This window comes from Panthera tigris, chromosome X (genome assembly GCF_018350195.1).
Source record: "Panthera tigris isolate Pti1 chromosome X, P.tigris_Pti1_mat1.1, whole genome shotgun sequence".
NCBI classification, from domain to species: Eukaryota; Metazoa; Chordata; class Mammalia; order Carnivora; family Felidae; genus Panthera; species Panthera tigris.
This window is the reverse complement of record NC_056677.1, coordinates 98,477,333-98,589,830: the sequence shown is the minus strand read 5'-3', so window position 1 is coordinate 98,589,830 and position 112,498 is coordinate 98,477,333. Positions and strand designations below refer to the sequence as shown.

Below are 112,498 nucleotides of genomic sequence, written 5' to 3'. Positions count from 1 at the left end.
GTGTGTAAAGCACTTTTTAACAATTGATCTGATATTCCTTATTGGGGTTTTTGGTTAAAATGAAGAATTGTTAATTTTTAAAAATAATAAAAATCTCTTTATCGAGCACCCTAATATGTGGTCTCAGATGCAATTAATACAGATCAAGTCATGTTTGGTGTAAGTACAATGATAAACAGTATCACCCTGAGTGTGACACCCAGTTTAGAAGTGTCAACCGTGGGGCGCCTGGGTGGCTCAGTCGGTTAAGCGGCCGACTTCGGCTCAGGTCATGATCTCGCAGTCCGTGAGTTCAAGCCCCGGGTCGGGCTCTGTGCTGACAGCTCAGAGCCTGGAGCCTGCTTCAGATTCTGTGTCTCCCTCTCGCTGACCCTCCCCTGTTCATGCTCTGTCTCTCTCTGTCTCAAAAATAAATAAAAACGGTAAAAAAAAAATTTAGAAGTGTCAACCGTGCCCCAACAATATATTTTTTTAATTATGCATTTATCAGCTTCAATTATATTAGTATATTAAGGTGTAATTGTAATAAATATATCAAAGAATGCATCCCATTGTTTGATTTCCTAGTGGGTGCTAAGATAATAATTGCTTTTATTTTTTTTAATGTTTATTTTATTTTTGAGAGAGAGTGACAGTGTGAGCAGGGGAGGGAGAGGGAGACCTAGATTCTGAAGCAGACTCCAGGCTCTGAGCCGTCAGCACAGAGCCTTACACGGGGCTCAAACTGCAAGATCATGACCTGAACTGAAGTGAGACACTTAACCAACTGAGCCACCCAGGCGCCTCAGGTAACAATTGCTTTTTAAACCAAATGGATGCTCTTCAGGGGTGCCTGGCTTGCTCAGTTGGTACAGCATGCCAACTTGATCTTGGAATTGTGAGTTTGAGCCCCACATGGGGTGTTGAGATTACTTAAAAAAATTTTTAGGGGCACCTGGTTGGCTCAGTCGGTTAAGTATCTGACTTCGGTTCAGGTCATGATCTCGGTTCATGAGTTTGAACCCCACGTCGGGCTCTGTGCTGAGAGCTCAGAGCCTGGGGCCTACTTCGGATTCTCTGTCTCCCTGTCTCTCTGCCGTCCCCAGCTCGTGCTCTCTCTCTGTCTCTCTCAAAATTAAACATTAAAAAAACTTTAATAAAAAATTTAAAAAATTTTTGAAATAAACCAAATTGATGCTTTTGGTTGTATTTTTATACACAAGTATTCCTTTATAAAATATTATTTGTCTTAAATAATATGCTGCCTCAGGGCACCTGGGTGGCACAATTAAACATCTGACTCTGCATCAGGCCATGATCTCACGGTTTGTGGGTTCAAGCCCCACGTCAGGCTCTGTGCTGACAGCTCAGAGCCTGGAGCATGCTTCAGATTCTGTGTCTCCATCTCTCTGCCTCTTTCTCTCTCTCTCTCTCTCTCTCTCTCTCTCTCTCTCTCTCAAAAATAAACATTTTTTTTAAAAAGAGGAAAAATAGGGGCACCTGGGTGGCTCAGTTGGTTAAGCGTCCGACTTCAGCTCAGGTCATGATCTCACGGTCCATGAGTTCGAGCCCCGCGTCGGGCTCTGGGCTGATGGCTCAGAGCCTGGAGCCTGCTTCCGATTCTGTGTCTCCCTCTCTCTCTGACCCTCCCCCATTCATGCTCTGTCTCTCTCTGTCTCAAAAATAAATAAAAAAACGTTAAAAAAAAATAAAAAGAGGAAAAATAAATAATATGCTGTGTCTTTGAACTTATTTGTACCCAGTCTTGTAGATAAAATCTGAATCAGTAACATAGAAAATAGTATTACTGAGGTCACGGTTACAGTTTTGATCACTGTGCACTCAATAGGCAAAAACTGTAACCCTAACCTCGCTCTGTTATTGGGGACAGAATTGGGAAGAGTGAAAGTTTAATGAAAATTGATCATGGTTGTGAATATATTTTACATATGGCTAGTGGCTACTATAATGAACAACACAGGTCTAACCAATTCCAGAAATGTTAGACCCACTGGGTGAGATGTGAATGAGAGAAAATTTGAAGTTTCTTCTAAAAGTTATTTATCTTGCTGGGTATCTTGAATGCAGTGGAAACTGCAACCTGACTTTTAGCAGGCCCTAGGCCATCTCCTTGTGTGAATTTAATCACTAGATCTTCCTCCTCAAAATGAAAACAATCAGTTTGGAGGAAAATACAGATTAGACCCCTTGCCCTTTTTCTTTTCATGTAGCTAAAAGGTTGCGTATGTATCCAATCTGATTTATAGTGCCCAGATTTTGCTGTAATGCATTTAAACTCATCTTTTGGGCTTTTTTAAAAATGTTTATTTATTTTGAGAGAGAGACAGCAGAGGAGGGACAGAGAGAGGGGAGGAGAGAGAGAACCCCAAGCAGGCTCTACACTGTCAGTGCAGAGCCCAACATGGGGTTCAAACTCACAAACTGTGAGATCATGACTCGAGCCGAAATCAAGAGTTGGACACTTAACCAACTGAACCACACAGGCACCCTTCTTTTGGGCTTTTTTTTTCAAGTTTATTTATTTTGAGGGAAGTTTATTTATTTTGAGAGAGAGGAGGTAGAGAGAATCCCAAGAGGAGGTAGGTAGAATCCCAAGAAGACTCCATGCTGTCAGCATTGAGCCCAACACAGGGCTCAATCCCATGAACCATGAGATCATGACCTGAACCTAAATCAAGAGTTAGACACTTAACCAACTGAGCCACGCAGGCACCCTAATTGGGCCTTCTTTTTTTTTTTTTTTTTAATTTTAACGTTTATTTATTTTTGAGACAGAGAGAGACAGAGCATGAATGGGGGAGGGTCAGAGAGAGGGAGACACAGAATCTGAAACAGGCTCCAGGCTCTGAGCGGTCAGCACAGAGCCCGACGCGGGGCTCAAACTCACAGGCCGTGAGATCATGACCTGAGCCGAAGTCGGACACTTAACCGACTGAGCCACCCAGGCGCATTTGGGCCTTCTTAAAACAGGGCACACCTGGGGCGCCTGGGTGGCTCAGTCGGCTAAGCATCCGACTTCGGCTCAGGTCACGATCTCACAGTTCGTGGGTTCGAGCCCCGTGTCGGGCTCTGTGCTGACGGCTCGGAGCCTGGAGCCTGTTTCGGATTCTGTGTCTCCCTCTCTCTCTGACCCTCCCCCGTTCATGCTCTATCTCTCTCTGTCTCAAAAATAAATAAACGGTAAAAAAAAAAAAAAAAATTAAAAAAACAGGGCACACCTGTATTAGGAAGGTTACCAAAATCACAGAGTCTAGTGATGAGGTACCACTAATTTCCCCTTAATTTTTTAAGAATATTGTGTTCCTGGGGCACCTGGGTGGCTCAGTCGGTTAAGCTTCTGACTTAGGCTCAGGTCATGATCTCACGGTTTGAGTTTGAGCCCCGCATCAGGCTGTGTCTGCGCTGTCAGCAAAGAGCCTGGAGCCTGCTTCACATTGTGTCTCCCTCTCTCTCTGGCCCTACCCCCCCCAAATAAACATTAAAAAAAAAAGAATACTGTGTTCCTTTTAGTGCTGGCTGACTTGTATTGATGAATTCGATGCAGGATCTGAGTGGTGTCATGAAGAGCTTTATGTTTGTAAGTTTAGCTTTTTTTTTTTTTTGGCATACAAAGAAATTCAGAAATGTTTGCCAACCTCTCCACAAGAGTCCCCCAAAGTTTAATTAAAAATCACTGAAGGGGATGGGGCGCCTGGGTAGCTCAGTCGGTTAAGTGTCCAACTTTGGCTCAGGTCATGATCTCGCGGTCTGTGGGTTCAAGCCCCGCATCGGGCTCTGTGCTGACAGCTCAGAGCCTGGAGCCTGCTTCAGATTCTGTGTCTCCCTCTCTCTCTCTGCCCCTCCCCTGCTCATGCTCTGTCTCTCTCTGTTTCTCAATAATAAATATTTAAAAAAATTTTTTTAAATCACTCAAGGGGCTCCTGGGTGATTCAACCGGTTAAGTGTCCAACTCTTGATTTCAGCTCAGGTGATGATCTCATGGTGGTGAGATTGAGCCCTACATTGGGCTCCATGCTGGGTTCTGCACTGGGCGTGGAGCCTTTTTTTTTTTTTTTTTAATTTACATTCAAGTTAGTTAGCATATAGTGCAACAATGATTTCAGGAGTGGATTCCTTAATGCCCCTTACCCATTTAGCCCATCCCCCCTCCCACACCCCCTCCAGTAACCCTCTGTTTGTTCTCCATATTTATGAGTCTCTTATGTTTTGTCTTCCTCCTTGTTTTTATATTATTTTTGCTTCCCTTCCCTTATGTTCCTCTGTTTTGTATCTTAAAGTCCTCATATGAGTGAAGTCATATGATACTTGTCTTTCTCTAATTTTACTCCAGTTCCATCCATGTAGTTGCAAATGGCAAGCTTTCATTCTTTTTCATTGCTGAGTAATACTCCAGTGTGTGTGTGTGTGTGTGTGTGTGTGTGTGTGTGTGTATACACCACATCTTCTTTATCCATTCATCCATTGATGGAAATTTGGGCTCTTTCCATACTTTGGCTATTGTTGATAGTGTTGCTATAAACATTGGGGTGCATGTGCCCCTTCAAAACAGCATACCTGTATCCCTTTGATAAATACCTAGTAGTGCAATTGCTGGGTTATAGGGTAGTTCTATGTTTAATTTTTTGAGGAACCTCCGTACTGTTTTCCAGAGTGGCTGTACCAGTTTGCATTCCCCCCAACAATGCAAAAGAGATCTTCTTTCTCCGCATCTTTGCCAACATCTGTCGTTGCCTGAGTTGTTAATGTTAGCCATTGTGACAGGTGTGCAGTGGTATCTCATTGTGGTTTTGATTTGTATTTCCCTGATGATGAGTGATGTGGAGCATTTTTTCATGTGTCAGTTGGCCATCTGGATGTCTTCTTTGGAGAAGTGTCTATTCATGTCTTTTGCCCCTTTCTTCACTGGATTATTTGTTTTTTGGGTGTTGAGTTGGATAAGTTCTCTATTGATTTTGGATACTAACCCTTTATCTGATATGTCATTTGCAAATATCTTCTCCCATTCCATCGGTTGCCTTTTAGTTTTGCTGATTGTTTCCTTCCTGTGCAGAAGATTTTATTTTGATGAGGTCCCAGTAGTTCACTTTTGCTTTTGTTTCCCTTGCCTCTGGAAACTTGTTGAGTAAGAAGTTGCTGTGGCCAAGGTCAAAGAGGTTTTTGCTTGCTTTCTCCTGGAGGATTTTGATGGCTTCCTGTCTTACATTTAGGTCTTTCATCCATTTTGAAGTCTGGAGCCTGCTTTAGATTCTCTCTCTCCCTCTCCCTGTGCCCCTCCCCCCCCTCAAAAAATAAAAAATTATCACTCAATAATTCCAATATCATCAAGGATAAAATTAAGTATTTAAAGGATAATGGGGGAAATGACTTGTTTAGTAAGTACGAAATGATGGTATAAATCTGAAGTTTCTACCATAATTTTAATATTTAATGGGTTTTGAGAGACAGACTCAGGGGGAGAGGTAGAGAGAAAGGGGGACAGAAGATCCAAAGCGGACTCTGTCCTGATGGCAGAGAGCCTGAAGCGGGGCTCAAACTCACCGCTCAAACTCACGAACCGCGAGATCATGACCTGAAGTTGATCGCTTAACCAACTGAGCCACCTAGACGCCCCTACTATAATTTTATTTTTTTGAGGGGGAAAGGGGTAAGAAAGAGGGAGAGAGAGAATCCCAAGCAGGCTCCAGGCTCCACATTATCAGGGTGGAGCCGACACGGGGCTCAAACCCATGAATGGTGAGATCATAACCTGAGCCTAAGTTGGAAGCTTACAGACTTTAAAACTACCATAATTTTTTTTTAAAAAAAGATAAATCTACCTTTGGGGCGCCTGGCTGGCTCAGTCAGAGAAACGTGCGACTCTTGATTTTGGGGTCATGAGTTTGAGCCTCAGGTTGGGTGTGAAGGTTACTTAAATAAACTTTAAAAAAAGATAAATCCACCTTTATTAGTGAGACATCTGTACAACATAATGTTCCTTGCATAAACAGAGTGTCTATCACCTCATCACTAGGCCTGGTATTTTGTGGAAAGCAAAAGAGGCCCAAAGTCATATAATTCATACAAAGAGTCAATCACTTCATGTAAGCTCTGCATGAGCAATAAAACAAGCTATAGTTCATTATTAGAATATGGTGGTCCTTTTGCCATCAAAGTCCTCAATTTGATAAATACTCATAATTCTCATTTCTTTCATAGTTTTCACTAATTCCATGCAAGAATGGCCATATTTGATTATGCTGTTGCTTTGGCAATTTGGCAAAAGCTTTGACAGGAAGAACAGACCTAAAAAGAAGACTCAGATTTTCAACAGATGCATGGATGGATGGGAGTGATGGAGGAAGGATGCCCTTAATGGGATGGGCTTGCCTTTTTCTTTAAAAACAACATGAATGCTTTGATCTAGTGAGTGACTGATAAGAGACATCCAGGGGCGCCTGGATGGCTCAGTCAGTTAAGCATCTGACTTTGGCTCAGGTCATGATCTCACAGTTTGTGGGTTTGAGCCCTGTGTCAGTACTGTGCTGACAGCTCAGAGCCTGGAGCCTGCTTCGGATTCTATGTCTCCCTCTCTGCCCCTCCCCCACTCTCTCTCTCTCTCTCAAAAATAAAAATATATATTAAAAAAAGACATCCACATAGGTACTAAGTGTTGGATAAACGGGGATGTTCTAATAGTCAAAACAGAACCCCCATACCATCTGAGAGGAAAGGGGAAAAACTGGTCGTAGCTTGATGGAGGAGTGAATACTGGCACCGGGAATCTTCCTTTCTGTACTTACCACTCTAAGGCACTCGAATCTAGAGGGAACTTCCAGGGAATACTGCCTATTCTCCAGTCCAGTGCCATCCAATAGAAATATGTGAGCCACGTGAGTTGTTTTAAATTTTCTAGTAGCCACATTAAAAAAGTAAAGACATGGGTGAAATTACTTTTAGTATTTTATTTTACCCAGTGTATCCAAAATGTTGTCATTTCAACATGTAACCAGAAAATAAATTAATGTGCTAGTTTACATTTTTTATTAAGTCTGAAATCCAGTATGTATTTTATAGTTATAGCACATTTCTAACCAATTCCAGAAGTATAAGCCCCCCACCCCCCACCCCAAGGCAAGTACATGAATGGGAGAAAACTTGAAGGTTCTTCCCAAAGTCCTATTTGTTTCTCTGGTTGTCTTGAATGCTATGTCAATTGCAACCTGACTTTTAGCAGGCCCCAGGCCATTTCCTTGCATGGACCTTCCTTCTGAAAATTAAATCACTGGATCTAGAGCAATATATAGATTAGACCCCTCAGCTTTTTTTCCTTAGATTACAACTGAACCAAACTGCTCCTGTCATTAATTTTCATATTCACTAATCCTTTCCCCTATTTACCTTCTGAATATATGGATAGTCATAAAGCAGCTGCTAGCCCTGCCTTTGCACATAATCTCCCCCACGTGACTAACCCTCCCCATTATATCCTTTTCTAAAAAGATCCGCAAAGGCTCCTAAATGGCCTAACCTTTAAATGGTCACAAATCACATGGCTTGAAGGTGACTAATAGAAAAAGTTCAGTCCTCAGGACTGAGTCCACAATTTCAGAGGGTTCTCCCCCACATACCCCGCTGATGAGGGGGAAAGAGAAATTCCCTCAGAAGCACAGATAAGACACTGTGTAAGCAACCCATTCTTCTCACCTTCAAATCCTACCCATATTTTCCCCACTGTGGAACAGAGGCCAGGCCAATTTACACTCCTCTCCAATAACCCATAAACAAAGATGGGGTTACGACTGTGGGCTGAGGTTAACATTTTATGAAACGTGAGGGGAGACTTTCTGCAAGACAGGGTTTGCAGTGAGGCAGTCGTAGGTTCAAATCCCAATTCTGTCATTTATTAGTTATGTATCTTCAGGTGCCTTAGTTTCCTCATTTGTAAAATGAGAATTCAAATCTACCTCACAGAATCATCATAAAGATTAAGCAAGATACTGCAAGTAGAGCTTGTGCATATAGTAGGCACCAGGGAATGTTATTTACCTTTCCCTCTTAGCCATTTGAACAAATTAACTAGCACTTCACACAGCTAAATATGGATCAATCCTTTTTATTAAATACCTAGATGGTAAAATATTAAAATGTTGATGTGAATAATAGCTGGTATTGAATATGCAAATTCTAAGGGAACTCCTTAATTAAGTTTTAAGATAACATCTGTACATCTAATCTGTGCCATGCAATAAAACAGCTCTTCCTCAAACAGCTTTTTTTATAAAGTCAATATGTTTTCAGGAGAAATTCAGAAGTTGCTTTTAAGAACATTAACTGAGAGTGAGTTCCCCTTTCACAGCAAATTAGACATTAGAGCCAAAACTGCCCAAATCAGTATGGTTCCTATCTCTTCAGACTTTAATCAAGATGTTTCTCTTTATATTGGCAAAAACCACTGCTTAAGTGGGACTCCTGCATCCCCAGTAAATGTAACTGGGCATTTGGTAGTTGGGAGAAAATTGGGTTTGACAACACCCAGAAGCTCATGAGGCCATGTGCCTTCTTCTCTCAGACTTCCGCATTTGGGGGCAAGAAAGGGGAGTTACTTTGTCGACTTCTTTCAAAACATTTTACAAAATATTAAATTTGTACCTTGTAAATCACAACATAAAATAAGTACAGGGCTAAGTATCCACATTTTACTAGATTTTAGACCTACTATTTTTAAAACAGAATAAAGCACTGCCATTGACAAATATTTTCTAATCCTGGGCTTTTTGAAAGCTATTTAGGAGAAATTAATTTGATGAGTTAGAGACAGCCATTATCCCACTAAATGAAACTGTTTCTACTCTATATTCACATACATTTCAGGCTGAACTTTCTGAAATCTAAAATGCTTACACAAGCAAACTTCAGAAAGATCTTAGTCATGCAAAAGCATACTTTTTCCTAATCCTAGATAAACCAACTCTCTAAGAAACCTTCCAGAGCCTACAGGGCAAAAAGGACTCTCCTCCCATCCTCCTCATCCTGTCCAACCTAGTCCAGATGTTTAAATGAACAGTGAAGTTTGGCTTTACAAAGTGAATTCTGAATGGGGCAGCTTTTGACCTGATGAAAACAGTACCCAGACCAAGAAGTGCATACAAAATCAGATCATGAGAAACTAAAAATTATTAAGACATCAGTGTGTAGAAACAGACATTTCAAGCCCTGATAGAAAGTGCACAGCTCCTTTTAAAAGTTGTCTCAAATTTAAGCTCAATCACAGGTAGTATCAATCCAACATGCAGTTTCATCACAAAATCATCTCACTGGTTTGCAAATTTCCAAGCCTGGGGGGGCTTTATCATGCATCAGCCTAGGACAACCCCAGCATTTGGCGACAAAGACAGAAAGTCTCCTTTTGAAATAGAAAAGTGGAAAGAATAAAAACAGATTGCCCGACCTCAAAAGTCTCCCCAGTATGGCTTTCCCTGAGGCAAAAAGGGAACTGAATTTGATTTGTTTTCAAGGAGTATGTTTGGAGAAATGGAACTTCCTCCAAGCAAGCGCTTACATGATTTATTGCTTAAAACGGTCTTTTGCTCATATGCTTGTGACAGTCAGAAGAAATTACTTATTTCATCATAGGAGATTAAATGAAAGTTCATAGTTATCACTCACAATCAAGTCCTGTGATAAAACATTAAAATTAGAAGGAAAGAAAATTAATCTTTGTAACTTTTCAATTTAGAGTTATTTCTTCCTATGACAGAGTTCTGGGAACACTTACAATGAACCTGAAGGGAGTGAATGATTATACCCCAAAAGTCCCCTCTATTACATATTGGCTGAAATTAAAGTACTTTAAAATTGAAGAATGGAACAAGAAGAGCAATAAAAAATATGATGTAGAAATCGTGATTTGTTTTACTTTTAAAATGAAATTTTAAAATGTATAGGATAACCCATTTAATTAGAGTGAGGCATGTCATTCTTTAACAACTGGGTTTTTTTGTTTGTTTGTTTTTACATTTATTTATTTTTGATAGAGACAGGGCACAAGTCGGGGAGGGGCAGAGAGAATGAGACAGAATCTGAAGCAGGCTCCAGGCTCTGAGCTGTCAGCACAGCGCCTGATGTGGGGCTTGAACTCACAAACCATGAGATCATGACCTGAGCTGAAGTCAGACGCTTAACCGACTGAGCCACCCAGGCGCCCCAACAACTGGGGTTTTAATTAGAAAAAAAATTTTTTAATTTTAGAGAGTGCACACACGTGAGTGGGGAAGGGGAAGAGAGAGAGAGGGGGGGGGGAGGCGGGGGGTGGGGGGGGAGAGAGAGAGACAAAAAATCTTAAGCAGGCTCCATGCTCAGCACAGAGCCCAACGTAGGGCTCAATCACATGACCCTGGGACCATGACCTGAGCCAAAATCAAGAGTCAGACGCCCAACTGACTAAGCCACCCAGGCACCCCTTAATTAGAAATTATTTCACTAATTAATCTTTTATTTCTCAAAGTATTCAAGGATAAAATTTGGTGTCCTTTCATTTTTCACTCCAAGAGGCAAATATTAATAGTACTAATTAGTTTGGATGTTTTCATCTATTTTTCCTCCCCATGACCTGTTCTAATGAACATGATATTACCAGGAGAATTCCAGCAAATCATCTCCTGTATATTTATCCATACATAAATTATATTCTCCAAGAGGCCAACCTTTTAAACCAATCAACCAATCAACCCAACCAACCTACCTGTCTAATAGTGTCAATATAGATTTAAAAACTGGTTCTCAATCACAGTCATTCATTCCTGTTCTGATGGAGTTCCAGTCCTTTACAAGTACTTAATTAGTTTTAATATAATATGAAACAAAGTAGTGTTATAGTTCATTATAGGTAGTCATTCTTTTACCTGCTACAAAAAGCATAATAAAGTATACATACAAAAGTATAAAAACATAATGCAAAATATACATTTACACGCATCAGTCTCCATGTTGAAAGACAGGATTTCTTTAGGAACTGTTGCTGAGAGACTGAGATATTAAGAATACAATTATATTTAATCTAAATACAATTAACAACATACTAAACACAAGTGTTCTGAAGGGCTTTCCAAATATATTTCAGTGGCCTAATTCTTACAGGTTATAGCTTGAGTAAGCTTCTGATTGCTTGAGACCTCAGAAGTGATGGTTATAGTGACACAGGATGCATGCATTTTCATTTTTTTCCTTTCATTATAAATCAGGTTTAGTGGATACTCCTTTAGAAATTGGAACATTTTGAGTCTCCTGAAGAGCCTTGAGAGACATATTCTCAAAATTAAGGAACCTAGATAAACAAAGTTAAAAATATTTACTATATTTTGTTTGCGTATACATTCATTTCATATTCCCATTAATATATAATTGCTACATGATTAATATTCTCACAACAAAAAAGTGAAATATTTTACTGTAATGAAACACATCTGCAAATTGAGTCATTTGCCATTCTTTTATCTTCTGAAGCACTATGCTTAGAAATACTGTATCCTCAGTAGCTGATTTGTATGCAGAGGAGGAACTTGGCTAGATATAATCATTATTTGACAAATGCCATATGACCTTCTGTTTGGGGACTATCAAATCTCAAATTGGAAATGTTCATGACTACCCCTGGGATAAATCCAGCTGCCTGTTTTGGGTCCAGAACATTCACACAAAAAAAAAAAAGAACAAGAAAAGGAAAAATCCAGCTGCCAACAAAACACCACCAAACAACTATAATAGTCTGCTAGAAGAGGGCTGAACAGGCCTTTATATTATTGCACAATGGGACAACCTTTGAGTTGGAATGCTCAATCCTTGCAACTCCAAGACATCTGGATTTTTTTAACCTTCTCACATTGGATACAATCTAAGCAATATTTTTATATTTAGCTCATGTGTAATTTGCAAATTTTAGTGACTGAAATTGGAAAAGTATTAGTAACTTCCCAGTGGCTTTATAAATTGGTATTGGGCTGTAACCATTACCCAGGTTTTCTTAAATGTCAATTTACCCACTAGACTGGAAGCTCCTTAAGGGCAAGGGCCACCTGTGTATTATTCATCTTTGTGTCACGTCACCTAGAAGCTAGGAAATATTCAATAAATGTCCATTGAGCTGAACTGACCTTGGCTGACTAAGGATGTCATATACACAGAAATGGCAAGATTGTAGGCTGGCTTGACACAAAATTAATTTGGAAACTAAAAATGAACCGAAGACACATTGCCTGAGAGAAAACAGGCTCTCCCTGTATTTGTAATCTCAGGAATGTGGGTAAACTAAGTTTCCTTTAAACGCAGCACAAAGAGGCTGATATGCTAGTTTAACCTCTTTGAATTAGCTTTCCTGCGCGACCTTATGCTTACAAACTGATCAGGCTCCCAGTGTAGAGTGACACCCCTGATTAACACCATGACCTGAGGCCTCAGACCCAGGGGAAGGAGAAAACATACATATTTAGTCCACATCACCAAGGCAACACAGTCACTGTACCTCAGCATAGTAGGAAAAACAAGCACAGATGATGATGTTAAATATTTTTAAAGTGTTCCGTACACCCACTGTTAACAGTGGTTAGAAACAAGGATAAATTATTTCAGAAACCAGGCAATTAAAGGTTTTAACTTCTCTAATATGCGAGTGCTTTGTTTTCATTGCCAACACTCCATAGGCAATCTTGGTCAATTAACACTAACTTAGTACCAACAATAAAGGTTCAAAGTTCGGTTTTGACATCAGTGACTCAGATATTTTCTTCTTAAGAACACCAGGTGCTACAGGCCTCAAATAGGGCGTCTCATCCCTCAAATGGAAAGACATCTGACTTTGAAACCAGTAAGTCAGCATAACATGAGACCTGCTGAAGAAACATACCCGGAAAGAGGATTTATAAATGGGCTACTGAGGAGACTATTTACACTTTTATACACCAGGAATAAATAGGAAAATGTAACAATACGGAAACTTGTAGGATATAACTGTCATAACAAAAGCAAATATTCTACAAAGAACTTCAAAAGGCTATAGAAAGTAAAATATCAGGGCACCTCTATGGGCTAGGAAAGATTTTGGCAGACATAAGCATTGTAATTAATGATGAAGCAAGAAAAATTCTCTAAGCCTTACCCCAGCCCAGATGAAATACTCCCCCAAATTTTCAACCTTCCTTTACTCTTATCCAAGTTCATCAAGAAACTTCCAGTTTCCTAATTGTTTACCCTAAGCAGACTTAGCACTATAGATGAACACATTTACATTCTAATGTGGGAATCTCCAAGTCTTACAAGTTTCATTTAGTGGGAGATGGTTTCTCAGTCTGAGGGTCAGACCGTGGATCTACAACCTTCACCTATGTTGTATCTTGGGAGGCCCAGCTACAACAGCCAGCCAAATGGTCTCCCTCTTTTTACTATCCACCCTCACCTTTCTCACCAACTTCTAACTGTAACACAGGTCACCACAATCTTGTAAATGTCTGTATCCATCTGAAAAATAAAACCACATGTCACATATTTGTAAACAACCAAATGAAAATGGCTGAGACACTACAACAGCGAGGTTATTAGGAAGAAATGCCTATTGTCACTATGTAAATTCATAACTGCTCCTTTAACTCCCAAAAGAGCTTACTGTTCTTACTGAAATAAGTCCATGGCCTTCATATGCCACTTAGGATAGGACATACACGCTCTTTGGGGGAATACAGTAAGGACCCAAATCTGGAAGTTCTGGGCATCTGTGTAGTATGAGTTTACCCAGCTTCAGGCCAGGGCGCTAAATAAATTGAACCTGAATCTCTTCAAGCCTATCTGTGTACAGGTCATACAGGGGACATAAAAACAAGTTAAATTACTTTACAGCGATACAATCAACAAAATCCAGAATGTGGGAGAAAACTCTGTAAGACAAAACAACCAGATTCCTTCAATAATTAATTTAAAGGGAAAATACAAAGGGAGACCTTCTAGATTAAGAGACTTAAATAAATAACAACTAAATGCAATATATGGACCTTGTCTGGTACCAATTTCAAGCAAACCAATGGTTAAAAAAATGAAAAAGAGAGGCAATCAAGTTCATTTGTCACATATTTAAACAAGATATTTGATCATATTAAGAAATAGTTCTTTTTTGGGGTGTGATAACGATATTTTAGGTGTAATGATGTTTTTAAAAAAATTTAGCTTTTAAAGATACATATTTAAGTTACTGTGGATAAAATGAGATATCTGGGATTTGCTTCAAAATAATCAGGGAGTGGGGTGGGGAAGGAGTAAATGAGATATAGATGAAGTAAGATTTGCCACGAATTGCAGCTGGGTGGTGGATACAGAAAAGGTCCATTATACTACTATTCCCCACGTACTTTTATATATGCTTGGAATTTTCCATAATGAAAAGTTTAAAAATGACAACCAAACAAACAAAAAACACAAACAAAAGAGAAGAGGCATTTCTAGGGTAATAGGAGAAAATTCCCAGTCCAGCTTCCAGCCCCATTAAGTAGCCAGATTCTCTGGGAGGTCGGCAAGTTCATGTACCAAGTCCTGCCCTTCAATTTTACATTATTGGCATAAGAAAGGACATTAAGTTGTCTGAGTTTGATTACTTACCAGATACCTCTTAATGTCCAAGTTTGCTACCCAATTTTAACTGGACTTTAAGAAAAATTAAAATAATTTTTGAAGCTAACAGAATTTTAGCATCTGTTGAATTTATTCAGCATAACCACAGAGGTACTGTCTTCGTGCTGTCACACACAGACACAAACACAGATACAGCACAATATCCATATTTAGCCATGTGCATTCTTTCTGAGGCTCATTTATATGTCTTCATATGCCACAGCCCATCATTTAAATAATGGATATTTTCAATGCCAATTCCTTTGTTGACTTTCTCACTGTGGAAGGAGAAAAGCACATAAACATATTGTTATGAATTTTTATAGGCTTACTTATGGTAAATATAATTCTGAGTGCATTGCTATTTTGCAATTATTGAGCCCCATGCAGGGAATTTATTTATTACATTAACGTTATTGACTACATTAAATGACATTACTCTGCTGCAGTTCCTGTCTTAAAATGATTCTAGTGATCTAACTAGTGGGCCTTATAGAAACAAAGTAATTATGTCACCATACCAGGAGAACATCAGAGTGTTGTAATTGACTGTGCAACAAAATTAACAGGATTAATTTGGTCGTCAAATGAGTTCCAAGTTTTTCAATATATTGACTACATTTTGGTAAATATCTTTAATACTTCCTTAATAATCTATACTACTAGGTCAAAATAGAAGATAAATACCATGTGGTGCTGAACTGTGTCACGGTTTTAAAAATTAGTAGCACAACATTCTTCCCCCCAATTAAAAATTTAAGTCATACTGAATAAAAAGTTCCTGGGGCACCTGTGGGGCTCACTCAGTTAAGCATCTGACTCTTGATTTCGACTCAGGTCATGACCTCATGGTGTGAGATGAGGCAGCATCAGGCTCCGCGCTGGGCATGGAGCCTGCTTGGGATTCTCTCTCTCCCTCTCCTTCTGTCCCTACTCCTGCATCCACACGCAAGCGCGTGCGTGTATACCTTCTCTCGCAAACAAAAAAAAATTTTGTAAGTTCCTAAAATACCACACACATACATATAAAACAGCTGTGTTGGCACCCAGTTCTTTTCAGAGTGCTTAAGAAAGAATGCAATCCTGGAGACAAAATAGGTTTCGATGGCTTCCGAAGTGTCAGGAAAAATCAGAAACGAGGCTTCTGTGCTTAAGTATTTGTAAGATGTGAGATGAATGACAGCAAATTTCACCTGTAATTCTGATGCTTCCCGCATAGGTTACCCTTTCTCAAAAGCCAAGGGGGCCTAATGTGAGACTTACATATCTTCTGCAGACATCTTCATGACTCCAACACACAGAGCATGCTGTTTTCCTTCTGCCATGATTGCCTGAAAACACACAGCTAAGAAAACTATCAAAATGCCTTGGAGAGGGGGTATCAAACAATGATCACGTTACTAGTTAAGCCACTTTGAACCCATCTTATATCCTCACCCAGACCATCAACTCAATTGAGGGCAGGGACCTAGCAGAGTCTGTGGGCACATTGTAAATATTCAATAAATGCTAAATGAGTGAATCTAATAATCATTCTTGGTTTTTAAGTTAAATGTTAATACCATAACCCAATGCCAACAAAACCAAAATAAGACCTGCAAAAAAGATAAAATTTCTTTCATGTAAATATTAAAAACTGTGAAATAAATAAACACGGTTTGTTCTAATGTTGTAATCAATGAATGGAGGTTTTATGTAATGGACACTTTTTTTTAATTTTTTTTTAATGTTTATTTATTTTTGAGACAGAGAGAGACAGAGCATGAACGGGGGAGGGGCACAGAGAGAGGGAGACACAGAATCGGAAGCAGGCTCCAGGCTCTGAGCAGTCAGCACAGAGCCCGACGCGGGGCTCGAACTCACGGACCGCGAGATTGTGACCTGAGCTGAAGTCGGATGCTTAACCGACTGAGCCACCCAGGTGCCCCATGGACACATTAAAATAATATTTATACCCCCAGTCTATCTGTAAGAACCCAGTGTATGTTTCAACCTTTCTAGAACAACCAAAATGTTCCTTGTTATCATTTGAAGCATTTAGAATGTTACACATTGCAGTACATATTTTACAAAGCAAAATTCCTAGGGTACACAGTATCTCCCTGCACTAGTTTTGCAACTGTCTAAAAGTCTGTAATTATTTCAAAATAAAAATTACTTTAAAAGCAAAGGTTAGGCACTTGAAAATTCTTCCATTTAAGAGAATCTCCAGAACTATAAACCTACAACACTTAGAAAAGTCAGAAACATTAAAAAGAAAACCTGTCCTCACAGAATACTTTTCTCCATCTCATTTTCAATTCATAGACTCAGCGTTCCAAAAATATTTGAGCACCTATTATGTGACCAGTATCTCTGTCGACACAAGCTGTTCCTAAGGTACCAACATACACCTTATACAATCTACTCCTTAAACATAACTGCCACAACAGAGGACACTGGGCAGTGTCAGGAGACTAGACAGTCTCCTTCAAGTACAGGACACACTCTTAAACCCACTCCAATGGCCTTCCCACTCTACAGTGATTTCCCTATACCTACCAAGTATTTTCTCAACCTGAGGCAAATGGCCCCTTTATCTATGACAAAAGAGAAGATCTCCTCCTCTCCAGACTAGTTAACAAAAACCTATTTGATCTAGAATATAGCTAAACACCACTGTAGAAATGAAAATTATGCAAAATTACTCAGTTACATCATGAGTTTTAAGGACTATCTGAAACTTTAACATTTCTCTTTGAGAAAATATGTTCTGAGGCCCAAACATCCAACTTAAAAATGATCTGTAATATAAAAGTTGGGGATTGTCAGTATTTCCCACTACCCACTTCTAACACTCTACCTGGTGCCTAAGCTATTTTCCCTTTTGAGTGCTTTTACTCCAGTGTATATGGATAAGCCAACTATAAAAGTAGCAAGCTGATGGGGGCGCCTGGGTGGCTCAATCAGTTAAACATCCCACTTTGGCTCAGGTCATGATCTTGCGGTTTGTGAGTTTGAGCCCCACGTCGGACTCTGTGCTGACAGCTCAGAGCCCGGACCCTGCTTCAGATTCTGTGTCTCCCTCTCTCCCTGCCCCTCCCCTGCTAACGCTCTCTCTCTCTCTCTCAAAAATAAATAAACATTTAAAAAAATTTTTAAAGTAGCAAGCTGATGTCTAAAGAAGTGATCCAATCATATCATATATAGCCTCTCCATTAATAATCTAGAGTTTCAGGGGTGCCTGGTGGCTCAGTCAGTTAAGTATCCAACCCTTGATTTCAGCTCAGGTCATGATCTCACAGTTCGTGGGTTTGAGCCCCGCATCGGGCTCTGTGCTAACAGCATGGGACCGGCTTGGAATTCTCTCTCTCCCTCTCTCCCTGCCCCTCCCCTACTTGTACACACACACACTCTCTCTCAAAACAAATAAATAAACATTTTAAAAAATAATCAAGTTTTATACTGTGTCCTGAGTCTGATAACATTGGGCAGTAACTGGGCCAGAATGCAGCTGGGACTTCTTATTACTTGTTCCCATTTAACTTCTAAGATGGGACATAGAAATGATGTTATTTCCCACACATTGAAACGCAACAAGAAAGGCTGAAATGATGTTTTTTCCCACATCTTGAAATGTAACAAGAAAGTCATGAGACAACAGTAGCGGTAACCTCCAGAAAAGTACACCTAATCTTCTCTTGGGTGATAGATCTTCCAGTAATGACAAAAATACTGTGAATACATTTTTCAGCAGTTATAGCCTGGGAAGGATACAACAACTGTATCTACTGCAGCAGGGTAAAGTTGAGCTCCAGGAGAAGTTAAGCCTGGACACATGATATTTGCTCCACTGAGAACAAATTTGATGGCTCCTTTATCAACCTGCTGGTGTGGCAGGATAAAAGGATCTAGAAGAAAAGAAATACATCACATAAATTAATGAGACTAGTGACTCAACAGAAAAAGGCAAAGGACATGAGCAAATATTTCCCAAACTTACAGTATTCTGAAAAATGCAAAATAAAACTGAAACACCATCCTTCATTTATCAAGTTGATAAATATTTTTAACAAAAGTAATTCCCAGTGCTTGCAAGAGTTTAGGAAAACTGGCATTTTCATACACTGCTAGAAGGCTTATAATGGAGCACAACTTTTCTTTAGGACTACGTGGCAACATGTATCAACAGCCTTGAAAAGGTTCATACTCTTTGACTTGGTAATTCTCTTTCTAGGACTTTATCCTAAGAAAACATTAGAGATATACAATATATTTAGGCAGAAATATAATCATTGCAGCACTATTATTTACAATAAAAATAAACTGGAATCAACCTCAATGTCCAACAATGAAGAGATAAATGACTTAAGGTATGTCTATAGTACGTATATAATAGAACAATACTTTTGGAAAATCTGTATTACTCTGGGAAATGTTCATAATATAATGTTAAGAGGAAAAAGTAAAATAAAAAAAATACCAAAGAGATCAGTGGTTGCTAGGGAGTGAGAGGAGAAAAAGCAGGAAGGGACAAATAAGTGGAGCAGAGGACTCTTAGGACAATAAATTATACTATGATACTATCATATGACAGTATCATAGTGATACCGTAACAATGGATACATAACATTATGCATTTGGTAAAACCCACCGAATGTACAATGCAAAGAATGAACCCTAATGTAAACTATGGACTTTGGTTAATAATAATGAATCGATATTGGTTCATCAGTCTTAACAAATGCATGACACCAAAGAATAATAAGGGAAGGGTGGTAGGAAGTATATGGGAACTCTTTTTTCTGCTCCATTTTACAACTGTCCTAAAAAATAAAGTCAATTAATTAAAAGCTATTTAACGGAGAGCCCAATTTAAAAGGAAAAAATATTTTTAAAAAAGGAAAAAATATATAAACACACATACACAATATAGGAAATAATTGGATGGAAGTACACCAACATACTAACCATGGTTATCTCTAGGTCATAGGAATACAGGTGATCTTATTTCTGCACTTTCCAATTCTCTAGAATGAACACAAATTCCTTTTATAATCCCAAAAAATTTATTTGTGTGTGTGTGTGTGTGTGTGTGTGTGTGTGTGTCATAATCTAAGGATTAAAGGATCCCTGAAAGACTCAAAACAATGGCTGGGCGGGGGCGGGGGGGGGGGGGCGGCGGGGATTTTTTAGACCTCTCAGGGCTTTCTAGGAATATTAATAATTGGTAAAATTTATTCACTTTAATGTCTTACCACTAGCCCTCCCACTATTCAGAGAATAAGTATTTTTTCTACCAAGACTACATATTAATTTAAACATCTTATTGAAAAAAAGAAACCTGAAACAAACATAATTTGTTTTCTAGTTCTCCGTCCTCGTTAATACCTGCCTTTTAATAATAATGATGATGATGATGATCTTGAGCATGATGATGATAATATACAGTAGCAGTGGACAGTTACTTAACAATTACTACATCATTACAATGGCTATCATATATTGAGCCATTACTGTGTTCCAGGCATTGCATGCACAAATCTCATTTAATCCTCACAATCCTGGGAGATATGATATACAATGTATCCATTTTTTAAAAAGATGAGGAAATATAGCTTAAGGAGTGCCTGGCTGGCTCAGTGGGTAGACCATGCAATTCTTGAACTTGGGGTTGTGAGTTCAAGCCCTGTGTCGGGTGTAAAGATTACTTAAAAATAAAAAAAAAAATCTTTAAAAAAAAAAAGAAAGAAAAGGAAATAAGGTTTAAACAAGTGATGACCTGTTTAAGTGGCCTGGCAAAAGTGACACACACTGGAAATTGAACCCAGGTCTGCCTAACTCCAAGTATGCTTTTAACCACCATATTATCCTGCTTCTTGCACATCAATAACTTTAGGATGTTCTAAAAGGTCGGTTCCCAGCAAAATATTATTAAATAGGAACATCTTTCTCTTCCAAATTATTATGCAAATGCTTAACATACAGAAAAACCATTAAGAATAGTTTGATGAAGGGGTGCCTGGGTGGCTCAGTCAGTTGAGTGTCCAATTTCAGCTCAGGTCATGATCTTGCCCTTCAGAGTTTCAGCCCTGCGTTGGGCTCTGTGCTGACAGCTCAGAGCCTGGAGCCTGTTTCAGATTCTGTGTCTCCCTCTCTCTCTCTCTCTCTGCCCCTCCCCTGCCTGTGGTGTATGTGTGTGTGTCTCTCTCTCAAAAATAAACAAACATCAAACAATGAAAAACAAAGAATAGTTCAATGAATACTTGGACACCACCCACTGAGATTGAATAATTGTTCATTAACGCTTTGCTCTGTTTGCTTTATCTCTATTTATGCACACACATTTTGTCCTCTACCATTTGAAATTTCAAACATAATGCTTCACCATAAATAAGCACATATCACCTAAAAATAGTCATTCTCCTACATAACCACAATACTATTATCATACCTAAAACTGTAACAATAGTCCCACAATATTGTCTTATAGCCAAACCATATTCAGAGTTCCCCCCAAGAGCCCTAAGAAAGTGTTTTTTATCTTTTTTGTGGGGGAAGGGGGAGGGCTTGAATTTTGCTTTTCAAACCAGGATCTAATCTAGATTCATGCAATACATTTGAGTACTTTGTCTCTGTCCTCTTTTAGTTGAGTAGGAATTAACGTCACCAGAATATTTTCATTTTAAACTTTTTCCACTGCATCAGGACTCAGTTTCTCTCCAATGTACTTTTTTAACCTGATGAAATCAATACTTAGTCAAGTAATTGTAAATAATTCTTTATAAATACTAAAATGATTCACCTCTTTTAAGATTTGCCTCACTGCTCCAGACCTCTGCTCCACCATGTAATTCAAAATTTATCTCATCTTACCAAAAACCAAACTCATTAAGTTACCACTACCACCTACACAGCCTTCCAGTCACTCCCCTTCTTTCTGCCTCTTGGCTAGAATGCCAGAAAGACACTGGTTTGAAAAGCAGAAATTTTAACTTCACAGTTGAAAACCTCTTGTGCACCAGGATTTTATCTCCTTTGAATTTTCTTTTGTAATGTACTCAATCTAACAATGTGCAAATGTAGGTATGTAACAAACATTATTTTGTTTCACAACAGCTGAACTTGCCACCCAACTAACAATAACTGGGACTACCGCAATTAGCCAATGCTTTCCCTTAGATAGAGTTAATCTCTATGAGGCATATCTAGATACGAATTTAAAAAAGGGAAGTGCTCACAGCACTTATCACAGTCTGTGAATAAACATTCATGTAATGATCTAATTGTCTATTCTTCCAACTAGACTGTGAGCTTCATAAGGACGGCGACCATGTCTGCCTTTGCTTCCCATCATATTCTCAGTACCTAGCTCAGTACCTGACATGTAGAAGTTCAAAACATACTTGCTGAATGAATGAGTGAATGTTCTTTCTTGGCCTTTCTGGACCGCATAATGAGAGAATTTGCATTTTTCAGATTTACCACAAGACGGGGATTCATTTTAGTTTTATACCCCATATCACCTAGTATTAATAAATAAGTACCAGAAGTCACTTTCAACTCCCCTTATATCTTTCTATATCCCCAAATATGTATTTTCTAACAAGACTTACATTTGTGAAGTAATCTTAGGGTTGGATAAAAAGGCCCTTCTCTTTGTCTAAAAAACAGTAATTCTCCATTTACTGTAAGGATTTCTATATGTTCATGGCTGTAAGACAAATGTCACAAAGTACCAAGTTAGATATTTTCTTAGAAAAATGAATATACCAAACATCCTTTAAATAATAACAAATATGAAACATATATATACAAAGATACAGCAGCCTCTTTTTAATTTCATTAAATATCCAGGCAAAAAAAAACATTATTTAAATTGTTTCATCTACCATACCAGTCCAGTAGAAAAAAAAAATTGACCTACTGTAATTTTATTTCACATTTTATTATTTTAATTTCATCATTAGATAATTCAATAAAACAAATATTTATAGTACAAACTGAAATAAATTAAATCCAAGTCTGAATAAAAACATTTAACTCTTTAATAAAACAAACAGTACACAAAGCCACATTTTTCACAAACATGAAGAAACACTTGACAATACGAATATTGTTTTAGAATTATTCTATTTATCTGCTCCTATAATTAATCTACCAATGGTTAATGTGACAATAATTCCATTTTTTATGAGTGCAATCTAATCATACAATATTAAGCTATTCTGAGCTGTGCATAGAGATAAATAAAGACTTACCATCGAACCATTTTGACAGGATCTTTCTTAGGCATGATTTGATTAAGCCATGGTTCAATACCTGGAAATTGCTCTATCAACTGGTTCTTAATACCCTTTATAACTGAGGTTTTCAACTGGATGCAGTTAGACACGTTTTCTTTTTCATCAAATCTGTCAAATGATTTTTGCAAGGAAAAAAAAAAGGGGATTTCTAAGCAAAAATATCAGAATAGCTAAAAATATTGTTTTAATTAGTCATCTATTCCCAAGTAAGTATTTAGATGTCTAAAATAATTATGAAATAAATTGTTTTAATATAATTTCCCTTTTATTCTGTCCAGCACAAAACCAGTGTCTTAATACAATATTAAACTGTCATGTATACACAATAAAGGGGAGGGGCAGGTGGGAGGATGTGAGGCATATTTCACACTATAATCTGTAATCAGCTACACAAATGCCCTTCCTGGAAAACCCTACTCAATTCTACCCAGGAAGAAACAGTTTCCCACCTATAACAAAACCTGTGTACAAAAAAACAAAAACAAAAACAGAAACAAAAAAAAGTAAAATAAAACAAAAAACCCTCGAGCATTGAGATACAAAAGACCAACCCAAATAAAACCTAGGGAATTAGCCTCTGCTAGGCTATGTAATCTGCTGAGATTTTTTTTTTAAGTGATGACGATGACTTCTAAGATTTCTATTTATTTTTGCTCAAAATGTCATGCACAAAACCCACCTTCCTTTGCCCATGTTCCCCCTTTGCTTTTTGCGTCTACCAAATCTGGAAGGCAAACCCACTAAGTAGGTTCCCAAAGAATTTTTGTCTTCCTTATACTGAGTAGCCTATGGGGCAATCACGCTATTTTCAAGACAAGGTTAATCTGGCAGCTAGGCAATAGGCATGACAGGCCGCTTGCTTCCTGTCACCCAGACTCCTTCACTCCCATGACCCAGGAAGTCAAGCCTTCCCTTATTCAGTTCATAACTAATAAACATATGGCAGTGAGTGCAGGGCTCTCCTCTCAGCTAAAGAGGATATACCCTTAAATCACAGTACAAGGATGTGATTGGTAGAACCCTAGGGATGGCGATAGGACTGGGAGAGGAGGCAAAAGAAAAAGAGGAGTAAGGAAAAAGAAAACGAGGGTGGGAGGATCAAAACCCGACTGAAGATTAGGGATGGAAAGCTTAAATGTTGCAAGTTGCGAGTAAGAGCATAGTACTCTAGAAAACCTTAGTGAGTAAGGATGGCAGGGGCGGGGGAGAGAGAAAGAGGATCTTTGCTCTCGCCCTCTTCCCCACCCCCACCCCACCGACTTTGTGAGCAGCCAGTGGAGCCCACAGCATGTCCTTACTTCTTGAACATGATCCAAGGTGAAGGGGGCGACGATAGGGGAGGGCCCGGAATGGGGGAAAAATTGAATTAGCAAGGGTCCGGCAGGTCCCTTCACACGAGGAAGGCTGGCACTGGCAGTCAAGGGCTGTTGTCGTTATCCGGAAAGGGAGACAGACAGCCGCACTTTACGGTTCTCAGTGAAATGTGACTACTTCCGCTCCTCTGAACACGTCGGCATTTTTGCCGACCCTTTTGAGGCTACCGATTCCTCTCCAGAGAGGAGAGCTGGAAGGGCGGGACTAGAAAGGGAAGAAGAGATAGAGCAAACATTCTGGTTGCAGGAAGAGAAGAATGAAGGGGGCGGGGAAGTCAACCAAGGCAGCATTTATGGCAGTTGCGCCAGTTACGGGTTCCTCAAAGGGTCAAGAGTGTTCCGTGTTTGGTTGCTACCTGCTGTTAACCTAAGCAATTTCTTTAATGGGAACGATTTTTATTCCCCGAAACAACCGAATGGACCGGTGCTTACGGACCACCGGGAACCCAGGCAAGCCTCACGGCATCTTGTTAATGTACTCATGGGCTTGCCAGGTTTAGCAAACAAAAATACAGGACATCCAATTTTTGAATTTCAGGTAAACAGTGAAATGGTTTTTGTTTTTGTTTTTGTTTTTTTTACTTTGCACCTCATGCGTTTTTGGGACATACTTATATTTTTAAAATTTCTTTGTTATCTGAATTTAATTGGACGTCCTGTATTTTAATCTGGCAGCCACGCTTACCAGCCATAGTGAGGTGACCACATAGAATTATTCATTCGGTTGTTGTCCCCTGCCTCATCCCCATACCTATAAATTGGGCTATAACTCAAGGGAGGTAATTTCCTTGTCGATAAAATGGTCTCTAGGCAAGTAATAAAAGATTAATTTTTTTAATGTTTATTTTGAAAGAGAAAGCACGCATGTGCACATGTGCACATGAGCAGGGGAGGGGCAGGGAGAGGGAAAGAGAGAATCCCAGGCAGATTCTGCGCTGTGGTTACAGAGCCCGCAGGGACGGGGCTGGGGGGAGTGATTCAGTTCCAGGAACTTTGAGATCCTGACCTCAGCCCAAATTAAGAGTGGGACGCTTGGGGCGCTTGGGTGGCTCAGTCGGTTGAGCGTCTGCCTTCCTCTCAGGTCATGATCTCACGGCTCCTGAGTTTGAGCCCCGCATCGGGCTCGGTGCTGACAGCTTGGATCCTGGAGCCTGCTTCAGATTCTGTGTCTCCCTCTCTCTCTCTCTCTGTCCCTCCCCCACTGATGCTTGCGCTCTCTCTCTCTCTCTCAACAAATAATAAAACAATTTTTTTTTTTAAAGAGTGGGAGACTTAACTATGCAACCCAGGCACCCTCAGACTAATCTGATTGAAGAGATAATAGTTAGGGCCACCTGGGTGGCTCAGTCAGTTGAGCGACAAACTCTTGATTTCCGCTCAGGTCTTGATCTCGATTGGTGAGATGAGCCTTGAGCCCTGAGTGGAGCTCTGTGCTGACAGCTCCGGGTCTGCTTGGGATTCTCTCCCTCTCTCTCTGCTCCTCCCCTGCTTTCCATCTGTCTCTCTCTCTCTCTCTCTCCAAATGAATAAATAAACTTTATTTAAAAAGAGAGAGAGGTAACAGTTAAACACGTTTTACTAGTGTAACTTCAAAAAAAAAAAGTGAATCAGGGGATGCCTGGGTGGGTCAGTCAATTAAGCAGAGGTTAAGCAGACTGACTGGAGATCTCAGCTCAGGTCTTGATCTCAGGGTTGTAAGTGCAAGCCCCGTGTTGAGCTCCACATTGGGCATAAAGCCTACTTTTAAAAAAATAGCCAAGAAACTATAGAAACATACAAAACCTAACTAAACAGACACCACCCAGGTGGTGGAGTGGATTTGCACTCACATGTAAAACAAACAAACCAGTCTCCAGGGAGCAAATAGTATATATTGGGGAGATAGGCACTTAGAGCAATCACAACAAACGTATGTATTTGAATTGTACAACTAACTCACTTTTCCTGGATTCTATGGTAAGAACGATCTTCTAATTATAATTTAGCTTCTCATGAAGACCTGCCTGGCAAGAATTCACTATTTTCAAATCCTCATGAACAATTGTTCATCTTTGTAAATTAATGAACTGTCATTTTGGTTTATACATCAGTCTCTTGTCAACTTCCTTAGCGTGACTCCACATTCTTGGCATCAATCAACTCTATGACATTTAGAATATTGAGTTTATGAACATGTAAAACTGAAGCCCAGACCCCAAGCTGTGGTTGGTGCTACACTGTCAGGCTTCTTGCCAAATAGCTTTCCTCTCCTGGCACATCACCCTGGGAGCCTGCCATGTAACAACAAATACATTATAACAGAAATAAACAGGTATTAAGTGGTTTGAGATGAGTGTAAAAAAGATCATACTGGGGGCTCCTGGCTGGCTCAGTCAGTAGAGCATGCAACTCTTGATTTCAGGGTTGTAGGTTCAAACCCCACGTTGGGTGTAGAGATTACTTAAAAATCTTTAAAAAAATACAGTTTATTTTCTTAGACAGGTGAAACATATTTCAAGATTTATTAGCTTTATGGCTTTGGGAAAGTTGCTTTATTTCTCTGAGAAATTGTCATAGGTCTTTAAAACGGGAATTGTGGGGGCGCCTGGGTGGTTCAGTTGGTTAAGTGTCCAACTCTTGATCTCAGCTCAGGTCTTGATCTCAGGGTCATGAGTTCAAGCCCTGCATTGGGCTCTGTGCTGGCAAAAAAAAAAAAAAAAAAAAAAAAAAAAAAACAGTTAAATATTTGCAGTGCTAGGAATAATAGCTTTTAATTCTATAAAATTATTCATACTCAATCCAAATTATGACAAATATCATATCCATGGGAATAGATATATTCCCATGTACAATATGTACATATATATTTTAATCCACTTTCATATACTCTGATAATCACAGAAACTGAATCTGAATTATGACAAATGCTAAATTAGGTCACTAGCATTAATGAGATATTTAGTTCTGTATATGTGCATGAATACCTTCATTCATGACCCACCTACACAGATACATAAAGAGAACCCAATTTTCACTGTAATGTGTTTTTGGTTTTGTGTTGTAAGTGGTATCATCATAAAGTGGATTTTGTTTTTCCAAGGCTATATAATTGGGGGTTTGGTCCTGACAAAAGACTTATCTTCAAATAAATCATTGCTATAACAATACGTCACAAAAGAATACCTCATACTAAACCTCTTCAAAAATTAAAATAATGAACTTCATTTATTCATGCAATAAGTATTTATGAAGGACTTTCACGTTTTAGTCAAACATGCTCTCTGTGCTGTAATTTGTGCATGAATGTTGCACACAACTTATGAGGTGCTTCAACGTACATACAGCATAAGACACAGAAAACCCAAGTCTATCATATCACACGTTTCACTAAAACAAATGACCTAGCCATAATAAACATTAAATGCTTCGCAATGGTATTTGCCCCCTTAAATTTACGAAAGGATTTTACAGGGTCACCTTGACACAAAGCTCTAAAATGGTGCTAGGGGAAGTTTGCGGTAAGACCGCCTCGCATTCTTCATAAGCTTCCTTAAGCGATGAGTCTGGCACCAAAACCGTTCAGAGCAGCCGGTAAAGAGGGGGTTCTTTAGGAGCTAGGCCACAGTTTGGAACACTGGAGAAGTGGCTCTTACTGCAAGAAAGAATTGGGTCACTGCCAGACCCCTGCTGGGTCTCACATCTCTCAGAATCTACAATCTATGAGGGTCCCTGGGTGGCTTAATCGATTAAGCATCCAACTTCGGCTCAGGTCATGATCTCACCCCGTGTCGGGCTCTGTGCAGACAGCTCAGAAGCTGGAGCCTGCTTGGGATTCTGTGTCTCCCTCTCTCTCTCTGCCCCTCCCCCGCTTGCACTCTGTCTCTCAAAAATAAATAAAACGTTAAAAAAAATCTACGGCCTGTGATGTCTTCCATTAAGGTCATTTTCCCCACAAACTGCCTCTCAGCCTTACACCTTAGAGCTCTCTGCAGCCTGGCTTTGATCCCCCACTAGGGTAGGGCACACCTAAGAGTCGCACCAATATGGCAGCTCCTGCCTCCAGGGCCAAATACAGGAAAATTGGAGAGAGCTGAGAGCCCCCTATTTATCAGAAGAGTGTTAGGACTAACGATCTTGCCAAACTTGTGATAAGTCAAACTCACCATGCCTCATTCACATCTTTGTTTTCCTCTGTCACTGTCATGTATGTAAGCACCCAGTTCAACTTATTTGCTTTGTGACCTTGGGCAAGTGACTTGAACAGACTGTGTCTGTCTTCTCATCTATACAATAAAGGCTCTATTTGATGAGGTTGCTGTGAAGATAAAATGAGCTAATCCATGCAAAGCATTGTTAGTTATTATTGTCAATATTTTTTTAAAGTAAGCTCTACACCCAGCACATTTCTTGAACTCAAGAACCTGAGATCAAGGGGTACCTGGATGGCTCAGTGGGTTAAGCGTCTGACTTCCGTTCAGGTCATGATCTCGCTGTTTGTGAGTTTGAGCCCCGCATCAGACTCTCTGCTGTCAGCGTGGAGCCTGCTTCAGATCCTCAGTGTCCCTCTCTCTCTGCCCCTCCCCCACTTTCACTCTCACACTCTCTCTCAAAAATGAACTTAAAAACAAAAAAGACCCTGAGATCAATAGTCCCATGCTCTACCAACTGAGGCAGCCAGGTGCCCCTATTATTATTATTAAATTACTATATCGGTGTTGTTTTCCCCATATTCCTCTGTGCTTTCTACCTGATCTCTCATTTCCACCTTAACTTCAGGTCCTTCTGCTGTGGCTCCTAGAACACCATTCCATGACTAACAAATTCTCCTACCATCCTCTCCAACTCATCCCTGAATATTCATGGCTTTCCCCTGAGGATGGAGCTTCCCTTACTGCCCTTTGAAGTGAAAACCATTTGTACCAACACATGTGTGTACCGCAGACTCAGGAGCTGAGGTGGGCATCCTCCTCCAACCACATTACAACTTCCAGATAATTCCTCCTTCACCCTCAGGTGAAAAACCCTGATTCTTCCTCTAAGTTTCATACCATTTGGTTACACCTCAACACCTTTACTGATTCATTGAAGATCCTGGCATCTGGTCCACAGCCTTTCCCCTCCACCCTAGAGTTGTTAAACACTGCAAGAGAAAAAGCACATGGTTGAATAAATTGGTACTGCTCTGAATTTGTGGTTTCCAATCACAAATGGACCCTCAGCATTCCTGGGGAATCCTTTCCTGCTTTCAGCCCACTCTTATTGTCTCCGATGATTCTTTCAAAACCTCTGAATTCTCAGAACTCCCACTCCTCAGCAGCCCCTTCAGTCTTAGTAAATAACTCACCTCTTTTTTTTTTAATTTTTTTTTTATTTATTCATTTTTGAGAGACAGAGCATGAGCAGGGGAGGGGCAGACAATAATGACAATAATAATAGGCAACGCCTATTGAGTACTTACCCTGTGCCTGGCACTGTTGCAAGTGCTTTCATATATTAACTCATTTAACTCTCAGAGTGACTTTATAAAATGAATACTATTATTATTTCCATTTTACAAATGAGGAAACTAAAGAAAAAGGAGGTTAAGTAACTCGCCCAAGATTATGAAGCTATGAAGTACCAGAATCTGGATTTGAACCCAAGTAGTGCTCTCTAAATCACAACAGTTCAAGTCCTCCCCCTTGCCCTGCCCTGCCCTGCCCCGCCCCACCCCACCCTCCTGGGCTCTTGCCTTCCTTCCCTTCCGTCCCCATAGGTAATAACTGGTGATGGTTTTGTGTGTGTATCATTCCAGAAATTTTTTGCTGTGTTTACACATATAGGTAAACATAGGTAGGATCATACTATGCATGCTATTTTGCTTTTGCTTTTTTTACTTTATAGGTGAAATATATCTTGGAGATTTTCCTATGTCAGATTATAGATGATAGGTACACAGTACTTCATTGCTTTTGATGGCTATAGAGCATTCCACAGTATGTATGTACCATAATTTATTTAACTAGTCTCTTCTGATAGTCATTCAGGCAGTGACAAGAGGATTGAAGGGTAGGACGGACCCATAGAACTCCAATGCTCTTCAGAACTTCTACTGGCCTCCCATTATGAGGGGTCAGGGCCCTGTGCTCTAACACTTATCTTAACCTCAAAAGTCCTCAACTGAGGAGCCCGGGTGGCTCCTATGATTAAACATCCGACTTTGACTCAGGTCATGATCTCCTGGTTCATGGGTTCAAGCAGTGCATTGGGCTCTCTGCTGCCAGCGCAGAGCCCGCTTCAGATCTCTCTTTCTGCCCCTCCCCTGCTGGTTCTCTCTCACCAAAATAAATATATAAACTTTTTTTAAAAATCCTCAACTGCACACCAGGAGGTCACTGGGGACCCTATACACAGCCCTGCCCCTCACAGAAGTCAAGAATAAACTCATACACTGGGACTAAAACCACACTTCTTGGAGGTTTTCACCCACTGTCAACAGTACTCAAAAGGGGGCCCAGAGTGGGGCAAATTTCAAGCCTCCCCACACTTCCTCACCTCTATCAACAAGAGTCAGGTGGAAGCACAGATACCCAGTGCTCCCTACCACCTCACCATCACTATCTACCTTGAATCCACCAGGGACTGCTCTCATTACAACATCTATCTCCACTTACGTCAGTCCCGTAAGAAGACCCAGACTCCCAAGTCACCCCTCATCCCACCCACTCTGATCTCTGTGGCTCTGTACATCTCCCTTCCTGTCCCCATCTCCCAATCTGCAGTCTTCTCACCTCAGTAAATGGCAATTCCATCCACCTATTTTCTTGGGTCAAAAATCATCTAAGTCCTCCCTCTCACACCCTACATCTGGTCCATCAGCAAATACTATCACCTTTACTTTCAAAATATATCTAAAATCTGGGGAGACTGACTGGCTCAGTTGGCAGAGCATGCAACTCTTGATCTCAGGGTCGTGAGTTTAAGCCCCACATTGGACCTAGAGCTTACATTAAAAAACATATATAGGGGCGCCTGGGTGGCTCAGTCGGTTAGGTGTCTGACTTCGGCTCAGGTCACGATCTCATGGTTTGTGGGTTCGAGCCCTGCGTCGGACTCTGTGCTGACAGCTCGGAGCCTGAATCTCTCTCAGATTCTGTCTCCCTTTTTTTCTGCCTCTCCCCCTCTTGCATGCCTCTCTCTCTCTTTCTCTCAAAAATAAATAAACATTAAAAAATTTAAAAACATATATATACATATGTATATACAGTACATATATATCTTTATCCAAAATCATCACTTCTCACATACCTCTACCACTGCGACTTGGTCAAATCTGCTATCATCTCTCACCTTGACTACTAAACTAGCTTCTTAGTTTGCCTTCTTCCTTCCACTCTTGTGCCTGCCCCCACCTTACAGTCTACTTTTTACACAGCAGATAGGGTGAACCTTTTGAAACCTAATTCAGATGGGGCGCCTGGGTAGCTCAGTCAATTAAGCTTCTGACTTTGGCTCAGGTCATGATCTCACCTTTCATGAGTTGACACATGACACACATCCAGTTGTCTGCTGTCAGCCCGGATCCCACTTCGGATTCTCTGTCTCCCTCTCTCTGCCCCTCCCCCGCTCGTGTGTGCCCTGTCCGTCTCTCTCTCTCTCAAAAATAAGTAAGCATTAAAAAAAAATAAAACATAAAACATAAGTCAGATCATGTAACTCTCCTGCTTAAAACTCCAGGTGGCTTCCCATCTCAGTTATAATAATGTCCAAGGTCATCACCATGCCCTGAAGCCCCTATGCGATCTGGCCCTCAGTCATCCCTCCATGTCATCTAGTGCTACTCTCCCCTTCCTGCACTGTGCTCCAACCACAGTGGCCCTCCTGCTTTTCCACGAGAATGCCAAGCATGGTCCATACTGTTCTCAGAGCCTGTCATTTTTTCATTGGTCCTCAGATGAACAGGACTAAATTAATCATAACCCTTGATTAATGACACATTCTCCTTATTAATCCAAGTATAGCTCAATTTTAGTTAGTTATTTTTAATAACGTAGTAAGTATCCATGAACCCAATAACCAAATCTGACTCCATGGCCCCCAATCTCATTCCCCTGCCTCTACCCCACCCCCCCACCAAGGCGAAGAACCATCATCCTGAATCTGGTGGTCATCACTCTGTGGCACTCTAATACAATTCTTTTTTTTTTTAAGTTTATTTATTTTGAGAGAAAGACAGCACGAGTGGGGGAGGAGCAGAGAGAGAGGAGAGAGACAGAATCCCAAACAGGCTCTGAGCCGCCAGCACAGAGCTCAATTTGGGGCTTGATCAAACCCAGGAAGTCATGAGATCACAACCTGAGCCAAAACTAAGAGTCAGACGCCTAACCGACTGAGCCACCCAGATGCTCCTAATACAATTCTATTGTACTTATTTACATGTTTGCGAGTGTGTATGTGTGTGTACATACATACATGTATAGATATATCATTCTTAAAAATGTATTTTTATTATCTTTACTTTTTAATAAAAAGATTATTAGACTATATGTACTCTTTCAGAGCATAATTTTTCCCCTCAATATTTAATTTTCTAAGACTCATCCACATATATTTGCACATTGCTGTGGTTCACTCATTTTGGTTGTTGTGTAATATTTCACTGTGTGTATAACACTTCGGGGTCTTTGCACTTTGCTCCCTCTAGAGTGTGCTTCTCTCAGATATCCATGTGACTCCCTCCCTCACTTTCTCCATGCCATTCCTCAAATATTACCTTATCCTAATACTATCTAAAATAGTGTTCCATTTTGGGGCTGCCTGGGTGGCTCAGTTGGTTAAGCATCTGACTTCAGCCCAGGCGATGATCTCACAGTTTGTGAGTTCAAGCCCCACATCAGGCTCCATGCACTGACAGTGTGGCACTGCTTGGGATTCTCTCTCTCTCCCTCTCTCTCTGCTCGTGCACTCTCCCTCCCCAGCTTGTGCACTCTCTCTCTCTCTTTCTCTCTCTCAAAATAAACAAATATTTAAAAATAAATAAGTAAAATAGTGACCCATTTCACTTTCTATTTCTTTTCCCCTTCTTTTGCCCACAGCACTTGAATATTCTCGTGTTGCCTGTCCAGATCTGCTCTATCCCTTTCCACCCTGCTCTGAGCCCTGCAACAATAGGCTTTATGATCTTCAACAACAGGCTTCCTGGCCTTCTGGCTTCCCCTTTGGGTTGTGCCTATGAAAGGCCCCCTGAAGAGACAGGAGGGTGGGAGAGACTGAAGTTGTGGTATTAATTCCCCATCTCCCTCCCTACCATGATTTTTTTCAGCAGCTGCCGCGTTCCTAGCCGGTGACTCTCTCCTAATGCTATATTTCTCTCCAAGTTCCAGTTAACTTCTTCCTCCCCTTGCTTCTTAATGACAAGCTATGGTAATGTCTTCTCACCCCTCTCCCATTCTGGGTGCTGAATCGTTCCTTGTTATTTCCCTTACCATTGTTCACCATTTTGTAAATATTCTTTCATTAAACTCATCAATTCTTGCATTAGAATGTACCATCTATTTTTTGCCAGTACTCCAACTGGCAGGACTGTCTTACATTCATCTTATTTATCCATTTTTTAGTGTTGATCATTTCTCCCACTAAATTGTAAGCTCCAAGAGGATAGGTACTTTGTCTAATTCCCTGCTCTATTCCCAAGGTCTAAAATAGTGATGAACCGGGGCGCCTGGGTGGCGCAGTCGGCTAAGCGTCCGACTTCAGCCAGGTCACGATCTCGCGGTTCGTGAGTTCGAGCCCCGCGTCAGGCTCTGGGCTGATGGCTCGGAGCCTGGAGCCTGTTTCCGATTCTGTGTCTCCCTCTCTCTGTGCCCCTCCCCCGTTCATGCTCTGTCTCTCTCTGTGCCAAAAATAAATAAAAAACGTTGAAAAAAAAAAATAGTGATGAACCCATAATAAACATGCAAGAAGTATTTGTTGAATGAATTATTAATACATACAATAATGCATTTAAAATGCTTATACACAAAAAATGGCTTGCACATACCTCTTTTAAAACAGTGTTATTATTTCTTTACGCCAGATTCCTTTTTTTAAAGTATTTTTTTAAGTTTATTTATTTATTTTGAAAGAGAGAGAGTGCGAATGGGGGAAGGGCAGAGAGAGAGAGGGAGGGAGAATCCCAAGCAGGCTCTGGGCTGTCAGCACAGAGCCCAACGTGGGGCTGCAACCCATGAACCGTGAGATGGTGACCTGAGCTGAAGTCAGACACTTAACCAACTGAGCCACCCAGGAGCCCCTCTTTAAGCTATATTCCTAATAGAATTGCAAGGTTGAAGGTTAAGTAGATTTTTACTTTAATAGATACTACCAAATTTCCTCCATTCTCCAATAGAAAAAAACCTGGGCTCCATGGAGAAACGTTGGCTGTAGGACCCAGGCAGGGAAAAGATAAGACTGGGGTGTCAGAAAATTTTCAAATTATTAAAAACTGAACAGGGGCACCTGGGTGGCTCAGTCTGTGGAGCCTCCAACACCTGATTTCAGCTCAGGTAATGATCTCAGGGTCGTGCGATCAAGCCCTCATCAGGCTCCGTGCTGAGAGCGTGGAGCCTGCTTCGGATTCTCTCTCTCTCCCTCTCTCTGTCCCTACCCCACTCATGCTGTCTCCCCCCCCCCGCCCCCGTCTCAAAATAAATAACTTGAAAAAAATAAAAAATAATTTCAAAAAAGGCAAATAATATCATGTGTTGGTGCGAATGAGGAGACACTGGAGAACTATTCGAGTCATCCGGCATGAGCTTCTTCTGATGGCCCCCGTCTGAACTCTTGACACAAATAACCACGGGATATAATAATAACTGGGGGCGCTGGGAGGGCTCAGTCAGTTGAGCGTCCGACTCTTGATTCAGCTCCCGTCATGATTTCATGGTTTGTGCGATTGAGCCCCGTTTTGGGCTCTGTGCTGATGGTGTGGAGCCTGCCTGGACTTCTCTCTACCAATCTCTCTCTCTGCCCCTCCCCTGCTCACACTCTCTCAAAATAAATAAATAAACATTTTAAAAACTTGTAAAAAAAATAATAATAAGTTTTTGTTTTAAGCCACTAAATTTTGGGATTGTGGATTATGCAGAAATAAATAACTGGAGCAGTCAGAAATGACTTTCATCAAGGGGCGCCTGGGTGGCTCAGTCGGTTAAGCGTCCGACTTCAGCTCAGGTCACGATCTCACAGTCTGTGAGTTCGAGCCCCGTGTCAGGCTCTGTGCTGACAGCTCAGAGCCTAGAGCTTGCTTCGGATTCTGTGTCTCCCTCCCTCTCCTCCAGCTCACACTCTGTGTGTCTCTCTCTTTCTGTCAAAAATAAACATTTTAAAAAGTTAAAAAAAAAAAAAAGAGATGACCTTCATGTTGCTATAAATGTAATAGACATGTTTTCATCCTCATTTATTTACTCTGTAGGCAGCTCTTGTCATAGGTCACCGTTCCCTCTTTTTTTTTTTAATTGAAGTATAATCAACACAGAATACCCTATTAGTTTCAGGCATACATCATAGTGATTCTATATTTTTACACATTATGAAACAATCCCCACAATAAGTCTAGTTATTATCTGTCACACAATTACTTTAATATTATTGACTATATTCTCTATGCTGTACTTTACATCCTCATGATTTATTTATTTTATAACGGGAAGTATATACCTCTTTTTTTTTAAACAGTTGATTTATTTATTTTGAGAAAGAGAGAGAGAGAGAGGGAGGTGGGGAGAGAGCATGTGAGTAGGGGAGGGGCAGAGAGAGAGGAGAGAGAGAATCCCAGGTAGACTCTTCACTGTCAACACAGAGCCCGAAACCAGGGCTCGATGCCCTGAACCGTGAGATCATGACCCGAGCTGAAATCAACGCATTCAACCAACTGAGCCACCCAGGCACCCCTGGAAATTTATGCCTCTCAATCCCCTTCCCCTATTTTGTCCATCCCCCAAACCCTCCCCTCTCTGGTGACCAACAGTTCGTTTCCTGTATCTATGAGTCTGTTTCTGTTTGTTTTGTTTGTTTTGTTTTTTAGATTCCTCGTAGAAGTGAAATCATATGGCATTTGTCTTTCTCTGTCTGACTGATTTCACTTAATACCCTCTGGGGCCATCCATGCTATCACAAATGGCAGGATATCATTCTTTTATATGGCTGAGTATTATCCCAGTGTATATATATATATCACATCTTCTTTATCCATTTATCTATCAGTGGACACTTAGGTCATTTCCATATCTTGGCTATTGTAAATAATGCATCACTGGGGGCACCTGGTTGGCTCAGTCTGTGGAGCGTGTGACTCTTGATCTCAGGGTTGTGGGTTTGAGCCCCATGTTGAGTATAGAGATTACTTAGTAAAATCTTTAAACAAAATAATACTGCAATGAACGTGGAGGGCATATATCTCTTCAAATTGGTGTTTTTGTTTTCTTTCACCCAGAAGAGGAATTGCTGGATCATATAGTAGTTATATTTTTAATTTTGGGGGGAACCTCCACACAGCCTTCCCCTCTTTTTGAAATATTCCCTTTCCTTGGATTATCTGACACATCACTCTCCTGGCTTTTCTCATACCTCTTTGGTTCCTCCTTATCCTCCTTTGTTCAACCACTAAATGGTAACATTCAACCCAGTTATAGCCCATCTCCTCACTTTAAAATATCATCCTGGTGTGCCTGGATGGTTCAGTCGGTTAAGTGTCTGACTCTTGATTTTGGCTCGGGTCATGATCTCACGGTTCATTAGATCAAGCCCCATGCTGGACTCCCCTGCTTGTGCTTGCACTGTCTCTCTCAAAAGACATCAACATTTTAAAAAAATAAAATAAAATCTCATCCAAATCCGGGATTTCATTTACCACCTGTTCGTATATCTCACAAATTTGTATCTCCAGCTTTTCTCTGAGCTTCAAATATTTTTATCCCATGCTTACTATACATCTCCTCTTGGATGTCTCAAAAGCACTTCAAACACAACATATTCAAAACCAAACTCTTTCCTTCCTCTTCCCTCTAAAAATCAGAAACAATAATCTAGTCCTCTTGCAGTGTTCCTTATCTTGGTGAACGACACCATCATCCATCCATTTGCAAGACCCAGAAAACCAGGACAGGTCACCTTTGTCACGTCCCGGTTCTCCCGTTTTCATGCAACACCCATCCTGAAGCCTTATCAGTTTTGCTCACCAAGCACCTCTTAAAGCTCTCTTCTCTCTCAGTGTCTACCACTCTCACCACCACTAAGATATATTCTTTTCTCACTAGACAGGTAGTTGTAGTCTTCTAATTGACCTCCCTGTTTTGATGTTTGCCCCTCATCCAGTACCTTTTACAGATGGAGTTGTCTTTTTCACTTTTAATCCTTTTAATAATCCCTATTGTGCTTAGGATGACACAAATCACTAACATAGCCTCTGAGTCCCTGTACAATCTGGCCAACATCTGTCTCCTCAGCGTCATTTTATAAAATTCTCCACTTGCTGAATCACCTGGGTGGCTCGGTCGATTAGGTATCCAACTCTTGATTTCAGCTCAGGTCATGATCCCAGGGTTGTGGAATCAAGCCCTGCACTGGGCTCTGCGCTGTGCAGAGCCTGTGTGGGATTCTCTTTTCCTCTCTCTCTGCCCTCCCCCGCCCACTTTCAAAATAAATAAATAAACATTTAAAATATAAATTTAATTAAAATTCTCCACTTGCTGACTGAGCCACAGCTGCACCAGCTCTCTTTTGTCCTTCATATGCAGTAGGCTTCCTCCTGCCACAGGGCCTTTGCACATGCCCTTCCCTCTTCTTGGAATATGTTTTCTCCTTTCTCATTGAGTTAGTTCCCATGCACTTTTCAGATCTCTGGAGAGGTTTTGCTTGCTCAGGGAAGTTTCCCTGACCTCTCACACCTCTGTGTACCTCTCCTACAGAGCACTCATCACAGTTATAATTTTACATGTATTTGAATTAATATTTGAATAATGTTTGTCTCAGGGTGCCTGGATGGCTCAGTCAGTTAAGTGTCTGACTTTGGCTCAGGCCACTAACTCAAGGCTTGTGAGATTGAGCCCTGTGTCAGGCTCCATGCTGGCAGTGTGGAGCCTGCATGGGATTCTCTCTCTTCCATTCTCTCTGCCCCCTCCCCCGCTTGCACTTTCTCCCTCCCAAAACAAATAAGTAAACTTTTTAAAAAATGAATAACATTTGTCTCTCTGACTAGACTGTAAGCTCCACTGATTGGCACCAAGGTTGTTTTGCTTGCTATTGTGCTCACAGTACCTAACACAATACCTGACATGTATTAGCTGCTAAATATATATTTTTAGAGGAAAGTAGGGGAGAAGGTAGGAAAGGGATATGGACAGAAGGAGGGAGAGAGGAAAGGGGGAGCAAGAGAGGGGGAATCTCCTTCCTATGATTGGTTATTTGTAAATTTTTATTCTCCTTGTATTTCTAACAGACTTGACTTTGTGTGTCTTTCATTCATTTGTTATATACATTAACGTCCATGATTGTCACATGTTCTTGGTGGAATGTACCTCTTTGTTTAAGATTTTATTTTTTATTTATGTTTTTTAAAGTGTTATTTATTTATTTTGAGAGAGACAGAGAGACAGACAGAGAGAGAGAGAGAGAGAGAGAGAGAGAGAGAGCACGAGCCGGGGAGGGGCAGAGAGAGAGAGAGAGAGAATCCCAAGCAGGCTTTGCACTGGCATCACAGAGTCTGACATGAGGCTCAAACCCACGAACCATGAGATCACGACCTGGGCTGAAACCAAGAGTTAGACCCTTAACTGAGCAACCCAGTCTCCCCAAGATTTTATTTATTTTATTGTTATTTTTTCCAAAATTTTGTTTTCAAGTAATCTCTACCCAACATGCCCCCTGAACTCACCACCCAGAGATCAAGAGTTGCGTGCTCCACTGACTGAGCCAGCCAGGCGCCCCAAGTGTAACTTTTATCAGGATTAAGTATCCTTTTGTCTCTTAATAGTTTTAGCTCTGAATTATATTTTCTTTTGATTCAAAGATCTTTTTTTTGCATTTATTTATTTTTGAGGGAGAGAGAGAGAGAGAACAAGCAGAGGAGAGGCAGAGAGAGAGGGAGACCCAGAATCTGAAGCAGGCTCCAGGCTCTGAGCCGTCAACACAGAGCCCGATGCGGGGCTTGAACCCACAAACCGTGAGATCATGACCTGTGCTGAAGTCGGCCACTTAACCAACTGAGGCACCCAGGTACCCCTGAAATGGTGCTCATTTTTTGCTAGCATTTGGAAAACTCGAAGTTTTATATTTCTTTGCTTACCACTATTTCTTACATTCTACAATGTTCCTGTTTTGAGGATTCATTTTTCATTTTGCTGTAATGCCTACCTGAGTCATTCATAGAGGTTCTGAATATGTCTACAATGTGTTCCGAATATGCCTAAAAATTAGAATCTGAAAATTTGAGTTTTGTTCTGTATATTATTTCATTCCCCACTCCCCTTCACCACTTAGGGTCAATTGTACTATTTATTCATTTTTGTTCTTCTCTTTTATGTTGTAGATTTTCTCCAAATATTTTCGGTAATTCTTTGTTGTCCATATATATTCATGAATAAGGGACAAATCATTAGCAAACATAGCTTGCCTGGGTTTCCTCTGCAGATTTGTGTTCCCCAACTGGCCTGTCTCCTGAGCAGGTAGGCTCTGTATAAGTGGGTTGCATGTGCTGTTTTTAAGTGGATGGGTATACTGCAGTGCCTGGGTGGCTCAGTCTGTTAAGCGTCCAACTTCAGCTCAGGTCATGATCTCATGGTTTGTGGGTTTAAGCCCCACATCGGTCTCTCTGCTGTCAGCACAGGGCCCACTTCAGATCCTCTGTCCCCCTCTCCGTCTGCCCTCCCCCCCCCCAAAAAATAAATAAACGTTAAAAAAATAAAGTGGTGGGTAAAGAGGCTTCACTTTAAAGTGGGTGGGTTTAGGGGCACCTGGGTGGCTCAGTAGGTTAAGCGTCTGTCTTCGGCTCAGGTCATGATTTTGCAGTTTGTGAGTTCAAGCCCCACATCAGGCTCTGTGCTGACCACTCAGAGCCTGGAGCCTGCTTGGGATTCTGTGTCTCCCTTTGCCTCCCCTGCTCACACTCTGTCAATCTCTCTCTCAAAGATAAATAAACATCAAAAATAAATAAATAAATAAATAAAGTGGGTGGGTTTGGAAGAGGTAGAAACGCTATTGCTCTAGCTCTCTGTAAATTGCCAAAACAATTTTAGTTTGGCAGAGGACTTGAGGGTATTCTCTCCTGGCCAGAGGTGCTTCTTTTTTTTTTTGATTTTCACATATTTTGTGGAAGTCTAGATCATACATACCAAGGTCCGCTCTGTTTTTTTCTAGAATCCTGTACTCACACAAGCCAACTTTGTAAAGCAAATCGCTCACTTAACTTTGGTGTGAAATTTTAGGTTTTAACTTTGGAGTGCGTTGAGGGATGAACAGGCAGGGCTAGTCACAGAGGAGCAGAATTGATCTTTGTTTTCTGAATGCAATTCTGTAATTGACTAGAGGACACGCCCCCCCCCCTTTTTGTATTTCTTCATTCTGAGATTTGATTTTCTCTGGATTTGCTCAAATAATTTTCTCCTGCATGTTTTAGACTGGGCTCCTTCTCCTCTCTTATCAATATGATTATATCTGATTTCTATCCTCAAGGGATTCTTTACAATTTCTGAACTGCTGATGGTACACTTGCCTTTAATTATCCCACTCTTGGTCCTTTTAAAGGATTTGGGGAGGAGACAATAGGGACAAAGTTACTAGTGCTTAGGCTGTCATCTTGATCTAATCTGACCAAAGTAATTTTCTTACGTCAATTTGCCTGAAGCAAAGAGAGTGGCTAGAACTCACTCCGAGAGAGGCGAGGGGAAAGGGCCTCTTACAGTGCTGGCTTCTGAATACTCAGGACTTCTAATCAACCCCCATTAGGATCTAGAAACCTAGTATCTGCATTTCAGTACTTCTGAGAGGGCCAAGCTGGCCACTAGCAGAACCCTCAGAGTAGAAAAATTGCCTAAAATAAAAGTGCCCCCTCAGGGTGAATTGATTAGAAAATGGCACCCCTTTGGATAGGCCAATTGTAAAACAAACTTCCTTTCTCTGCCGATAGTGGCATTCCTGCAGGAGGGCACAAGGCTAGAAGATTTTACTCCCCTCCCACATACACCTTCAAATGTGCATCCTTGTGCAGGACACATCCGGCAGAACCATATACAGCAAGTGGTAGCCTCAGCTAATGCTGATTACAATGCCCAGAGACAAAGCCTCCACCCTCTGGGGCTTCTCCTAATTTCACGCGCAGGGCTGAGAAGTCAGGTTCAAGCTCAGAGAGACTTTGCTCAAGTAGGCCTCCTATGACAGCAGCCTCTGCTCCCCACCACCCACTGCCCCAAGAGACAGGCCTCTGACCTCCCTGAGTCCTTGCAAAGCCAACATGGTAGAGTAGCCAGAGATGATGCCTCCAACAGTCGGGGACCTCTGGTTTTAAAGACTAGGCCCTCTTCACTGGAGATAGATCTTCCCTCAGCATCAAGAGCAGAAGTCTGTATTTTATTTTATTTATTTAAAGGGAGAGGTCTTTAAAAAAAATTTTTTTTTATTACGTTTCTTTATTTTTAAGAGGCAAAGAGAGACAGACCACGTGTGGGGAAGGGGCAGAGAGAGGAAGACACAGAACCTGCAGCAGGCTCCAGGCTCTGAGCTGTCAGCACACAGCCCGATGTGGGTTCGAACCCATGAACCATGAGATCATGACCGGAACTGAAGTTGGACACTTAACCAACTGAGCTACTCAGGCACCCCACAAATGGCCCATCTTTTTATTTATTTATTTAAAAAAAAATTTTTTTTTTAATTTTTTTTTTTTAACGTTTATTTATTTTTGAGACAGAGAGAGACAGAGCATGAACGCAGGAGGGTCAGAGAGAGGGAGACACAGAATCTGAAACAGGCTTCAGGCTCTGAGCTGTCAGCACAGAGCCTGACGTGGGGCTCGAACTCACGGACTGCGAGATCATGACCTGAGCCGAAGTCGGCCCCCAACCGACTAAGCCACCCAGGCGCCCCCCCCATCTTTTTTTAAATGTTTATTTATTTTTGAGAGAGAGAGAGACAGAGCATGAGTGGGGGAGGGGCAGAGAGAGAGGGAGACACAGAATATGAAGCAGGTTCCAGACTCTGAGCTGTCAGCACAGACCCCGACATGGGGGCTTGAACCCATGAACTGCGAGATCATGACCTGAGCTGAAGTCAGATGCTTAACCAACTGAGCCACTCAGGCACCCCCATATTTCTAAACAAAAATAGGATTAGTCAATACACATTGGGCTATAACTGATTTTATATCCCACTTAATGCATCAAAAATACCTTTCAAATGGGTACATATAGTTCCAGCCCTTTCTTTTTTGTGGCTTCATAGTATTCCTTTGCATAGATATATCTTGATTTATTTAGTTTTCCCATACAAGTACTAAACAAGTTCAACCTTGCCTAGCTTCCAAGATCAGGTGAATTTGGGCATGTTCAGTGTGGTATGGCCATGGACTATTTAGCTCTCTTACCTTTCCACCTCTCCTCTCCTCCTCATCTTGGTAGAATTACAGCAATTTTGGGATCAACTATTTTGTTTATATCATTATGATTACATAAAAAGAATTCACTGATGAGCCAGTACTATATTATGGTTATATTTCCTTTCTTAAACCACTTTTTTCTTTTCCTGGATTTAATAATTGTTCCTCCTTTTCATTTGCTTTGTGTGTTTTGTACGGTGTTCCTTAGATTTGTACAGCACATGGCCAGTGCAGTTGTGTAATGGCAGCCCTGTCTGTACCTATGGCTAAGTCCTTCCAAACCATCCAACAAACTTTCAGTGTAACTTTTTTAAGTTAAAAAAAATGTTTATTTATTTTTGAGGTGGGGGAGGAGCAGAGAGAGGGGCACGGAGGATCTGAATCAGGCTGTGCTGACAGCAGAGAGCACGATGCCGGGCTCAAACTCATGAACTGTGAGATCATGACCTAAGCCAAAGCCAGATGCTTAACTGACTGAGCCGTGCAGGCACCCTCCATATAAATTTTAACACAGTTAAATTAACAGATAATCTATCAGTTCCTCCTTTTTTTTTAACTTGGAGCCCTCTGTCTTCCTACTCCAATCTTCTGTGTCGGATCCTCTGCTTCTTACATGCTGTGTCTTCTTCCATCTTGGTTTACCCTTTGGGGTTAGTGAAGCATGTCCTCCAGTTGCTTCTTGAGAAAACATGCACGGGAAGAAAAAGTTTTGGTAACCGCATGTCTGAAAATGTATTTATTCTACTCACTCAATTGATAGTTTGGCTGAATATAGAATTCTATCTTGGAAATTATATTCACTAAGAATACTGAACACATGACTCCATTGCCTTTCGGCTTTACCTATTTCTGTTGAGAAGCCCAATGTTATTCTTCTTCCTAATCCTTTGTACGGGCCTTTTGTCCTGCTTCTGGAAGCTTTTAAGTTGTGCTCTTTAACTCTGGTATTCTGAAATTTCACAATGGTGTGCCTCTGTGTGGGCTTTTTGTTCCCCATTCCTGTTTCATGTTTTATGAATATAACATTGTCTCTTATTTCTCTGAAATACTAATTAGAGCAGAAGCCTAGTGGTTGTTTTTATGTTTTCATCTGCTCCCTACATTGTCCCCTTTATCCAAGTTCCTCTTTTTGTTTTTTGTTTTTGTTTTTGTTTTTTTGGAATGGCCTCTGGCTTTCATGTTGAAATTTCCTTGAACTGTCTGAAATCCTGGGTCATTTGTTCATATTTAATAGCAAGGCACTAAAAAGCCAATTGGAAGTTCTGTGTGCTTGGGTTGGGGGGGTGTTTGTTGTATGTGATTGGACGAATGGCAGGATACTTTTTGGTTGGGCTATCAGTAGTCTTTTCTCTGGGGTGGTTTAGTTCTCCAGAGAAGGACTATTTGCTTGTTTGTTCATGTGCTCTCCATGCCCAATATGGGGCTCAGACTCATAACCCTGAGATCAAGAGTTGTATGCTCTAACAACTGAGCCAGCCAGGTGCCCCTGGAGAAGGATAGTTTAAATCTATCCTACCTGGGTTGTAAGCCTGGGTGCCTGTATTCTGGGCACTGGATGTGGAAACTAAAATCCTTGACTTTCCTCCATTGCCCCCATTTTTAGTCTAGCACACTCCACTACCGTTGTCTTCAAGTCTATAACCTCTCAGGTTCATTTTCACTTCTTTGTTTTTCAGTCTACTTTAAAAACTTGTTACTGACAGATAACGTACAAAAATGCACAAATGGTAAGTGTATAGGTCAGTGAACGTTCACAAGCAGAAGGAACCGTATCATGAGCATTCAGATCTCTCTCTGGTTTGGTTTCTACAAATAAGAAACCTCTTTGCCCGGGTACCATACATGAAGCACTTAGAACAGTCTATAGTAGGGGTGCCTGGGTGGCTCAGTCAGTTAAGCATCTGATTCTTGGTTTCAGCTAAGGTCATGATCTCATGGTTCATGATTTCGAGCCCCGCATTGGGCTCTGTGTTAGCAGTGCAGAGCCTTCTTGGGATTCTCTCCCTCTCTCTCTCTCTCTCTCTCTCTCTGCCCCTCCCCTGCTCTCTCTCTCTCAATATAAATAAATATACTTAAAAAAAGGAAAAAAAGAACAGACTATAGTATACTGTGAGTGCTTCTTAATGCTAGCTATCATCATTCAGTTGCCTGTCAACCTGCTTTCTATTTTCACAACTTATGCTTTCATGTAACAGTTATCTCTTGGTTTCAGGGAAGGTGGAATCTACATTCCAGTTTTTTCTTTTCCTTATTGTTTCCAGGTGATTTATGTACTTCATTCCTTACAAAAATTGTTATTTTTTATGTCTGTCAATGGATGGACAAAAGGTACTGGATAAAAACCAGCAGCTATGCCTTATAAAAATTCTAAGTACAAAAGAATAGAAGAGAACTTTCTAAACATAGGAAAGAATATTAAAAAGCTATGTGCAAGCATCATGATCAAGTCATCTCCCGACAAATTCAGGAATAAGGTACGGATGTCCTCTATAATGTTTTGAAGGTTCTAAAATGTAATAAATGAAGAAAATGAAAAAGCCTGTATAAATCTAAAAGGAATACAGAGAAAAAAGAATAATTATTTACAGATGATATGATTATATGCATTGAGAATCCAATAAATGTAATTTAAAAAAACATGGAAACTAAGAAGTCTATATAGTGGACATCTGCTGTTTCAGTTTGCCTGGCAGCATTCTTTCTTTCCTGCTTCTAGTAATAGCACTCTTCTTCCTTTGGAGAGCTGCTCCTCCTTCACTGTCCTTTCTCTGTTTTCAATATTTATTTTTGAGAGAGAGAGAGGGGGAGAGAGAGAGAGAGAGAGAGCATTCACGAGCAGGGGAGGAGCAAAGAGAGAGGGAGAGAATCCCAAGCAGGCTCCGTGCTGTCAGCACAGAGCCCGACATAGGGCTCAATCACACGAACCATGAAATCATGACCTGAGGTGAAATCAAGAGTCTGATGCTTAACTAACTGAGCAACCCAGACACCCCACTGTCCTTTCAGTATAGTCCTGGTAGGATAGGCAATGATAGTACCTTGTCCCATTCACCTTCCACACACATGGCTGTGCACCTAACCCAGGATGAGCTAATCATAATATATATCAAACTCTGGGGGCACCTGGGTGGCTCAGTCGGTTAAGTGTCCGACTTCAGCTTAGGTCATGATCTTGTGGGTTCACATCCTGTGTGGGGCTCTGTACTGACAGCTCAGATCCTGGAGCCGGCTTCGGATTCTTTGCCTCCCTGTCTGCCCCTCCCCCACTCACACTCCATCTCTCTCTGTCTCTCAAAAATAAATAAATGTTAAAAAAAATTTTAAAAAGAAAGAAAATAATATCAAACTCTGCTGGGCACAGTAGCAGCTGCAAGGGGTAGGCATGTGTCCTAGGCCAGATATATAAGACCTTTCTTGGAATAATCCAGATCAGAGGTAAAGAAATAGCTCTCTCTTTTCCTTGGATGTTAAACTGTAAGGCTGTGACCCCAAAGCAGTTGGTAGCCATGTCTCTATCATGTGGAAGAGTGTTAGAGAATGAGGCAATCCAGAGAAGAGAGAAGCAGAGAATGGAGATGAAGAGATGACTGAGAACCTAGTCATTTGAGTCTCTGGATCCTGGTGTGTCTGAGATCTGCTTTGTCTTTCCCAGTTATAGAAGCTAATAGACTCCATTTTCCTCAAGCTTATTCAACTTGGGTTTCTGTCACTTGCAAACCAGAGTTCTAACTAATACAAGCTGTATGTAAGATATAAACACTGAATCCCTTAACTTTTTTGTTTTTTTCTTTCTTTTTTTTAAAAATTTTTTTTTTTCAACGTTTTTAATTTATTTTTGGGACAGAGAGAGACAGAGCATGAACGGGGGAGGGGCAGAGAGAGAGGGAGACACAGAATCGGAAGCAGGCTCCGGGCTCCGAGCCATCAGCCCAGAGCCTGACGCGGGGCTCGAACTCACGGACCGCGAGATCGTGACCTGGCTGAAGTCGGACGCTTAACCGACTGCACCACCCAGGCGCCCCTGTTTTTTTCTTTCTTAAAGTATTATAAAGTAGCTCCCTCTTGTTTTATTTTCCAGCATGTATTATAAAAAATTTCAAATGTATAGAAAAGTTTAAAGAATTTTATAGTGAATGCACACCACCTAGATTTTACAATTACCATTGTATTATTATATTCCAACAGCTTTCTTTCAAACAATAACAGGAATAGAAACAGGAAACAAACTATCTCATTCACAAGAGTAGAAAAAGGTATGTGTGAAACACAAACTGGCACAGACAAATAAAGCTCCCACAAAATTCTTTTTCTTTTCTTCTTTTCTTCTTTAAACATTTTATTTTTCGGGGCACCTGGGTTGCTCAGTCGGTTGAGCATCTGACTCTTGACATTGGTTAGGGTCCTGATCTCAGGTTCGTGGAATCCAGGCCCAAGTCGGCTCCGTGCTGAGCATGGAGCCGACTTGAGATTCATTCTCTCTCTCTCTCTCTCTCTCTCTCCCCCTCCCCCGCCGACCCCGTTCGGGCTCCCCCTTTCTCTTTAAAAAAAAAAGGGGGGGGGTTGGGATCAAAATCAGATACATTTTGAGTTTTTGGTTTTTGCCTTGGCGCCAACCAGGCGTCTGTTAGGTGAGTGGGGTTTTCCCTGAAGCGATTGGTCAGATCCGCTGTCAATCAGCCATCCTTGACCTATTAGATACGCCGGAACTCCAGCTTCAGTGGGCAGGACCTAGCTTTAAGAACTCGCGTGTTGCTAGCGTGACTGACGGTCCTTCGTTGGCGGCCGTGGTTCGTGGTTCGTATTTCGACACGTTGGTTTGGAGATCCGAATCGATAGCTAAAACGCTGGTAACCATAACAAATCCCGTTGGTCCTCTTGGGGCGGTGAGTTAAACAGCCCCTTAGAGACTGGGGAAAGCGGAGGGGGTATCTTTTAGGGGCTTACTGAGTTTGGACCTGACTTCGGGCAGAGAGATGATAAGCCAAGGCTCCGCTTCTGGCAATTTTAAGTTATTCTCTTTGTTGTATTTCTTTTCGTTATTCGCAAACATTTAAAAGGTATGTTAGAAGTTATAGCCTTTACTCACCTGCGATATGAATTTAGGGAAAATCATGTTAGAGCCATAGTTATCTGTGGAGAAAATCTTCTTAAAGGTGGTGACCACGTGGGAGGACCCCCAACAACCGCGGCTCTGTAGCCTGACGAAGAGGCCAAAATAGAAAATAATTAGAGACCTGGTTCAGATCGCAGTGAGGTCGTACTTTGAGACCCTCCGGAATAGCTGGAGGATGTCCGGAGTCTGTCTGTTGCCGGTCAAGCAACTGGGCGGGGGGCGAGTGGGGGGCACAAGCCTTCGTAATTTAAAAGGGCATGACAGATTAAGATGTTAGTCTGAACAATTGTGCTTTTTCTCCACAAAATAGCATTAAAGAGGGAAAATAAATATAAGAATAAAGACGTTAAAAAAAAAAAAGAGCCGTAAAAATAGGATACACTTGGTTGAGAAGCCAGAGTCCGAGAATCCAGAACACTCTACAGATACGGGAGAGGACTGCTGCAAACATGAATTCTCTGTTTTCTAATGCAGCTCTTCAAAGACAGAATATGTCACTGTTACCTGGATTAGTGAAAGGGAGGTATGGTGCCCTCAATTCAGAAGATAATGGTGAGTAAATGAAGTAGTAAAAGCTAAATTCAGAGTTAAATACAAATAATTGTTAAGAATATGTCTAGGAAATGGTGCCTGTCTGGTTCAAGTTGGTAGGGCATGGGACTTGGGGATCTTGGGGTGGTGAGGTTGAGCCCCACATTGGGCATAGAGCTTACTTAGTAAAAAAAAAAAGCATGAAACTGTTCATATAAAAATTAATAGCAAGGTGCAAATAAATTTCTGGAGACAGGATGGTGGTAGAGGGCACTTATGCTTTGTTGTGGTTGTTTTACAGTGAGAATGAATTCATGTATATTTTGGCAAAAAAATTAAAGTTTGATAATTCTTAGTGTTGCTAATGGTGTGGGCAATCAGCAGTCATTCTGAAGGTGACTGTGTATGTACCACCTTTCTGAAGAGTAAGATGGCAATCTATCAACATTTTAAATATACTTTTTCCTTGATTCTGCTTCTTCAAATATATCCTCAGAACTACTTTTATGCCTGCATAAAGATTTACATCACAGGATGTTCATTGCTGCATATTTGTAGTAGAAAAAATTAGAAATAGCCAAATATCCAAAAATAAGGGAGTGGTTAAATAAAACAAGGGATAGCTGTACTATGAAATAGTATGCAGCCCCTAAAAAGAATGAAATCTCTATGCACTGGCATGGAAAGCTGTCCGAAGTATATTGAGTTTAAAAAGCAAATTGTAGAGCCAAATTTACAGAAATGATACTATTAAAAAATACCAAAGCTGCCTATTTGTAGATATACAAATATATGTATATAAATACTGAGGAAGGCTATGCACCAAACCTACCAGTGAAGGGATTTTTTGTTTTATATATTTTTTTTCTACAAGAATGTGTGTGTCATTCGTGTAAGTTAACAAAACTAAAAGACAACCAGTAATAGAATTTAGTGTGTAGAACTTGCCAGCCACTAATAGTTGAAAAAAAGGAAAAAGGGAAATTCAGTCAATTCAGTCAATCCAGTAAGGAGAGGGGAAAAACAAACAATAATGCAATAATTAGAATTTTTTAAAGTGAGAGGGGAATGTATATTCATATACGGTATGCTATGCTACCCTTAAAAGTGGTGGGGTAGATCTATGTATACTGACTAGGAAAGATGTCCGTGATATAATAGTAAGCAAAATAAACTCACAGAACAATTCGTGTATGATCTATTTTTTTTAAAAGAAACAACTGTATGTTGCTAAAGGTGTACAGAAAGATCGTTAATTAGTAAACTGTGAACTGAGGTTATGTTTAGGGAGTGGGTTTTGTTGGGGAGCAGAGAGTTAGGGGGAGGTGTCACCTTATTTTGTAGTTAAAAGTTGTTGAGACCTGGACATCTCTAAATGCACAGCTGATCAGATTATTCCCTTCCCTGCTTGAAGCCCTTCAGTGGTTACCCATGACCTGGGGAATCAAATCTAAACTCCATAGCATGGCACAGAATGTTATACATGATCTGAACCCTGCCTGCCTCTCTGTCTTCCTCTCCTACCATCCCCCTCTCAAGCCTACTGCACATTAGTCACAGAGCATAATAATACTTGCATTTGCGTAAATGGGCCATCATTTTTCTCGTATTTCCACGTGTTTGTATACACTATTCCCTTTTTCAAGTAACCCCTAGGTTTCCAGATCTCACCATCCTGATACTACAAATTACATTCAGATTTGTATAATTAATACACAATTACAGCAACTCTTAAGTCCCCATCTTGTGGACCATGAAAAGTCTATTCTTCCATCAGCTTGAGGGTGATTCCCCCAGCCCCCAAGTAACTTGAAAGAATCCATGAGAAATGCCTAAATGTTCCAGAAATCAGTCCTAGTTGTCATTTACCATCTCTGCAAGCTATTCTTTCTCCAAACTGTTATGCACTAATGTTCAACAAGGCACCACTTAGCCTTTATAATTTATTCATTAATATTTAAAAAGAAAAACTTTTTTTCCAGTTTTTTAAAAGAAATCTTTATGCCCAACGTGGGGCTTGAACTCACACCCTGAGATAAAGACTAACATGCTGTACTGACTGAGCCCCCAGGCACCCCAGTCTTTATACTTTAAAAAACTTTTTATTAGGGGCGCCTGGGTGGCTCAGTCGGTTGAGTGTCTGACTTCAGCTCGGGTCATGATCTCGCAGTCTGTGAGTTCAAGCCCTGCATTGGGCTCTGTGATAACAGCTCAGAGCCTGGAGCCTGCTTCAGATCCTATGTCTCCCTCTCTCTCTGCCCCTCCCCCCACTCATGGTCTGTTTCTCTCTCTCTCAAAAATTAAAAAAATAAACATTAAAAAAAATTGTTTTAAATCTTTTTATTATAGGGGTGCCTGGGTGGCTCAGTTGGTTGAGCGTCCGACTTCGGCTCGGGTCATGATCTCACAGTTTGTGAGTTCGAGCCCTGTGTTGGGCTCTGTGCTGACAGCTCAGAGCCTGGAGCCTGCTTCAGATTCTGTCTCCTTCTCTCTCTGCCCCTCCCCACTTGTGCTCTGTGTCTCTGTCTCTCAAAAATAAATAAATGTAAAAAATTAAAAAAAAAACCTTTTTATTATATAATTTTAATACATACAGAAAAATGTGTGGGACGTGTAAATTATGGAGCATACTAAGAAAACACACACCCATGAAACCATTTATCAATCTAAGAACTAGAACATTATCAATGCTTTTGAATCTACTTAAATTCTTCCCCGTTTCCCCCAGAGCAATCCCCTATCCTGGGTTTTGTGTTTATTTTTTCCCTTCTATCTTTTAATGATTTTTACCACATTTTCTGTCCATTGAGTCTTCCTTATTTTTGAGCTTTACAAAAAACTTATCAGTTGCGTGTGTTCTGTGATTTGCTTTTTCCATGTAACATTTTTTGTGATTTATGCACGTAAGCTGTAATTAATTTTTCAGTGTCATGTAGTATTTCATTATCTGAATATGCCACAGTTTATTTAGTCATTCTGTCAAAGAATATTCTCTTGCCATTTTTTTAAGGTTTATTTTTGAGAGAGAGACAGTGTGAGCAGGGGAGGGCAGAGAGAAAGGGAGACACAGAATCTGAAGCAGGCTCTAGGCTGTGAGCTGTTAGCACAGAGCCTGACACAGGGCTCAAACCTATGAACTGTGAGATCATGACCTGAGCCAAGGTCGGACGCTTAACTGAGTGAGCCCCCCAGGCACCCCTTTTTTGCCATTTTTTGAAGTCTGTATCAAAGGTTGATGCATACTAGGAACAGAAAATCCTTAGCATGTTCTTTCCTTTCTTTAGCATGTGTTAAATCACTTCCCTCTTGTGCCACCACTAGACAGTCTCCATATATCTATTTTTAGCACTTAGGGCAAAAGGTCAGCAATTTCTTTTTTCTGTAAAGGACTAGATAGGAAATATTTTAGGCTCTTGCTGGCTCTATGATCTGTCCCAACTACTTAACTCTTGTTTTAGTACAAAAGCAACCACCAAAAATATGTAAATGAATGCGTATGGCAGTATTCCAATAAAACTTTCTTTATAAAAATAGGCAGCTGGCTGGGTTCAGTCAACTGACTCTCCTTTCCCAAACTCTGCTCCAGTTCATCTGAATTCTTGTAGCATTGTCCAGTACTGTGGTTACATGTGCATCTGTATTATCTCATCTCATTCTTATTACTTTATTTCCCTTGCTTATCTTTCCCTGCACTCCCCCAACTTTGCGATTACTGAACCAGTGTGGCTCAAAGCAAGAATTATTATCAGTATGGGGTGCCTGGGTGGCTCAGTCGATTAAGCATCAGACTTTGGCTCAGGTCATGATCGCAGTCCATGAGTTCCAGCCCCACATCGGGCTCTGTGCTGACAGCTCAGAGCCTGGAGCCTGCTTCAGATTCTCTCTCCCTCAAAAAAAATAAACATTAAAAAAAATTTTTTAATGAATTATTATCAGTAGCAATGAGAAGAAAAGCTAGTAAAAATGAGATAACAGGGACAGCCAGATGCCCGAGGCTGGATTCTCCCCTTGCATACTTTTGGCTTCTGTAATCTTGTTTGCCTCCTGTGTCCACCACCTGCCCAGTTAGCACCACTGTTAAGGGCCCTCTCCCCCTTTTCTTTTGTCTCTCAACACCCTACCATCCCAGCCATAAAAGGAGGCTGATGCCAAGGTTTGGGGCTCAGCCTTTGGAGGTGACTCCACCGGGCCAGCACCAGTGCTCAATAAACAATCTTTTCCTGATTCCCCAAGTGCGTGTAGTTTGTCTCTTCCTGGGCACCGAGTATTTGCTGTAACATTTGGTGCTTTGGCCGGGAAACTCGATAGCTGCCTTGGCCCCTTGAGCCACCATTGGTGGAGGCTAGTGGAGAGGCCACTCTTCAAGGGCTCTGCGACAGAAAGGAAGGTACAGCACCACTGATTTCACTGGATCCCAACCCTCACTGGGCCTGGCAATAGTTGGCCCCCGCTGTGCTCAGACAGACTCCAGTGGGAATCAGAAAATTCTGCCAGGATAGGACATCAGATCGGGTAAGTGTCCCTGGGGACCCAGAACCAAGTTCAGGCCTGCCCTAGAGGTGGAAGGGTAGTCTGATCACCTCCCAGGCGACACAGACACCACATAGGACAGGGAAGTCCTGGGTGGAAGTCTGTAGTCTGAATGTGTGTGTGAGTGCCCGTGCTCCACGGTCTTGGCTATGGAGCCTGAGTGGGTCCTACCCTGCAATTCCGTGATGACCTCATATGGCTCAAGGCAGAATCAGGTCCGCACAGGCCTGATCCGAGTTAGGGGTTTATACTGACCTGCCAATGCTAAGAGTTGTCTAAATCCCCGTGAGGGGAGTGGCCAGGTGGACAAAGTGGCCTCTTCCCTCGTGTTTGTCCTGCGACACCATACATTGGGAGGGATCTATCTAGGATACCAGGATGGGGAGAATTTCCTCAAAACCAACTGTTTTTGAATGTATGATTAAGAATTTTAAAAAGATGGGGCACCTGGGTGGCTCAGTCGGTTAAGCGTCCTACTTCGGCTCAGGTCATGATCTCGCGGTCTGTGAGTTCAAGCCCAGCATTGGGCTCTGTGCTGACAGCTCAGAGCCCGGAGCCTATTTCGGATTCTGTGTCTCCCTCTCTCTCTGACCCTCCCCCATTCATGCTCTGTCTCTCTCTGTCTCAAAAATAAATAAATGTAAAAAAAAAAAAGTTAAAAAAAAAGAATAACAGAAATAATTAAAAAAAAAAGAATTTTAAAAAGAGATTTTCAGGTGACTATGGGGTCAAATTGACCCCCCGGGAAGTTACACACCCTCTGTGAATTAGAATGGCCCATGTTTGGTATAGGCTGGCCCCCAGAGGGCACCCTAGATGTCCCCAAAGTCTGAGCTATTTATAAAGTAGTTAGTGGAGACCCTGGCCTCCCAGGTCAATTCCCATACGTTGATCAATGGCTGGAAATAGCCCAAGTCAAGTCTCCTTGGGTCCAGTTCTGCGTTAATAATAAGGGACAATGTAGGGTCTTAGTGGCACAGGCCAAGAAGACTTCACAGCAGAAAAAACTGTCCCCCGTTCTCCCAAGAAACTTCAGAAGTCCCTCCATTTCAGCCCCATATGCCCCAGCATCCCATCAATTGAGGGAGGGGAACCTCGCCTGCCTGATAGTCCACCTCCGTCGGTCACGCCTCTGCCAGCAGCCAGCCCGCCCCAACTTGGGACACCTGAACTGGTAGGGAGATGTCTTAGGTCTGTGGCTCAAGGTCCAAGGCCCACAACGGCAATGCAGATGCCATTGTGGGAGACTAGGGGTCCCCAGAGAATAGGCCCCGATGGGACCCGACAAGAGGGGGATTGGTTTTCTACTACCAACCATTCCCCACTACTGACCTCCTTAACTGGAAACACCACATGCCACCCTACTCTGAGAAGCCACAGGCGATGATAGATCTCCTAGAATCCATAATCCAGACTCACCGCCCTGCCTGGGTCGGCTGTAAGCAGCTTCTGTTTACCCTTTTCAACATGGAAGAGCACTGACGAATTGTCACTGAAGCCAGAAAATGGCTCCAGACTCAGGCACCAGATGGGAATCTAGAAGTTGAGGCTTGAGTATGGGAAGGTATGCCCGAAGAGGAGCCCTGCTGGGACCCTAACACAGAGGTGGGAAGGGCCAGATTAGGAAGATACTGACCCGCCTTCCTCCAGGGGTAGAAGCAAGGGCCAAAAAGCCCACCAAAATGGCAAAGGTATCTGAGGTCCTACAAAAGCCTTCAGAAGAGAGTCCAGCTGATTTCTATGAAAGATTATGTGAAGCCTTCAGAATTTACACTCCATTCGGCCTAGAAGCACCCCAAAATCAGCGCATGGTCAATGCTGCCTTTGTGGGACAGGCCCAAAGTGACATTAGACAAGCGCAAAAAAATTGGAAGGATTCCCTGGAAAAAATGCCACCGAATTATTGGAAATTGCCAACAAGATTTCTGTAAACTAGGATCAAGGTGCCAGAAAGGAGGCAGACTGAAGAATGAAACAAAAGGCAGCTCTTCTGGCTGTGGCCTTGAGGCAACCACCCCCTCCGGAAGGGCCCCCACAGAAACCATGAGGGATGCAAGAAGAAAAAAGTAGGGCCCCATGGGGACCGGATCAAGGAATGTGGACAGTGGAAAAATGAATGCCCAACCGCCAAAAAGGGAAACCAAAAACCTCTTCACCCAGATGCTACCAACCAGAACCACCTAAGGCAGACCTGATCGGACTGACAGGAGTGGACTCTTACTAGGAAAGACTGAACTCTAGCTAAGTAGGCCCCCATGAGCCCATGGTCAAAATGAAGGTGGGGGGCCAAATAATAGACTTCGTGGTCGACACGGGCTGAACACTCTGTGGTGGCACAAGGTGGCACCTCTGTCAGGTTGAGAAGTCACCATTGTAGGAGCCACAGATTTGCCAACAGGAAGTTAAATATTTGGGCTTCACAATTACCCAAGGCAAACGGATGTTGGGAGCCGAAAGGTAACAGGCAATCTGTGCCATTCTGGTTCCCGCTACCCGTTGGCAGATCCGAGAGTTCCTGGGAGCAGCAGGATTTTGTTGAATATGGATCCCAGGTTTCTCAGAGTTGGCCAGACCTCTATATGAGGCGCTAAAGAGGGAAGAGAGAGCACCCTTTTTCTGCGGCCCTAATAAGAAAAGGCTTTCATAAAGACCATAAAAACAAAACTCACGGAGGCACCAGCCTTGGGACTCCCAGATCACGAGATTTCAACCTGTTGGTACATGAGAATAATGGGGTGGCCCTGGAGGTTCTCACTGGGGAATTTGGACCTTGGCAAAGACCAGTGGCATACCTTTCAAAGCAGATTGACTCAGTTGCGGCAGGGTGGCCTCCCTATCTGAGGGCCCTGGTAGCCACCACACTTTTAATCAAGGAAGCAGACAAACTCATGTTGGGGCAAACCTAAATGTTAAGGTTCCCCATTCTGTTATTACCTTGATGGATGCCAGAGGGCGACACTGGCTAATGTATGCTCAGATGACACAATATCAGGGACTGCTATGTGAGAACCCATGAATAAGATTGGGAGCCATAACATTTATCCAAGGGATATAGGTGTGCTGTTTCAAAGGGACACATGCACCCCCATGTTTATAGCAGCACTATCAACAATAGCCAAAGTATGGAAAGAGCCCAAATGTCCATCGATGGATGAATGGATAAAGAAGATGTGGTATATATATACAATGGAGTATTACTTGGCCATCAAAAAAGAATGAAATCTTGCCATTTGCAACTACGTGGATGGAACTGGAGGGTATAATGCTAAGTGAAATTAGAGAAAGACAAAAATCATATGACTTCACTCATATGAGGACTTTAAGAGACTAAACAGATGAATATAAGGGAAGGGAAACAAAAATAATATAAAAACAGGGAGGGGGACAAAACATAAGAGACTCAGAAATATGGAGAACAAAATGAGGGTTACTGGAGGGATTGAGGGAAGGGGATGGGCTAAATGGGTTAGGGGGCACTAAGGAATCTACTCCTGATATCATTGTTGCACTATATGCTAACTAATTTGGATGTAAATCTTAAAAAAAAAAAAAAAAGATTGGGAGCCATAACAACTACAAACCGTGCCACTTCCTTGCTCGCAGCAGCAGGGACCCCAGAGCATGATCTTCTAGAGGTACTTGATGAAGTCTATTCTAGCTGACCCGACCTATTAGACAGGCTCTTACAAACCCTGATCTCATCCTGTACACCGACGGCAGCAGCTTCATGAATGAAGACAAAAGATATGCTGGTTATGCAGTAGTCTCTGATTTTGAGGTCATAGAAGCAAAGGCCCTTCCACAAGGATGGTCAGCCCGAAGAGCAGAACTGTAGGCCCTAATAAGAGCACTAGAACTCTGTAAAGACAAACAGGCCAACATATACGCGGACTTGAGCTATGCCTTTGCCACTCTACATGTACGTGGGGCTCTATACAAGGAGAGAAGACTTTTGAGTGCAGGAGGAAGAGAAATAAAAAATCGGGAAGAAATCGTAAAACTATTAAGGGCAGTCTGGAAACCAAGTCATCCACTGCAAGGGACACCAAGGAGGAAAGGACTCAGTGTCGGAACGTAACAGACGAGCTGATGCTGCAGCTAACCAAGCAGCAGGAAAACAACACCCTCAAAAATCATGCTGGCCCCGGAACTGCCCGCTTCCCCAAGGCACACAATCCAAGAAACAAAATGGGCACAGCAGGAAAAAGGAGGCCAGACAAAAGAAGGGTGGTGGGTACTTCCAGACCAAAGAGTCTATATCACCAGAGCAGCGAGCCCACTAGGTGGTTCTCCAGCAGCCTGAGCTTGCCCACCTAGGAAAAACCGCCCTTGAAACCTTACTGAGCCATTACTATGTAATTGCTCGACTCCCATCACTCTGTGCCTCAGTCTCTCAACACTGCCTCCTCTGTGCTCAGAATAATGCCAAACAAGGCCCCACTGGGCCCATGGGAATCCAACGCTGTGGTCAGGCACCCTTCGAAGATTTAGAGGTAGACTTTACCAAAATAAGACCCAGCGGATGATACGAATATCTTTTGGTATTTATCTGCACGTTTTCGGGCTGGGTTGAAGCCTATCCCACACACACAAAAAAGGCAAGAGAAGTAACCAAGGCCTTGCCAAGGGGTATCATTCTCAGTTAACCAGAGGCTCGGACAATGGCCCAGCTTTCATGGCTGAGGTGGCACAACAAATAGCCAAAACCCTAGGTATCCAATGGAACTTACAGCCTACCAGCCCCAGAGTTCAGGGAAAGTGGAACGTATGAACCGGACCCTTAAATCAGCCATGGCAAAACTATGTCAGGAAACTAACTTGCCCTGGCCAGATACACTACCCCTAGCTCTTCTGTGAATACACTGCACACCCCGGGGAAAAAACAGGATTCTCCCCATTCGAGATCCTACGTGGAAGACCCCCTCCACTAGTCAAATTCAAGGGGGACCTGAAAGCTAGGGAATTGAGAAATACAAAAACGACTAAACGGACTAGGGAAAACTGTATTTGAGATACATAGATGGGTGACAGACAGGATGTCTATTTCCCTAGGAATAACTGTACACCCCCACAAACCTGGGGATCAGGTTTGGATAAAAGATTGGAAAAAGGAACTGCTTAAACCTACCTGGAAGGGACCTTCTTGTGCTAACCACACCCACAGCTCTCAAGGTGCAGGACTAACCTGGATCCACCATTCTGGAGTAAAGGCAGCCCACCTGTCACCTGACAACCACTTGGAATGAAAAGTAACTGCTAACAGAATGATCCTCTACAGACCACCCTTAAGGAGACAACAGACTATACGTGGCTGGCAGCCAACACCTGAGAACTCTCTGTAACCAGAAGCTTGAGGAAATCACCACGCAACTTAAGTGAACTATACCAAATCGTTCTCTCTCAGATTTCATTGTCATCCCCACCTATTTTTCTTTCCATGCTTGTTGCTATACTCTTTGCTGTAGTGCTGGACCTGCTAACTGCCCAAGGGAGAGGACTGTGTCTCTTCCGAAATGAAGGTTTGTTGCTTCTGTGTCATCCAATCAGGGAAAGTCTGAGGTACAGTCCAGCAGTGAAAGGAGTGAATCAACAAAGGAAGACAGGAACTAGCAGATTCATGGAACTCTTGGAGCACCATATGGATGCTCCAGTTGGACTATTCTAGCTGTCGCTACTCTCCTTTGTATGATGAAGAACCCTAGCTGCCTCACCCCTTCCTTTGACGTCCCTGTCCAACAGGAGGAAGCCAGAATGGTCTTCGCCCCTCCTTTCATTCCTTGGGCCCCACAAACTGATTTTCTCTAAGTGCTACCGCAGCTGGAGAATCAAGAGGGGGGAATGAGAAGAAAAGCTTGCTAGTAAAAACAAGATAAAATGGTCCAGCCAGATGCCCGAGGCTGGATTCTCCCCTTGCATACTTTTGGCTTCTGTAATCTTGTTTGCCTCCTGTGTCCACCAACTGCCCAGTTAGCACCACTGATAAGGGCCCCTTCCCCTTTTTCTTTTGTCTCTCAACCCCCTACCATCCCAGCCATAAAGGAGGCTGATGCCAAGGTTTGGGGCTCAGGCTTTGGAGGTGACTCCACTGGGCCGGCACCGGTGCTCAGTAAACTGTCTTTTCTGATTCCCCGAGTGCCTGTGGCTTGTCTCTTCCTGGGCGCCAAGTATATGCTGTAACAGCCACAGCTCCAAGTAGGGGATACGAGTAAGGCCTGGTGCTAAGAAGCCTAGGAATTACTGTACCATAAATGAGACTGGGATGCTGCCTTAATTCCCCTCCATAGCACTCCAGGGGGATCAGTTAGGACAAACTAAACTATTCACTGACATCTAGTTTACTTGCTGATCCTGAATATGTCTTAGTCTTTCTCACCTTTAGGATTTAAACATGCACCCTAGTTTCCTTCTTTGTGCCCCTTGCCTCCTCCCATTCTCCTTGCCGGGTTAATTCCCACTTACCCTCATGGATTTAAATTGAATTATTTTCGGGGCACCTGGGTGGCTCAGTTGGTTGAGCTTCCGACTTTGGCTCAGGCCATGATCTTGGAATTCATGAGTTCCAGTTCTGCGTCAGGCTCTGTGCTGACAGTTCAGAGCCTGGAGCCTACTTCAGATTCTGTGTCTCTCTCTCTGCCCTTCCCCTGCTCATGGTCTCACTCAAAAAATGAAATAAAATGTTAAAAAATTTTAATTAAATTACTTTCTTTGGAAGCTATTTGTAACTCCCCACGCCCACCTTTTCTCTACCCCACCCCACCCCACCCCACCTTCCTAGGCTGTGCAGGTGTCTCTCTTCTGTGCTCCTAAAGCAGCTTTTATCACTCTGTTCTCTAATTGTCTGCCTCACCCACTAGGCCAATTGAGAACTGTTTGAGGGCAAGGGTTGTCTTTGTATACTCAGTGACAGGTCCTTAGGCAAGGCTTGTTCAGTGTTTGTCTAGATTTGGCTAGGAGAAGGAACTGGTTTCTACCTCTAGTGAAGATCAGCCATTGGGCTGAGGGTCCAGCCAAAGAATGGACTGATTCTCTAGAACCAAATTGCTACTGTCTTCTTAAATGTGCATTGCTTGCTGCTGGATCCTGCCTGAACTGAATCCAAGCTTGGTCTCCTATTGGGCTCTGTGATTTGGCTCATCTCAATAAAGGAGTGATTTTTTATTCCTCACTTTTTTTTCTTCTGGTGAGTGGGACCCTGAACGTCTTTTCCTAACTTGTCTGTTACTTGAGACAATTTTATGGCATGTCTCCTTACTAAACTAGAAATTACAGGAAGTACCTTATTTGGGTTTGGAGAAAAAGTGTGTTTGGTTTACGTCTGTGTACTTCGTGTCCTTGGCAAGTCATTTTTTCTTTAATTTTTTTTTAACGTTTATTTATTTTTGAGACAGAGAGAGACAGAGCATGAACGGGGGAGGGGCAGAGAGAGAGGGAGACACAGAATCGGAAGCAGGCTCCAGGCTCTGAGCCATCGGCCCAGAGCTCGACGCGGGGCTCGAACTCACGGAGTGTGAGATCGTGACCTGAGCTGAAGTCGGACGCTTAACCGACTGAGCCACCCAGGCGCCCCTTGGCAAGTCATTTAAACCTCCTTCTCTGAGTCTGTTTCTCATCTGTAAAATGGGGATGGCACCTGACCTATCTCACAGTGTGGTTATGAGGATAAAATAAGATTGTGTGTGAAAGTGCTTTGAAAAACTGTAAAATCAACCACAAATGGAATTTCGTATTAGTTCTGTATTCCCTTATGACATCTAGCACCATGCCTTGCCCAGAGTAGTTGCTCAACACATTTTTGTTGAATGACCAAATGAATTGGCAAGAAAAATAATGCTATTGGTGGGAATAAAGGACATTTAATGGAATCAGGAAAAACAGATCACTTGGCAATAGAAACATCCATATGGTGAATAATTCAGAGTTGGGCATTTATAGATAGTCCCAAATCTACATTCTCAATGTCTGGTCTTTGTTTTGTTTATAAAAAATATTTAAATTTCTTTGAATAAGCTTTTGGCAGCTGAGATAAACTTGACTAGATCTTAAATATGCAGTCATCACAAAGCAGGATTGGCCCCAGGCAATACTGTGAGGTCAGCAAAATGTACTCTCAGAAATCTTTCCTCCCCTGCTGGTAACTTTACCCCCCCCCCCCACATCCCCCCTTGCAATGTCTCGTCCTTGTTCTGTTTACCTCCAGGCATTTAGGACTTTTGTATTATCCTTTGTTCCCCAGAACCATTCACCTTAAAGGGTCAGGAACTGAGTCTCCCTGGCTAATTTGCATTTGAAAAAAGGATTCTTAGAGAAGGAGACTATTTTTATCAAAAGGAATGAATAAATAATTGTGAAATTTCGGGCATTAAAGAGTACAAAGGCTTATCAGCTTCATTCAAATCATGATGGTACTTAGTTCATCTACAGCTGTGGTCTCAATCTTGGAGGTATGTAGATTCACCCTGAGAACTTAGAAATAATGATCGTTGAGGCCCTACTCACAGAGATTCTAATTCAGTTGGACTGGTTTCAAACCTGGGCAAAGGTGTGTTGGTTTTTTTTTAAGTCCCCAGGCAATTCTGTTGTTTACTTGGAGTTGGGAACCACTGGTTTAAACCTAAATTGGCCTTGCTCTGGAGAAAAAGAAAAGCCAAATGCTATTGGAATATCAAACCTTGAAGCGGGACGGGGGGGGGGGGGGGGGGGGGGGGGGGGGGGACTATGATAGTCATTGATAAAGTGAAGGGAAAGTTAAAAATAGGCCCAGCAACTCCACAATAAACAAGTGCATGGCAGCACCAAAGAAAAAAGTCATCTGTGGTTGATCCAGTCCCCTACCCCAAACCCACAGGGAAAATGGCCTGGCCCTAACTTTCAGTCCTGAAATCTGCTTTCCAGATGGTTCACGGTAGGACTATAGGTAAAATCTCTGTGCTAAGGGGCTAAGTCCTCAAATGTTTGATGTACCCAAGTCAGTAAGTCTTAAGTTGATGAGATAATTTTACGTAGAAGATAAATGATTTTGTTAAAAATATGAGATCTGTGTTATATTTATTTACATTGCACTGAGCACCACAGGTTTAGCATTTTTTATCAAGTTTCTTGCTTTATAAAGCAACTCTAGGAGGGGTGCCTGAGTGGCTCAGTCGATTAAGCATCTGACTTTATTTTTTAATTTTTTTTAACGTTTATTTATTTTTGAGACAGAGAGAGACAGAGCATGAACGGGGGAGGGGCAGAGAGAGGGAGACACAGAATCTGAAACAGGCTCCAGGCTCTGAGCTGTCAGCACAGAGCCCGACGCGGGGCTGGAACTCACGGACCACGAGATCATGACCTGAGCCGAAGTTGGCCGCTTAACCGACTGAGCCACCCAGGCGCCCCAAGCGTCTGACTTTGGCTCAGGTCCTGATCCCATGGTTCGTGGGTTTGAGCCCCACGTCAGGCTCTGCTACCAGCTCAGAGCCTAGAGCCTGTTTCTGACTCTTTGTCTCCCTCTCTCTCTGCTCCTCCCCTGCTCACGCTCTCTCTCTCTCTCAAAAATAAACATTAAAAAAAAAAGCAACTCTAGGATGGGCAAAGGGTGTAGTTGGATCATCTTTGCTTAAGCTTTGACCTCCTCAGTCGTCTCCTAGCAGCCCCTTGCTGTTGAGAGCATCACAGAGCCCTTATTATGACATCATGTTGACTACCTCACCACTGCCTGGTTTAACTTTTCTGTACTTCCCTGCTTCAAAGATGGTCTTTCAGAAAGGCCGATAGGCAGCATGGACTACGTTTTACCCACCAGTTGTCTTTTCTAGACACATTCTTAAACAATGCTTGCTGCAGAAATATCTTTAGTATTCTCCTGAGCAATCACTATCTCCTATTTAAGGAAGATTCCACCTGTGGACAACAAGGCTTCCAGGGGTGTCTATCACTGACAAATCGCTGCTCTGAGATGTCTGGAGAAGACACAAAACAAAGTAACTTGGGGAATTCCCGTGATCAAAAAAGGGAATCAGGTTATACTCTTTTTTAAAGTTTTTTTAGAATTTTAGTTATTTTGAGACACAGAGACAGCATGAGCAGGAGAGGGGCAGAGAGAGGGAGAGAGAGAGAAAGAATCCCAAGCAGACTCTGCACTATCATTGCAGAGCCTGATGTGGGGCTAGAACTCACGAACTGTGAGATCATGACCAGAGCCGAAACCAAGAGTCGGACGATTAACTGATGACTGAGCCACCACAGCACCCCTCTCTTTTAGAGACATGCCTGCCAAAATAGGGGAATGGACATTAGAAAAACTTGTCCTCTGTTTTTGTATATCTTTCTTTATACATGTTTACCTTTATAAGAAGCTACAGGTTTATTTATTTGCTTGATTAAAAGAATACCAGTAGTAACTATACTTCATCTGGCAGCACTGTAAAGTTTAATTAATGTTTCTAAGGTATGAGTTGAACTCACAAGATGAAAGATTCTATATATGGAATATGTGTTAAGTGCCCAATCTGGTTTAGTCTGATAATGGCCATAATTGTATGGTGTTCTACATTGCAGTCTTGATTATTGTGGTTTCAGTGAGTTCAACCTTGAGAAATGTATTTTAATGTTGAGAATGTGTTTAACAACGGTTGGCAAATGTTTGGGTGTACTTGATTCTTGATGTAAAAGATGTTTTACAAAGAAATATGGAAGGTTTTTCTTTTTAAATTGGTTCAAGGGTCCAAGAAGACACAAAATTCTGGTCCTCACACATCATATAGTAATATCTAAGTTGGTTTGTGCCACAAAATCTAAATGCTAAATAAAAAAAATCATTATTACAATTACATCTCCATATTAAGATATGCTAAATATGTGAGGATTGAGCTGGCACAAAATAAGGTTGTTAAGATATCAAAAGGAAGATTCGCATTAATCACCAAGATAAAAAAGAAAAATATTTTTCCACAAAACTCATTTAAGGATATTTCATGGAAAACTTAAATAGTAGGTAGGACTGCTGGGTCATTCAAAGTGAGCTAGTGCTCAAGAGCCAAGGATCTGTGCTTTTAGAGCTAACATGTAACTTGGAAAACCGAAGGGCTTAGATAATCTTGTCAGATTGGGAGCTATTATTACCAGAGTGTAGTTGAATATTAACAAGACTCAGCTATGCTTTATGTTAGTATAAAAGTTTATCTTTGTATGGCAAAAGCAGTTTTCTACCTTTATGTCCATTCCCTTTCTGTTGTACTAATATTTGTAATTTTAAAAATAGCCAGCACTTCCATATACCCTTTAAGAAATATAATTACATGAATTAAAACAAGGCCCATTTTTTTGGTCTTGAAAAGTACTTGGTTAAAATGCAAATCCTTCTAGGGGCACCTGGGTGGCTCAGTCGGTTAAGCATCCAGCTTCAGCTCAGGTCACCATCTCGCAGTCCGTGAGTTCGAGCCCCGCGTGGGGCTCTGGGCTGATGGCCCAGAGCCTGGACCCTGCTTCCGGGGTTCTGTGTCTCCCTCTCTCTCTGCCCCTCCCCCGTTCATGCTCTGTCTCTCTCTGTCTCAAAAATAAATAAACGTTAAAAAAAAATTTTTTAAATAAAAAAAATGCAAATCCTTCTAGAAAATGTATCAATTTGGGCCATTATCAGCTGGCCCATCCACACACCCTTCTAAGAAATTATAACTACACAAATTGGAACAACCTTGTTCATTAAATCCGGAAAATTAGCTAATCTTCCCTTGTAAAGATGTAAAGACACGGCATTATTTTCTCATTCAATGAAATTTTCAGTATTTACTTTGCATTTACAGTTGTTCAGCATCGTGTGAAATATGAGACACACTAAAGGAAGGTTTAGTGCTTTAGGATACCTTTCCTGGCTTTAAGAGTTGACAGTCATTTTAGGCAGCCAGAACAAAATGGTACATTCAAAACAGATAGGAATCCATTCCCCCTCTTTTTGGCCTCCATCTCTGTTCTCTATGGTCCTAGGGCCTAAGTTCCATTAGAGCCTTGCTCTCAGCCAATTGTCATCAAACAGCACAAAGCTGATAGTGGTTCCAGGTGGTACCTCTTTTAGGAGGATTTGCATTTTAACTACAGACTTATGAAGACCTAAATTTTTTAAATAAATAAATAAATAAATAAATAAATAAATAAATAAATAAATAAATAAATAAAGTGGGCTTGTATGACAGCTAGAAAATTGATTCATTCTTAGGGTTCTGATTTGTCTCTCTAAAACTATTCAATACAAACTGCTTTTACTCCACCCACAGTCCTGTTACTCCCCTGCTTTTAAAAGCCTAGCTTGCTCCCTCCTTTCCTTGCTGTCTAACCTAGCCCACAGAGTAGACCAGATTTTTGGCTTTGTGTGCCAGAGGAGGGAAGGAAACATTCTTCCTCTACCCTTCAAGGTCTTCCAGCTGGATTAAGAATTAAATTCACAGGAGACAGATTAATAGGAGGAAAAAAACCCCAAAGTTTTATTACGTGGGCACAGGGATCTCGAGAAATGACCAAGGCAGGCAGTTCTTAATACATTTTAGACAATGAGACAGTAAATTTGTGAGGAATTGAAGGGATAAAGAAAACAGGTGTTTGAGAGCTTTAATTAAATTACGGAATTCTAAGCGGAATTTAGGTTGAGGTAGATTAGAAAAACGTTGGTTTCTGCAGCTTTCTCAGCTTTACTGGTGATAAGGATGTCTTTTTCTTTCTTAGTACAGGGAGCATATTTGCCTTATGGGAGATTTGTTTCTTGCTTTCAGGGGGACAGAACAGGGTCTGCGTGTTCTTGTGCCAGTGGTTTCCCAAGTAGCTTCAATTCAAAATAATCAATATGCCATTGTGTTACATTTTGGGTGGCCTGCTCTTGGCCTCTACCCAGGCACTCTTGAGCTTCATTTTCCTTACTTCTAACTAGACATCTTACTTGGTAGCTTCATTGCACTTTCCATATTTCCATAAACAGGCCAGGCCCTTTCACAACTCCCTTTGCCCATTTGCACTGCCCAGAATGCCTTTGACCTTCCCCCTCACTCGTCTTTTTGGCAGTTCCCACTCTGACACCCAGCATAAACAATTCCTATGTGAAACCGATTATTCCAAAATTCTTCCGAATTTCTTGATTCACATGTTTCCGGAGCACTTTGTACATATGTTATACAACTGTTAGGGAAATTAGTTTTGAAACCCTCTTCCCCTACTGGCTTCTCAATGGTAGGGACCTGATATCATGTGTGGCATAAAGTCTTTCAGTTGGATGTTTCTGCAATTAGAATGATCAACAGGTTGGCAGATTTAGTTTTATTTGACATTGTGCCCCCCCCATGCCCTCAGGTTAAACAAAAACTCCCAGCAGCAAATTTACAAGGTTAGTGCTGCTAATTTAACCACATTTAGAGGTTTGTTCTTAAGAGTAATCTATTTTGGAATTGGGGCTTGTGGAATATATTGGTAGAAAACATTGATTTTTGCCAATATCATTCTTCCAAAATGTGTTCTTTGAAACAGTTCTGAATTGAGATTTGGTAAAAGTCGCTTTGTTTGGTCCGTAAATTATTGGATTAATGACTGAGGAGGTCGTTGCGTATTGTGTGTGTGTGTGGGGGGGTGTTAGTTACCTGCTTGTTTCTTGGACCTTAGAATGCACCCTAACTCTGGCCAGCCATCTTAGAAAATGCTCCTGGTAGGAAGGTAAAAAGATTTTACAGCTACATTACTGAAAAAGGTATCAAAACTCAGGCCCTATTCAGTGTTGGGTCAGCAGTGTCCTTGACATAAGAGAAACAATTTATAGCTCAATCGAAGCAAAAACTCATTTTCTTTGTATCTAACATCGTTTTCCTTTCCTATTTTAACGTCAGGACATTCCTTCTTAGCAGCAGGCATAATGCCATGATCATATTTTCCTTCATTTCGGGTTACTCCCCATGCCTTACAACCCCTCCTTATTCCTTTATCTCTTTCAAAGTTTCCATTCTCGGTTCCCTTACTTTTTACTCCCTCCCTTCCTGTCTTCCTCCTCCTCTTTTTTCCCAGCTAGCTCACCCCGCCCCTCACCGTCACCACCTTCCCTCCCCTTCAGGCTCCTTCCCGCTGCTTCTCCCGCCACCTTCCCCCTACCCCGCCCGCCTCGCGTTCACAAAGCTCCAATCAGGAGCTCGGGAGGTGTCTAGAAAGCCCGCCCCCTCCTCCCTTTCCACTTCTCTTACCCCCCTTTTCTCCCTCCCCCACCCCCCCCACTCAAGTCCTGCGGACCTGGGGGCTTCGGGATCTGGGCGCTATGAAAAGTGTCTGCCCAGTCACTTCCGGTAAGGGCGCTGCAGCGCGAAGCTTCCCGCGGGACCGTTAAGGAGGGGGTGGGAGTTACCGGCGGACCGGGGGAGGAGAGTGCTGCCAAGGAAGGGGAGCGGGAGAGGGAGGGGGAGGAACAGCGAGAGCTAGGGAAGGAGCACGAGCGTCTTGGGCGCCTTAGCTGCCGCTTTCCCGCCGCCTCCCCAGGAGCCAGCACCCCCGCCCCTCGGGCGCCTTGCAGTGCTTCTCTCCACCCCCCACTCCCGAGGACAGACGCCGCCCCTCCCTCGCCGCCGCGTGACCGGAAGTGGCGCCATCTTTAGCCTCTTGTGCTATTGACAATAACAAGCCTTGGTTCTTTCCCCCTCCCCCCTCCCCCCAACCACGGCATCTCCCCTCCCAGAGAGAGGGAGAACAGGAGGAGGAGCTGCAGCCTCACAGACTCACTGAGTCGCTCCAGCAGAAAGGGGGGAGAGAGACCGAAAAGCAGGGGAGGGGGACGGCACCGCCGTTTACCTGTCTGCCTCCTCATTCGCTCTCCCCCCTCGTTCTGCTCACTCCTGGTGTCAGCCTATCCGCCTTCCCAAACCCTCCCATTCCCCCGGTGTAGCCCCCCCTTCACTTTCCTTCTCGTCCTCTGTGTTTCTCCTCTCTTTCTTCCCTTCCCCCTCTAGCATTGCCACCTTCTCTCCTACACGCACGCAGGCATATAAACGTAGGTTTTTGATGCTCCTCTGCCTGTTGACCCCGCTATTTTCATGTTTCCAACAGGTTTTTCTTCCCCCAATCCCTCAGCTGCTGCTGCTGCTCAGGAGGTCAGATCTGCCACTGATGGTAATACCAGCACCACTCCGCCCACCTCTGCCAAGAAGAGAAAGTTAAACAGCAGCAGCAGTAGCGGCAGTAATAGTAGTAACGAGAGAGAAGACTTTGATTCCACCTCTTCCTCTTCCACTCCTCCTTTACAACCCAGGGATTCGGCATCCCCTTCAACCTCGTCCTTCTGCCTGGGGGTTTCAGTGGCTACTTCCAGCCACGTACCGATACAGAAGAAGCTGCGTTTTGAAGACACCCTGGAGTTTGTAGGGTTTGATGCGAAGATGGCTGAGGAATCCTCCTCTTCTTCCTCCTCATCTTCACCAACTGCTGCAACATCTCAGCAGCAGCAACTTAAAAATAAGAGTATATTAATCTCTTCTGTGGCTTCGGTGCATCATGCAAACGGCCTAGCCAAATCTTCTACCACCACTTCTAGCTTTGCTAACAGCAAGCCTGGCTCTGCTAAGAAGTTAGTGATCAAGAACTTTAAAGGTAACCAAGGCCAAAATCCATAATCACCTACTAAGGATTTGACACTTGAGCGGTCACGTGCTCTGTTTATGTTAATATATTAAACAGTATAGAGGTGGCCTAATGTTTTATGCATAATCAATGAGGTGGAGGGAGGTCCTTTTTTGGGTGGAGGGTTCATTTTCCGGGGGTGGTTAGTATCCTTGTGCTGAAGCATACACCGAGTGTTTCTGGGCAGTATTTTGAGGTCTGGCTCAGCTTCTTCTATCTACTGTTACTCATTACAATACTGAGAATCGGTATGATTGATCCGGATTTTACAGGTGAGAAATTTGTATTCTAAAGAGGTTTATTTATTTCAGGTGCATAGTGAGCTTTCGTACTGGTGATTTTTATTTTTATGCTTCAGTAGGCCACATTTTCTAGTCCCTAGAAATGCAGGTAGCAATGGTGATCTTTTCATGCTCAGTGAAGATTTATAGTTAGATTTGTAATGTTGAACATTATATTCTTGAAACCCCTTGTGGAAGCAGTATTTGGAGAAAAATATTTATGATCTCTGCATTTCTTTCCAAAGGTAGGGTTTGGAAGTCAAAAATACTGTGTATACAGATAAGTAGTAACTCTGTACCACTAGTTTAAAGATGGGAACAATTACTACATCTTTTTTTTTTTCCACTAAAATGGGTTTTAAAGTACTGACCTGCAGTTCAAATTTAGGAAAATTTGTTCATTTTACATTTGAGATATGTGATTGAGAGTATTATGAATGCACTGATGTGTATAAAATCAACAGATTTTGAGCTGAATTACTTTTTTCTGTTAACTGTGTTTCTAGTTTTCTGACTTAGTTTTTCAACACCCTTAACTGGCAGGTAATAGATGCTAAGAGGTTTATTAAATGGAGAAATAAATGAATGAACTTAAGTAATATTTACCAGATAAGTGCCTTGTGGGTAAATATTAGTATTCAGAAAATTAGCTTCTTGGTGCTTGTGTTTTCAACATTAGTGTGAAAATCAAGAATATGCTCTATTTTGTCTAAAGCAGAGGGTTATAGTGTTTATTTTTAACCTTCTCTTTTTTTTCTGTCATTCTTCTCCCATCCCCAGGTTCTCAAGAGTGTTGTAATCTTTCTGGTTTAATAGTATACTTTTCTGAAGTGAATGTGAATTGTAATTGACTAATGTGTTCACTGTTCCACTCCAAGTATATGGATGTAATAGCCAAGGATTTTTAAAGAGATGAGCTTTATCCCTAATTTCATTTGCATACTGGTTTCAGAGATTTTGTTTGGGTTTTTTTCTCTCCCTCTTAAACTAAAAACACATTAAGACATTTGAATGTTTTAATTTAAAAAATATTCCTTGTTGGTCAATGAAGTTTAAATTAAGGCCCGGGTTAAGATATTCCTTTCCACTCTGAAAATGCTACATAGGTTCTGGAGTCATTTGGATGTTTTAATTTTTAAAAATTTTACTCTGCTCATAGATGGAATTTAAATTAAAACCTGAGTTAAGATGTTTCTTTTCATTTGTAGATGCTGCATAAATTTATGTGAGAGTCAAACAGACTTGGATTAGAATTCCAGTTTTGCCATTGATTAGCTTTGATGACCTTGGGCAAGCCTTACTAAATCGAGTCTTCTGGCCTCAGTTTCCTCTGTTGCAAAATAGGGGTGATAATACCTTCCTTAGAGCGTTGTTAGGAAGATTAAGAGATTTATAAAGTACCTGTACATAGTAGACATTCAGTATTTCAAATCTCAGGTACAAAATGCATGTCAACTGACTTGCTAGGTTTTACATGTCCTCGAATAAGATCAGGATTGTTATTTTTTTATCTGTGATTCTTGAATTTTTATTTTTTGAAGCAATACAGTCAATAGAAAAAAAAAACTTCACCTAAAGGTGAATTCTAATAGGTGAGTCAAAATGACGAACAATATTCTGGCATTTCAAATTTTATTCTTTATGCTAAGCTTAAATACAGTAGTTACTTTATTTTTTATTTTTTTATGTTTATTTATTTTTGAGAGACAGAGCGTGACTGGGGGAAGGGCAGAGAGAGAGGGAGACACAATCCGAAGCAGGATCCAGGCTCTGAGCTGTCAGCACAGAGCCCAACACGGGGCTCGAACTCATGAACTACAAGATATGACCTGAGCCGAAGTCGGATGTTTAACCTTCTGAGCCACCCAGGCGCCTCCAGTAGTTACTTTAATATTTAGATGTAATAATTATAAAAATCAAAATTTACTCTTAAAAAGCAGTAATACTATTATTGCACTTTTAATGGATCCTTTCGTTACCATATACTATATATTCTGACATCAACTTTCTACATATTATCTAGATAAGCCTAAATTACCGGAGAACTACACAGATGAAACATGGCAGAAACTGAAAGAAGCGGTGGAAGCTATCCAGAATAGTACTTCGATTAAGTACAATTTAGAAGAACTCTATCAGGTACGTGTTAATGTGGATAGCCAGATTTGGCTAGCATATATTGAGGTGGGATGTATATGGATTTTACTTTGAAATGAGTCCTTCTGTAGACTTTTGGTTCTCTTCTAATTACAATTTCTTGATTAACTTATGCATTCTTTTTTTTTTTTAATTTTTTTTTCAACGTTTATTTATTTTTGAGACAGAGAGAGAGAGCATGAACAGGGGAGGGGCAGAGACAGAGGGAGACACAGAATCTGAAACAGGCTGCAGGCTCTGAGCGGTCAGCACAGAGCCCGACGCGGGGCTCGAACTCACGGGCCAGCCCGACGCGGGGGTCGAATTCACGGGCCGTGAGATCATGACCTGAGCCGAAGTCCCAAAGTCGGACGCTTAACCGACCAAGCCACCCAGGCGCCCCACTTATGCATTCTTTTATAATCAAACCACATACTCTGACATTCTGACATAAACTATGAGTACAGTCATATTGGTATATTTCGGGTTTATTTTGGACCCTTCTGATTAGGATTTACAGTAAGGAGTACCTTGGTATAATCCAGTTATATTCCTATAATGGAATCCTATAGTCTAGATCCCAAAGATGATATCTGGTAACATCATTCTGTTGTGGCACTTCTTGCTAAGTGGTGTTATTTGCCTATAGGAAGGGCCTCAAGAAATGCAGATACTCTGTATTTTATCCTTCTTCCTTTGTAGTAGTAGACTTTTGCCATTTCTTTTTCTTTTGAGAGAGAGAGAGACAGAATGCGAGAGGGGGAGGGCAGAGAGAGAGGGAGACACAGAATCAGAAGGGGGCTTCAGGCTCTGAGGTGTCAGCACAGAGCCTGATGTGGGGCTTGAACTCCAGAGCCGTGAGATCATGACCTGAGCCGAAGTCAGATGCTCAACTGACTGAGCCACCCAGACGCCCCGCCATTTCTTTTTCTTGCTCTTTACATTTGTCTTATCTTCTGGACTGCAAGACCATCCTTAGCCAAAAAAATGAGCAGTCCGGTGACTTCCTCTGAGGTTCAGGTTTGTTTCTTTTGCTTAACAGATGGGTCTATATTTGAAGTGTTTGGTTTAAATATACTGTTAAGGGCAATTACTGATTTAGACTTCTTACTACTAAGGTATTTTTCCCTACTGTATTTCTGACACAACCACTTCAAGAAGTTACTTTCCATTATAGCGTCAGCAGTTGCATATAAAAAAATATTTCAGAATCTAGTAGCTTGAATTGTTTTTTTTATTTTTAATTTTTTTAAGTTTATTTATTTTGAGAGAGCGCACACACACAGGGATGTGGCGAGAGACAGGGAGAAAGAGAATCCCAAGCAGTTTCTCTGCTGTCAGCGTTTAGCCTAACTTGGGGCTCAGACTCACAAACCATGAGATCATGACCTGAGCTGAAACCAAGAGTCAGGAGCTTATCCAAATGAGCCACCCAAGCACTCTTAGAGTCTTTTATATTGATAAATACCTTGTAAGAAGTTAAGTTGGTTCAACTCATCAGAATTTGTAGTTTTCATCTATTGACTTTAGTTGCAGAGGCTGTGTAGTAATGGACAAACACTGGGTTAGGAGTCAGGAGACAGATTTGGGATCTGGTTTTGGCTGCTATCACCTTTGTGATCTTGAGCAAGAAATTAGACCTCTCTCAACTTCAGTTTGCTTCTCTGTAAAATAAGGGAAAGAAGAACTGTCCTATCTACCTCATGGAGCTACTTGTAAGAATCCAGTAAGATGTGAGAAACACCTCGAAGCACTATGATCTAGAAATACAAGATGATATCACTAGTACAGCTCTTTCATAAGTCACAGTGTGGCTTTTTCACTTGTAATAAGCCAATTAAGATCACCAGTTTCTGTTGCTTTGAAAATTGAATGAGTCAGTGCATGCAAAACACTCAGAACAACGTCCGAACCATAGTAATAATGTTATATAGTATTCTAATCCTTATAAAGCTATGGAAGTATCAGATAGTGGTGGTAGTAGTAGGAAGTTATTACTTAAGAATGAGCCCACCTTACTTGGCTTTGTTGGTATATTGCACATGTGGCTCCTGAGTTGTACAATACTAAAAGTAGAATTATGGAATTGGAGTTGGAAGGGCTTCAAGAGATAAGATCATGTAGTCCAGTAGCTTTTTTCATATAGTGCAGGTGACAGTCTACAAAGCAGGTGCATCTTTTATTATTTCATTTAAGCATTGTAGAAGTAACCTTTTGTGAAGTGGATAAGGGAGTGCTTATTATTTCTCTGTTGATGAGGAAACTGAGTCTCAGGGAAGTTAAATAATGAGATGCCTAAGTTTCAAGTCCAGTGCATTTTTACTACTATGCTGCTTCACTAATACACCACAGCTCTTTGAATACCTCTGTAGTGCAGTGTTTGAGGCAAATAAATACTTCACTTTAGGGAAAAAACTTTGTCATCAAAGAAGGTAATTTTTTCATTCGTGTACATATATGGTGTTTATTTGGATATGCTGGTGTACAGCATCTTTAGTTTCAATAATGTTATTTTATATATTTTGTATTTATGGCAGATTGTGATTGCTAATGAAGCCTATTTACTTTACCTTGAATATTTTTCTAGAGCTTTGGGGTTCAAAAATATTTCTCCTGGGGCGTCTGGGTGGCTCAGTTAAGCGTCTGACTTTGGATCAGGTCGCGATCTCAAGGTTGGTGGGTTCGAGCTCTGTGTTGGGTTCTGCGCTGAGCCTGCTTTGGGTTCTGTCTCCCTCTCTCTCTCTGCCCCTCCCCCGCTAGCACAGGCGTGTTCTCTCTCTCTCTCTCTCTCTCTCTCTCTCTCTCAAAATTAAAGAAACATTAAAAAATTTTTTCCTGATAAATTGATTCTGTTAAATGTCTTTGTTTCAGGAGCTCATAGCTTACATTTTTTCTGTTTTTCCTTTCCTGTATTTCAGAATTATTACATGCTATTGTTCAGTTGCATTTCTTTAGCCTAAAATCAGTGATACAGCTTTTTAACTCTTTGCATTTTTCATAGTTCTTTACTATTTCTGCTTTAATAAATTCAAAAGCATTTGTTTATAACTGTTTTTGTTTTTGACTTTAATTTTATAAATGCTCGTTTGGATCATTCTCAGAAAGTTTATTTTGAGATGTTCAAGTTCACAAAAAGATAAAAAGATAAAGGGAGTAAAGTTCATACCATCTGGATTTCAGGTGCTTGTTTAATTTTGACTGGTTGAAATGTAAATTAAAAGTACTCTCCTAAAAAAAAAAAAAAAAAAAGTACTCTCCTAAAATTGAAACTGTAGAAGTATGTAGTATTACACCAAGCAAAAGTTCACCAAACCTCTCATTCCCCCATGCTATCCTTTGTATACTAAGTCAACGCTTATTTGGCATATATCTATGCAGAACTTTTTTCTCTGCACGCAAACGGTTTTAAAGCTTAATCATAGAAGTCCCTAGTATGGATGGCATGTACTGCCTCCCTGAGTTTTTAGTTTCTAGAACAGAATATGTGGTTCTGAGTGCATTTGCAAGAAACAAATGTCTTTTAAGGGTGATTTTAAATGAGAATTGTACTTGAGTTTAAAAATATCTTTCCTCGACAACCTTGAAATCCTGGTAAGTGTGAGGCAGTGGTTGGTTAATGTTATTTTAGTTTGGGGGATTTTTTTTGTTCGCTTATTTTTGATTGACTACAGATAGGAGTATGGTTAAGTGCACTGACTTTTGAGTTGATCAGCCTGATTTAGATTAGAGATCTGCCACTCATGATAACTTTGGGCAAGTTACTCCTCTAAGCCTTGTTTTCCTCATTTGCAAAATGGAAGAGTAACATTATCTTTGTGTTAGGGTTGTTTAGTTGTAAACAAAATACTGCAGAAAAACTGCTTGTTACAATGTCTACTGTTTGTTGGTGTCATCATTGATAATGATAATAAATGAGTCTTTTAAAAAGATATCTTTATTTTTAGATTACCCTTTACTGTACAGCTCTAAAGCCACATGTTATAAAATTCTAAATCCACACTGAGTCAGAACAGCTGGCTGATAAATAGATTACATTCCAGATACGTGTCGGTAGACATCATTAGCCAAATTGAAAGAATAATAAAGAGAGGAACTCTCTAGGAACAAGGATCTTTTACTTCTCAAGAATATGTCTTGTTTTTTACATGTGATATCTTATAATAGTTGGAATTTTGGGTGTTTTAAATAATGGGATTATTTTTCTTACGTACTCAGCCTTGTATAAGTAGCTGTATAGTCTTTTAAAATCAGCTACCTTTTTTGGAGGTGGCTGGTAGTTTATATATGAAAATATAACATTTATTCTTAATATAAATGTTTATTCGAAGGCAAGTCTAGTCCATACTTCAATTCTGATGGAAATAATTTTATGTATTATTAATAATAGTTGGGGGGGGACGCCTGGATAGCTCAGTTGGTTAAGCGTACCACTCTTGATTTTGGCTCAGGTCATGATCTCAAGGTTTGTGGATTCAAGCCCCATGTCTGGCTCGCTGCGGACAGTGAGGTGCCTGCTTCAGATTCACATCCTCTGTCTCCATCTCTCTGTGCCCCTCCCCTCCTCATGCTCTCTCTCAAAAATAAACAAACATTTTTTTTTTTTAAGTGCGACTACAAATTCTTAGTCCTTGATAATTTTAGTCTTATTTAAATCCTTTTTTACTAGCTGTAAAAAGAAAAATAATTTAGGTTTCATGTCTGGTTTCCTTTCTGTAAGTTCTTAGTTTTTGATATATTTTGAGTATCTTGTAGCCATTTTTCCTAAATGTAAAAAGATAAATTAGATTTTATTGCTGTATCATTTGTTGAAAACTTGGTGGCATGTTTTCCTTTCTTTAAATATATGGTTTGAAAAGTAACACCCAACCCATTAGGCCAACGGCCAGAGTTCAGCACCCTGTGGGAATTTAATATCTTTCTTGGTGTCTATCGTTGTTAAATGAGAAAAATTTCTAGATTTCCTCCCTTACTGTGTATATTTTTGTAGTTTTTGTATTTTTTATTCTTATTTTAGTCCTTTTCATTTTTTTATTCTAGTGTTACTACTTACCCTCATTTCTGTTCCTTCTCTTGCCCCATGTGCAATCTTATGTGCCTTTGCTGTCTTAAATCCTGTATTCCCCAAAGCATCAAATTTCAGGAACTGTAGTTTTACATTTTGTTTGCTACATGTTTACGTTTCTTTGGAGTGTGTGGTTTTGTTTGTTTCAGACAAACACTTTTTTTTCAGACAAACATGTTTTTGATGTGATCTGTATGGATTTTGGAGGGGAGGGGCTGAGGTTTTGGGGAATAAAGGTTAGAAACTTGTTAGAATGTTCTATTTTATATCTGACTACATTGAAAAAGAATTAAAAAAAATTTTTTTTAACGTTTATTTATTTTTGAGACAGAGAGAGACAGAGCATGAACGGGGGAGGGTCAGAGAGAGAGGGAGACACAGAATCTGAAACAGGCTCCAGGCTCTGAGCTGTCAGCACAGAGCCCGACGCGGAGCTCGAACTCACGGACCGCGAGATCGTGACCTGAGCCGAAGTCGGACGCCCAACCGACTGAGCCACCCAGGCGCCCCTGAAAAAGAATTTTTAAGGCAGCATATTTACCAGTAATGATTAGGAGCTTAAGTAAAAAGATAATTTTATTTAAGAGACTTTTAAAATGATCTAGAATCTGCTTGATATAAATAGTTGCATGTGAAATGAGACATAAAACAATACTAAATACATTTCTAATAGTTCATTTCAAAGATCTGGAATAAAATAGAGCTTATCCCAAACTTTAAGTAGTTATTTAACATTTTCCTGTTCATGTTTCTATCCCAGTACTTAATAGGGTACAGAGCACTTAGTTAAATAGTTCTTGTTGAATTAGTTACTGCTTACTGTGTGCAAAGCTGGACAGATGCCATGGACATAAAAAGATCACTTAGGCCTTTTTCCTAAGGTGCTTATATTTAAGTAGCTTCATGAAATGAGTAGTTTGTGACCAGCATTAAAAAAATTTTTTTTAATGTTTATTTTTAAGAGATAGATACAGCATGAGCGGGGAAGGGGCAGAGAGAGAGGGAGACACAGAATCTGAAACAGGTTCCAGGCACTGAGCTTGTCTACACATAGCCTGACACGGGGCTGGAACTCATGGACCGGATGGTGAGATCATGACCTGACCTGAAGTTGGATGCTTAACCGACTGAGCCATCCAGCACCACCCCCACCCCCCCCCCACCCCCCCCCCCGGCCATGACCAGCATTTTTTAAAAGACATGAAATAGAAAATAATCAAAGAACATCACACATAGTAACAATAAGTGTAGTTTCATGAAAATTTTGTTTAAGTTACATAAATTTATGTATAATGGATTGTGACATACAATGTGTTTCTTAACTGTGGCTTGTCAAAAATTTTTGGAAGTCCCTATTTTAGGCACACGTGATTGCTCCAAACAAACCTTGCTTTAAAAAGTAAGGAAAGCAGAGTGTTTAGATGATAGTATGTGTGGAAGATCATAAACAGACATGAGACTAAAATGGTAAAATTGAGCCTTGAATGCCATGCTGAAAAGTGGTGGTGGGGAAGATAGGGTTTATTGGGTAAGGCAAATATTTTAAATTTTTTGAGGACTTAATGTATTCATCTAGTTCAAAATCCAAAAAATAATACAGAACATATAGTGAAAAGTTTCACTTCCACCCTATCCTCTACCCACCCCCCCCCCCAACTCAGTTAGTTCCTCTCTCCACAAACACTATTAGTTTGGGGAGTATCTTTCCAGCAGTGTCTCATGTATGTAAAAACAACTGTGTGTGTGTTTTATTTGTTTTGTCTTTTTTACGTAAATGGTAGACCATGAACCACATGGTTTAGTCCTTTGTATATTTTTTTAAAGATTAAAAAAATTTTTTTAGTTTAGAGAGAGAGCGTGCAAGGGGAGAGAGAGGCAGAGGGAGAGGGGGGGGAGAATCTTAAGCAGGCTTCATGCTTAGTGCAGAGTCCAACACAGAACTCTATCCCGTGACTCTGGGATCATGACCTGAGCTGAAATCAACCGACTGAGCCACCCCGGTGCCCCAAAGATAGATTGTTTGTTTGTTTATTTATTTATTTATTATTTTAATGTTTATTTATTTTGGAGAGAGAGAGCGCACGCGCATGAGCGGGGGAGGGGCAGAGAGAGAGGGAGACACAGAATCTGAAGTAGCCTCCAGGCTCGAGTTGTCAGCACCGAGCCCGACACGGGGCTCGAATCCAAAGACTGTGAGATCTTGACCTGAACTAAGTCAGACGCTCAACCGACTGAGCCACCCAGGTGCCCTGCACCAAAGATTTTTTAAAGTAGGCTCCATGCCCAATGTGGGGCTTGAACTCATGACCCCGAGATCAAGAATCGCAGTCTTCTTCCAACTGAGCCAGCCAGGTGCCCCTAAAGTTTTTTTTTTATTTAAGAATTTATTTTTAAGTAATCTCTGCACCCAACATGGGACTTGAACTCACAACCCTGAGATCAAGAGTCACATACTCCACTGACTGAACCAACCAAGCACCCCAGCCCTTTGTATTTTTTTATACCTATTATGGGATTTCTCCGGAACAGTACTAGAGCTTGATGAAAGGTTGTCAGGGAAGGGAAATGACTAGATCTGGTCTATATATGTTGAACAAAGTTAACTAAATTAGAGAAGCAGAGTGTTCTCTTCAATTTGACCTTCAGGACTCACCTTAGATCCTTAGATGCTCCCTTTCCTGCCTTTTTTTTTTTTTTTTTTTTTTTTGCCTCTTAACATTTTAAGTCACTTTTCAACTAAACATGGGAGAGATGGTAAAGCCCAGCTAAATTCTCTATTTCTCACTATTCCCACTAGCTCTTCATTTTCTTTTGGTCTTTGGGATTCCACCTCTTTATCTCTTAGGAAGGCTTTTCTGACTTGCCCCTATCCTAAGGAGACTGGGTTAGGGCCTTGCCTCTGTGCTTATCCTTACCATAGCACCTAACAGTGTTTTGTAATTATATGTTTTCTGGTCAGTTTTCTCCTTATGCTAAGCCCCTTCTATGTGCAAGACACATTGCTAGTTCTAAGTATGTTGGTTTTTGAATATTTACTGTATTGCCTGGTTCAGAGCCCCCAAAACATTAATAGAATATGTGGATACATAAGCACATGATCTCTTTTTCTCATTAGGGAGAATTAGGGGATAGGATATACTTGAAAAGGTAAAGTATTGACTCAGTGACAGATCACTGTGTTATGATTGGTGACAGTGCCAGGTGAGGCAGTTAGGGAAAGCTTATTGGAAGAGGTGGGACCTAGTAAGTCATAAGGGAATATGATATCTTGTGTGAGAAATACAGCAGGAGGGAATGGGAGAAGGAGGAGTCGGAGAAGTACTGGAAATGGGAAATGTGCATAAGATGAAGTACAAAGAATCTAAGCAGGGAAATAAATGCTGACAAAATGAGTCATTCAAGAGGAATACCAGATACAATGAGATTACTAGAGGAAGGGGGAGAATCCATAGAGAACCAATGTGAACAGAAAGGCTCATGAAATAAGCATAAATACACCCTTTAGGTATTTGTGGCCTACCCCAAGGCCACTTGGAAAGTGGCCAGGGGAGACTGAGGCTTCTTATTCCACGGTAGCTACTGGATCTAATTGGCCTGCTGTTTCCTGGTGGCGTGCAGTGACTTTCCTCCAGTGATATAAGTGGCTTTCTTTAAGGTTTCTTTTCATTTACTAATTTATTACTGGACCTGCATGCTGGGAATGTGACTTAAAACTACGTATTTATAAAATTCCACTCCAACAGAACTTGGAGTCAATTTTAATGGATTTTCTGCCTTTTGTTGTGGTGAGGAAGGAATCTTGGTGTTATGTTTAAGTTATTACTAGTTGGAATTGTAGATTATATCAGAGTTCATCCTGAGAGTTTTTACCATGCCTGTTGTTTTAAATTTGAAAGCCTTTGATACACATAACAAGAAACTCATTGAAATCTGAAGTTTGTCCTTTTGGGATCTGAGTAAAAAAGGAAGACCAATTCAACTATTAGAACGAAGAAAAACTACAGTCATTTTGGTTATAATTAATGTTTATTCAGTTGTGCAAATTAAAAAAAATTCTGTATTTAATTCTGTATTTAAATATTCTTAGACTTAAATATTGGAGAAAAGTATTTACCTCATACTCTTATAATACTGCTAGCAGTAATGTTTCTATTGTTCTGCTTAGGATGACTTTCAAAGAAAGTACAATTAAGTTTTAATTCATTGGTGGTCAAAGTGCCCAACTCATCTGATAAATAACTGGTGAAATTGTTTTTAAAACTCAAAATGGAGGGCACCTTGGTGGCTCAGTCATTTAAGTGTCCAACTTCGGCTCAGGTCATGATCTCAAGGTTCGTGAGTTTGAGCCCTGCATCAGGCTCCGTGCTGACAGCTCAGAGCCTGGAGCCTGCTTCAGATTCTGTGTCTCCCTCTCTCTCTGTCCATCCGTCACTTGTACTCTGTCTCTCTCGCTCAAAAATAAATTAAAATTTTTTTAAAAATCTCAAAATGGAATTCTGCTTATGAAAACAATGAACATTTTAAACAAGAAAGCATTTATATATAGTAGTTGTTACAAATTGGATGTCTCCGTAGGGGGAGAACTTGACTTGATTCCCTGTGTCCTTAACCTGAACAGTATATAATATAATAAATATACTGGTGGGGATTTTTTTGAGGGGGGGAGGGTGGTACGTTGGTTATGAAAAAGTTCACTTGCATTCATATTTTATTTTACTTTATTTTTTTAATATTTATTTTTGAGAGAGAAGGAGAGACAGTGTAAGCGGGGGATGAACAGAGAGAGAGAGGGAGACACAGAATCCGAAGCAGCCACCGGGCTTTGAGCTGTCAGCATAGAGCCCAACATGGGGCTTGAACTCACGAACCCAACTCATGAACTGAGAGTTCATGACCTGAGCTGTAGTCAGACACTTAACCCACTGAGCCACCCAGGCCTCTTCCTTTGTGTTTTAAATGGATGAATATGGGGTGCCTGGGTAGCTCAGTCAGTTAAGCATCTGACTTCAGCTCAGACTTCAGCTCAGGTCATGATTTCATGGTTCGTGGGCCCGAGCCCCGCTTTGGGCTCTGTGCTGACAGTGCAGAGCCTAGAGCCTGCTTCAGATTCTGTGTCTCCCTCTGTCTCTCTGCCCCTCCCCTGCTCATGCTCTGTTTATCTCTCTTTCTCAAAAAGTAAATAAACATTAAATTTTTTTAATGGATGAATAAACTTTTTTAAATAAATTGATGTAAAAATATTAAAATAGTAAGAATTTGAGGGTTGCCTGGGTGGCTCAATCAATTAACTGACTCTTGACTTCAGCTCAGGTCATGAATTCATGGTTCATGAGTTCAAGCCTCACATGGGGCTCTTGCTGGCTGTAGGAGCCTGCTTGGGATTCTCTCCCCTCCCACCCCTCACCCATTCACACATGCTCTTTTTCAAAATGAAAAAAAATTAAAAAAACTTTAAAAAAAGTTCAGAATTTGATGTGAGTAATCGAGAAATCCCTACCCCATTTTTCTCCTTAAACAAGTATGTGTTTAATCTTGCAGGCTGTGGAAAATCTCTGTTCCTACAAGATTTCTGCAAACTTGTACAAACAGCTGAGACAGATTTGTGAAGATCACATCAAAGCACAAATTCATCAGTTCAGAGAATATCCTTTTAAAAACCAAAAATACTGTTTTTTTACCTTTGACCTCTTTCCCTATCCCTCACTGTTTAACCCAACTTGAAGTGGAATGCCTGTGTTTTATAGATTTATTATTGTTGTTAATTTCATTTCTAGAGAAAGAAGAAACAAGTTTTTGACTTTTCAGCTTTAATTAGGTTCCAAATTTACATTGTAGTATAAGTTTACTCTTGTCCTAACAAATTTCCATTTTAAGAAAAAATAATCTGAGGGAAATCATAAACAACACAATGCTCACTTATATGTAAGACTTGTTCTAAAAGGTATTTTTTAGTGGGATCTAAAACTTTTTTACAGTTTAATAGCATTTTGTTCTATAATAAGACAAATGTGCTCTTCTATTGCTTATTACTTGTACTAAGCACTTAAAAATATCCTTGACATATTTCATGGATTCATTGGATAGTGTTCTTTTTCTAAAGAAGATTGATAGATGCTGGCAAAACCACTGCAGACAAATGGTAAGCTGGAAAAATATTGTAGTTAAATACATTTTTTCAAATACATGGATGTTTTAAAAGCTTTGCAATGTTTGGGGGATAGCCTCAGTATCTGCTCTTGTTCTGAATTGAAAACAGATTTTGGTTGAGTTTTCTACTTTAAAACTGCTAGTTATAGGAAGACCACAAGTTTAGAATGATTTGCACCTTAGGATCATTTTTATTTTTGTCATGCATAAACTAAAAGTATTTATATGACTAAAAAAAAGTCACATTTTTGTCTGTTAGTCTTGATGGATATCTCACCCACCTACTTGATTACCTGTGAAGGTGCCTGATGCATTTTAGTTTATTCAGATCAGAACTTTTTCCTTTTCCCTAATCGTATTTATTTTATACCTTTTAATCACAAATTAAAAATCTTAAAATCCCCATACCCAAAACCCACACGTGCAATTTAAGGCAGTTTCACTCTGAATGGGCACTGTTACTGAAGAAGAATTGCATGTGTGTCTCCTTGATTCTGTTTTTATTTTTGGTTACTTTTCAAGTTGCAGAGAAGTCATAGGACCATTCTAAGTGTCCCTTTTCTAGAAATTACAACAAGGATTAAGACAATAGAATAGTTTAACAAAAATGGCATGGGCATATTCTCAGGTAGATTTCTTTATCTGTGTGTTTGATTCTAGTAGTTTATGTATAAAAGTGAACCCTGCAATTTTATTCTTATTTTATCAAGAGCAAATATTTCAGCTTAACAAAATATAAAAATTGGTTTTCTTTTTTATTGGCAGATCATGATTAGAAGCATTTTTTTGTTTCTGGATAGAACTTATGTTCTTCAGAATTCAATGCTACCCTCGATTTGGTAAGAATGCCAGAAAAAATTAAGAAAAGATTTGTTACAAATGATAGTTAAATCTTAATTACACTAATGGAAAGAGAGTAAGTGATTCTGTGAACATTCTCCTAAAAATTCACATTTGGCTTCTAGACTTGTATTTATAGCAGTTTTACCTTCTTAATTAGTTTTGCCTATGTTGGAGATAGCTCGCATTCCTTGAGCATATGATACTTTATAAACTTTTTTTGTTAGCCAAGGGGATTAAAGTTTGCTCTGGACTATCTTATGAGTGTGCATTATTTTGTTGCTTATCAAGAGTTTGCTCATTATCTTTTAACATTTTATGGAAAATTCCATATATGAAAATAGAATAGTATAACGAGCTCTTTCCCCCACAATGTGCCTAGTATCTGCCTGCAGTAATTATCTGGAGAGTTTACTGATTTTTGAGTACTGAAGCCAGATTACAAATGACCAATTAGCCTTCATTACCAGTACAGTGAAAACCATTTTATATCTTTGAACTAATTTTGTCTCTTGATTTGACCAAGGAAGAAATCCACCAAAGGAAATAATACAACCAAACTTAGTTACGGAGGAAGACAGGAATTTAGCTTCAATTCTCATTAAAGGCAATGATTTTCCTGTATACTTTAATTCTAATAATGTTATGTAAAATTAAATGTGTGGATTTTATCTTTTCACAATTGCTGCTTCAAATCTGGGACCCTTATTAACATGTGGTGAGAAGTTAAGCAGGTCTCTCTAGAAGTGGTATTGTTGTCAATTAATTATATATGTTTTTTATTTTAGGGACATGGGACTAGAGTTATTTAGGGCTCATATTATAAGTGATCAGAAAGTCCAGAATAAGACAATTGATGGCATTCTTCTCTTGATTGAGAGGGAAAGGAATGGTGAAGCAATTGATAGAAGTTTACTCCGAAGCCTTTTGAGCATGCTGTCTGACTTGCAAGTAAGTTAACTTACTTCACTTACAGAGCTGATTGTTATTCCTAGTTTGATGTTTGAAAACCAGATTCATGGTGCTATTCACATAGAGGACATTTAATAAGTATTGAATAAATGAACTCGTTTGTTTTGATTCCCCCCCACCCCCAGATTTATCAGGATTCTTTTGAACAACGGTTTTTGGAAGAAACTAACCGGCTCTATGCAGCTGAAGGCCAAAAATTAATGCAGGAAAGAGAGGTACTTAAAAATCATAATTAATAAATCCACTGTGTCTCATAATAGACCTTACTTTATAGAGCATAAGCTGCCTTTTGCATTTATCTTCTGAACATTGTGACGCTTTTCTCTCACTTAGGTTCTCCTTTCTTTTCTCTCTCCTTAAAGGCCAGAATTCTGGATCGTAAACTACCTATAATTTTACATGTTTCAGTCCTGTCATTCAGGGCTGTCCCCAGGGTATTTTGGATTTGACATTTTCTGAATGATTTATGGGGAGGAAAACAATAATATGAAAAACTGTCTTTGTAGGTTCCTGAATATCTTCATCATGTTAACAAACGTCTAGAAGAAGAAGCAGACAGACTTATTACTTACTTAGATCAGACCACCCAGTAAGTATTATATGCTCAGTCTAATACACTTTAACCAGTGTTGTTGAATCACTTAAGGCACTAAGCATCCCCAAACCTGTTAGTACCCATTTTCAGGTGTGATTTGAGATTTTTAACAATTGTTTTCTTAATGTAAACTGCAAGTTATTTTTCTCTAGTTAATTAGATTTAATCAAGGGTTGTCTGCATGTGTTAAGGATGTAATTTAAAAATAGTATTAGGTGCCTGGCTGGCTCAGTTGGTAGAGCATTCAACTCTTGATCTCAGGGTCATAAGTTTCAAGCCCCACATTGGACGTAGAACTTATTTTTTTTTTTTTAATGAAAAAAATACTAGGCTGATTAAAATTCAGTAGGTATGGGGCATATGGGTGGCTCCATTGGTTAAGCTTCCAACTTAAGCTCAGGTCATGATTTCATGGTTGGTGAATTCAAGCCCCGCGTCGGACTCTGCTGTCAGTGGGCTCTCTGCTGTCAGCGCAGAGCCCGCTTGGGATCCTCTGTCCCTACCCCTCTCTGCCGCTCATGTGCGCATGCTCTGTCTCGCTCTCTCTCTGTCAAACATAAACTTTAAAAAAAATCAGTAGGTGTTTGGAGGAGAAACTGTTTCTGTGCTTTCCTAAATATTAACCACCAAGGAGTTCCTGTAAACAGCATAGATAACTACCTTCCTAATAAAAGCAGAGAAACTTGGAAAAAGCCAGCCACGGCAAGACCATGGAAATACTTATTTAGTGATGTAAATCAAATTCTGAAATAATGCACTTTTTCTTCTTGCATAAGTAGAGTGCCTCTGAGCACCAATAAATTTAAATGTAGGATAGGAATATTAAAATTATCATAAAATAAGCTATATGTGATTTTTCCACCCAAAGAAAGGTTTTAAATTTTCAGGAAAGTCCATTGGCGGTAATTCTAAACTTTTTCTTTCTTGTAGGAAGTCATTAATTGCTACTGTAGAAAAACAACTTCTAGGTGAACACTTAACAGCAATTCTTCAGAAAGGTAATTGACAATTTATAAATAAAGAGATTACATTTTAAATGGTAGAAGCAGACAAGTAAAAAATTTTTAAGGATTACCCTTTTAAAAGCTTGATGCTGTGTGGCTGCTTTTCTGAGGATGGACAAAACTCCTTTTCCCTATTCATCATTGTAAACTTTCAGGAGGTGCTTCTTGCCTTAATTTAAAGATACAGGAACTGAGGAGGCACCTGGGTAGCTTAGTCAGTTAAGCAGCTGACCTCGGCTCAGGTCATGATCTCACGACTCACGAGCTCATGGGTTCCAGCCCTGTGTTGGGCTCTGTGCTGACAGCTCAGGGCCTGGAGCCTGCTTTGGATTCTGTGCTCTCCACCACTCCCCAACTCACGCTTGCTCTCTCTGTCTCTCTCAAAAATAAATAAACATTAAAAAACATTAAAAAAAGATACAGGAATTGAGAATGAGAGGGGTCCACTAACACCAGCAAAAAAAAAAAAAAAAGCAGTGGGAATTCTTGACTTAATTTGTAAGACTATGGTAAGATTCCTTTTTACACTCAGGTGTTTTTATTCATAGCATATAAAACCAAGCACTTCTAATCCCAGGTGATCTTGAGGGTATACCCTGAATTTTATTTTGACAGTGCCAGAAATACACAAAAGTCTTACCTTTCTCTCCAACCACCTTTTGTATAAAATGGATATATTTTAGAACTTCAAAGCAGTTACATATTATTTCATTCTGAAAATCAAATACAGAACCTCATTTAAACTTGGCCTATTAGGGGCGCCTGGGTAGCTTAGTTGGTTAAGCATCCAACTTCGGCTCAGGTCAAGATACCATGGTCTGGGAGTTTGAGCCCCGTGTCGGGCTCTGTGCTGATAGCTTAGAGCCTGGAGCCGGCTTCAGATTCTGTGTCTCCCTTTCTCTCTCTGCCCTTCCCTGCTCGCATTCTCTCTCTCTCTCTTTCAAAAATAAACATTAAAAAAACACTTAAGCTTGGCCTATTAATGCATGGTTTTTAAAACACCACAGACTGTATCCAGTACTCTGAAAAATATGTATACTAATTAGTGCCAGATATAATATGGCTTCCGCACACATGTGCGAGTTATTTATAACGTATATTTAAGTAAATCACTTATTACAAATTGGTTTATACCTCTGATCTATGCTAAATGGAACAAACTGTTGCATAATTATTTTTGTTTTTATATATAGACTAAAGCTCCCTGTATTTAGTTTTCATTTGGAAAGGTGATTTATCTATTTGGATTGACTAGAAAACAAGTGTCCGTTAAAATTCATAGACTAGTAATAGTTTAGACCACTGTTACATTAATAATTTAACTTAATTTTCATTAAAATGTCTGACATTTTTGGTAACTATTTTTAATGCCAAAATATTTGAAATTCCAGGTTTAAATAACCTCCTTGATGAAAACCGAATTCAAGATTTATCTCTCCTGTATCAGCTCTTTAGTAGAGTTCGAGGTGGAGTTCAGGTTCTCTTGCAACAGTGGATTGAATACATTAAGGTATTAACAATTAACCTGTGTTTTTTTTTCAGCTATTATAATCTATGCAGAATGCATATCAGCAAGTATTTCTTGTTAGATCCAATTTTTTTTAAGTAATGGGAATTTTGAAGGCGGTAAACCTGAGAATGATAGCTGTGTAACAGATCAGCAATAAAAGTTATCTTCCTGATGTCTGATATGATTTCTAGCTTCAGTACTTAGAATAGTGAATGTGGGGAGTGGGGGCAGGCAAGAGGATTTTTGTTTGGATCCAAAATTTCTTTCCTTTCTTCAATTTTACACTGAAGCTAGATTGCTGTTTTTTAAAAAAATTCAAACCTGACTTTAAAAGTAGGAACAAAAGCCCAGAGACTTACAATAATACTCCATTATGATACCATATACCCAGTAAGTCATTTCTTATTTTGTGACTGTAGATGAATTGTATCAGTCTGCATGTTTTATCACTTTAGTTTTTTCTTTTCCTGACCTCAAAAACAGCTTTACTTTAATATTTTGATATTTAAAAATGTGTGTACCTACTTAAAATATGATTTGTGGATTGTTTTCATCAGATAATTCTGCTAAAAAGTGGTCATTTTTATTTTTAGGCATTTGGCAGCACTATTGTAATTAATCCTGAAAAAGATAAAACCATGGTTCAAGAATTACTGGATTTTAAAGATAAGGTTGACCATATAATTGATATTTGTTTTCTGAAAAATGAAAAATTCATCAATGCCATGAAAGAAGCATTTGAGACATTCATTAACAAAAGACCAAACAAACCTGCTGAACTTATAGGTATTTTCCAGTATTTTTTTTCTGGCTGTTTAATGTTCTTTTATTCATAAAATTTCAATTAATTTGAAACTTTGACAAGGTTGTAGTTGATTCAACACCTCATTTATTTGGGGTTGATTAGGTGGCAGTTTCTAAGAACCTTATTCTAAGGAATAAGTCCTTCGAAGTAAAGAACATAAGTCACATGTCAAACATGATGTTCTGTCTTGGTAAGATCGTACATTGGACCCTATTTACTTTTATTTACACTAAGCTTGATATCTGTTTTTTAAGCCTGTAGCAATTTAGAGGTGGGACAGGGTGCTACTTCTAGAGGCCCACACTTAGGGCTACAATAAAGTCTAGCAAGAAATTATAGTTGCTAGTGAGAAAGGAAAATGTCCAGGACAGGGGCACCTGGGCGGCTCAGTTGGTTAACATCCAGCTCTTGATTTTGGTTCAGGTCATGATCTCATGCTTCCTGAAATTGAGCCCTGTGTCAGGATCTGTGCTGACAGTGTGGAGCTTGCTTGAGATGCTCTCTATCCCTCTCTCTCTGCCCCTACCCCATTCATGCGGGCACTCTCTCTCAAACTTAGAAAAAACGCCCAGGACAAAAATAATCTGGGTCATCTGGGTCCATTTAGTGTAAGGATAGGATATATGGCAGTGTTTCTCAGGTTTTCCTACCAAACTACCCTTTAGTGTCAGGAGAGGTACTCTCTGAAGGTTTAGGGTCCTCTGCCAAAGGGATGAAATTTCGTTGATCTACTACTTACCTTTAAATTTTTTGGCAGATTTTGCCTTTTACTCTGTGTCTGGTTTGTTTTCATAAGTAGCGTTTAAGATTGCTTGACATCAGTATAAAATGGACACTCAGAAGATGTGCCAGGTCTTTCAGTGGCTTTTTTTGGAGATGTAATTGCCATATGTTCCATTAGTTTCAGATGTACAGCATAGTGATTCAACATTTGTATGCATTGTGAAATGGTCACCACGATAAGCCTAGTTACCATCTGTCCCCTTATGAAGTCAATACAATATTTATGGACATTATTTATATTCCCATGACTTATTTTATAACTGAATTTGTGTTTCTTTATCCCCTTTACTCATTTTGACACCCCCAACCTCCCTTCCTCTGGCAACCACCAACCTGTTCTCGTATTTGAGTCTGAATTTTGTTTTGTTTTTTAGATTCCACATATAAGTGAAATCCCATGGTATGTGTCTTATTTGTGTGTCTTAATTTCACTTAGTGTAAAACCCTCAAGATCTGTTATGCAAATAGCAAGAGTTCATTTTTATGGCTGAATAGTATTCCATCTCACACACACACACACACACACACACACACTCGCTCTCTCTCAACCTTCTGTATCCATTTATCCATTGATAGGATATTTAGATTGTTTCCCTATCTTGGCTGTTGTAAATATGCTGCAATGAACATAGGGGTACATGAATGTTTTTGAATTAGTGTGTTCATTTTCTTCATGGTGGAATTGCTGAATCATATGGTAGCTCTATTAATTTTTTGAGGAACCTCCATAATATTTTCCATGGTGGCTGCACCGGTTTACGTTCCCACCAATAATGCCCGAGGGTTACCTTTTCTCCAAATCCTCACCAACACATTTTTTTGTCTTTTTGATACTAGCTATTCTGACAGATATAAGGTGATATCCCATTATGATTTTGATTTGCATTTCCCTGATGATTAGTGATATTGAGCATCTTTTCTTGTGCTTTTTGGCCATCTGTATGTCTTTGGAAAAATATCTATTTAGGTCCTCTGCCAATTTTTTAATTGGATTTTTTTTTGTTAACTGGGTTGTAGGAGTTCTTTATCTATTTTGGATATTAACCCCTTGTTGGAAATTGGTTTTTCTGTATGGTGTAAGATCGTGGTCCAGTTTCATTCTTTTGCATGTGGCTGTCCAGTTTTCCTAATACCATTTATTAAAGAGACTGTCCTTTTTCCCCATTGTATGTCCTTGCCGCCTTCGGCATGGATTAATTGACCACATAAGCATGGGTTCATTTCTGGGCTATTTATTCTATCCCATTGATATGTGTGTTTGTTTTTATGTCCACATGATACTGTTTTGATTAGGGATTCTTTTGGTTTGTTTTTTAAATATGGAACGCTTCATGAATTTGCGTGCCATACTTGGGCATGCTGATCACTGTATCCTTCTGATTTTAGTATATGTGCTGCTGAAGTGAGCATTGATTACTGTAGTTTTTTTTAATGTTTATTTTTTAAAAGAGAGAATGCACGGGCATATGCGTGTGGTGGAGGGGCAGAGAGAGACCGAGAATCCAAAGCAGGTTGTGCACTGACAGCTGGATGTGGGGCTCGAACTCATGAGCCGTGAGATCATGACCTGAGCTGAAGTTGGTTGCTTAACTGAGCCACCCAGGTGCCCCTGATTAATGGTTTTGCAGTATAGTTTAAAATCAAGAAGCATGATACCTGTGGCTTTGTTGTTCTTTCTCTAGATTAGCTATTTGAGATCTTTAGTGGTTCCATACAAATTTTTAAATTATTTTAAAAATTATCTAGTTCTGTGAAAAATGCCATTGGAATTTTGGTGGGGATTACATTGAGTCTGTAGATTACTTTGGGTAGTATGGATGTTTTAACAATAGTAATTCTTCCAATCCATGAGCACAATATATTTTTCCATTTATTTGTATTGTCTTCAGTTTCTTTCATCAGTATCTTACAGTTTTCCACATACAGGTCTTTCACCTCTTTGGTTAAATTTATTTTTAGGTATTTTATTCTTTTTGTTACAGTTGTAAATGGGATTGTTTTCTTGTTCTGTTTCTTGTTTCTTGTTCTGATAGGTTAGTATTAGTGTATGGAAACACGAGACTTTTCTATATTTTGTGTCCTGCAACTTTACTGAATTCATTTGTTTTAATAGCTTTGTGGTGGAGTCTTCGGGGTTTTCTATATACAGTGTCATGTACAGACAGTGACCATTTTACTTCTTCCTTTCCACTTGTATGCCTTTTATTTATTTTCCTTGCCTAATTGCTGTGACCAGACTTCCAATATGATGTTGAATGAGACTGGGAATAGTGGGCATCTTTGTCTTGTTCCTGATCTCAGAGGAAAAGCTTTCAGCATTTCACTGTTGGGTATGATACTAGCTGTGGGTATGTCCTATATGGCCTTTATTTTGTTGAAGTACATCCCCCTACACCCACTTAGTTGAGAGTTTCTATTGTAAATGGCTATTGAATTTTGTCAAATGCTTTTTCTACATCTAATGATGATCATATTATTTCTCCTTTCATTTTGTTAATGTGGGTGTATCATGTTGATTGGTTTGTGGATGTTGAACCGTCCTTTCATCCCTGAAATAAATCCCACTTGATCACTGTGTATGATCCTTTCAGTGTATTGGGTTTTTTTTTTTATTTTTTTAATGTTTATTTTTTGAGAGAGCACAAGTGGGGGAGGGACGGAGAGAGAGAGAGACAGAATCTGAAGCGGGCTTCAGGCTTTGAGCTGTCAGCACAGAGCCCGACATGGGGCTCAAACTCACAAACCGTGAGATCATGACCTGAGCCGAAGTCGAGACTCTTAACTGACTGAGCCACCCAGGTACCCTTCAGTGTATTGTTGAATTCAGTTAACACATGCAAGCTCATCTACCTGTGCTAGTGAGCTATGTGGAAAGTACAGTGATGATTCTAGCACCTTGATCTTCAGGGAGTATATTACCTGTATCTCTTTGCCCCCAGATCAGCAAACATACCTTCCATGTATAGTCTAGGTGCTTTTCAAAAGGCTGTTTTTTCATTGGGTCTTGAGGTGAGCCAGGCTACAAGGGAGCACTCCAAGAGGGGAATCCCCACTTCCTAGAGTACTTTGGGATCCCTAGAAATCACGTCTGTTGGTTATTTATAATTTTTTAAAATGTTTATTTTTGAAAGAGAGACAGAGCACAAGCGGGGGAGGGGTAGAGGGAGAGAGAGACAGAATCTGAAGCAGGCTCTAGGCTCTGAGCCGTCAGCACAGATCCCAACGTGTGGCTCGAAGCCACGAAGCCACAAACCGTGAGATCATGACCTGAGCCGAAGTCAGTCGCTTAACCCAACTGAGCCACCCAGGTGCCACAAAGTCTGTTGGTTTTTTAAGTCAGATGTTCCCGGGGCTCATCTCTCTGCTGCAAATCACTGAGGCCAGGGTGCCCGAAGTAAGGCACCAATCCCTTGTTCCTCCAAGAGAAGCACCTGACTGGTGAAATCTTTCCCTATTGTGTGTTACAATATCGTGTCTCTGCCTCTCCTACCCATCTTGCTATGATCCTTTTATCCTTTGTTGTAGAGAGCAGTTCATCCAGTTTTCAGATGTTTTTCAAAACAAAATGCTCCATAGAGCTATAGCTGGGGTCTGCTCATGGGAGGAAGTGAGTTTAGGCTGTTATGCTGCCATCTTGGACCCCCCCCCCCCACATCGTCAATGGTTTTGATGACTCCAGCATGGTACTGTATACACTACCTCCCCCAGGATACATATACCCCATTTTACTAACCATCAGGATAGTGGAAAGTACATGAGATATGGAGCCAGAAAACTTGGGTTTGAGTTCAGGCTCTGGTATTTATTAGCTCTGTGATGTTGAATAAGTCACCTGATGTCCCTGACTTTGGAGACTTTAGAAATGCATGTATATCTCTGAAGCATTGAAAAATTCAGTGTATCATACTCCTATTTGGGTGTATATAGTGCCTAGTATCTTAAGGATACTAATCATCACTAAACAAACTTTCCCCCCATTTTAGCTAAGTATGTAGATTCAAAGCTTCGCGCAGGCAACAAAGAAGCTACAGATGAAGAGCTTGAAAAAATGTTGGATAAAATTATGATCATATTTAGATTTATCTATGGTAAGTGTTTTTGCCTTAAAATTTATCTTTTAGAACAGAGCACTCAACCTGGAGGGAGTATTTATTTGGGAGTTAGATATTTAAATTTGTATTAGATTTGTTGCATTTAATTCATTGGGGTACTTGTGGAATATTACTTAATTGCCTTGTGCTTTGACTTTTCCACTTATTAAGAGCCTTGATTTTTGCTACTTTTTTTAATCTGTTAATGCCAAAGCCACCAGTCGACTAAAACTTTTTTAAAGAAAAGGTAGTCTTCTTTACAGCAAAGAACATTTGAAATGTCCAGCATAAATATCTACCTCTAATGTCTGTTGCATTTAACGAACTTGGGTAAAATGTATAAATTTAAATAACTTGGAGTAATGGTATGATTTATTAAGCACTTGGGAGCAATTGTGTCAGAACTTTTTATTGGAAACTTAGCTGTATTTTATTTTTTTAACATAGGTAAGGATGTTTTTGAGGCCTTCTATAAGAAAGATTTAGCCAAGCGCCTGTTAGTTGGGAAAAGTGCATCTGTAGATGCTGAAAAATCAATGTTGTCCAAACTTAAACATGGTATGATTGTCATTCTTTCTATTCCTTTTCTTTGATTTCTGAGGGACAATGTTACCTTAATTTTTATTTAATTACTTGCCTCTTTCGTTAATCATTATTCAGATGATGAAAATGTAAATTAAGTTTATGAGGTTTCCATCCTATTGTACATATCCAAAGCGGTTGCAGTTTTTTAGAAAATAAAGCATTGTTCTTGTTTTTATTATTTGTATAAATATTTTCCATTTATCTTATGCCTAAATAGTAGATAAGGTTACTACAGGATTAAAGAGTTTGGCTCTGAATTAGTGGGGCATACACTTTGGGGTAAGGATTTTTTCATTCTTATGAACAGTTACAGATCATATTTCATGCTAAAATACATTTTACATTTCATGTTTTCAATTTTCAATTGTTTGTTTTCACCACTTTAAAATATTATAAATGTATAAACATCTTTAATAGAATGTGGAGCTGCTTTCACCAGCAAACTTGAAGGAATGTTTAAAGACATGGAACTTTCTAAAGACATCATGATTCAGTTCAAACAGGTAAAAGTGAGTTAAACTCTTACTTAATTTCTCAAACTTAAGTGTATTTAGTTATTTCCTTTCTGTGGTTTGCACTGAAGAGGATAAATAGGAACCTACATTTGTTGTAAATACATCATAGCAGCTGTTCACTGCTATGCTATCATCATCTAATGATGTTCACATTAGAGAAATCACCAATGGAATATATTTGACCTACTTCAGAATTTATTCCCAGTATACACCCAGGGTAACACAAAAGCGAATAAAATGCATCGAACTGAAGTTGGGACAAGGAAAACTGTAGCTAGATCTTGAGAATGGGGCTTTCTCTAACATCCAGTCACTGTTAGTGATTTATATGTTCAAAGCTCACAATGGGGAGAGAGGAGATTCGGTAAAATGGTTGTAAAAGGCCTTTGGAGCCATTGGGAATGAAAAGCTTAGATCCACGGTTTTGTAGATGTTGGTTAAGATGATTTTGAAACATTTAAGAGCATAGGTAATAGTGATAGCAAATTAAATTTTCCTCTCAGGGTTTTTGTAATGGCTTCTTTACCACTATATTGCTATGGTGGGAAATGATAGTGGACAACGCAAGAGAAAGAGCAGCAGGATCACGTTCCCGTAGTAGTGGCAGAATACGGTTTATTTGCTTTGCTCTTTCCCCTTCTTCTTCCTTCACCACTTCAGGTCACACCCTGCAGGCAGGCAGTGGAGCACGTGAAAAACTGGATACTTGGGCTGGCTGGTGGGGCGAGGAACGGGGGTTGCTACAAGTTGTTCAGGTCACATTAGGCATCTCCAAAGGTGGGGACTGCAGGTGGTAGGGGGAAAAGAATGGACATGAGATTCTACCTATAACAGCCTAGCCATAAGTGAGAGATTATTGAAGTCGATAATGCCTCTAATGAGGTCACATGATCCTTGTGTGCCTTTGTAATAAAATGTTAGCTAATGCATTTGATAGAGGCTTTGTTTATAGTCCTTTTATAACAGTTCCCTTTTATTTTAAAGATGGTCAGTGTTGGCATGTAATTTTATAATGGGGAACTTCTTGAATGGGCTATTATTATGACATGAAATGTATGCACTTTTTTAAAGACCTCATTGTGTGTGTTGATCTTATTGTAGTATATGCAAAACCAGAATGTACCTGGGAATATTGAATTAACTGTGAATATCCTGACAATGGGTTATTGGCCAACATATGTGCCTATGGAAGTCCACTTACCACCAGAGGTAAGAGTTGCTGTTCAGGACTTGTGTTATAAGCACAGAAATACGTAACACTTCTATTTTGTTTGTCATTGAAAAATAGATACTTTTTAAAGGTTTGTGTCAGCATGCCAACACCAAATGCCAACTGTTTTAATATTTTGCTCTTCCTTTTATTATTCTTGTACTTACATCGTTAGAGCATAGTTAATGATGTCAAGTTTCTGGGTCCAGAGCCAATTTTCATGACTCTTTTTTCAGTTTTCCAGATTGCACCCATCTTTCTGCCCAGCTCTCAAAAATTCTTGCCCATATATCACCTGGGGGTTGGATTGCTGAGTCAATGGGCTTGAGTAAATCCATCCTAAATTCTGGGGAAATGTCTTAACTCAGGACTGAAGCTTAGAAGCGGGGTTAAGGCTAGAGATAGATATTGAGAATCCTTCATGGAGATGATCATGGAAGCCAAGGGGGTCGAGATCTCCCTCATTAAGAGGAAAAGAATGTAGAAATAGAAAAAAAATAGGGCTGAGACAGAACATTGGAAAAGGTTAGCATCTGGCAGGTGGTAGGAAGAGGAAGGAAACCAACAAAAAAGCAGTCATGAGGTAAAGGAAGCAGCATGATATGGAGGCACAAAGCCACTGGAGGGGAATGTTGCAAAAGAGGGGGTGTTTAAATGTTGCAGAGAGATCGAAGCGTATAAAGGCTGATGAATGCTATTAGATTTGGTAGTTGGCAGATCACTACTTTACATCAAAGTGATCAGTGGACCTACCAGCTATAAAAACTGATACTAAAAGCTTCCAGAAATTATTATACATGAGGTGAATAGAAAGAATGGTGAAAGCGATACTGGATACAGAGCTTAAATAAAGCTGTATTTTATTTACTGTAGATGGTAAAACTTCAGGAGATTTTCAAGACATTTTACCTAGGCAAACATAGCGGCAGGAAACTTCAGTGGCAGTCAACCCTAGGACACTGTGTGCTAAAGGCAGAATTTAAAGAGGTAAGTAGATGTTCCCATAACTTGGTGTTCATCTTTTTTTGTTGTTGAGGTCATCCTTTTTTCTCCTTTAAAGACTTTTTATTTGAGTATAGTTGACACACGATGTTACATTAGTTTCAGGTGTACAACATAGTGATTTAACTTCTCTATACATTATACTATGCTCACCACAGAGGTCATTCCTTTTAACTTGACGATTTGTTTTACAAGTTTATCCTAAATATATAACAGTGACTGCTTTGTGTATATTAAGAATGTGGTCTTCATGGTTGAATTGGCTCTGCTGCAAAACCACAAACAGTAACCCTTTTGTTGCCATCCTTTCCCCACCTGTGGATACAGGATTCCCATTTCCACTTCTTGACAGGAACCTTCTTGTTGCTGGGAGCTAGGGAATAGAGTGGATGTAAAGGAGAATAGTTCCCGTATCTAATTTCAAAAAATTCCTGCAACTTTTCATGACTAATTTGAATCTAACAAGTTGAAAATGCATTTGAAATAGTGATTTCTTGCTGCTTGTGAAAAAAATCTGTAGTGATGCAATAAGGCCAAGTTATTAATGTTTGTTTATTTTTGAGAGATAGGGACAGAGTGCGAGCAGGGGAAGAGGAGAGAGGGAGACACAGAATGTGAAACAGGCTTCAGGCTCTGAGCTGTCAGTACACAGCCTGACGTGGGGCTCAAACTCGGGAATGGTGAGACCGTGACCTAGACCGAAGTTGGATGCTTAACTGACTGAGCCACCCAGGCAATAAGGCCAAGTTATTAATTTTCATTACTTTGTTGTTCTGTTTTAATTACAAGACATTTTTAAAAAGACCCATAGTAAGGTCACCTAATCCTTCTTTTCTATTTCAGGTAGGATCACACCTAAACCCTACACTGAATGTACTGGCTTTTCTGTATAATGTTAATCCACGTTTCTAAATCCACTGAATGAAAAAATGCTTTTCCTGTTAAAGATTATTGATGATTTGATTAATTTTCATGTGTTTTTTAAAAAATGATGGCTAAACTCTGCTGTTTCTCCAACAGGGTAAAAAAGAACTCCAGGTCTCTCTCTTTCAAACCCTGGTGCTGCTAATGTTTAATGAGGGAGAGGAGTTCAGTTTAGAAGAGATCAAGCAGGCTACTGGAATAGGTTTGTGTTGAGTCAATCAATTAGCAAGCATTATTCAGTGTCTGCTGTGTGCATTCCACTAAGGTTAAGAGCTCTGGGGGGATACAAAGGAATAATCCCTCTTAGCACTCATAATCATGGGGAAAGGGAAAAATGACATTTGTAATAATTTCACAGCCAATAAGTATCAATCTGACTAGGACTGTGTTAAGAGTTTAGTGAAGCAAGAAACGTCTGTGGGCTGGCATAATTGGGAAATCCTTCATGAAGGAGGTGATATTTGAGGTGGCCTTCAAGTTTTAGTTAGGGAGGTGGCATATGCTGCCAGGGGAGATAGTGTGAGAAAAGTCTTGGTAAGAATGAGCACAGTGTGGGCAGGATTCACGAAGAATGTAACTGCAGCATCGAATAGTGAGATAACAAGGGTAGGTAAGATGAATAGAGCCTGATCATGGAGAGCCTTGAAGATCTAGCAAATGAAACCTGCATTGTAGGGTCTCAAGTATGAGACATCATGAAAGTGGCTTATTTACACAACTTACCTGGAATCAATAGACAATAGGGCAGCTTGGAGGATGAAGAGATGCCAGTCCAGAAACTAGTCGGGGTAATTCAGGCTTAAACCGATAAGGGGCTTCGATTTGAATGAGGCCAACGAGAATGGATAAGAGGCATCAATCTCTAAGGAGGCAGCTACTAGGTACATGAAGGAAAAAGGGGAAGGACAGTTAAAAGATGATGCCAGGGTTTCTCACCAGAGTGGATTGGTAGTTTCAGGACTAACAATTAGAAAGAATATACAGTTTTATGGGGAAGATTATGAATAAAATTTTAGACATATTGGAGTTGATAAACAGCCAAGTGGAGGTGTCTTTTGAATGTGGGACTAGAAGGAAGTGAGATGTCATTTCTGAAGATTTGGTAGTTATTCACGTGGAATAATTGGAGCCTTTAGAGAACCACAGGAAAAAGGCCATTGGATAGGGCAAAGAGGAAGACATTGACCTTGGGGAAAAAAGGAAACAGTTCTAATCGAGGGATGGGGTAGAAGCTAGATTGAGATGAACGTAGCTGTTTATGTTGATGAGCTAGTAACAAATAATCCACTATTTCTTCTTCAGAGGATGGAGAATTAAGGAGAACACTGCAGTCATTGGCCTGTGGCAAAGCTAGAGTTCTGGCAAAAAATCCAAAGGGCAAAGATATTGAAGATGGTGACAAGTTCATTTGTAATGATGATTTCAAACACAAACTTTTCAGGATAAAGATCAATCAAATCCAGATGAAAGAAACGGTATCTCTTTTGCATTCTCCTTGTCCTGATGCACTGGAATTACATGTATTCGTAATAAAAATGTATAAAGAAGGTTTCATACCTGTACTATTGGCACTAGCGTTTTCTGTGCTTATATTTAGCTCAGTATATTTCAGTACTTGATCTTGCAGTATTTTGGGGTGGGGGGGGAAGTACACACAACTGGGCCTGATACTCAAGATAGTTCTGTATTCTGCTTTTTTTGCTTAACATTAAATCTTTAGAATATTCTATGCCCTTAAATATCTTCATAAAATGTCAAGTGGCTACACAGTGTTCTTTTACATGGCCATTATAATTTATTCAACCAATGCCTGCTGGACGATTAAATTCTTAATTTCTTAGTGCTGTAAACAAAACTGCCAGAAATATCTTTGTGCTTTAATCTCTCTGAGACTTCCTTTATGATAAATTCATGGAGGTACGTATTTTTTGGGTTAAAGAGTATGAACAATTTAAGAATCTTAAAACTGATGTTGTATTGTGTTCTAGAAAGACTGGACTAATTTATACTCTGTCTAGCAACAAGAATGCCTGTCTTACTGGTGCCCTCACCAGCAGCACTAAAGATTGTTTTACTTTTTAAATCTGCACCAATTTGCTGGGTGAAAACTCTGGATGATTTAGTTAGTATTTCTTTGATTAACAGTGAAGTTTTTGTTTCTGCTATTTGAATTTGTAAGGGACTTGTATTGTGGAAACAAACAACTGCGGCATTTCCTGACATCATTTGGTTTCAGTTCCAAAGGTTTAATGCAGTACATGAGGAAAAATTTTAATGTGAGACAGAGGGCAGTATCTCAGACAAGTTCCTGTTTTATACACATTCACATCAAAGGTGTCATATTCCCTTAGAAGATTACTGTGTCCTTTTACAACATTTATGCTGTATCAGAAAGAAATGGGCTGCAAAAAGCCCAAACTCTTAGGTGCTAAAGATGAACATTTTTGCCTTAGCATTAAAATTGATAAACTGACTCATAAACAACCTAAATTTCTGGTGGTTTTGAACAACTATAATAACTTAACACTGCATTTCTGATTTATGTATTATAAAATAATTTTTAAAAAGTTTGACTCCAGTTAGTACCATACTTTAAGTCAGAGATCAGAGTCCATCACTTCTACGGAAAAGCTAATGTCATAAAGAAATCTGGTCAATAACCCCTTATGACACATTAACCAATATTGGCATTACTTCATTGGTACAGGACAATATAATTAGGACAGAAAGGTATTGTTTTTACTGTCATCGTCTGTATTTATAAGCATTCTGTAAATAATTCAATATATTTAAATCATTAATTAACAGTATGTCATGGCCCTAAAATTTTCAGTTTGTGTAAGCAAATTTCACTTAAGGTGCAGTTCCTAAGTTTGAAAAAATTTTGTTGTTAGGTTGAAGAACAAGCAAGCACTACAGAAAGAGTATTTCAGGACAGACAGTACCAAATTGATGCTGCAATTGTTCGAATCATGAAGATGAGAAAGACGCTTAGCCACAATCTTCTTGTTTCAGAAGTGTACAACCAGTTGAAATTTCCAGTAAAGGTAGGTACTTGTATATTTTTGTATTGAGCTTGTTACATAAAAAGAACATGTCGGATTTTCAGGCACGAATCTTTTCTTTTAAGTTTATTTATTTTGAGAGAGGGAGAGAGAATCCCAAGCAGACTCCGCGCTGTCAGTGTGGAGCCCAGCGTGGGGCTCAAACTAACAGAGATCGTGACCTGAGCTGAAACCCGAGTTGGACACTTAATCAACTGAGCCACCTAGGCGTCCCCAGACATGAATCTTAAAAACATAGATTGATTTCTCCTGCTCATATATCTGTGATTCCCCCCCCACAAAAAAACCCTTTGTTATCATATGTGGATAGCTGTGACAACAGGGAAAACTATAAGAGCTCTTCTTATACCTGAAAGTTTAGCTGCTAAATGCAAAATTTTCAGGTTCATTCATGTTATTTCTTTTGATCTTGTTTTATTTTTGTTTATATTTTCTTTTTGAACTACTTTGATATTTTGACAGATTTGGTTATTTTCAGTTATATCTTGTTTTATTTAGCTTATGTAAGTGTCCATTAAAAACTATAGAGACAGGGGTTCCTGGGCGGCTCAGTTCAAGTCATGATCTCACTGTTCTTGAGTTCGAGCCTCGCATTGGGCTCTGTGCTAACAGTGGGGAGCATACTTGGGATTCTCTCTCCCTCTTGTCTGCCCCTTCCCGCCTCAAAATTAATAAACTTTAAAGAAAAAATTCTATACAGATAACTAGCCATCATTAGGCATCTTTTTGAGAAGTTTAGCAGTTCTGGCACCCTCAAATTGGTCATTAAATGGACATGTTCCAGTGTAGATGTTCAATATTAAAGTGGCTTAGACAATGTGGTGTTTTACTGGCCTATTTTTCAATTTTTTTTTTTTGAGAAGATTTCCAAACCTTTGTTATGATAAAGACTTCATAGAGTTTGGATAAACTCTTGGCTCATGAGCTTTAGGCTTAGGTAAATCACTTCGTCTTGTTTTGTAAAATGGAGATAATCTATTTAAATCGTAGGTTTAGGGGCGCCTGGGTGGCTCAGTCGGTTGGGCGTCCGACTTCGGCTCAGGTCAGGATCTCGCGGTCTGTGAGTTCGAGCCCCGCGTCAGGCTCTGTGCTGACCACTCAGAGCCTGGAGCCTGTTTCGGGTTCTGTGTCTCCCTCTCTCTCTGACCCTCCCCCATTCATGCTCTGTCTCTGTCTCAAAAATAAATAAATGTTAAAAAAAAAATTAAAAAAAAATAAATAAATCGTAGGTTTATTGTGAGGCTTAAATGAGGTATGATATATGTACAAAACTTATTAGCTTTGGGCCTGGCATGTAGTAAGTGCTCATTAGCAATTAATGCTAATAAGACAGGCTTTCTCTCTTCTCCAAATCTAATACTGCCTTCTCGTTACCATGCTCTTATCCATATGCTCTGCCTTACAACCATTTCACCTCCAGCCAAAGAGATCACTGGTGCTACGGCAATTAAAGGATTTCTGTAATACTGTTTTTTGGCTTCCCCATCAGACCACTTTCCTTCTTCAGCCTTCTCAAGTGGCCATTTTATGCAATCTGAAAAACTCTATTAGCAAGATTACATTTTTTTTAATAGGCTAGATACAAAAGACAATGAGATTTTGTCATCCAAGAGCTAAGAATGCAAACATGAGAACAAGTTAAAAGCTTTCTTGATTTTTCAACCATAGGTAGAGTTCAGATATCCAAATTGTTTATAGTAGATAACAGGTGTAAATCTTAAACCTGAAATACAGAGACCTGAATAATGAAATGGTAATTCACTTATCAGACCATTTGTTGTAGTATTTTTGTAAATAGTGTTTTCTGCAGTACATTTTTAAATCTTAATTTATAAAAATACAACCTGACTTTGAGAACTACCTTTTGCCCAAATTTAAGGTCTACTTAGTCTTTTCAGACTCTCTTAGCAAAACTAAATAGCATTCTGGTTCCTAAACTGTAATGTATTCCTCCTGTGAAGTTATGATAAGTTAGTCTTTTGTATTTGTGCAGAGAATAGCTGGTTCTTTTTTTTTTTTTTAATGTTTTATTTATTTAGAGAGAATGCGAGCAGGGGAGGGGCAGAGAAGGGAGAGAGAATCCCAATCCCGTGCTGACAGTGCAGAGCCTGATGTAGGGCTTGAACTCATGAACCGTGAAATCATGACCTGAGCCAAAATCAAGAGTTGGACACTTAACCAACTGAGCCACCCAGGCTTCCTGAAAATAGCTGGTTCTTAAAAGACTTCCTTTGGGTTGCCTGGGTAGCTCAGTCTGACTCCAGCTCAGGTCATGATCTCATAGTTTTTGGGCCCCGTGTCAGGCTCTGTGCTAACAGTTCAGAGCCTGGATCCTGCTTCAGATTCTGTGTTTCCCTTTCTGTCTCTGCCCCTCCCCCACTCGTGTTCTAGCTCTCTTTCTCAAAAAATAAAAAATAAACATTAAAAAAAATTTTAAAGCTATCTTTAAAATAGAAAAGTAACAGTATTGTATAATGATATGACAAGACGTGACAGTATATGTATAGTATAAAAACATTTCTTAATCTGGTTTTATTTTCATTGTATTTTTTTTCTTTAAAAAAGTAAGGAGATAAAATACATTAAATTAGTCAGACAAAAAAATTTTTTAATGGGGTGTTGGTACATGGGCTTGAGCCAATGATGATGAGGTTTGCACTGAAAATTTGCCTTCTTTTACAGCCTGCTGATCTTAAGAAGAGAATAGAATCCTTAATTGATCGGGATTACATGGAAAGAGATAAAGAAAATCCAAACCAATACAATTATATTGCATAAACATTGGCCTCTGAGTATTTGGTATCATATACAGTAGCAGTGGATAAACTAACCTGTTGATCCTATATTATTTGACTTCTTTTATACTACCAATGACCAAATGAAGCAGTGTAATGGAAATAGTTGAGTCGACTTTTTCAGTGGTTAACATGCCCATTTAAAGAGTTAATACTTAACCTTTAAGAAGAATGTTGTTGAACTCTTTGCATGTTATTTAGTATGATGTGCAGAAAATTCTTAAGAAAGTACCTGGTCTTCATGATTCCTCTTTGGAACTGGGGAAGAGGTCCCTAAGGCTATTAAAAAAAAAAAGAGGGGGGGGTTCTTATACACCATTAATTATGAAGCAAAAGGTTTATTTGCTTAAAATGTCATTTAAAGATACTTAAACTGCATGCAAACTTTATTTACTGTACAGAGTTCTGGATGTATTTATCAAATAGAAAAACCACCCTGGACTTGGTTGTTCACATGTTTTGTGATTTCCCTTGAAAAGAAAAATAAGTTGTCGTAGCTATTGATATTTTACTAAGTAATGTTCTGTTACACTGAAAGGGATGTTTAAAAAAAACTTATTTGGAAACAAGTTTTCAAGTAGAGGGACAGTTGCTTATGTAATCTCTTGTATATACACATCCTAAGGTGTTCCATCTATGACTGTGGGATGTGTGTATATGGCTTAGCCCTGAGTTTACTGTTCTGATTAACAGGTACTTATAAAAATAGCTGAAATAGAAAATTGCTGATCAGCTGTACTGGAAGATATGGTAAGAGAGAAAAAAATCCAACTCTTCATATGAAAAGTGAATACGATATGAACATTGCAAAAGAGACCAAAACCCATGTGTTTTGTAAATTTTTACAGAAGCAAAAATCATCAACTAGTTTTCAACTTCCTTTAGACTTTAATGTTGTTTGGACAGTTTTATCTTTAACTTGGACCAATTGTTAGATTGTTACAGGCTTCCTAGGATTTAGCATTCCTATTTTCTCTACCAAAGTTTTTTTGGGAAGCACCCCAACTCCTTTTTGTTGCTAAATAAACCTTTCATCCTTCTTCTGACTTCCTAAAGACCTAGATATAAAGGTCCTCTTCCTTTATTTTCCCTATATACCTCCTAGTCAGGAATTCCAAAATCTGTATTATGTTCATCTTACACCTTTCAAAATTTCTTGAAGAGTTCTCATAGCCAGCCACTGGACATCTGCTTTTCAGGGAAATGTCCTAGGATTGTTCATACATAGAAAATAGCAAAAGTATTGTTATTCAAATTGGTAATGTGAGTAAAAAGGCTTCTCTGTAGCATCAGTTGGGTTTTTTTGTTTTTGTGGGTTTTTTTGTTTTTTTTTTTTTTTTTTTTTTGCTTGTTGGTTTTTCCTTGAGAATTGATCTTGGAGGAGAAGCAGAAAATTTGTTTGGATTTTTAAAAATCAGAATTGCTTTGATGTTTTTGGCAACAGTAGATTTCCTTGACTATTTGGAGCCATTAGAAAAAATACCTAGATCCTAACCATCAACTGAGGAGACATTTGGCTCTTGTGTCTACTATTGATTGTTTTCTTGAGTTCTCAAGACCTGTGACCAGCTGTTATTAAAAAGTTGCCTGTTTCTCTGATTGCATCAACTTGCACACTGTTAACAATATGTGGTATTTAGAATGCCTTCCTGATTATTTTTGAATGTGGCCATTGTCTGTATTTTCTCAGCTTCTCCCTGGTTTCCTTACATGAGCTCATCTGACAAGGAAATGCAGTTATTTTGTTTGTCCTCTCCCCACACTGGACCATCTCTGTCAGTGTTCTAACTCATCTCAGGTGGTCTCTGAGATATACAGACTATCCCACAATACTCAATAGTTCCTTTTAGGGAATTTCTAGGTAGAATTGGTCCCTGTTAGGAGGAGACTCTTGGTGTCACTTTTGTTATCTTGAAAGCTGGTCCCTTCCCTGAGGCTCTTAATTTTTTGAAAACTTGATGCTGTTTCAACTGAAAAATTGGCAAGACTATTAAAAAAAAGTTGAAGGGAGCTGTTTAAGAAATTGACAAGTAATTGCAAAAAACATTGGGTAATTGTGACTTTCAGTTGTTCTGTATCAGTTAAATTTTTGTGCTCTTTTCCCTGTGTACGTGGTGGTTCTATTTTTCTCCAATAAAACTTTTATTTAAAAAAAGTTTCTGGAGAAGATCTTTAAAACTGAAGTATTGTAAGAAAGTTATGAAACCACAGAACTTTGCATCTTCCTAATGACTTCATGCATTCATATTTGTCAATTTTGTTATTTAAAATTTTCTCTTTTTTATGTTTGTGGTGGTTTGGTGATAATGCTATAGGAATGTGAAGGAGGGTGAGTCAAATTCTCAGGAATTCTCAAGGTGAGTATTTATTCTTTAGTGTCAATATTGTAGAAAAATCAAGTGCAAGTATAAACACGGTTTCATTCAAATTCTCAAAAGTTTAATAGTTTCATAAAGTCACCATGAAACTAGATTTACGTTGAGGGAAGAATAAAAGATAAAATACTTTCGTTTTTAGTAACGGCACTTGATCTTCCTTTTCTATTCATATGAATTCTAGGTCATATACTCTCACTGTTAAGGTGCTCCTCAAGAACCTTACCAAGCCAGGAATCAGGAAGCTTTTTTTGAACCCAGTTTGTGAGTCTGCTGAACAGTCTTAACATTAGGTCTTGCCATACTCTTGAAAATTCTTCTCTTTGTACATGTGTGTACAGTTCAGGAAACTAGTTGATGCTGTTTAGGCAACTGTGTCTCAAGATTTTCAAAAGCTTGTTTTTTAATCTTCGTATCCATACATCTTTTTTTACATTAGCTGTTTTTTTTTTTAATTTTAATGACCATTCTGATTTATGCTGTGAATGGCAGGACGTGTTATAAATGTGTTCTGTTCCATCATCTACATAAAATTGCCAAAGTAAATTGTCCATTAAAAAGAAAAGAGCAGGGGTGCCTGGGTGGCTCATTTGGTTGTGTCTGACTCTTGATTTTGGCTCAGGTCATGATCTCACGGTTCGTGAGGTCAAACCCCTTATTGGCCTCTATGGTGGCAGCGTGAAACCTGCTTGGGATTCTCTCCCCCCACTTCTCTCTGCCCTTCCCTCACGCTTGCGCTAGCATGCTCTCTGTCAGGATAAACGAACATTAAAACGTATTTCTATGTATTTTGTTTTGATGCTCTTGCAAATTGAATTGTTTTCTTTATTTTTCAGATTGTTCATTGCTAGCACATACAATTTTTTTTAATCTTATTTTTAAGTAATTTCTACATCCAACGTGGGACTCAAACTCACAACCCTGGGATCAAAAGTTGCATGCTCTACTGACTGAGCCAGCCAGGTGACCCATACACAATTTTTTTGTGTGTTTATCTTACACCCTATAACTTTGCTGAATTTGATTATTGGGTCTAATATATTTTTGTGGATTTTTAAGGATTTTCTATTGTCTGTGAATAGAGTTAAGTTTTTGCTTTTTCCTTTCCAATGTGGGTGTGTTTTATTTCTTTTACTTGCCTACCTACTATCTCTGTCTGGAGCTCCCAATATGATGTTGAATAGAAGTGGCTAAAGCAGGCATCCTTGTCTTCATCATCTTAGGGGGAAAGCTTTCAGTCTTTTGCTGTTAAGTATGATGTTAGCTGTGGGTGCTCCACAAATGCTCTTTATCATCTTTTATTCTTAGGTTTCTGAGTTCCTGTCATTAAAGACTGTTGAGATTTGTCCAATGCTTTTTCTGCATCAATTCAGACAATTGTGACTTTTTTCCTTTGTTCTATTAAATTGGTGTATTACATCTATTGGTTTTCATATGTTGAACCACCTTTGCATGCCTGACATAAATCCCACTTCATCATGGTGTATAATCTTTTTAATAGGTTGTCATTTTGGGTTGCTAGTATTTTGGTGAGGATTTTTGCGTTATATATTCATAAGGGATATTGATTGGTCTGTAGTAATCTTGTGTCTTTGGCTTTGCTATCAGTTGAAATAGTTACACAGTGTTATATTCTCCTCTGTTTTTTGACAACTTTGAGAAGGGTTGGTGTTAATTCTTTAAATATTTGCACCCATAGAGATATCTGGTTCTGGGCTTTTCTCTGTGGAGAAATTTTTAATTCATTCAGTCTCTTTGCTCATAGATCTGTTCAGGTTTTCTGTTTTTTCTTGAGTCAGATACAGTGTTTTGTCTCTAGGAGTTTGTTGATTTCATTTTGGTTATCCAATTTGTTGGTGTACAATTGTTCACAGTGGTTTTTAAAAACTTTTTTTAACATTCATTTATTTTTGAGAGGTAGAGTGTGAGCAGGGAAGGGGCAGAGAGAGAGGGAGATAAAGAATCTGAAGCAGCTTCCAGGCTCTGAGCTGTCAGCACAGAGCCCAGCACGGGGCTTGAACTCACATACTGTGAGATCGTGACCTGAGCCGAAGTTGGTGCTTAACCCACTGAGCCACCCAGGCACCCCTGATTGTTCTTTTTGATATATCGACCCTTAATATATATTATCGTTCCTTGTCTCTTGTACAGTTTTTTACTTAAGAGTTCATTTTGTCTGATAGTAATAGAGCCACTCTAGCTCTCTCTTGGTTACTGTTTGCATACAATATCTTTTTCCATTCTTTCTCACAACCTTTTTTGTGTTTGGGGTCTAAAGTGAGTCTCTTGTAGATAGCCTGTAGTTAATGTGTTTTTAATCCATTCTTCCAGTCTCTGCCTTTTTAAATTGGAGACTTTAAGCCATTTATACTTAAAATAATGACTGATAGGACACCTGGGTGGCTCAATCATTAAGCATCTGACTCAACTCAGGTCATGATCTCATGGTTCCTGAGTTTGAGCCCTGCACCAAGCTCTGCTGACAGCCTGGAGCCTGATTTGGATTATGTATGTCTCTCTCTGCTACTCCCATGTTCACACTCTTGTCTGTTTCTTTCAAAAGTAAATAAAACATTAAAAAAAATTTTTTTTAGGGGTGCCTGGGTGGCTCAGTTAAGCTTCCAACTTCAGCTCAGGTCATAATCTCACAGTTTGTGAGTTCCAGCCCCCATAGGGGTCTCTGCTGTCAGCGCAGAGCCCGCTTTGGATTCTCTCTCTCTCTCTCTCTCTCTCTCTCTCTCTCTCTCTCTCTCTCTTTCTCTCTCCCTCTCTCTCCCTCCCTCTGCTCACTCTTCTTCCTCTCTCCTGATCACGCTCTCCCTCTCTCTCAAAAATAAACATTAACAATTTTTTTTTTAATTTTTTTACATGACTGATAAAACTGCCATTTTGCTGTTTGCTGTAGATCTTATACTTCTGTCAACACCTTTATTACTGTTTTTTGTGTTTGATTTTTTTTTTTGTAGTATACTGGATGGATTCCCTTCTCATTCCTTCTCTCCGTCATTCTAGTTATTTTCTTGGTGGTTAGGGGTTTGCAATTGACATCTTAAATTTACGACAGTCTAGTGTGAATTAATACAAACTTAGCTGCAATAGTATACAAAAACTGTATACAACTCTGCCCTCCTCCTTTGTGTAGTTATTGTCACAAATTATATCTTTATACGTTGTATGTCCACTAACATAGAGGTATAATCCTTTTCATGTTTCTTAAATCAGTCTTAAGTAGCCAGTTAGGCATGAAGTTGAAAATAATTATCAAGGAGTGAGTTGTTTAACGTATTTAAGTATTTTGTGATAATTAAAAGTCCCTGCTGTACATAAAAGTATTTTCTTGCTGTTAATTACTGTGTATCAGGAGTTATTTTTTAAGACATTTTCCAGACAGTTTTTAATATTATGTATATCTATTTCATTGTTTATTTGTTATTTATTGTCAAGCTAGCTAATGAGCGTAGTCTTGGCTTCAGGAGTAGATTCCCATGATTCATCCCTTACATATGCTACCCAGTGCTCATCCCAACAAGTGTCCTCCTCAGTGCCCATCACCCATTTTCCCCATCCCCCCAACCCCCACTCCCATCAACCCTCAGTTCTCTGTATTTAAGAATCTATTATGGTTTGCCTCCCTCTTTGTATCTTATTTTTCCTTCGCTTCCCCTGTGGTCATCTGTTAAGTTTCTCAAATTCCACATTGAGTGAAATTATATGATACCTGTCTTTCTCCGCCTGACTTATTTCGCTTAGCATAATAACCCTCCAGTTCTATCCACATTGTTAGATAAAGATTTCATTCTTTATCGTCACTGAGTTTTCCATTGTGTATATGTAGCACATCTTTATCCATTCATCAGTTGATGGACATTTGGCCCCTTCCTAATTTGGCTGTTGTTGATAACACTGCTATAAACACTGGGGTGCACGTGTCCCTTGGAATCAGCACTCCTGTTATGCTTTGGTTAAATTCCTAGTAGTGCGATGGCTGGGTCATAGGGTTATTCTATTTTTAATTTTTTGAGGAACCTCCACACTGTTTTCCAGAATGACTGCACCAGTTTGCATTCCACCAACAGTACAAGAGGGTTCCCATTTCTCCACATCCACGCCAGCATCTGTTGTTTCCTGAGTTGTTAATTTTAGCTGCTCTGACTGGTGTGAGGTGGTATCTCCATGTGGTTTTGATTTGTATTTCCCTGATGATGAGCAATGTTGGGCATTTTTCCATGTGTCTGTTAGCCATCTGGATACCTTTTTTAGAAGAAGTTTAGTAAGTTCTTTATAGATTTTGGATACTAACCCTTTATCTGATATGTCATTTGAAAATATCTTCTCCCATTCCATTGATTGCCTTTTAATTTTGTTGACTGTTTCCTTCACTGTGCAGAAGCTTTTTATCTTGATGAGGTCCCAATAGTTCATTTTTGCTTTTATTTCCCTTGCCTTTGGTGACATGTCAAGTAAGAAGCTGCTGCAGCAAGGTTAAAGAGGTTGCTGCCTGTTTTCTCCTGTAGGATTTGATGGTTTCCTATCTCACATTGAGGTCTTTAATCCATTTTGGATTTATTTTTGTGTGGTGTAAGAAAGTGGTCCAGTTCATACTTCTGCATGTTGCTGTCCAGTTCTCCCAGCACCATTTGCTAGAGACTGTCTTTTTTCATTGGATACTCTTCCATGGTTTGTTGAAGATTAGTTGGCCATACATTTGTGAGTCCATTTCTGGAATCTCTATTCTATTCCATTGGTCTGTGTGTCTGTTTTTGTGCCAATACCATACTGTCTTGACGATTACAGCTTCCTGGTAGAGGCTAAATTCTGGGATTGTGATGACTCCCTCTTTGGGTTTCTTCAACGTTACTTCAGCTATTCACGGTCTTCTGTGGTTCCATACAAATTTTAGGATTGTTTGTTCTAGCTCTGTGAAGAATGCTGGTGTTATGTTGTTTGGGGTTGCACTGAATATGTAGATTGCTTTGTGTAGTATTGACATTTTAACAATATTTGTTCTTCTGATCCATGAGCATGGGATGTTTCTCCATTTCTTTGGGTTGTCTTCACGTTCTTAAGCTTTCTATAGTTTTCAGCATACAGATGTTTTACCTCTTTGGTAAGGTATATTCTTAGGTATTTTATGGTTCTTGGGGAAATTGTAAATGGGATCAATTCCTTTCTATCTCTTTGTATTGCTTCATTATTGGTATATAGAAATGCAATCAATTTCTGTACTTTGATTTTATATCCTGCGACATAGCTGAATTCATGTATCAGCTCTGGCAGTTTTTTGGTGGAGTCTTTTGGGTTCTCCATGTAGAGTATCATGTCATCTGCGAAGAGTGAAAGTTTGACTACTTGTTTGCCAATTTTGATGCCTTAAAAGGCAATTTTGTTGTCTGATTGCTGATGCCAGGACTTCTAACACTATGTTAAACAACAGTGGTGAGAGCGGACATCCCTATCATGTTCCTGATCTTGGGAGAATGCTCCCAGTTTTTCCCCATTCAGGAGGATATTAGCCATAGGCCTTTCATATATGGCTTTTATGATGTTAAAGTATGTTCCTTCTATCCTGGCTTTCTTGAGGGTTTGTATTAAGAAAGGATGCTGTATTTTGTCAGATGCCTTTTCTGTATCTGTTGACAAGATCATATGATTCTTACCCTTTTTTTTTTTTATTAATGTGATATATTACATTGATTTGAGAATATTGAACTAGCCCTGCAGCCCAGGAATGAATCCCACTTGAGCATAGTGAAAAATTCTTTTAATATACTGTTGAATTTGATTTGCTAGTATCTTGTTGAGGATTTTTGCATCCATAATCATCAGGGATATTGGCCTGAATTCTCCTTTTAATGGGGTCTCTGTGTTGTTTGGGAATCAAGGTAATGCTGGCTTCACAGAATGAGTCTGGGAGCTTTCCTTCTGTTTTTAGGAACAGCTTCAGAGTAGGTATTAACTCTGCTTATATGATAGAATTCCCCTGGGAAGCCATCTGGCCCATGACTTTTACTTGTTGGGAGATTTTTGATAATGGATTCAATTTCTTCACTGTTTATGGGTCTGTCCAAATTTTCTGTTTCTTCCTGTTTGAGTTTTGGTAGTGTGTGTCCAGGAATTTGTCCATTTCTTCCAGATTGTCCAGTTTGTTGGCATATAATTTTTCATAGCATTCTCTAATTGTATTTCTGTGGTGTTGGTTGTGATCTCTCCTCTTTCATTCATGATCTTATCTTTTTGGGTCCTCTCTTTTCTTTTTGAGAAGTCTGGCTGGGAGTTGATCAATTTTGTTTATTCTTTCAAAAAATAGCTCTTAGACTCCTTGATCTGTTCCGGTTTTTTATTGTATATTGCTTATTTCTACTCTATTATTTCTTTTTCTGCTAGCTTTGGGCTTTCTTTGCTGTTGCCTTTTAGTTCCTTTAAGTGTGAGGTTAGGTTATGAATTTGGGACCTTTCTTGCTTCTTGAGATAGACCTGAATTGCAATGTATTTTCCTCTTGATACCACCATTGCTGCATCCCAGAGAGTTTGGATTGTTGTGTTTTCAGTTTCATTTGCTTCAATATATTTTTTAATAGCTTCTGTAATTTCCTGGTCAACCCATTCATTCTTTAGTAGGATGTTCTTTAACCTCCACCTATTTGGGGGCTTCCCATATTTTTTCCTGTGGTCGACTTCAAGTTTCATAGCATTGTGATATGAAAATGTGCATGGCATGATCTCAGTTCTTTCATATTTATTGAGGGCTGTTTTGTGACCCAGTATGTGATTTATCCTGGAGAATGTTCCATGTGCGCTCGAGAAGAATGTGTATTCTGCTTTGAAAAGTTCTGAATATATTTGGTAAGTCCATCTGGTCCAATGTGTCATTCAGAACCATTGTTTCCTTATTGGTTTTCTGCCTAGATGATCTGTCCATTGTTGTAAGTGGAGTGTTAAAGTACCTTACAATCACAGTATTATTATGTATACATTTAATTTATATTTGTGATTGATTTATATATTTGGGTGCTTGCACGTTGGGGGCATAAACATTTACAAGTGTTAGCTCTTCTTGATGAATAGACCCCTTCATTATGATACAGTGCCCTTCTTCATCTGTTGTTACAGTCTTTGTTTTAAAATCTACTTTGTCTGATATAAGAA

The 112,498-nt window shown here is 40.0% G+C and overlaps 2 protein-coding genes and 1 long non-coding RNA gene across 13 annotated transcripts; 1 reads left to right on the top strand and 2 right to left on the bottom strand.

Moving 5' to 3' along the window:
- Positions 1-10,445: 10,445 nt before the first annotated feature.
- Positions 10,446-24,446, bottom strand: MCTS1 (MCTS1 re-initiation and release factor). 4 transcript variants are annotated; one of them, XR_006213510.1, is made up of 8 exons: positions 24,212-24,446; positions 22,869-23,021; positions 22,224-22,321; positions 18,385-18,518; positions 15,892-15,959; positions 14,617-14,906; positions 13,427-13,488; positions 10,446-11,302 (listed from the first exon to the last, which is right to left on the bottom strand). XR_006213510.1 is itself a non-coding variant. In XM_007076238.3 (6 exons), exons 1-6 carry the CDS (start codon positions 24,220-24,222, stop codon positions 14,825-14,827), a joined length of 546 nt encoding a protein of 181 aa, XP_007076300.1. In that variant the 5' UTR covers positions 24,223-24,446; the 3' UTR covers positions 10,446-14,824. The 4 variants fall into 4 exon arrangements, 1 of the variants encoding a protein (XP_007076300.1); XR_006213508.1 differs by having other exon boundaries at positions 13,427-14,906; XR_006213509.1 differs by having other exon boundaries at positions 10,446-13,488.
- A 4,675-nt stretch (positions 24,447-29,121) lies between these two features.
- On the bottom strand, positions 29,122-67,857 carry LOC107179059. Of its 2 annotated transcripts, none has more exons than XR_006213378.1 (3): positions 67,831-67,857; positions 47,956-48,067; positions 29,122-29,405 (listed from the first exon to the last, which is right to left on the bottom strand). It is a non-coding gene; the product is annotated as an uncharacterized LOC107179059 (long non-coding RNA). The 2 variants fall into 2 exon arrangements; XR_001509597.2 differs by lacking the exon at positions 29,122-29,405 and adding an exon at positions 43,440-43,544.
- CUL4B (cullin 4B) lies at positions 47,628-104,534 on the top strand. Of its 7 annotated transcripts, none has more exons than XM_042974036.1 (22): positions 47,628-47,716; positions 48,457-48,534; positions 68,086-68,625; positions 70,960-71,075; positions 81,673-81,776; positions 82,204-82,273; positions 83,047-83,120; positions 83,910-84,072; positions 84,219-84,308; positions 84,600-84,682; positions 85,619-85,686; positions 87,084-87,202; positions 87,796-87,988; positions 92,774-92,878; positions 93,329-93,439; positions 93,884-93,975; positions 95,083-95,190; positions 96,065-96,178; positions 97,214-97,319; positions 98,420-98,592; positions 100,012-100,164; positions 102,865-104,534. In XM_042974036.1, exons 2-22 carry the CDS (start codon positions 48,474-48,476, stop codon positions 102,958-102,960), a joined length of 2,739 nt encoding a protein of 912 aa, XP_042829970.1. In that variant the 5' UTR covers positions 47,628-47,716; positions 48,457-48,473; the 3' UTR covers positions 102,961-104,534. The 7 variants fall into 7 exon arrangements, with proteins under 7 accessions (XP_042829970.1, XP_042829971.1, XP_042829969.1 ...); XM_042974037.1 differs by having other exon boundaries at positions 47,657-47,752; XM_042974035.1 differs by lacking the exons at positions 47,628-47,716; positions 48,457-48,534 and adding an exon at positions 62,733-63,044.
- Positions 104,535-112,498: the final 7,964 nt, after the last annotated feature.

Coding starts and splice junctions, on each gene's coding strand:
- MCTS1 (XM_007076238.3), bottom strand. Junction 18,519..22,223: donor CCTAAGATTACTTCACAAAT/GTAAGTCTTGTT, acceptor CTTTTCTTCTAG/ATCCTTTTATCCTGCCACAC. Junction 14,907..15,891: donor AAGATGTCTGCAGAAGATAT/GTAAGTCTCACA, acceptor CTCCTTCCACAG/TGAGAAAGTCAACAAAGGAA.
- CUL4B (XM_042974035.1), top strand. CDS start 62,981: ATGTCTGGAGAAGACACAAAACAAAGTAACTTGGGGAATTCCCGTGAT. Junction 63,045..68,085: donor TGATCAAAAAAGGGAATCAG/GTTATACTCTTT, acceptor TGTTTCCAACAG/GTTTTTCTTCCCCCAATCCC. Junction 87,989..92,773: donor CAAACCTGCTGAACTTATAG/GTATTTTCCAGT, acceptor CCCCCATTTTAG/CTAAGTATGTAGATTCAAAG.